The sequence below is a fragment of the Ambystoma mexicanum genome, chromosome 1p (genome assembly GCF_040938575.1).
Source record: "Ambystoma mexicanum isolate Mex_15411 chromosome 1p, UKY_AmexF1_1, whole genome shotgun sequence".
NCBI lineage: Eukaryota > Metazoa > Chordata > Amphibia > Caudata > Ambystomatidae > Ambystoma > Ambystoma mexicanum.
The window spans coordinates 417,147,978-417,292,156 of record NC_090921.1 but is presented as its reverse complement, the minus strand read 5'-3'; positions in this window follow the sequence as shown (position 1 = coordinate 417,292,156).

Below are 144,179 nucleotides of genomic sequence, written 5' to 3'. Positions count from 1 at the left end.
TTTGGTCTGCTCAGTAATTGGCTGATAGTGAGTGTGGGAGCCACAGCCATTTAAGCGTGCAGAGGGAGGCCCTGGCTTGTTTTTCTGGTTGCTGGCATTGGAGTGCTGGACACAAGGGGTGGGGGCAGAGAAGCTGAAGAGGCCCTTTCAGCTGGTACCCTGTCCCTGTATTCCCTTGTCCATTATTCCCCGTTTCCCCCCCTTCTCCCCCAACCTGCTTTATTTTTCCACCAGTGGGCCCCTGGCCCTCTCTTCCTCTGCTTCCCCCTGCTTCTTTCTCTTGCTCTCCCCTGCTCTCTCTTCCTCTCCCTCTTTTTTCCACTCTTTCGATCTCTGTTTCTCTCTACCTTTAACTTGCCCTCTCTGTCTCTTTCTCACTCGCTCTCTCTTTTCCTTTATTTCTTACTTTCCCCCTTCTCTCAGTCATCACCCTCTCTACCAGCCACCTTCTCTCCCCTCTTACACTATCTCCCCACCGGCTATTTCCCTCCTCACTCCCCACTCTCTCCCTCTCACTGCTCCCCAGATGACCATTATTTCTTCTCTATCCCCTCTCCCCAGCATCTCTCTCTTCCTTCCCAGCAGCCTTCCTTCTCAAACCTTTCCTTCTCCAGCTCTTCCCTTCTTCTCTTGGTGTCGCAACTCTCCTCTGCATCTAGGGGTACGCCCCCGGCACCCGGGTCCCATGCCAGTGGATGTGACTAGCTAGTATGCCTGCCATCAAAGCCCAACCTTGTTGCCACAGTTCACTGCCCACAGTAATCCATGTCCAGTGTACCTAACGTACTCTGCTAGCAACAAGTCTACTTCTTTTCCCGTAATAAACCTGTTCTGTAAAGACTGTGTTTCACTCATTGGAGTTCCCACTTTTTGTTGTGGGCTGTCTGTTATTGCGGAGGGGGGCCCAGTCAATCTACATATGCAACGCACCCATACCGGGTCTGGTAATTCCTTGGGTCAAAGCTGTGGCTCTGCCTGCGGTCTCCATCATTGCCCTCCCCATTTTGGCTTGTCTCCCACATCCACAATTTTCTGGTGCCGTGACTCAGATCTAGAACCGGGTCTAGGTCCCTGATCACATGAAGAGCACCTTAACATCTGCAAAACTCTCTGACTGAACTCACCCCTGCTGTGCGGCCTGTGCTTCTCTCCTTTGTTCCTTTTCTGCTTTCACCTACAGCCATTTCTATCCACATGGATTCTAATGTTCCCCTTTTTCAGAATCTATCGACCTGAGCCTGTCAGTCCCAAAGAAGTGCTGACTTGTCCTACCATGTGCCTGCTGTGCCCGTGCCCAGCTGCCTGCCTGCCTGATCAACCAGTAATTTAAGAACTGAAGTACCGGTCACACAAACTGACATTACCAGCTTGTAGCTTGTGCAGAGTTCTCCTAGTTTCTGAGGGGGATGGTAACACTGAGGGTTGGTCAGTGTGCCCATCCAGTAAAACTAGGTCCCATTGTCTCAGTGGTGAGGTGCTAGCACATCTCCACTGTCAGAGGAGGACCTGCACACACACACAACATCACACAATTGTACTGGCAAATTGTAGGGTTTACTTTTCCGGATAATACACCCAACTAGTCATAGCCCCCAGATCTCAACCCCTAATTTGAACTGTGTCTTGTATTGACCCCGGGAGTTCCTCAGGAGAGGGGAGTCACCTACCTTGTAACACACTCACCTTCTAGGCACATACTGGAGGTTGAACAAGTGTAGCTGTGACTTTTTGCGCAATTTAGGGCCCAATCCACCTGGACTCTCCTTTTAGAGCGCGCTACCTGTCACCTAATTCAGTTTACCAGGGCCACCTACTCTGTACCAAACCCATCTCCTAGATGATCATTAGGAGTGAACAGGGCTTGGAGAGGGCCCAACCATACCCACTTACCCAGTTTTATCATGTTCATATCCTTGACGTGAGAGCCATGTATTTCTTAAGAACCACGACATTGGGCCTCTAGAGATCATCTTGGCCTGGAACTCTTTTGTGTTGAGTGCCTGTTCTGACTGACTACCTGAATCTGAGTAGTTTTCGAGGGACGCCTGGGAATTGTTCCTGACACTTACAATTACTTAGCATTACTTTTCCCCCTGTCCTGCAACAGTTTATCACCCAATCCCTTCACTAGCTGAGCGCCTGTGAGTGTGCATATTTAAGTGCCTCTGAGCGACAGTGAGTGTGCTAGAGAAACCCTGGTTGACAGACTTGATTAGTAGGGACTCAGTGGTGCTGACCTATGCAATGTAGTGATTTAGTATTTGTCATGAGAATCTTATCAATTATGTAAGCTAGAGAGCGAGCCTTTCCCCTGACTCCCCTATGGCCCTCATGGCCACACTGCATGGCCCAGATATTGTCAGATGAATGCCAGTATGGCATGAAACAGACGAAGCGCCAGAGCCTACTGGCCTGACCCCTAGAAGGTTCCATTGATGAGACTCACTCAACTACAGTGCATACGGTACTTAAAAGGGAGAAAGGGAGCTCAGAAGTTAGGCAGTGGGAGGCCTATTCATTGGGGTCCAGAAACGTGTGTCCATGGCCAGGAAGAAGTGGCTGAAACAACAGGTGACTCTAGAGGAAAAGCTAGAACAGTATAATATAGAGAAGATGAGAAATGACCCCAGCTACAGGTGTGATCCCCCCCCACTGGTCCCACTGTAACCCCCAGTAATCCCTGTCCCTTGGGTGTATGCCCTGCTGCGTCAGCCCTTGTACTGTCTGACCTGGATGAGAATGTCATCCAGATGGTGCACGCACCCTATGGGGGCTAGTATGTGGCTTCAAGAGGCCAGCATGAATTTAGCAGGGGAGGGAGAGGAAGAGGAGGATGTATTCACCACTACCAGATGCTCCCTCTGACCTCCAGTTCTAGGGCTATTAGAACCATCACTACATGCCTCAGCCTAACCCAGGCCAGTCAAAAATGAATAAAAAATAAACATAAGAATAAAAAACTCAGTACATGCCTCATCCTGTGCCAGGCCAGTATCCACCCCAGCCCGGTACTCATCCCAGTTAGGTCACCTCGTGCATCAGGACTAGTGCGCCTATGGTAAGCAATGGAGCCGCTGGAAGTATATTTGTCCTCAGCGGATTTAGCATGAGCAGCACAAGGACGCATTCCCGTCTGCTCAGGACCAATCATAGCTATCTGCACCATACCAGCCAGATCCCTTCCAGCTCCCTGATCAACCTAGACCCCCAGATGAGAATGCTGGTTCTGGCCCAGCACCCCAGCCAGGACAAGACCTGGCTGGAACCAGGATCAGTGCCTCCCATCCCCAGCCAGTAGTCAGAGCAGCCAGGGTGCCTCTTCTGGCACTGCCCTGCAACCCTGTCCCCAGCACCCAGGTCAGAGTCCCTTCCAGTTCCCTCAAGCCCAATGAGAACTGGGCCCAGACGAAATACCCTCAGTACTCCAACTCCTCACCCTAACCATCCCATTCCCATCCAGTGGCCCCTACGTGACATCCTAGGTAAGTAACAAGTGTGCCAGGATGCTGGTGGAGGTCACAGGTGCCACCTTCAGCACACTGAGGCTGGGAGAGTTCATGGATGCCCCAGCGTCTGTAGAACTGCCACAGCTATAGGAATAGAGGGCATCCCATCTAAGGTGCCTGTATCATTAGGGTGCACTGCATCCTCTGGCATTCGACAACACTCTGCTTGACCCTGGTGCTGCTGCCCTACCCTCTTGTCTGCACAATGTTGTAACTTATGTGTCCGTGGTCCATTCTCCCCAATTTACCAGTACAAGATCCTGTAGCAAAACTGACAACGTTGCTTCATACACTGCAGGCTACCCTAGGGATGGAATAGCTTGGGGAAAACAGAAAGAAAGGATGGGGAGCTAAAAGTTGACAAAAGTGTGCACACAGGCAGGACTAAGTAGGCCAGATGAGTTGCCACTTACCCTCATGTACATGAGAGGTATGCCCAGCCGCTTTGCTAGACTCTCTCTATTTGCGAGCATGATGGCAAGAACAATGCCTCTGCCTGCTGCAGCTCTCCCCTCTGTGAACAGGTTACTTTTGACACTGACAGATGATTAATTTCTGGCATATATCAAACACCTTACTTCAGTCATGAGACAGATCTACTGCCAGGTCAGCAAGGCACAACCTGTGCCAGGCCAACCAAGATTACATTTAGTGCAATTTAGTGCAGGAGGGAGAGCTAGGACACTGCACCCCAGATCATGGACTCTATTTCCTTTCCCAAAATTTTGCCCCAACCCCGCTCGGAAAGCCTGCTGGCATGGTAACAGTCTGTCTTCTCTCACTGTGGGGAAGTGACTTGTATTCGGAAGACAGCACTGTTTGAACTGTGAGATTAAGAACATTGATTTTCTTTGTACTGTGAAAGTATGTTTTTGGAACACAGATATTTTTGGAATCTGGACTCTGGAACAGTGATTTTGTTGGACTTTGGTATTTTGACTGTGAACATTTTGGATTTTTGATATTTTGAATAATTTTGAATTTCAAGTTTTAGGTTTTGAATTTTAATTATTTGCAATCTTAATATTGGCATTTAAAAAATTCAAATAAAAATAAAATGTATTTAGAAAAAATCACGCTGAGATCGCATTACACAGCTCTTCAAAGCATCACAGAGTAATTCACTTGCAGAAATAAACAATACAAAACAATATGACAGTCGTCCCCTTGTTTATCTCTAACTTTAACAGAAACATGGAGAAATTGCCTAAGCAATTAGGGTACACTTAAGGCTAATCTCCTTCGGACTTATACAAATGAAATAGTCCTGAAACAGGCCACAGATGTCCTTTGGACAACAACACCCACAACCGTCGCCACATACCCCTCCTCTCTGTCATTGGTGTAGGTAACTTCTTTGAGCTATTACTTGCATGAAGGTACAAATTTCGATTTCCAGTATTTCAATATAAATGTTTGGGCAATTTCACGTGCAATGTTGAAAAATCTACACACAATCATTGAGACCTTACCAATGTCACCTAATAGGTACTTGAGAGGGGTTAGCACCATGGTATGTTCACAATTTCATGTATCACCTCCGAATGTTTTGCCAAAACCGCACAATCAGTGGGCATTCGTAAAACATATGAAACGAGTTGGCCAGTGCCCCCCACACTTTGGACATTCATCCCATACATCAGATGCTCTTAGAAACCTATGGGTGTTGAAGCGCGTTATAAATACGCAACTAAGACAAAAAAAAAACAATTACGCAACTGAAAAAACAAACAATTCCTGTAACAGTGCCTCGATGCCCGCGGGCTGTGTGAGCGCTTTAAAAATGCAAAATAAATAATTAAATAAATAAAGATGCAAATCTAGTGAGTCTATCCGGGGTGTAGTACAGCTGGTTTAACAGCTTAAATTGTATTAGCCAGAATCATGTATTCATTGAGGCTTCCTCAGTTAGGAGACAGTATTTGTGCCATTGGGCATCCTGGATTTCAATTCCTAAATCCTGCACCCATTTCACCCTCGCCACATTCCTAGGGGTTTGACTGGCCGGGACCAGTCTATAGAGCCTGGAAATCAGTCTAATGGCGTCGCCCCAATATATTATCGCATCTGTACAGCTATGAGTCTCAGGTTCCTGTGGGAATGATGGCCACCTTTGTCTGACTGCTGCCCTCATTTGGTAATAGTGAAGGATTTTTATGGGCATGCTTCCCAGTTTGGCATCAAACGTATCGACTGTCACAAACCGTCGACCCGGGTAAAGATCTCCCAGAACCAACTGCCTCTCCCCATCCCAAGAGGTCCGCATGTCTTGACCATATGTGGGCTCAGCCCAGGGAAACACCATAAAGGGACCACTCCACTATATGGGGCCGTCACCTCCAATTTGCGGAACAGCCTAGACCAAGCGTTCACTGTTGTGTAGACCGGATCAAAGCCATATTAATCAACGTATCTATCCGCGAACAGGGCTGACTTAAAGACAGTTGGCGCTGGACCATATTAGTCCAAAGCACGATGTATGGGCCCCATGTCGGAGGAATACCAGTGCCCAGAGAACTGCATCTGTCCAACTATGTTGTACAATTTCAAATCCAGCGCCACCAACCAGGGGCGAAGGAGACACATAAAATCTGGGGGGGACAGGGGACATCTTGGGGACTTTGCTTTATTTATTTATTTATTTATTTATTGTGTTTTAGTCAAAGAACTCGACTTTTCACAAAATTAGGATTAAAATAGCAGTATGTATTAAATTACAAATATCACTGTATAAAACAACAGAAAAGAAGAAAAGAAAACAGAAGAAAATTAAAGGATGCAGCAGAAAAGAACATGTCTTTGTATGTTGCATTTCTGGATTTTTTATCTGACTATGAGCTCATGGTAAGAGAGAGGAAATAACAATTACTTCCAGTGGGCCACAGCTAGGACGCCAGCTCGTTAAGAGGCAGATCACCTGTAAGTGGACTCCTGCCAAATAAAGGAGTTGAAGCCTTTTCTAAAAATTGCAAGTTGCTTCTTTTTTTGTGTGGGGCAAGGAGACGTTTGTGTCTCTTGGAATGGAAAGATGGGGGTTTCAAAGAAAGAGGAAATCTTGTTTGTACCTCTGAGTAAGCCTTGTTATGGGAGTAGAGGGACCAGGTGTGTGATGTTGCTGTTTTGACTGTCCTGCGGGGGTGGGGGTTACAGCAAACAAGGAGGATGAGCAAGCCCACCCCCTTATAAGCACTCCCCAGGTCTACGGCCGGATGCATCAGGCCCGGGGGATGCATAGTAGGTGGGGTGTATGTGGACCCAGGGGGGTGGCTAGAGGGGCAGCCTGTTATGTGGGCTGCCCCTCTAGCGCGCCCCTGCGAGGGCCGGGTCAGCCCCTCACTATGAGTCTGGTCCCTCTTATTCCATCTCATGCTGGCTTCAGCGCCTAGCCTTTCTTTGCCTTTGATATTCGGAATGCAGAGCTCGACTCTGTTCCTTTCTCGTTTAACATTTGCTGCAAAGCCTGATCTATTTGATTCTCTCATATGTTACTAGGATGGCAGAGCATGGGTCCTCTGCCCTGTTACGTTATTCAAAGAGCCCCTCTGGCCTTTCTTTGCCTCTCCCTTGTCTCACTGCTTGCTTGCTTAATACATACCTCCTTACTTGAACACTCAACATATTCTCCCTAACACAGCAATGGCAGCTGCAGTCTATCTTAACTTCTATTTGTTCCGTGTCTTGAATTGGTCTCTTATTTCCGCTTTTATGTCTGCAGGGGAAAGGCATTTGCCAGTCACTGCCATGATGGTTCTACCTGGCCATAACAGGGCAACAGCTAGCCAATATTGGAAGAACATGGCATATTATGTCAGAGGCTAGCAACTGCCTTCCTAATGCCTACACAAGAGACACAACTCTTGCCTTTGTTTCTAACAGTAATTCAGTGGATGAAGAAACGCGAGAGCACACATATTGCTTATAAAGGAAGGGGATGATGTCACACTTGGTTCAGACATTTTTATCACGCCAGGAGCTAATTTCCAGCTGCAATTAAGCGATAACCTTTTAGACTTCTGGCTTTAAATAACGTTTGTATCACCTGGAAAGCACAGAGGTTGCTCAACAGGGTTTCTGGAGCACGAGGGGTACCCTACTCCTGGGCATGGATGATTGGAGGGCATTCTTGCCCTGGTTTGGGGCCTGCCCCTACAGCCGTGATGGAGGGAGGGGCCTATTACTTTAAGTTGTACGTACCCTTTGAGGATGGGCAGACATTGCCTCCTGCTTTAGCCCCCTAACAGCTCTGCTTGCCAACTTTATCACACATGCCTGTCAGGTGGCATGTAACTCAATGCTACTAATGTTATCAGCCTCAGATGTCTGGAATCCTTTGCCACATCAACTAGGGTACAGGCTTGCCACCTGAGACTTACCCATGTCTGAGTCAGCATCTGTCACCCTGTGGGGAAGACACGCACAGAAAGAGTAGGGCACAGTGCCCTTGTGGGTTTTTCACACTTCTTCCTCAGGGTGGGCACAATTCACTCCGCAGAGAAAGTGGCACATGCTGGGCAACATTCTCCCACTTTGACAATGTCACCAAAAGAGAGAAATTGGCCGTTTGAAATACCTCTGTCTACTTATTATTGCACAATCCACACTGATGGGTTTAAGCACCTGCTTAACGCGAGATGGCAATTAAGGGCATTTGCCAACGCACTCAAGAAGCACAGGACACCCTCTTACCAGTGACATGCCATGCTCACTCATTCTGATCACGAATTGGCATTTATCTGGGTCCTGTTAAATGTATTTATTTATTTATTACATGTGTAGCATCACACAAAACCCCCAAGCATCAAGGCGCAAAGTAAACCACATGGAGTGGACCACTTCCATTGGCGCACGTTTTTACTTTTCCACCAAAAAATGGAAGATTTTTGCGTAAAGGGCAGGTGAAATCACATTGCTTTTCCACTTTGGAAGAGTGTAAATACCTTGCGCAATTAGTGATTGCTGGCAGAATTGACAATGGCTTCCTCTGGACTCCGCCCACTTTTACCAGGTTTCATTTCCAAGCAGATCCCAGAGGAATCCCTTTCCTTATTTCCAGTGTGAGAATCCATGCTGGCAGTAATGCCGCATTTGTCTGGTGGAGCGGGAAATACAGGGGGTCCTGGTGTGTCCACTCGGCTCCCGAAATCCACACAGAAAATGCACGAAAATCTGGCCAGTTAGAAAAAACGACAGTAATAGTGTTGTCCACCACTTTTTCTGAACCAATTGACCTGGAAAATGCTGCCTTGCATCGGAAGCTGAATGTATTCACTCTGACTATTATCCCACCGGAAGATTAAGCCAGGTGCTGAACACAGGTGTTACATATTCCCGTGCACAATCTGCATTTGGAGAATTAACTAACTGAGCTACCTTACAAATGATATCTCCTCTGGGGCTTTACCGTCTTGACCCCTTAACTGCCATGGGTATTTCCCCCCAGTGCTAAGGCCTTTTTTGGTGATTTCGGTATGTCGCCATTCAATTCCCTTGTAACATCTTTGTTACATGAGATATCTCGGCCAAAGTTGGCCCCTTTTTCCCCCATGTAGGCAGTCGTAACGCCACCCAGGAATCCTAGTTTGCTGTAGGGGGGTGAAAGAAAATAACCAAAAAGAACATTTGGGTTTTTTTCAGAAAATACCAATAAAATGTTGTACAAAGAAGCCTGTGGTGTTTTCCTTGTAAGAGCTAGGAACAAATGCTGTGCTGGATTCGCCATTTTCCAGGCTTTCATAAACAGATTTAGTGGAAACCAAAATAACATATTTTGCTAATATGCTAATCAGCCGTTTTGTGAGAGGTAGGCGATTTTGGCGGTTTTTGTCCAATAGGACATGCGTGGACGGAATGGAAGAAAAGGGTAGGAAAGCTGAATGGGAAGCCAGAAAGGCATACATTTCTGAAAAGTAGACAATATTCCAAGTTTAGGAAGGGGTGATTTGCGCAGGTCAGGCAACAACTATGTAGGGAAAGATTCCATAGTTTGGGGGGAAATCGGGAAAAAGACAGAAAAACAAACACAATTTCCGCACATTTCACTCTGGTCACCCACTGAAACACACAGCCAACAACACATGGCCTACCTTCCAGCGTTTCCACAGGTGTCCCGACGAAAACGGTATCTCATGTGTGTGGATGCACCTACCTCGGTGCAAAGGGAAAAGGCTAACCCAGTGATAACCCCAAGCCTTTCGGCAAAGCAGATTTTGCTCATGTGGACAACCTACAGATTTGGGCCTAGGGTGCCGAAGCCACCAAGGAAAACAGAGATCCCCATGCATTTCCGAAAAGAAGACACCCGTGGGCACCCCCCTTTCCAAAAAAACATCCATGGTGGTTTAGTGACCCCCACACCCACCCAAAACAAATTATAACTTTTTTTATTTTCGTTTTTGTTTTGCCTCTTTCCTAGGGGCAGATTGTGCTAGCAATCTGCCCCCAGGGAGGGCTACATTAGATGCCCCCCATCCATTTTGGGTGGGGGGGGAGGGCCAAACCCCTTTCAAACACAAAAAATCCTGGTGGTCTAGTGCCCTCCTACCCCCACCCAAAACAAGTTATAATATATATATATATATATATATTTGTTTTGCCCTTTTGCCCTTCCCTAGGGGCAGATGGGCACATGTGTGTGGCTATCTGCCCCCGGGGGCGTCAAAACGTACTGCCCCAGGCTTGGGAGGGGTGGCTTTGCCAATATTTGCAGTGGCCTCTCCTCCCCACCCCAAATGGATGGAGGGCATCTCATGTACCCCTTCCTAGGGGCAGAAATGTGCCCTCATGGAGGGCTACATAGGGTGACCTCCATCCACTTAGGGTGGGGGGGGGTGCGAGGGCCACCCCCTTGAAAAAATCCCTGGTGGGTAATGGTCACACCCGCACCCACCCGACCCAAAACTACGTTTTAAAAAAAAAAAAAATTGTTTTCCCCCCCTTCCCTGCGGGCAGATGATCACCCATCTACCCCCAGGGTATTGCCCCATGTTTTGGGGGGGCCAGAGGGGAGAGGGTAGCTTACATAGTAAGCAGCCCCTCCCCCCACTTCAAAAACAGATCCCTGCACAGCACACCAAACACATATTCTGGGGGGGATACATGACATTACATCCCCCCCACTTAAAATTGTGGGGGGATTTGTCCCCCCTGCTCCCCCCATATCCTACACCCATACCGCCAACACCCCACAATCAAAGGGTTCCGTCATTCACTCCTGGCTCATCCAGGCCCCCACACAAAATTCATTGCCAGAAACCGCAGTCGAGTGAAGAACTGATGTCCAGGCCATAGTGGGATGTTGCTGAAGCAATATAATAATTTGGGGACCACAATCATTTTTAAAAGGGATAATCGACCATACATAGACATGGGGAGCCTGGCCATCGCTGTAGCTTGGTGGCAAGTTGGCCCATTTACACTGCACCAGAAAGGCCACGTGGGGCAGTTGTCGATCGGTCCTTTACGATATCAAGAATAGTATTGAATCGCCCCTCCCCCCACACTATAGTGACAGCCGCAGCTCTGGAGAGCAGATCAGAAAGTTAACTATAAACCGACAGGTCATCCACATTCGGGCAGAAGTTGTTCACCAGCCCAACTCCAGACCCAGCCAAGCTCCTCCATATTATCACATATCTCCCTGCAAGGTCAATGCAGCGTTCATCCACTTGAAGGGGCAGATGTACTAACGTGAGCACACCCCTCGCCTAAGACAAATAATCAGTGTAAAGCCGCTGCCACCCCCCTCTTGGCACAAACTCCCTATGTAAAGTGCCCAGAGCATGCGTTTCCTGTAGCATGACTATTTTGGTGTAGTGTCTCTCAAGATGCGCCAATACCCTCCTAGCTTTAGTAGGGTTATTAAGCCCCCTAACATTCCAAGTAATTAGGGTGATTGTGTCACTCATGTGCATGTGAATAACCTGCGTATTGTCTAAGGGAACAAAACTTCCACCAACCAAACCCTAATCTGAAAATGTTCCCATTGATCAGCATGTCTGTCAAACCTTTAATTTGACCTCCTGATACACAATGCTGCTCCCATTTCCATCAACGCATCCCAACATCACAACATCATGAAACCGTTTGAATCCACCCGCATCCTACCCCATTCCCAAACCCCAACATCAAATGCCATCCCGCAGAACCCACCCCAAGCTCCACTTTCAGAAATCAACAGCCTTGGCAACCTTCCTCAGCCCCCTCGCCCATACCTCCCACACCATCACCTCCAACTTGATGATGTTCTCCCACAACAACAATGGAAACCTCCAAGGTGGGGTGCGAACATAAGTGCCTCAGAGAGGGTGCGTCACACCCCGGCATATACACATCAGGAACTCCTAGTGTCTTCACGGTCCATTATTGCTTACAATAAATGTTCATCTCCTTCTCTCTCCCACGTCGACTGGCACAGTCTCTGCCAATGAATTAGGACCTGGGCTAGGTCAGTGTTCCCTCTGAGGCAGTGGAATCAATGCCTCTAGATAGGTTATAGCTTCGGCCGGATTATCGAAGAAATGTGCTCTTCCCCATGTTGTACTTACAGTTTAGCAGAGAGCATGAGAGCATGTGGGATATGTTGAGTCCGGAGCAGGTGCTTCACTGGGTCATAGGATCTTAGCATCACCTGAACACCGGTCACAAATTCAGAGTGGATATGAATGTTACTGGCCTCATATCGCAGTGTTACCAGATCTCTAGACATTCTTAAGATAAGATCCCTGTCCCTATTTTAGTAGTCTAGCAATAATGGTGCATGACGGGGGGCCGCCCACTTTGCGATTGGAGCAAGAGCACGGTGGGCGTGTTCCACTAAGAACTGCGCTGAGAACTGCGTCGCTCCAAACAGTTTCTTAAGTAAGTCTTCCACAAACGGTTCCATGGGTCCCTTTCCAGCATTTTTAGGCACCCACACTATGCGCACATTGATTGTGACTCAAGGTTGTGGCACTTGACCCAGATTGCCGCCAGCTCTGCTTTCTACCCAGATATTGGTCGGTCGTGAAAATCTACCTTGTCCTCCACTTCACCAAGACTAGTCTCGGCCTCCGTGATACCGCCACTTTCTATATCAAGTTTGGATCGTAGTGAGCTGATTTTGGACATTATGTCATCCAGTTTTACATTCAAGGAGGCAAAGCCATTCGGCATAATCACCATCGAAGGATCTTCTCTTACAGCATCTTCCGAAGTGCCCTCACCTTCAGCAGAGCCTGAGTCTTCCAACCTGGGGGCCGCACAGGGGTATTTGTAAAGGAGTCCATGGGCCCACGCTTTCTTACCGCTCCTTTCATCATGTTGCCTGTTCTCTGGAGGGCCTCATACCCCACAAACAGGATGGTAAAGAAAAGGCACAACTCCATGCAGTCACCAGTCGCTGTCTGCCCTTACTGCTACTCACTAGCACCACTAGCACCACCTTCTGTCAAATAGGGGTATTCAGCACTGGCCACCTTCTTATATTGTGTGCTATCATGGGGCCCCCCTTATACTCCTTCTACCTTTGGTCAGGCTATCGAGAGGAGTATTGCCCGGGAAGTCCATCAATGTAGGATCGACATCTTCCTTTATTTTCCCATCAGGGTAGCCTGGGCTGCCAGTCCAAAGCCCAGATCAGTTATAGGTCACTCCACAGCACTCCATTATAATAGTGCTTGCCCCCCAAAGCCACCGAGGTAGTAAAGTGTATGTCCAGCCATGGTCCTGATTACCTGTTCCAGGTCCCGCTATCCTGCAGGCCTCCTGGTCCAGCGGGTCAGCACAGCATGCCAGCCAGCACCAGCCACCCCAATGGTGTAGAACACCTATGTCTTGGGCCTGATACATTTCCCAGAGCCCCCGCTGTCATAGGCAGTGTGCACCCCAGTTGCCAGGTCGTAAGGTTTTGACAGGGGTGAGGGAAGGTGTGGAGCAGAAAGAAGGTAGGGAAGTTTGGGGCTGTATCTGCCAGTTGCCACACTTCCCGGCCCTGCAGCAATCAACCTCACTGTCCTAGACGAGTCACCCCACGACAGCCAAATCCATTCACATGGAAGGTGGGGCCAGTCTCCGCACCGCTGTCGGCCAATGCTGGAACGGGTCTTCTTCTTCAAGTTGCATGCCAGCACCAGGTAATATGGGGATGCCGGTTCAGCTGGAGCAGCCCACCACCCACAGCGTGGGCTGCAGAATCTCACTGCCCCTTCCCCTCACAACAGGCCGCTGTGGTCCAATGTAGCAGGGCCCCTAAGCTTACGGATGTGCTGGCTGGGCTCAGCTGTACCGACACTCTGCTGCTCACTTTGGAGGCCCACTTCTCAGTATCTACTTATTGGAGCAGGGCACTACTCGGCCAAAAAAATGTCTGCACCGTCCGCCACCTCCACACAGTACTAGATAGGATATTTATTGAAGCAGGATTGTACCAGGGCCGGAGCTCTCACTCAGGCCACCATCCTTCTTGCTGCTCAGCAGCGCCCCGCATTTTTCAATTTTAATATTTTCACAGTGTTTGTATTTTTGAATTTTTATATTTAAATATACATTTTTATTTTTGGGATGAATTTTGGTTTTATAGATTTAGATATTTACATTTGAATTTTTAGTATCAAAGTTTACTTATAGAATTTTGGTTTAGAATTATGAACATTGATTTTTTTATTTAAATTCGATTTTGTTGGTTTGTGATGCTTGATATCTCTTAGAAAGCTAATATTTTTCAATGCAAACATTTCTGAATTTTTACATTTGTAAATTGCAATATTTTGAATATTATATGTTTGGAGTATGACCAGTGTTTTGGATGTAACAGTTCTGCTTTTGAATGTTTCCTAGTGTGACAATCATAAGGCTACAGAGTACCAAGCTCACTTTGCTTTAAGTGTATTTTATTTTTATATTTTCTGTTCTAGCGTACCAGCCTTGCCTCTCATCTCTCATTATTACACAATAACATTGTCCCGTATATATGTACCAGTTTATTATTTAGTTCCAGTTTTCTTTCTTGTAATATCTCTGCTTTCCCCTGGATCTAGTCAACTATTCATCTGCTCCCCAATGGACTTGGAGGGCAAAGAGACTCTGGCCCATCTGCACACTCTCTGATCCAACCGGGTGTTCTTACTCCCAGTGGATCCCCAAAGCCAATCCGTAATGTCTCCCATCAGTCAGTTAATCACGTTTGCTCTGCTGCCTCTGCTGCTTCCTCCTGCATTAACAGAATACCAAGAACATTCTTTCCTCCAGCGCGAACTCAATCAGACCAACTGCTGGGTCTGTGCCGATATGCCTTCCCATCAGGGCACAGAGCTCCTGCTCCAGGCCATCATCTCCAATCTATTCCTCCGCCATCCCGGGAAAATCCCAGTGCACACCTGGAAAGACCGGCTCTAACTGTGCGGTACAAGGCTACCTTCCTTGAGTGCTTCGTGCAGGAAAGAAAAGCAGGGACAGAAGATGCGGCACCACCACCAAATGCCAATCGACAGTGCTCCGGTCGCACAAGCACCACTTGGTTATGACAAAAATGGCAAGATCTAACATGGACTGCCCTGAAGACTCAGCAAACAAGATGTCCTAGCTCTGGATAAGCCCTGCTCCTGCCAAGACACAGGAAATCCAATCCTGGCCAACACCTTTGCAAACAAAACTGGTTCCCAGCCAGGGCAACAGCTGCAAACCTTTACAGATAGGGTATAATCTGCAGCCTTGGTGCTGACGCTTTCCTGAGGAACTTCCCCCCCACCCCAGTCCTGTGTTTGCCCACTTACCCTGCTCCCTGTGTTGTCCACACCCACTTCTTGTACCAAACCTCCTTGAGCCCTGGGAACAGGCAGAAACCTGGTCCACCTATTGTGTCCATCATGGGGGTTGAGTGGGGGGCGGACTCTGGAGATGGAAAGCGACAGCTGTGCAGAGAGAACCTGTCCCTACCTATGTTTGCCTCCTGTGATGTGCTGCTCCCCACCTTCCTCCTTGGACCCTGGATGCTATAGTGTCGATTGGAGGTGGAAGGGTGGGTTGCAACTCTGGAGTGGGGGAGTCACAGCGTTATAAGTGTTTGAGGGAGGACCTGGCTCTCTTTCTTGTTTGCCGGCATTGTGGTGCTGGACGCGGGACTGGGGACAGAGAAGCTGACGAGGTCCTTTCAGCAGGTACCTGTAATCCCTTCTCTATTATTCCCCTTTTCTCATCCTCCCACAACCTGCTCTATATTTGCACCAGCGGGCCTCCTGGCATCTCTGCCTCTGCTTCCTCCAGCTTCTTTCTCCTTCTCGTCCCCGCTTCTCCTGATCCCCCTGCTATCTTCTTCTCCCTCATTCTTCCTCTCTTCAGCTCTCCTTTTCTCTCTCCCTTTCTCTTTCCATCTCTCTGTCTCTCTCTCTCTCGCGCTACCTTTCCTTCTTTCTTTCCCCTTCTCTGAGCCATCACTCTCTCTACCAGCCCCCTTCTCGCCCCTCCCCACTGGCAATTTCCATCCCCGCTTTCCACCCCTCTCACATCTCCCTAGTTGCCCATTCTTTCTTCTGTCTCTCCCTCCTCCCCATTCTCTCTCTCTCTCCCTCTCTCCTACTTCCCAGCAGCCTCCCAACTCAAACTTTTCGCTCACCAGCCCTTCCTTTCCTCCTACGGGGGTGCCATCTCCCCCTACCTCCTGTCCTGCATCCACAAGTAGTTCTGTGGCCCCCAGGTACCATGCCAGTGTGCCTAGCAAGTACTCCTGACATCAATGGTCCGCCTTGTGCCTGCAGCCCATGCAGACAATCATCTATGACTTGTGTGCCTAACATACTCTGCTGACAATAAGTCTACTTCTCTGTCTGTAATAAACCTGTTCTCTAAAGACTTTGTTTCACTCATTGGTGTTCCCACTTTTTGGTGTAGCCTGTCTTTTATTGCCAGCCTGCCAAGCAATTACAGAATGGGAAAGACCATATGCAGATCAGGCTTTGTCCCACCGCTACCTAGGGTCTCCCACACGGCCTTCCCAATGTTGGCCTGCCTCCCACATCCACAACACAATAATTCAATTTAGACAGATATAAAAATACCATTATTTAGTACAGTCCTTATGAACACACTGGAAAAGAAATCTAACAGGCAGTTTTATCGCACAACACGCTATGATACAAATATATACTTTGCATAAAAATATATACAATTCACCGTAGGTTCAAATATACATTAGATACCTTCAGCAGTAAAGCAGGAAAGTATTTTAGATGCAGGAAATGATGGAACCAACTCGCCAGACAATATCCTCACTTAGGAAGTCCAAACTCTAAGATGAATAAGGCCTAGTGCCCAAATAGTCACAGTAACTGCACAATGTGTTTCACCAGTATATTCTCTCTGTAGGTAGGACTTAATAGGCTTGTTGGTGATAGTTTCAAAGTTCTACGACAATTTTACCAGAGGTAAGTAAGAGTTCTCCTTTCTTTCAGACCCAAGGCTAACGCACGCACAGAATACCCAGCCCAGCTTCGAGGTTAGTGGAATGGAGATAGGAGACAAAAAGGGACTGGTTGCCAATGATAAACTATTGGAGGAGAAATGCAGAATCCACTGATGCAGACCCCATCAAGACACCTTGCAGGTTGGAGGGAGGTCAGTGCTATCAACGGTCTCTGCAAACAGGAAGAGGACTACAGGCATCAAACCAGTCACAGTCACAGCAGCTGCTCCAGCACAGGATCCCATGAAGGTGGAAAGCTGGAATTCAGGGAGAAGTCTACTTGTGGCATGAGCTGGCAAGCACCAACGTTCTGGACTTCAATTTGGAACGGCAACGGTTATGGTGAGGTTGCCCAGTGGCAATCTGGTCAGTCCGTCAGGCACTCCATGGACACTTCCGAAGCCTCTAAAGGGCTGGATCCTCGAGAAGGTTGTTGAGGGTGGTTGGTCCCACTGTTCCAGTGGCTGAAGCACCACTCAGGCTCTTCAGAGCTCAGGCATTGAAGCAGGACTTCACCGGGTCTGACACAGGAAAGAAGGCTGGGCCACTTCAGGAGTAGTCTTTGGATCTTCAGTACGCTGTTCTTCTTCGAGGGATTCTTGGTTCCAATGCAGATCTGAAGAAATGGCTCCAGAGGCTCTGCTCTTATCCAGAAAATGATCTGGAATGTAAGGATCACCACAATGCAAACAGCCAGTAGTTGTCCAATCAGGGACAATTATTAGTTTCAAATTTGTTCCCACACCCAGACTTTAAGGTACCAAGGATGTGGATTGGAACCAGATAGTTCCATCCCCCTACCTGGGCCAAGCACAAAGGCTCACAAACCCACAAAAGCTGCAGCTTGAGTGCATGACCTTATAAGGAGTTTCCTGACCTGGCACGGCCGGAAGAAGAGCAAGCGGAAGTCGTGTTACACTGCCATTGTAAGGCACTAGCCACGTTTAGTAGCCATACGTGGTGAATGCGAATGTGCACACCAAACATAATGCAAAAACAGTAAAAATCTAACTGTCGCCACCAGCTTCTCTTTATGCACATATAAAAGTAACCAAAACTCCCATGTATGAAAAGCTTTGGTGATACAAAAGAGTCCACATTGCACTGCACCGTAAGGTGCAGTGTGCAATATTAAAAAGTAAAAGAATTAAAAAGGGACCCATAGTTTCCCAGTAGTGATAGTCTGAAGGACTGATCAGTTTCCCCATAACAATGAGCAAAGGCAAGGAAGTGAAGCTGAAGGCTTTACTTCCCTTCAAAAAGAATGGACAGGATAAAAAACTGCTAAAAAATGGGGTTCCATAGGAAACTATGGAGGAAAAGTTGCAAAAGCAAAATCTTCCCTACAGTTTGTAACAGTTGCTGCAGAGTGGCAAAGATGAACTCTGGAATGGCTCCCCATGAGAGTCCTTATGAGTGCACATTTGAGTACTGATTTACATAAAGTCTACTGCCAACCCCCGAGGTGCCGGCGATGATTACTTCATTCCTGTACAGGAAAAATGACACCGGATTCCACCCCTGTGGTGGGAACTCGTGCTTCCCTGGTCTTGGAACAATCATGGTAGCCTAAGGACTGACAGGTGTGGCAAAGGGTGACTGTCAGGCTGGAGAAAGATCAATGTTGCTCAGGCCCCTAAACAGAAATTAAGGAACCAGCCGGTCTGGGAGAGGGGGTTCTGGGGCCCACTGAGGGTGTGGGAATTATGCTTGGTGTGGGAGAGTGATAGGAAAGTTATGTCTGTAGTAATTCAATGAAAGGGGTACATTAGTGTGTGCATGGTGATGGCGGGGAAGGACTTTTTTTTAATTGATGATTAAGCTTGTCTCATATAAAGCTGCCTTTATATCGGCGTAGTGAGGCGTCTGCGAGTATGTTATGTCTATGGTTATGCCATCGGCCCTATTGATAGGCATTCAAGAACTAGCATGAAAAATGACTACGAAATCAGGAGTGGCCTAAGGTGTCAGACATGGCACCTGGCCAATTCCCATTGCTCACTCACAAAGTGCTAGAGACTGCCCAAGTGGAGCACGACATGTGGCTTAACTGAGAGGGGTCCCTTAAGGTTACCTAGAAGCAGAAAGGGGGGTGTGTCTGTGCAGATGCTGTCCTCAGATGAAGTCGCCCCTTTGCCAAAACAAATCAAGCGGCATTCCTCTCTGGGATTTCCCCCCTAACAGCAATAAAAGTGCTCTCCCACTGAGACAAGCTGGGAGAAGATTAAGGGCTGGAACTGAAGCAGACAAGGGTCCAACCTAAGGACAGTGGACACCACGTCTTTGCTGTATCCATCATATTCCATCTGATGTGTCTGTGCAAGAGAATGTGTTTAGCAGCTGCTTGCCAAAGGGTTCAACATTGCTTGCGTAACGTCAGTCGACGTCAGGTGAGGCGTGGCATCAGTCGATGTCAGGTGCCCTGTTGGGAGTTCTCTCAATGTCCAGCCCAGTCAAGCGGATGCTGGAAAGCCAGGCAAACGGATGTCGATCTACATTTTAAATCACGGGAGACTGTTTAGTGGGTCATGTTCAACTTACAGGAGCTAAACAAACAGAACAAATAATTACTAAGCAAATACACAGTGTGCAGTAACACATTTCAAAATACGCCCAGGTATGATGCCCAACACCCAGGAATGTCTGCCAAATCCTTCATCTACGAGCCCACAGTGTACTATTGGCTAAAGTCGCATATGTTATCCAGTGGGTTCATTGGCAGTGTTGACACAGACTTCTTTTCTACTCCTGGCATCATTTCACCGTGTTGTGTGAGCTTGATCAAATAATGTTCCTGCCTCAGTGCCCCAGTTCTCTTACCTAAACAAAACCTGGAACTCCTCGTATTAGGCGACTGGTGGTGCATAAAATAATTTTGCTAGGTGCAGCCCTCAGGAGGATCCTGAGAGAAGCTGGAGAGGATGGATTATACACTAGGGGTGTTGCAAAGCGCTATCCGAGCTTGACAGAAAACAAGGAGAAAGGTTAATCAGTGCCTGGCAGAAAACAAGGGGTAAGAAGAATCATAAACTGACAGGAAACAGGGGTTAAGAGGAATCAGAGGCTGACAGAAAACAAGGCATAAGAGGAATCAGGCTGACCGAAAACAAGGGGTAAAAGGATTGAGTGACTTACAGAAAATAAGGAGTAACAGAATCAGAGGCTGACAGAAAACAATGGGTATGAGGATAGACAGTCACCGACCCCTCACTAGAAGTAAGAAACTCTTCGATGTTATCCTGAAGGGAAGTTACCAAGCTAGCACCCAATAGCATAGAGGGAGTCATTCTCCACAGAGGCTGGGCCTTGGGGAGCTATCAGAAGCAAGGGACAACTCCACTGCTGAATGGCCGGACAGCGTATGTGAGTGGATTGGACATCCACGCACCCTCGATAACAACCCAGCCGAGAGCAGCCAGATATCTATTCTGGGCATCGTGTCATGGACCAATGAGTAATAGGTATATTCTTTTGTGGCAGGGTCGGTGTTCCTCCATACGTCCACCAGTCCTAAATGGGACATAATCTGTCCTATCATTTGCGCTGCACCAGAAAGGCCACACGCGGCAGTTACCGATTGGTCCTTTACAATATCAAGAATAGTGTTGAAGTCACCCCTGGCCCCCCACACTATAGGGACATCTGCAGCTCTGGAGAGCAGATCAGAAAGGTGACCATAAAAGGACAGGTCGTCCACATTTGGGCCGTAGGTGTTAACCAGTCCAACTGTAGACCCAGCCAACCTCCCCCACATTATTACATATCTCCCTGCAGGGTCAATGAAGCTTTCATCCACTTGAAAGGGTAGGGACCAATGTACTAACCTGAGCACACCCCACGCCTGAGACGAATAATCAGTGTAAAACCACTGCTGCCCGCCATCTTGGTGAAAACTCCCTATGTAAAGGGCCCAGCGCATGCGTTTCTTGTAGCATGACAATTTTGGGGTGGTGTCTCTCTAGATAGCATGTCTGTGAAACTTTTAAGTTTACCTCCTGATACTCAATCCCACCATCATTTCCCCACATTGCATCCCAACATTACAACATCATTAACCTGTTTCAACCCCCCACACATCCTCCCCATTCTCAAACCCCAACATCACATGGCATCCCGTAGCATCCATCCCCAGCTCCACTCCAGAAATCAATTACCTAGACCTCCATCTCTAGCCCCCTGGCCATACCTCCCAGACCATCACCCCCAATTCGATGATGTTCCCCCATAACAAAATGGAAACCTTGAGGGGAGCGGTGCGAACAGCAGTGCCTCAGAGAGGGCAGCATCATGCCACAGGGAATACACATCGGGAACTCCTAGTGCCAATACATTTTGCCTTCCCGGTCAGTATTGCTTACAATAAATGTTCATCTCAGTCTCCGGTGTTGAATTAGGATCTGGGCTAGGTCAGCGTTCCCTCGGAGTCAGCGGGATCGATGCCTCTGTATAGTTTATAGTATATGCCAGATTTTCAGAGAAATGTGCTCCCCCCCTGTTGTTTCAGCAGTTTAGTGGGGAACATGAGAGCATTGGGATCTGTTGAGTCTGGAGCAGGAGCTTCACTGGGTCATAGGATCTCTGCATAAGCTGAACCCTGACCACAAAGTCATGATAGATAGGAATGGTACTGCCCTCATTTCGCAGTGTTACGATACCCGTCCCTGCACTTTAGTAACCTAGCAATAATGGTGCACTGGAGGCTCCCGGCTATGGGATCGGAGCAAGACCATGGTGGGCACGCTTCACTTAGAACTGTGCCGAGAACTGCATCACCTCAAACAGTTTCTTAAGTAACTCTTCCACGAACAGTTCCATGGGTCCCTTCGCAGTATTTTAGGGAAACCCGACATTGCAATGAGATCACGATTCAAGGTCGTCGCACTTGACCTGGACTGCCGCTAGCTCTGCCTTCAGCATAGATATTGTTTGTCGTGACAATCTACCTTGTCCTCCACTTCACCTAGTCTAGTCTCAGCCTACGTGATACGGCCCCTTTCTTTATCAATTTTGGATCGCAGGGAGCTGATGTTGGCCACCATGTCATCCAGTTTTACATTTACAAAAGCAAAGCCATTCTGAATAGCCACCATCAAAGGATCTTCTCTTACAGCATATTCTGACATGCTCTTGCCTTCAGCAGAGCCTGAGTCTTCCAACCGAGGGGCCCGCACAGTGGTATTTCGAAAGGAGTCCATGGGCCCATGCTTTCTACACGCTCCTTTTGTCATGTTGCCTGCTCTGTGGTCGTCCCCAGACCCCAAAAACAGGATGGTAAAGAAGAGGCACAACTCCACGCAGTCAAACAAAATTAATATTTTTCTGTTGGTTTGCAACTGCGGGTTGGTCGCTATCTGCCCTCACTGCTACACACTAGCACCACGTCTGTCAAGTAGGGGTATTCAGCCCTGGCCACCTTCTTATATTGTGCACTAGCATGGGGCCCCCTTTATGCCCCCCTCGCCTTTTGATCAGGATCTCGAGAGGCCTTACTGTAGGATCAACCTCTTCCTTTATTTACCCAGCAGGGCAGCCTGGTCTGCCAGTCCAATGGCCATACCAGTTATAGGTCCCTCCAAAGCACTCCTTTATAATGGTGCCTTCACCCCGAGGCCACTGAGGCAGGGAATTGTATGTCCAGCCGTGGTCATGATTCCCTGCTCCGGGTCCCACTAGCCAGCAGGCCCCCGTGTCCAACGGGTCAGCAAAGCATGCCAGCCAGCACCAGCCATCCCAATGGCATAGAACACTTATGTCTAGGGCCCAACACATTTCCTAGGGCCTCCGTTGTCATAGGCAGCGTGCGTCGCAGTGCCCAGGTTGCAAGATTTTTATAGGGCTGGTGGGAGGTGTGGAGCAAAAACAGCCTGCCATCCAGAGGGCGGGCTGCAGGATCTCACTGCCCCACCCCCTCACAGTCCGCCATGGACCAACACAGCAGTGCCCCCAGGGTTGCGGGTGTGCTAGCTGGGCTCAGCTTCACCGTCACTCCGCTGATCACTTCGGAAGCCCACTTGTCAGTCTCCACTTATCGGAGCAGGGCAAGACTCAACCACGAAATGTTCTGCACCATCTGCCACCTCCACACACCAGTAGTGCCTAGAAATCCAGCACTAGAAAGGATATTTATTGAAGCAGGATTGTGCCAGGGCCAGAGGGCTCATTTAGGTGACCGTCCTTCTTTGTGCTCAGCTGTGCCCCCCATTTTTCAAATTTAATATTTTTAAAATATTCATGTTTTTGAATTTTTCTATTTTAAATTATAGCTTTTGATTTTTGGGATATATTTTGGTTAATTATAGATTTAGGCGTTTCAATTTTAATTTTTGAATTTTAGGTTTCAAAGTTTAGTAATATAATTTCGGTTTTGAATTATGAATACTGATTTTTGTATTTAAATATTTGAATTTATATTTGATTTAAGCTTGATATCTCTTTGAAAGCTGATATTTCTTAATGTAAACATTTGTGAATTTTGACAATTTGTGAACTGCAATATTTGGAATATAGTATATTTGGAAAATGACTTGTGTTTGGGGTGTAACAGTTCTGCTTTTGAATGTTTCCTAGTGTGACCATCATACAGCTGCACTGTACTAAGCTCACTTTTCTTCAAGTGTATTTAATTTTTACATTTTCTGTACCAGCTTTGCCTCTCAATCTCATTATTGTGCAATGCCACTGTCCCTTCTTTATGTACCAATTTTTTATTTCTTTCCAGTTGTCTTTCTTGTAATATCTCTGCTTTACCCTGCATCTAGTCAACTTTTCATCTGCTCCCAGAAGGACTTGGAGGACAAAGAGACTCTGGCCCACCTGCACACTCTTTGCTCTAACCGGTTGTTCTTGCTCCCAGTGGATCCCAAGGCTAATCAATAATGTCGGGCGTCAGTCAGTTAATCACTCTTGCTCTGCTCCTTCTGCTTCTTCCTCCTGCATTAACAGAATACCAAAATAACTCTTTCCTCTACAGCGGCCATTTGGCAGCCCGCGAACTCAATCAGGCCAACTGTTGGGACTGTGCCCATATACCTCCCCATCAGGAACAGATATGCCGCCCCAGGTCATACCTGCCAGCATTTCCAATCGATTCCTCCGCCATCTCGGGAAGTCCAATGCACACCTGGAGAAAGCAGCCTTAACAGTGCAGTACAAGACCACCTTCCATGTGTGCTTCGAGTGGGAAAGCAGAGAAGGGGCAGAAGATGTGGGCACCACCACCAAATGCCAGTCGACGTAGGTTCCGGTCGCACAAGCACCCCATGGTTATGAAGAAAATGGCAAGATCTAACGTGGTCTGCCCTGAAGACTCAGCAAACTGGATGTCCTCTCCCTGAATAAGCCCTGCTCCTGCCCAGACACAGGGAATCCAAGATCTGGCCAACCCCCCTGAGAACTAAACTAGTAACCAGCCCAAGGGACAACTGCAAACCATTACAGTCAGTGTAACATCTGCAGCCTGGGCGCTGGCACTTTCCTGAGAAACCTCCTGCTCTCCCCAGTCTAGTGTTTGCCCACTTGCCCTGCTTACTGTAATTTCCCTGCCCCCTTCATGTACCAAAGCTCCTTGAGCCCTGGGAACAAGCAGAAATCTGCTCCACCTATTGTGTCCATCATGGGGATTGAGTGGGGGCTGGCTCTGGAGAAAGAAAGCGACAGCTGTGGAGAGAGGACCTATTCCTGCCTATGTTTACCCACCTGTGATGTCCTCTCTCCACCTTCCTCCTGGGACCCTGGGAACTATGGTGTCCATTGGAAGGAGTAAGGGGGGTTCTGACTCTGGGGTGGGGAAGACACAGACTTATAAGCGTGTGGAGGGGGGACTTGGCTCTCTTTCTTGGTTGCCAGCATTGGGGTGCGGGACACGGAAGTGGGGGCAGAGAAGCTGAGGAGGCCCTTTCATCAGGTACCTTGTCCCTGTATTACCATATCCATTCTTCCGTTTTTCTCCTCCTCCCCCAACCTGCTCTATTCATCCATCAGTGGGCCTACTGGCCTCTCTGCCTCTGCTTCCCCTGCTTATGTCTCCTTGTCTCCCCAGCTTCTCCTGTTCTCCACTCTTCCTCTCCCTCCTTTTTCCTCTCTCCTGCGCTCTTTTTCTCTCTCCCTTTCTCTTTTCATCTCTCTGTCTGTTTCGCCCTCTCTCTCTCTCTCTCTCTCTCTCCCTCTCTCTCTCTTCCTTTCTTTCTTTCCCCTTCTCTCAGCCCTCATTCTCTCTAGCAGCCCCGTTCTCTGCCCTTTCCCACTATCTCCCCTCCCTACTGGCTATTAACTTTCTCACTCACCACTCTCTCCCCGCTCGCCACTTGCCAATTCTTTCTTCTCCCTCCCTTCTCCCTAGTCTCTCTCTCTCTCTCTCTCTCTCTCTCCCTATCTCTGCCTTCCCAGCAGCCACCCCATCCAAACTTTTTCCTCTCCAAGCTTTCCCTTCCTCCTTCGGGGCTGCCATCTCCCCCTACCTCCTGCATCCACAGGTACTTCTCTAGCCCCTGGGTACCATGCCAGTGAGTGTGCCTAGCTAGTATGCCTGCCGTCAATGTCCCGACTTGTGCCCGCAGCCCATGCAGACAATCACCCATGTAAAGTGTGCCTAATGCACTCTGCTGGCAATGAGTCTACTTCTCTGCCTGTAATAAACCTGTTCTGTAAAGACTTTGTTTCACTAAATGGTGTTCCCACTTTTTGGTGTAGCCTGCCTTTTATTGCCAGTGGAGGGCCCAGTCCATCTGCCTTCCACGTCCACAGCACAATAATTCAATTCAGACAGTCAAATATAAAAAACAGTTACTTAGTACAGTCCTTATGTACACACTGGAAGATGAATCTAACAGACAGTATTATCGCACAACACTCTATTATACAGATATATACATTACATACAAATATATACAATTCACCATAGGTTCAAATATACATTACAAGACTTCAGCAGTAAAGCAGGAAAGTATTTTAGATGCAGTAAATGATGGAACCAAATCAACAGACAATATCCTAACTTAAGAGGTCCATACCCTAAAATGAATATGGCTTTGTGCCCAAATAGACACAGGAGCCACACAATGGGCCTCATTACGAATTCGGCGGTAACCCACCAGTGCTACTGGCGGGTTGCCACCGAACTCTGAACACTGTTTCCGCCTCCTGGCATCCCTGTACCACTGGGACATTACAAGTCCTGGTGGCCCAGGATGTCAAGCAGCGGAAAGTCTAAGTCCCCATTCCCATGGACTGCCATAAGGCTCCATGGGAATGGGGACACAGAAGCACCAGCACCATTGGTAACAGTACTACTATGACAACTCCACCTACCAGCTCCAGCAGGCAGAGTTGGAGAGGGGCCATCCGGACAGGGTGCTGGTACGGTGGGACCAGCACCTTTATGTCTGAACCGCCACAATTGGAATGAGGACCATTGTCTCTCACCAGTATATTGCCTCTGTAGCTAGGAATGAATAGGCTTGTTGGTGATAGTTTCAAAGTTCTATGACAGTTTTACCAAAGGTAAGTAAAAGCTCTTCTTTCTTCCGGACCCAGGGCTAACACACGGGCAGAATACCCGACCCACGTTTGATGACCAAAGGTTAGTGGAATGGAGATAGGAGAAAAAGGGAATGGTTCTCAATGATATTCTAAGGACGACCGGGTGTGGGTTGGGGAGGGGGCAGGCAAACGGATGCTTACTATTCTGGTCAGTCCACTGTGCAGTCCATGGACACTTCCGAAGGCTCTAAAGGGCTGGATCCTCGAGAAGGTGTTGAGACTATTTGGTCCCACTTTTTCAGTGGCTGAAGCACCGCTCAGGCACTTCAGTGATCAGGCATAGAAGCAGGGCTTCACTGGGCCTGACATAGGACGGGAGGCTGGGAAACTTCAGGAGTAGTCTTTAGATCTTCAGTAGGCTACTCTTCTTTGAGAGATTCTTGGCTCCAACTCACATCTAAAGAAATGACTGCAAAGGTTGTTCTCTTATCCAAATAACAAGCTGGCAGCAAGTCCAAGCCCGCCAATAGTAAGGATCGGCACCATGCAAACAGCCAGCAGATATCCAATCAGGGACAACTACTAGTTTCACGTTTGTCCCACATCCAGACGTTATGGTACCAGCGATGTGGATTAGAACTAGACAGTTCCAGCTGCCTTCCTGGGCCATGCACAAAGGCTTGCTAGCCCGCAAGAGCTGCAGCTTCAGTGCGTGACCTTATAAGAGGTTTCCAGACCTGGCAAGGCAGGAAGAAGAGCAAGCAGGAGTCTCGTTGCTCTGCCATTTTAGGGAACTACCCACATTTAGTAGCCATATGTGGTAAACATGATTGTGCACATTAGAAATAATGCAAACATTGTACAAATATAACTGCTACTACCAGCTTATCTTTATACACCTACATACTTGCCAGCCCTACCGATTTAGGCGGTAGGATACCGCTTTTTAAGCAGTCCTACCGCCTACCGATTTATTGGCACCAAATACCGCCATTTTTTTTTGGGACATTTTTCTTTTTGCCCACGCCAGCTCGGGGGAGTCTTTCAAGGGCTCCCCCGAGCTGGCGTAGCAGGAGAAGGCACGGCACGCAGGCTTTTGATGTCAAAAGCACCCACGGCGGTGGGCTAAATGCGCCCCTCCGCCGCGGGTGCCTTTGCCAAAAGGCGTCATTAGCCCCCCACCACGCCAGCTCGGGGGAGTCTTTCAAGGACTTCCCCGAGCTGGCGTAGGAGGAGAAGGCGCAGCATGCGGGCTTTTGATGTAAAAGGCACCCACAGCAGTGGGCTAAATGCGCCCCTCCTCCGCGGGTGCCTTTGACAAAAGGCGCCATTAGCCCCCCACCACACCAACTCGGGGGAGTCTTTCAAGGGCTCCCCGGAGCTGGCCTAGTCAGAGAAAGCATGGCATGCAGGCTTTTGATGTTAAAGGCGCCCACGGCAGTGGGCTAAATGCGCCCCTCCGCTGCGGGTGCCTTTGACAAAAGGCACCATTAGCCCCCCACCACGCCAGCTCGGGGGAGTCTTTCAAGGGCTTCCCTGAGCTGGCGTAGCGGGAGAAGGCGCAGCATGCATGCCTTTGATGTAAAAGGCACCCACGGTGGTGGGCTAAGGGCGCCCCTCCGCCGCGGGTGCCTTTCACAAAAGGCGGCATTAGCCCTCCACCATGCCACCTCAGGGGAGTCTTTCAAGGGCTCCCCCAAGCTGGCGCGGCGGCGGGCTCATTCAATGACAATGGACTGCTGACGCGCCCTATTCCTATCATTACCCCCTCGCCTGACTATTTTTGAAACTTTAAGATTCCTACAGATTTTTGGTCACAGAATGTTGGCATGTATGCACCTATAGAAGTTACCAAAACGTCCATGTGTAAAAGCTTTGGTGATACAAATGTGTCCACATTGCACTGCACCGTAAGGTGCTGTGTGCAATATTAAAAAGTACAAGAATTAAAAAGGGAAACAGTTTCCCAGTACTGTGTGAGGGAGGCATGATATCACAAGTAGACACTGACACAAGAGCTGCATGTTTCAAAACCTTTATTGATGGTTTAAAAGGGGTTGGAAAACTCCTATCTTGTCCTGTAACTAAGATGGGAGTATTCTCGACCATCAAACAAAAAGAAAATCCAGTCCTAGTCAGTCCTTAGTAAAAAATAAATGGCCTATGCTAATAAACGTAATGCCTGCCCTCTTTCTAATACAATAAATGTGTAAAGGGAATGTGTAATACAAAAAGCAATATCAGTGTTCAAAAGAAATGTCAGTATGAGTAAACTCCCTTCCCCATGTTTTGTAGCATGGGGTAAGTTGGCACACTTGGACCTTGCAACACACTCTGGCATTCAGACACAAGGATGTAGTTTGTTTCGTGGATCAGGGCTCACTTGGCCCCCATGAAAAGTCACTAGTTTATCCGTTGGACAGCTGAGCTTTCTCTCACTCAAGCCCAGGTCACCTTTTAGCTTGTAATACAGTTCAATAGAAGTTTATTTCCTTCTGGTTACCACAATTCAGTGCAGATTTCCCTCCACCGGGCTCAAACCTTTCAATCACAATTTGTGGGGTTCCCTTCGCCAAGCTTCAATCACACATACATTGACTTCCTCAACCCCCCGCCCGAGCTCAAGCCTCCTTTCACTTTCCTTCCGCTGTCGAAGACTTTCGAAACTGTGAGGCTTTTTGCTCTTACCTCGCCATGACCACTTCAAGCTTCTTTCCTGAAATGTCACTTTTTCTCTCCTACACCAAAGCCTCTTGGTTAATGTAGTTTTGACACAGTACTTTTTCAAAGTTCAAAGACATCTCTCACATCTAGGTTTCCCTCTGCCAGGATCAAACCTAACAACAGTTCAAATCTTGCATCTCCGTTTCTTTCTCTTCCGTGCTGTGTCTACAGCATCAGACATTTCACAGGCAAATTCTTTCGCCAGACCACTCTGTTACTTTGTATCTTTCATTTACAGTTCTTTACAATGCCTTGCTTTCTCCTGCGTCTTATCGGTACACACGCAACCTTCATTCATTGGATACTGTTGCTGTCAAGTTTTATTTAACACAGACCAGACTTTCATCGCTTTCATCAACTCCCCGGCTGTGTTAATTCATTTTCATCTTTCATGGCTTTGATCCTGAAGTCAAGGCTGACACCACAACTGCCGCTGCACCTCCCCAATTATTCTGTTCACCCGGGAGGGTGGCTGCTATCCTTGAAACACAAAAGAGATGTGTCTCTTCTCTCTGGCTGGGCTACCTTGCGCAACCTTCAAGGCCCTTTGCAGGTAACGATCTCTCGCCAAGGTGTCCAAGGTTTCTCTGTACTTCGGTTCCGTCCCTCAGCCTGTCTCTCTGCTCAGCCTGGTTCGCCGTCACCATGGAAGAACTGCTCCTTCTAGTGCATCGCCTCGCTCCAAGTGTGTCTCAGTGTTCCACCTTTTAACCATGTGAGGAGAGCTAATAGGTACCAGGTGTATATAATTAAGATCAAGTGCCTGACCCTGCCTGGTCTTATTAGTGGGACATGTTCAATGTATTGCCTGGGTTGTACTCCTTTCAGCCTCAGACCTCCTCTTCCTCGGCTCAGTGTTTGTGTAGGAAAGGGGAGGATCTGCAAAGTTGTAATATCCTGTAAAATAGGATGAGACAGGGGTATTTGGAAAGGGGGATACCATGTCTCACCATCGTGCATTCCTCCCCCACTCACCGAAGACCCCTCACCCAGGTGATCCTCCTGCACTTGTCTCCCGACCCAGGGTCTGGATCCAAAGGCTATCTATGGCCGTACCCTGGCCACCTGAGTAAGGGATCCCCGAGGTTTAGGCAGTGAATAACCCTCTGGTTTTTCACAACTGATAGTCTGAAGGACTGATCAGTTTCCCCATAACAATGAGCAAGATTCAAGGAAGTGAAGCTGCAGTCTTTACTTCCCTTCAAAAAGTCTGGACAGGATGTGAAACAGCAAAAAAATGGGGCTCTATGGGAAACTGTGGAGGAAAAGGTGAAAAAGGAAGATCTTTCCAACAATTTGTAACAGTTGCTGCAGAGTGGCAAAGATGAACTCTGGAATGGCTCCCCACGAGAGTCCTTATGCGTGCACATTTGAGTACTGATTTACATAAAGTCTACTGCCATCCCCCGAGGTGCCGACGATGATTACTTCATTCCTTTAAAGGAAAAATGACACCGGATTCCACCCCTGTGGTGGGAACTCGTGCTTCCCTGGTCTTGGAACAATCATGGCAGCATAAGGACTGACAGATGTGGCAAAGGGTGACTGTCAGGCTGGAGAAAGATCAATGTTGCTCAGGCCCCTAAACAGAAATTAAGGAACCAGGTGGTCTGGGAGAGGGGGTTCTGTGGCCCACTGAGGGTGTGGGAATTATGCTTGGTGTGGGAGAGTGATAGGAAAGTTATGTCTGTAGTAATTCAATGAAAGGGGTACATTAGTGTGTGCATGGTGATGGCGGGGCAGGACATTTTTTTAAATTGATGATTACGCTTGTCTCATATAAAGCTGCCTTTATATCGGTGTAGTGAGGCCTCTGCGAGTATGTTATGTCTATGGGTCTTTTATGCCATCGGCCCTACAGATAGGCATTCAAGTACTAGCATGCAAAATGACTACGAAATCAGGAGTGGCCTAAGGTGTCAGACATGGCACCTGGCCAATTCACATTGCTCACTCGCAAAGTGCTAGAGACTGCCCAAGTAGAGCACGACATGTGGTTTAGCTGAGAGGGGTCCCTTAAGGTTACCTAGAAGCAGAGAGGGTGTGTGTGTCTGTGCAGATGCTGTCCTCAGATGAAGTCGCCCCTTTGCCAAAACAAATCAAGCGGCATTCCTCTCTGGGATTTCCCCCCTAACAGCAAGAAAAGTGCTCTCCTGCTGAGACAAGCTGGGAGAAGATTAAGGGCTGGAACTGAAGCAGACACGGGTCCTACCTAAGGACAGTGGACACCACGCCTTTGCTGTATCCATTATATTCCATCTGATGTGTCTTTGCAAGACAATGTGTTTAGCAGCTGCGCGCCAAAAGCTTCCGCATGGCTGGCGTAGCGTCAGTCGACGTCAGGTGACCTGTGGGAGTTCTCTGAATGTCCAGCCCAGTCAAGCGGATTCTGGCAAGCAAGGCGAACGGATGTCGGCCTACATTTTAAACCATGGGGAACTGTTTAGTGGGTCATGTTCGATTTACAGGAGCTAAACAAACAGAACAAATAATTACTAGGCAACTACACAGTGTGCAGTAACACATTTCAAAACCCAGGTGTGATGCCCAACACTCAGGAATGGCTGCCAAATCCTTCATCTGCCAGCCTGCAGTGTACTATTGGCTAAAGTCGCATATGTTATCCAGTGGGTTCATTGGCAGTGTTGACACAGAAGACCTCGGTTCTAATCCTGGCTACACTTCACTGTGTTGTGTGAGCTTGATCAAATAATGTTCCTGCCTCAGTGCCCCAGTTCTCTTACCTAAACAAAATCTGGAACTCCTCGTATTAGGCGACTGATGGTGTATGAAATAATTTTGCTCGGTGCAGCCCTCAGGGGGATCCTTAGAGTAGCTGGAGAGGATGGATAATACACTAGGGGTGTTGCAAAGCACTATCCGAGCCTGACAGAAAACAATGAGAAGGAAAAAGGTTAATCAGTGCCTGGCAGAAAACAAGGGGTAAGAAGAATCATAAACTGACAGGAAACAGGGGTTAAGAGGATTCAGAAGCTGACAGAAAACAAGGCATAAGAGGATTCAGAGGCTGGGCGAAAACAGGGGTTAAGAGGAATCAGAGCCAGGCAGCAAAGAGGTAGTGAGAATAATCAGATCCTGGCAAAAAGCAATGGGTGAGAGGATTGAGAGGATTACAGAAAACAGGGGTTTAGAGAATCAGAGGGTGACAGAAAACAAGGGAAAAGTGGATTCAGGGGCTGGCCGAAAAAAAGGGAAAAGTGGATTCAGTGGCTGACCAAAAATAAGGGGTGAGAGGATTCAGAGGCTGGCCGAAAACAAGGGAAAAGTGGATTCAGTGGCTGACCAAAAATAAGGGGTGAGAGGATTCAGAGGCTGGCCGAAAACAAGGGAAAAGTGGATTCGGTGGCTGACCAAAAATAAGGGGTGATCGGATTCAGAGGCTGGCCGAAAACAAGGGAAAAGTGGATTCAGTGGCTGACCAAAAATAAGGGGTGAGAGGATTCAGAGGCTGGCCGAAAACAAGGGAAAAGTGGATTCAGTGGCTGACCAAAAATAAGGGGTGAGAGGATTCAGAGGCTGGCCGAAAACAAGGGAAAAGTGGATTCGGTGGCTGACCAAAAATAAGGCGTGATCGGATTCAGAGGCTGGCCGAAAACAAGGGAAAAGTGGATTCAGTGGCTGACCAAAAATAAGGGGTGAGAGGATTCAGAGGCTGGCCGAAAACAAGGGAAAAGTGGATTCGGTGGCTGACCAAAAATAAGGGGTGATCGGATTCAGAGGCTGGCCGAAAACAAGGGAAAAGTGGATTCGGTGGCTGACCTAAAATAAGGGGTGAGAGGATTCAGAGGCTGGCCGAAAACAAGGAGGAGGGGATTGAGAGGCTTACAGAAAATAAGGGGTAACAGAATCAGAGGCTGACCGAATACAAGGGTTAAGAGATTTCAGAGGCTGACCGAAAACAAGGAGTAAGAGGATTCATATGCTGACAGACAACAAGGCGTAAGAGGACTCAGGAGCTGACCGAAAACAAAGGGTGAGAAGATTCAGAGGCTGACCGAAAACAAAGGGTGAGAAGATTCAGAGGCTGACCGAAAACAAAGGGTGAGAATATTCAGAGGCTGACCGAAAACAAGGGGTAAGAGGATTCAGGGGGTGACAGAAAACAAGGCTTAAGAGGACTCGGGGGCAGACCGAAAACAAAGGGTGAGAGGATTAAGGGGCTGACCGAAAGCAAGGGCTAAGAGAAAGCAGAGCCGGGCACAAAACACGGGGTAAGAGGAATCAGAAAGTGGCAGAATCCGAGTTGGACTGAAAACAGAGAGAGCTTGGTAGACAACAGGTGGTGAAAGGAATCAAAGCCAAACAGAAAACGGGTGTCATGTCCTGACAGTAAACAGATGGGGGGAGTTAAGTTCTAACAGAAACTAAGGAGTAACAATAAACAGAGACTGGCAAGGATTTCGAAATTGAGGTTGGAAAGCAGGGAGAGTTACGAGGGCTTGACAATGAGATGATGAAAGTCAAGTAGTAAAAGGTGTGAAGGCCTGAAACCTGAGAGTAACTTAAAAATCAGGATAAATCAGAGTCTGACAGAGCTAAAAGAGGGAGTAGAACGAGATAGACACCGAGTGATAGAGAAAGAGAGGAGAGAGAGTCCAATCCATGTACTTCAGTCTTCTCACCCTGGTTTTCCATGTACGCCAGGCTCCACAAACAGTAGGTCCATGTGGTGCCACAGGCTCTGTCCTCACACGATCAGTCCAAGGGTGCCTCAAGCTCTTCATGCTGGGTCCAGATGTTTCAATATCTTCACACTGTCAGTCCACCCATCCAAAGCTCCTCAAGTTGTGTGCCCTTGTGCTGCACACTGCTTGCATTGGCTGTCCATCTGGCCCCAGATCCTCACTCGCTGCCATGTGCCCACACCGTCTCAAGCCGTGTGTCTTTGTGTCTGTCCGTGTGGCCCAAGCCAGCTCGGGGGTTGTGAAATGAGCAGTGCTCTTCTGACCCTGGTGCTGGGCTGGACACCTTCTTGGAACTGCAGAAGATCAGCCCCTGATGTCGTAGTGGCTCACCGTCTCCACTGATTTAGGCATAACGCTCGGACTCCGATCTTCTTTACTCTGTTCAAGCCGAGAGCTAGGAGAGTCTGCGTGGTCCACTCCAGGTCACTCTAAACCAAGTCAACCAAAAAGCAGGAAAATGCAGGCTTCTAGAAGACAGGTTACCTGGAGTCAGATCGAAAGAGGAGAGCTATCGCGATTGGTCAGTCCTGAGTTCCTCACGAATATCATATACCTGAGAGAGGAAGGGGACATAGGATATGATATGATAGGTTATTTATAACACGCTTAATATCCAGAGGTTTCTAAGCGCGGACCCGGGGATCAAACCTGTGGTGCTCCATGCCGTCTTGCTTCCAAGGTGAGCACGTTGCCCCGTAGCTATCCTCCCAAGTCGGGAGGATAGCTCCCGTTGCCCCTGAGCTATCCATACCCAACGTGGAGGGCCTCTCTGGGGTTTGAAATAGCACAAATCACAAAAACTGTACATCACTAACTCTCAGGGTCTGATTACAGCCAGGCTGTCACCATGACTTGCATACAGCACTGATGAGGTGAAATGGAATCACAGAGTTTATTATATAGGCTGTCCAGCACACAAGGCCAGTGTGTCCATTGGGTGAATGGAGGCTCGAGTGGTCAAGGCGGGAGGCTTTGAATCTTCCTTTTATCCTGGAGATGTAGGTATGTAGTTACAGTGCAAGGGGTGTTTGAGATTCCCAGCTGTGGAACAGAACAAAGCCAATAAAACAATATCCCTTTCCTTGAGATGTGCCTGTCCAGACCAGCTCTTTTAAGTGACCTCTGGGACACGTTTGACTCTGACTACCAGTGCTTAATTTGGTCAAAGTCTGTCAGGTGTTTAGCCCAGGGACTTGTGTTGATTGTTCTACTGCTCAGAACACTGACTCCACCCCAGACCACCCCTTGCTTAAGCAGCCACCTATTGTTATCACAAGGTTTGAGGCGCTATTCAAGTCAGGTCATCCCCCGACTAATTGCCTAATAGTGACCTACTTAATATAACTCAATGAATCAACGCCAGAAGGGTGATGGGTGATTAATAGCAGCATTCATATTAAAAGGTGGCTTTATCTAAGAAGGGGTCTGTAACCTTTGGCACGCCAGGTGCTTTGGACTACATATCCCACCATCCCTTGCTAGCATAATCAATAGCCAGGTATCGTGGAAATTGTAGTCTGAAACATCTGGATTTGCCAGAGGTTGCATACTCCTGCTCCAACAGAACAATATAGTTTGATGTGAGATGGTGCCCAGCAACTATAACTGTGCTTCAAGCCATCTCTCCTTTTCCCTTTGCCCTTTGCCCTCAGATTGGGCCTCCTCTTTTGCTCATGCAGCTCAGCTGGGCACCCGGCGTGCACAGCTGGACACTCAGAGCTGAGTGGTGGGACACAGGAGGCTCACACCTGCACATGGTGAAACAAGCTCAATGTTGATCATCGTTCTGTTTTTGCTTCCAGGTGAGTGGGGCCTCTAAAATGAATACTGTCGCAACATCTGTAGGTTTGTAATGACCTGGAATAACTGGTCAGTAAGAAAAAGGTGTGATTAGGGAGAGTCTGAAAGCGGTGCGGTACTGTGACCCCCTGCGCCCCCACCATGCACACAACTGTGAATAATCCAAACACTAGTTGGGTTTGTGCATGTGTTCATAAAGGCATGTTTACATGTACACTGTGCTCGTGCTTGCACAGCTGTTCTGATGGCCAGAGGGTAGGGCAACCCATGGTTAAGGCAGAGGTGAAGAAGTTGGATTTCAAGAGTGATTAGAAGATAATGAAACCTCTGCAGACTACTGTGTGTGCGTCGCCTGTGGTTAAGTGTTCCCCATACCCGAGAGGCCAAAACAGACTTCCATTCTCCTTCTCGACCCAATCCCATCAACTAATCGTTCGATAGCCTGGGCTGCAGGCTCTATACATCAGTAGAAATTGCATACATCACTTGTATGTCGTGTACATGGTATGTTATCTGTCTTTTAAAATGGGCATATCACCACTGCAGAGGTCTAAAAGCGCCAAGCCATGTCTTTGCACAGGGGAATTGTGACCCCACCCAGGGTGGTATTCAGACTATGGTCAGTGGGTTGACAAGGAAAGGGGGCGAAGAAGAGCGGGGAAAGGGGAAGAGTGCGGAAGTCAAGGAGACAAAAACGTATAGATATAATTTACAACATGCAGGGAATTTAAAACATAAGGGTGGTTGAGTGATATTGATTGGTGGGATGAAAGTATAGTTTCCATTGTTTTGACCAGAGGAAAATGTAATCAATAAAAGTGAAAAGCACGTCCCTTATTGGCAGGCAGAACGCTGTGGTGGTATTATGTTAAATCAAGTTGGCTCCTTTCCTGCTGATGGGCGCAAGGGGTTCTGTCAAGGCCCAGCCAAGTGACAGAGGTGCCAGGAATTGGTTGTATGCCGAAGGAGTGCTGAATACACACAAGGCGATCAGGAGCTATTCCAGACCGGCCTCAGATGGAGAAGAGAGAATGAGTGTGGCCCTTGCATGTAGTGAATTGTTAAAAAGACCACTAGAATGCAGTAGGCGAGAATTAAATTAGAGGTCAAATTATAAAATAATGCATGGCTGGTTAGCTAGGTCAAAGGAAAGAGTCACACTAAGGCCAACATTCTAGGTGAGCAACTCTCCATTATAATGCCCAGTATGTAGAAGCTGTCGCTACCCTAAACACAGGGGTTGAGGCCATCCTGCACTGCCTATTGAAGTGGTGCCGAAAGGCACAGGAGGGCACACACTCCTCCACTTTCTCCCTAGCCGCTCACTCTTTCACTTATAATTATCATTGGTTATTTATAACACCCTTAATACCCAGAGCTTTCTAAGCCGGGACCTGGGATTGAACCTGTGTTGCTCCACATCATCTTGCTTCCAAGACAAGCACGTTGTCCCTGAGCTATCCTTCTGAGACTTGCTCCCCAGTAACACAAAATTCCACTTGCTCCATAAATCCCAACCAGCCATGAACATCACGTTTCTATAGATAAGCAAGCTTGTTTGGAACCACAGGCATTCCAATCAGGATGTCTTTGGGTCCATTGGGAGCAAGGTTCTGGAGAGGGCTCTCCTGAGGTTCTTGAAGCCTGCAAGGAGCTTTGCAGGGATGGTTATGGTGTGGGAGATTGGATTCTTCTTCACCTGAAGCTGAACTCTAGGAGTTAATCCACATAATCCAGCTTTAACTCTGCTTCTCAACCTGGGCTGAAGGCTCGTTTTCAAGTCCTCTTAATAGAGGGCAGCATGTCAATCTTAGGTTCAGAAGGGCTGTAGAACCTGCTTTGCAGGTCTACATTGGGCGACGTGGTCCTTTACCTGAACCGAGTGTCACTAATGTGTATTATTTACTTATGTGGGGGTGTTTGGAGTGCTACATGTCACCGTCCTGCTGTTTTACAGCCCGTGTCGCTATTGTAGAAAGCGGCATGACTTTGCAAACACAACCTAACAAAATTTGACTTAATATGGCAGGACATAACACAATGTATGATAACAGGCTTGTATAATAAAACCCCTGTTATGTTCAAATATTTGAAGAGGGGGATAAGTAAATGTTAGGGAGAATTCTCATAAATGTACTAATTCTCTTCACCTTAGAGACCCCCAGCAACTTTGCTGGATTTTGGGGACTTAATTTTTTTACCTGTAGAGAGTGTTTTCCCACTCTCTCATGTATTTCGAATGTGTTTTTCTCTTGTGTTCTTTGATAATGGAGTTTTTAGACAACTCCACGGGCATCATCTTTTCATGTGTGTCACACAGCACCCTCAGTGCAGTGACACAGGGGAAGCCTTTTTAGGCTGTCCCAAGGTTTAAATACCTTCTCTGGGCTAAACTACTGTTTCCCAGAGAAAGTAAAGTGAAATTGACTTTGCTAGTCTTTTCAAATTCCTAGACCCAGCACACCCTATTTTACCATAGAGCGCTGGAGGGGTTACTTAGTATCCCCTATGTCTAGAAACTCATGTAGCAGTCAAATGCTACCCTTTCCTCTCGAAATGGCTGGTGGCAGTGGTTTTACAACAAACGACCATGATTTTTCCTGACCGTGAACACCGGTAGCGTTAAATCGCGGGAGCCATGTTTTTCAAGATGGCGTCTGAGCCCTGTTAAGGAGAATTCTCATTTTATGGCTAATTTCCCTCACCTAGTGAGTCCCCCAGCAGCTCTGTGGAATTTCTGGAGTTCTTTTTTTCACTTGGTAAGAGTGTGCCTCTTTTTCCCACTCTTACCTGTGTTTTTGCCATTTGTATTTCATCTGCTTTTGTGATTGTGGACTCTGGAGTACACCACTTCAGTAGCCCCCTTCTTTTGTGTGTTACACAGCACCTTCAGTGCAGTGACACAGGGTTGTCTTTTAGACTTCCCACCGACTCCATTTCTGAGGCTGACTACTGTCCCCCAGAAGAAGGTAAAGTTGCCATTAACTTTACCGAGTCAATTAACAACAGATCCAGTACACCCCATCTTACCTGGAGTACTGGAAAGGGTTAATCCTTAGCCCTTTTTATCTGTACCTCCTAGAGCATTGTTTCGATCTTTTAACATTTAGACTTGGCTGGTGGCAGAGGTATCTACCCTAACTTTTCTACCGCGATTATACTATATAAACGTGGTATTGTTTAGGCTATTATATTAGCCTCGAACATAAACCCGCTTGACCAAATACTCTTTCTTTGGGCTCCGGTCGGGTTTATTCGCCATTTCTTTTTGTTAAAGTCCTTCTTGTGTTTTACTTTGTGCGTCAAACCAGGTTTGCCTTCTTTGTTCACTGTCTTTTGGCGGGCTTCTGTCAAGAAGCCCTCCTGCAGGCGCCTGGGTGTCTAGGTGGGCTGAATGTGAGGGTGGGGTGTAGTCACCCCCTGCACAGGGTATCCTAGGAAACCCAAGTCGCACTTTGCCATGATTGGCTGAGGTGGCTGTGCGGGCTGGACAACCCCCCTGCTGTGTTATTGACAGCCAGGCTGTGTGAATGGGGGATTTTCGCATAAAAGGCAGGTCTCTTGAGCTAGAAGTCATAGTCGCCACTGGAACTACAAGGAACTGAAGAGAAGCGGAGAAGAAGATGGCTGCTGCAACTACCCCGTCCCGGTGAAGCCCTGCTGCAGTCCTGAGCTATCTACCCTTCGACGACCAGAGAAGATCCAGTCCGGAGTCTTCTTCCCTTGAGCCTGGTGGGGATAACCAGCTCATCTTCCACAGCCACAGGATCCTCTTCTTGGTCCAAATCGCTGCACACTGCTGTAGTGGTCCGGATAGCCATCTGAAGAGCCTCTCCTGTTTTTAAGGAGTGCACCTTTTATTCAACGTTGCTGCTGCCGGCTTCATCCCTGTGTGGTGCAGACCCCTCCAGACGTCCTCCTTCGTACCGAAGCTCCAGGAACAGTGGGTCTGCAGGAAACTACCAGGAACAACTGCCGTGGCACCAGCTTCTTCATTGAATAAGGTCCTGGGTTCTGCTTGAGGAATTAGGGTGAATCCCTTTTCTTCGCCTCGAAGGCTTGCCCTTGTCTTTCCTCCTTCTTATAACTTTTGCTTCCTCTGTTGACAATATCTAAGTACTCCTGGCAACGTTGAATCTTAAACTGTCCGACTGTATGATCCTCGACAACAGGAACCCGGTTCCACTTGACACTGGCTCCAGCCTATTGACTCTTGAATTTCTGTCAACGAGTGTTCTCTGATTCTGTCTGCCTTGACAAAAGTATTGCCTATGATTTTTGCCCCCAACTCTCTCTGGTTAACTCAGGTGCTAAGTGTGTTTTTGCCCCGGTAACATTTCTTGTTGCGGATACGCGTATCTTTAGTAAGACCGAACTGTCATTACTGTCAAAAAGTGATTGCATACAGTATTCCCGGTAACGTCTTTTGTTTCACAACACTGGTCCGTTAAAACATAGGGTACTTACCTTGAGTTGGAGTGTACCAAAGTGAATTGGTTGTTTGTAGTGTATTTTACGTGTGATTTTGAATTAATAGAAGTGTTGTGTTTATAACCAACGGTTTAAAAATAAATGTACTTATATTTTTTACCTGAAACCTTGAGTCAGTGGGCCTCATTCCGAGTATGGCGTTAAGGGATAGCGGCCACCGCTAACGAGAGCGGTGGCGGTAATCCCTTACCGCCATACTCCGAGTTCCCTTAGCGCCATGGTGCTTTTAACACCTGCTTTTAGCAGGCGTTAAATACCATGGCGCTAAGGGACCTTGATGTTAATTACGCCACCGTAATTTACGGTGGCGTAATTGACGCCTTCCCCACTCCCATTATGCCCTATGGGGCGAGAATGGGAATGGGGAAGGGTAAATGGGGATTGGGGAATTACCGCCCCGCCAACCTTGGAATGGGGCGGTAATTCCGCCAACCACCAAGGCGCTGCCGGTCCGGGTACGGCGTCAACCAAGGCGTTAATAGCGCCATTGGTTAGCGCCGTACTCGGAATGAGGCCCCGTGTTTGCTTGAGTCACAGTAATTGGGGTCCCTTTGTTTAATCTCTGCTACTGCTCATATACTCTTGAGATAAGCCTGGCTGCTCTGCTACTGCTACCACTTTAACAAAGTAGTACAGGCTTGTACCAAAGGTAAAACTTGTATTGCCACCTGTAGTCTTAATTGTGTGTAGTGGTCCCTAAGGGCACTGCACAGGATTCTGCCTAACAAGCCCCCTTTGTTTAAACAGGTCCTGGTCTTCTTTTTTTGCAATTTCTCTTTGGAAAGGTCCTTCTAGAGTTTGTCTCTGCGTGCCAAACCAGGTTTGGTCTTTTTGTTCCTACGTCTTTGGCGGGCTTCAGGACTGAAGACCGCCTCTGATGCCCGAGTGTCTGGGGTGGGCAGGAAGTGAGGGAGATGCCCGAAACTCTCTGTGCTTTGTCTCCTAGGAGAACCAAATGCAGTCTGGCTGGATTGGCTGGCTGACTGTCCGTCAAAGACAGCCACCCTGCTGGGTCAGTGGCAGCTAGGCTGGAATGAATGGGAGGAAACTGGATAAAGGACGAGTCTCTTGGCTTGGAAGGCAGAGTCGACCACTGGAACGAAAGAACCGAAGACGAGCTGGAAGAGGACTGCTGCTGCAAATCCTGGACCATTGGTTTGCCCGATGAAGCCCTGCTGCAGGTCCGAATCGCCAAGTTCATCTCGACAGAGAAGCCCTTCAAGGACGACTTCTCCCTTTGAGTTGGTGGGACCAATCACTTGACCCATAAGCCACCTGGATACCAATCTCTGAGCTGGTTGTATTTTCCTCAGAGTGCTGCAGGAAACTGAATAACCAGGGAGAGGGACACCAGTTGGTGTGCTTGTCCACAGCTACCGGAATTGAAGATTTGTCTTTGCCAGCTTTGAGACCAGTACCTGTACAGTGCAGGAGTCCCGACGTCCTCCCTCTTGTCCCCACGACTGAGGCTCAGGAAAAGTGAGATCTGCAGGAACTGCCAGGAACAGAAGTCTTCAGCTGCATCTTGTTTTTCTTCATTGTAAGGTACTTTGAAAACCCGACCGAGAGAACTTACCTCTCACTGTGAAAGTGCTTGAAACTTTGGCAACTTACAGGCCTAGTCAGCTTGTGACCCAACGTATGAATCTTTCTTTCACGAACTACTTCTGAGAACCGTGGCAAAGACTTTTCCATTTAACTACCAGAACTGTCTATCCGATACAAGACATTAGCCCTAGACGTTGGCCTAACCTATTGCATTGAATTGACTACTCTGGCTAACTCAAACTAGTTGCACTGTCTAAGAGTAACTGTAATATTCTTTTTATTAACCTATGCCTTTTTGATCCTACTTCAAATGCACAGAATGCCATTTTGCTCCTACTTCAAAGTAGTTTAAATGCCTCAGACACTGATAGTGTGAAGTACCAAAGTATATTTCTGTATGATATAGATTGCCTCCTTCTAGTGAATGTTTTACGAATGACTGTGAAATAAATTAATAACTGTTTTACCAATAAATCTTGAGTATAAGAGTGTATTTGAATACTTGTGATTGTCAGGGCTTTAAGTGGGGTAAGAAATCGAGGGGGGCCCTCATTTGGGGGTGTGGCTTGTGGGAGGGGCGTGGCCTAAAAAGTACGCAAATCGTAGGGTATACACACAAATATATATAAATGTTATATATTTGTGTGCGTACCTTACTATGGTTTGTGTACTATGCAAGCCATCTTTTCTAAACATAGAAATATATAACATATTTCTACGTTTATAAAAGAAGGCTTGCAAAGTACACAAACCATAGTAAGGTACGTACACAAATATATAACATTTATATATATTTGTGTGCATACCCTACGGTTTGCCTAGTTTTCAGGCCATCTTTTTTTAAACATTTCAGGTTTATAAAAGATGGCTTTGAAAGTACACAATTCAAGCCATCTTTTATAAAGCTTTGACTTACGGACAAAATTGTCCGTCGGCAAAGCTTTATAAAAGATGGCTTGAAATGTGTACTTTCAAAGCCATCTTTTATAAACCTCGAAATATGTCGAGGAATCCCCAGGTTCGCCGAAGGTTAAAGACGCCTCGGCGACCTGGGGAAACAAAGGGACAGTAACTGCCTCTGGTGACCTCTCGCGCGAGGGGTCACCAGACGCAGTTACTATGACTGATGGAAGTGGCAGCCAGTCACAGCGTCGCTGTGGCTGGCTGCCACTTCTGTCAGCTTGCCTGACTTCATTGCAGGTGCATCAGCCCGTCGCGGCTGCGGCCGCGACGGGATAATGCATCCCGCCAATGTTGTGGTAGGACGGGGCCCTGGCAGGGCCCCGGCTCAGTCCCACTTTTTGGAGACTGCCGGGCCCTGGCCCCGGCAGGCCCCGGCCCACTTTAAGCACTGGTGATTGTCAACCTCTGTGTAACATCCTTACAGCTCACATTCCCTCTTGAGATAAGCCTGGCTGCTCAGCAATGCTACCACAAAACTGTGCAGGACAGACTTATACCAAAGGTTGGTTTTGCTTACACCTGTAGTCCTAGTTGTGTGTAGTAGTCTCATAGGGTACTACATACAAACGTTGCCTAACCGTAAATATAGATGTGGAAAACATGTGAGATGATCTGAACTCTCTTTAAAAGGAAAAATGGCTCTTGATAACACAATTGAAATATTTAAAAATAATTAAAATAAAACACAAGTGGGATCATGTTCTTCAAAAATGTAATTTTGGGCCTGTTACGTTTACACTGTAACATAAGCGGGTCCAGCCGCCAAATGGTTGTCATTTGCAAAGCATGGCGCAAATGTAAAAGGCAAAAGGCAATGTACACGCGTGTATGCCGCCTTTTGCCCTTCACATGTGCACTCTGCAGTGCAAAGTGAGCAAATGCTTCAGATCTATGTGATCCCTGTGCGCCCTGTTATTTCAAATGCGGAAATGCTGAATCCAAAAAGGTGGCGCGCATTGATAATAGAGATCACCCTGTCCCGCTTTCCACCTACCTGCCACCCCCTGCACCCAATTAACTGTTCCTCTGCATACTTACCCTCACTCTGGAACATCGGGTTGCTTGTCTCCTTGCGACAGACGTTTCCTATCCCTAAAGTGGGTAGGGGCCTCTACTGCACGGTCCCTTTTGTTCTTTCCCTTTTTGTCTCAACATTATCCTCTGCATACATTCCTATCGAAGTCGGGGGACCCCCGCAACTCGCAAACCCATTAAACTGGACGAGGGGAGCGGGCGGACACCCCTGTAACCTGTGCTGCTCCTGTTCGCTATGATGGGATTCTGCATATTCAGGTTCTTTTTCTCAATATTTTCGCGCAATGCCAACGGTGCCTGGCATGCGTAAATGCCAGGCAGCGTTTATTTTTGTTTGTGAGTGCCGCTTGCATGGTGCTCATGAATGAAATGAAAGTGTCATAATCTGTGCTGTGAGTGATTATGGCTATGAGTGTTGTGATGGTGGTGATGTCACTAACATTCTAGGTCGAGTGTTGGTGTGGTGATGTCACTGGGACTCTGGTGGAATGTTGATGTATGTTTGGTGTGCAGGGTTCTACTGGTGCCAGTTGGACCTAAGCTGCTGGGCTAGATGGATGTCCCAGTGTCTTCTCTACTTAATGACTAAGAGAATAAACCTACATGTAAACTACTTACCTTCTGGTGTTCTTGATTGGCGAAGGAGACTTAGTTTATATCACTGGCGACGAGGATGGGACTGCTGGGAAGGGGCAGTAAGTGAGAGGCGCTGCCTTCCAGGGTGACATCCATCCAGCATCAAGGAGCTGCAGGCCGGGCGGTGCAGTGAAGGTCCAAGGCTGGGAACCTGTCTTGGCGGAGCACATAACCGGTGGCACAAGGAGGAATTGCCAGGCGGCTCTGTCAGCAGGTCGGGTGGTGCAGAGTTCTGTGCCAGGTTCCAGGGTGGGATCTTGTGACCCCAGTGGCCAGTGGTTGGCTGAGGGCATCTTGACTGGCGGTCCGGAGCAACAGAGGGGATGTCGGCCGGCGTAGCGTCCAGCGAAGGAACCGCTGGTGGGCGTTCTGCAGGTGAGCCGGAGGTGCAGTGCGGGCAGACGGCAGCGTTGGCAGAAGTGTCCTCAGTGCATCGGAGTAGACGGGACGTGGATGTGAGGAGGGTCCCAGCTCCGTGGGCCGAGCGGCGACGCATTCAGGCGAATGATTCCGCTGTGGGGAGGAGCGGAGACGCGGCCGCACAAAGTGTTCTGCGGGCGGATGAATATAAGACGGAGCGCCGAACTGCAGGCGCGAGGGTTGCTGGAGCAGTGGGGCCAAGCAGCGTTGTTGTTGCTCTCATGGTGTTGGGAGCAGCTATGATGACGTCGGTTGGGGGAGGGCCGACGCCACGACTGGCGTTCCGGCGACATCAGCTGGAACGCAGCGTTGAGTGCCTCTCTGGCGTTGGTGTGGAACGCAACGTTCTGCAGGAGGATCACGCCGGCGCTGAATGTGGAAGTTCTGTCACTGCAGACGTGAGGCTGGCTGGAGCAACGGGTCCAAGCAGCGATGTTGCTTTCTTGGTGTCGGGAGCAGCTATGATGACGTCGGCTGTAGGAGGGCCGACGCTGATGGGAGGAGGACTCGTGTTTGGACTGGCGTTCCAGCAACATCGGCTGGAACGAAATGTGGGATGCCTTTCTGGCGTTTGTTTGGAACGCAACGTTCTTCATGAGGGTTACGCCGGTGCTGGATGTGGGAGCCGTGGTGTTTCGGAAATGCTCAGAAGTTGGAGTGGGACACTTGCCAGAGTTTCGTGCTTCACAAACAGTCCGGGCAGTAATGAAATAAGTGACTTTTTGGCACAATTGGTGGGAGTGGATGGCATTGATGTGAGAACTCATTTGTCACTGGAAATGGAGGGAAGCTCTATGATCGTGTCTGGATTTATGGACGTCTACAGTGAGTGCAATGGAAGGCGGTGGTTGCCACTTGCAGGTGATTTCACAAGAAGGCTGGCAAAGTGGCGGCCGCTGGATCCGGACCAGTGGGGAATAAGTAACGTGATGAGGGATTTGACAAGGCACTAAATAGAGGTATGTGTTTGGAGAGGCCGGTTTTATTGGTTAATGCTGTTTGTATTTACGTTGTGGCCTCTGGGTTTAGTACAATTTTGGTTTGGGTTCTTGGTTGATGTTAACAGTTTATGGCCTGTCATTTATGTACTGATGTCGTGTTTATGTAGGTGGCCTGCTGTTAGGACATGTCTTTGGGTTTTCACTATGGACTCGTGGGGGTGGGGTCCATGGGACATTGTAATGCTGTGTATGCAATGTTTTCTTTGCAGGTTGGCTGAAGTGGACATGTGGGTGGGGGTATGGCGCAGGGACTTTAGCGCCATGTCACTTCCATCCATTTTTTGCATTTACAATTACTTGCCATGCATTTTGTGTTTTGCATTTCAGGGACATATTGGGGTTTGGCGCCGGGTTTTTAGCGCCATGGACTTGATCGGGTTATCGCTTACTGTGGGTTTTACATGTTGTCCTGCAGTGTTTTGTTTGTCATGTTCGTAGGGGCATTACCCCAGGTTATGTGTGGATGATGCCAGTACTTTTAGGGGCAGTGAGGTGCTGTCTGGTCAATTTTTGGGGGGCAGTGAGGTGCTTTCACTGCATGCACATGCTGGGATTGTGGCGCAGAGGAATTGCAATTATGTGTGCATTTCATGGATATTTTGGGGGTGGTGCAAGAACTTTGGCGCCATTACGGTGCAAGAACTTTGATGTCATGACGTCTGTTGGTTGTTGTTTGTAGGGGCATGTCCCCTGGTTATGTGTGCATGCTGCCGGTGTTTTTAGGGGCAGTAAGGTGCTGTCTAGTGGGCAGTTAGGTGTCATTTAGCGGGCAGTTAGGTGCTACCTGGGTCATCTTTGGGGGCAGTGAGGTGCTGTCCAGCGGGCAGTGAGGGGCTGTCTGGGTCATTTTTGGGGGCAGTGAGGTACTGTTTAGCAGGGAGTGAGGTGCTGTCTGGGTCAATATTGGGGGCAGTGAGGTGCTGTCCAGCGGGCCGTGAGGTGCTGTCTGGGTCATTTTTGGGGGCAGTTAGGTGCTATCTAGTGGGCAGTGAGGTGCTGTCTGGTTGTTGTCAGGGGTAGTGAGGAGCTGCTGGTGTTTCAGGGGCAGTGAGGTGCTGTTTGGTGGTTTTAAAGGGGCAGTGAGGTGCTTTATGGTGTTTTTAAGGGCAGTGAGATGCTGTCTAGCGGGCAGTTAGGTGCTGTCTGGGTCAATTTAGGGGGCAGTGAGGTTCTGTTCGGTGTTCTTAAGGGTAGTGAGATGCTGCCTGGATTTTAAGGGGGTATCGAGATGCTTCAGTGTGGTGTTAAGGGGTAGTGAGGTGCTGCCTGGTATTGTAGAGGTGTTTATGTTTTGAAGGTTTTAGGAAAGGCAGGAGGTGTTTATATTCAATTTAGGGAGTGATTCTGGGGTGGCATAGTGAGGTGCTGCAGCCCAGTTGTTTTAGGTATAAGAGGTGTTTTCGGGGGCAGTGAGGTGCTGCTGGTGTTTTAGGGATAGTGAGGTGCTGACTGGTGTTGTAGGGACAGTGAGGTGCTGTCCGGTTGTGTTCTGGTGTTTTAGGGACAGTCAGGTGCTGTTTGGTGTGTTGGGACAGTGAGGTGTTGTCTGGTCGTTTGTAGGGGCAGTGGGGAGCTGTCTGGTGTTGTTAGGGACTGTGAGGTGCAGTCTGGTGTTTTTAGGGGCAGTGAGGGCTGTCTGGTCTTTGTAGGAATAGTGAGGTGTTTGGTTGTTTTAGGGGCAGTGAGATGCTGTCTGGTGTTTTTAGGGGCGGTCTGGTGTTTTTAGGGACAGTCAGGTGCTTTTCCCTGGTTATTTGTGGATCATGCTGGTTTTGAGGGGTAGTGAGGTGCTTCCTAGAAATTGTATGTGGTAGTGAGGTGCTGCCTGGAATGTTTTAAGTGGTAGTGAGGTGCCATTTAAGGTTTCAAAGGGGTAGTGAGGTGCTGCCCGGGTATTTAAAGTGGTAGTGAGGTGCTGCTTGGTTAATTTAAAGGGCGGCTAGGTGCTGGTTATTTTAGAGGGCAGTGTTATGCGGTCTGTCGTTTTTTCAGGGACTGGGATGTGCTGTCTGGTTGTTTTAGGGGCTGGGAGTTGCTTTTCAGGGGCAGTGAGGTGCTGTCTGGTTGTGTTAGGGACAGTGAGGTGCTGCCTGGTGTTGTAAGGATAGTGAGGTGTGGTTGGTTGTTTTTAGGGGCAGTGAGATGCTGTATGGTGTTCTAGGGACAGTCAGGTGCTGTCTGGGTCATTTTGGGGGTAGTGAGGTGCTGTCTGGTTGTTTTAGGGGCTGTGAGGTGTTTTTGGGGGCAGTGAGGTGCTGCTGGTATTTTAGGGACAGTGAGGTGCTGTTATTGTTGTTATTCAGCTGGTTGATAGCGGAGTGTTGGTTCTTCCATGTCGTGTTCATTCAGCGGGTTTGTAGCTGAGTGGGCTCAGGTTCTGGGGAGAGCTTGTGGTTGAGTTAGTTTTCGGTTTTTCCATTAAGATCTGGGTTAGATCTTGGGGTGTAGTGGTTTGGGTTCAGGGGGAGTAAAAATGGTTTGAGCTATAACATTTCTGGTAAATTGCACTTATGGTGGATTTCTACCATGGGTATAGTTTGGTGTTATTGAAGAGAGGGGCATATGTCATAATATGTGCTGGTCATGATGATGGCCATGAGTGTTGTGTTGGTTGAAGAGAGGAACATATGTCATAATCTGTGCTGTGAGTGATTATGGCTATGAGTGTTGTGATGGTGGTGATGTCACTAACATTCTAGGTCGAGTGTTGGTGTGGTGATGTCACTGGGACTCTGGTGGAATGTTGATGTATGTTTGGTGTGCAGGGTTCTACTGGTGCCAGTTGGACCTAAGCTGCTGGGCTAGATGGATGTCCCAGTGTCTTCTCTACTTAATGACTAAGAGAATAAACCTACATGTAAACTACTTACCTTCTGGTGTTCTTGATTGGCGAAGGAGACTTAGTTTATATCAGAAAGCCAAGCACGTCAGGGAGGGGTGCATTGCAACTGGGAACACTGCTTTGCATGCACGCATGGTAAGCAGTGTTCCAAATTGTAATTAAACCTTCCCCACACGAGGTCCCTATAGCAATCTACAGCATCTGCGATGTCATAAAAATATGTGCCAGCGGAGATGCTGGAGATCCTTATGGTGTCTGCCAACATTATGGGGCTCACATGGCAGGCAGCATGTACAATCGGGCTGTGTTTAATTGTAAATGTGAGCACCGCCTGCCATAAGAGCATGGCAAGCGGGGATCACAGTTAAAAGTAAACTCTGCCTGGCATGCCAGCATGGCAGGCAGCATTTACTCACTTTGTCTGGCGAAGTTCAAAAGTGCAGGGCAAAAGGTGGTGACTGGCACTTTTGCACTCCGCTTTACAAATGACCAAAATATGGTGGTGGGGAGACCACTCCGTGTATGTCAACACGTTACTGCTCCACGCGGTCAAATTACTCTTTGGAGCAACATGTGCTCCAATATAGAATTTTAGTTCGTTCCTCCATGGAAGAGACATTCATATCTCCTTCATTCCTTTCCCACAATACTTTCATGATTGCTCATTAACTGCACGTCTTCTCGCTTGCCACAAGAGACACGTTTCACGTCCCGCCACCAGGGACCCAGCGCAATGGACTTCTCTTTGGGTGATTGTCTCTGTTCATTCTGTTCACAGTTTAATTACAGGTTATTGTTACATATGCATTGTGGAATTCGCTAGATCGTGCAAGCACAACTTTTGTTTTGAATTGTTCCAGTCTAGGCCCAGGGCTGGACTTCCCCACCGGCACATCCCCCGGTAGGCCTCTGGCCCGTAGGGCCTCTTTTTTGAGCGGAAGGATACACACCATTAACATAAACACATGGTGTGATTTTGCGTTGGCTCCGCCTGGGTGGTTTGCTTGAATTGGCTGCCACCACTGACCGAGGCAGGCACCGGCATTTTTTTTTCTTCCCAGCAGGTGGGCTGGGCCCGTGCCTGCGCAGGGCCTCCTGGGCTGGGCACAGAATTGGAACCGCACGTGCCCTGCTGCAGCCCAGGCTACGCGCACTGTGCACACATTAGCAGGCAGTGAGGCAGGCAGCTGTCCTGGTCTGCATGAGGCCTGCGCCTGCCAAGCCACAAGATCGATCAATGGATTTTCAGGTAAGAAGCAAGACACTGCACGTTGCAATGATATCACTATCATTGAAGGAACTGTATCGTCTTGTGTGATCTTACTTTTGCTCGAGGATCTCAGTCTTTGAGTAAATAACTCCCCTGGCCCTGGCCTGCCCCTCCGTTAAGTTCCCTGAGTCAGTCACTGTAGACTCACTCTCTGAAAGGGGACTGGCTACCCCAGCACAGGATAGATTCGAAATCCATCCAGCAGTGTGAAATGTGACCAGTTGAAGGTCCAGAGTAACCTTGCAGCGTCGGTGTGTTACTGGGAGAGCATTCAGGAAGCAGGCAATGGGATGAAGCACTTTTAGCCTTCATCCAGTCAAGGTTCACCCTTTCTGGGTCAAATCAGGGTCGGAATTCGAATTCTGAAATCTTATAAGCACCCTGTACCGTCTTCCTTAGGCTGGGCATCGGACCAGGCTCTTCTGCCTTTTAGGACTCTTGCTTGAAAGTGATCTGGAATATGGAGCCTAGAGACCATTACTGGATTATCCACATCACCTAAATTGTGTGATCCTGAGCACATACATGTATGCCCGGGGCCTCACTCCACTTATTTAGCAAAATTGTCAGCACGTGAAATGCTGACCAGAATAAGAAGGAAGCGCTTTATTAAAGGTGAAGGGCACTTGACCGTTCTGTTCGTCTTTTACTTGTGGACTCACTTATACAGAGCAGGTTTTGTAATCAGAATGTTGGTGATACCGACTTTACAAGGGCAAGAGTTGAAAACGGACAACAAGGTTGTTAACACAAACTGCTGAATATTAAGTTACTAAGTGGCACCCCCTCTCTTATTAGTTTGTGGCCCCTTGGAGACCTGTTTCATCCACTGAGGTCACTGTCCTTGTCCCCACCCCGGTTTTATGCAGTGACCTCTGAAGAGAGAGAACGATTTGAACTATGAATGCGCCTGACGGATGTTCACTCATTCCATGTGCGAAACTCACCTTAGAAAGTGCATAAGCTTGTGAATAATGATATTAACTCATGTTATGCGGGACATATCTTAGCCGGGAGATTCCCATTGGACACCCCCACCTCCTGTAGCCAGTATAACATACACACATGATGAAATAACCACAGACAACTTTTGTAAGGTTTTTTGGAATATAGAAGGTCACAGGTTTATTTGGAGCAAACAATAAACTTGGGACGGTCCCAGCCACATATTACATACAGTCAGGTAAGGGTGAACCGTGTCACCATATTTTGCCACTGGCACAAGCTGACAACGCTTCTGGTTACTCCCAGGAGAACACTGGTTACTACCAGTAGGACACTGTCCCATATATGTCACTGGCACAAGCTGACAACGCTTCTGGTTACTCCCAGGAGAACACTGGTTACTACCAGTAGGACACTGCCCCATATATGCCACTGGCACAAGCTGACAACGCTTCTGGTTACTACCAGGAGAACACCGGTTACTACGAGTAGGACACTTATGGGCACTGATAAGGAGGTTGCTGGCCTACAGCCCTAAGGAAGTCAGTGCCCGTCGAAGGATTTGGCTCGAGCCCGGCCAATCCTGAGCCGCTGCCGCCAAAGCTGCAGCCTGAACGTCCCTCATTGGCTAGGACCGCCCCGATACTCCGCCTGTAACAAAAGAAGAAAATTAGAACAATTCAAACAATACAATACAACCATTTTATCCCTATACTTAATTTATCGCAATTTCACCTGAATATTTTTTTGTCGGTGATGCGAACGCCTCACCATGCTCCTACCACTATTTTAACCATTTTATTTACTTTAAGAAGACTGCACAGCTTTATGCTATACTACCATGTCCTCTGACCTTTTTCCATATCGCACTCTAACTATTACTCATATCTGGTGTGGGTGGGTGGGTATCATCAAACGGCGGGAGCTGCTGGGCTAAAGACTGACTGCCCGCAGCTCCCGCCCTTAAATGCGTCCCCAGTAAAACCCGACCGGAAGCCAGGTCCCTGGGGACGCCTCCTCCGCCTAGAAGGAGAAAGAGTAGAGACTAGACCAATCCCCGGAAGGGGGTGGCCAGAGGGGACAGCCCGCTATGTAGGCTGTCCCTCTAGCACCCCCTACGGGGGCCGGTCAGCCTCTAAACAGATGGCTTAATCTGCACAGGATACAGTCTCTCTGGGGGGTCAGTTGCTCGGGCGCCCTCTTTGCAATTCCCTCTTGAAGAGGTGTTGCTCTCTGTCTCTTTTAAATGCAGTATTACCTCCCTGCCTCATCATGACTAGCGCCTGGTGGCATTGATTAAATCACAGCGTGCTGCTTTTACTGTCAGTAGCAGAGCCGGCTATTTGGCGCCTCATACCTGTTCCAGTTGCAAACAGCTCTGTGTGTGACATCTATCTGAGAGCCATGTGGGCCAGACAGGCTCTGAGACTACTGGCATTAGATATGTGGAGAGCACGGGAACATACACCATATCATGTACAGTACATTCTGGAGCTATTCAAATGAAGTGACGGTCTTCAAAGCGAGACTTGAGTTACCCGAAGGGCCGAAGCTTTGCAAAGAATTCAAAATTAAACTAAGGGACTGGGACAAGAGAAATAATTACACACGTTTACTGGGGCTTAGATCTCACCATCACGTTCCATACATGCTGTCTACTACGGATGTGCCAGATACAGCATTACTGATGTCTGCCCCTCAGTAAATCCCTGCAGATTTATACTGTTTTTTCCATTATGTCGTCTGCCTGTTTTGGCAAATTCTGGCCCTGCTCTAAAAGGGATGCGGTGTGAAAGGTTTTGCGGTGCCTTTAACATCCCAACTGTTTGGAAGCCGCAAGACATATTCTCACTGAGTGCCCTGGCATGGCATTGCACTAAACCAGGCTGAATACATGATCCACGACTTGGCATCATGGATGAAAGCATCTTCTGGCCCCCCACTGCTTGAGTACAAGTACTGACAGCCTACATTTGGTCTCCTTTCAAGTGAAGGGTGGGTGGCATTAGGGAAGGAGCACGGTCAGAGCGAGGCATGCTACCGGGCCCTGCATTGCCTTGGGAGAGCAGCTGCAATTCTGCTTTGCTTTGCTCTGTCTGCTGTGTTTGAGATGTGCGGCATCTTCCTGAGTCGTTGTGTGTTCTGGTTATATTCCAGCCTATGTCCATCCACTGTCATTCTAGCATTCTATCAAATGCTTTTGGACATGGTATGTTTGGGGGGCTCTGAATATCCACCATTTGCAATTGGAAATGATAAATTGTCGCTGTTATTATCAAAGTTGTAGTGTGGATATAACCTAGCTTCATTTATTGACTTATTTTATTTCTTTGATTTGTGTAACACGCCAAGTGAGTTTACTAGATGAAATAGGTTGACTGTTTCTTATGAATTGTTGAGTGTATGCGAGTTAGAGCTAAGGTGCAAAAGAGACCTTTACCTGCAATGGTGAAAAAGACCCAAGGTTCAAAAGTCAACAGGGTGAGATAAAAAAAATAGGGTGCATAGGATGGTAATAAGATCATTGTCTCTGTCTTCCCTCTGTTCCCCCCTTTGCCTCGTCGTGCCTTGAAACACTTGTTGTGTATAGCCGCCTTATAAATGCTTTATCATCATATGATTCCATGGGCTCTGTGCAAGGTGGTAAGAGAGACAGGGAGGATGGGGGGTGTCACAACGAGGGTGCTGCGAGCAAAGGGCGTATGAATGTGTATTTGTTGGGAGGATGAAAATAAATTCAGGGTGCGTGGCACAATGTCTACAAGGGTGAGTGAGAGCTAAGTAGAATGCAGGAGGGGAAGGGAGTGTGAGGTGAGAACGATTGGTGTAGAGTGTGTGGTGAAGAGAGCGAGGTACACATAAAGAAGACCGGGTACAGAGAGTGGGCTAGAGGCAGAGGGAGTGTGTTAAAGAGAGAGTGCAGTAGAGAGAGAGGAGAGCATGGTAGACGGAGCGTGAAGTAGAGAGGTGGGACTATATTAGAGAGAGGGACATAGAGTGTGATAGGGAGAGAGAATAAAATAGCAATTTGTTATTATTTGTGTAATCCTTCCTCATTGTTCTTTTGATCACAGGGTCACTCACCCCTTTACTGAAAGGTCTCTGTCTGCTGAGGTAGCTGCTAAGGGGCCCTTTTTGTGGAGTTTGCCACTGTATGTGCTATGGGGAGGGGTGCAATGAGGCACACTCTGCTGTGAGCCACTGTAAAGTGCCTGGTATGTGTGGAGGTGTCATGCGTGTGCTTAGAGGCCCTGCATGTGTGCTGATCAGCTCTCTTACGGGCAGAAGAGGCCTTTGTTTTGCTCTGTAGCCTGAATATGCACAGTATATGAGATGGGACACTGCTTGTGCTAAGGGTCCTGATGTGTGCCAAGAGGTCCCTTTGTGTGTGCTGAGACCCTTTTTGTGCTGAGGGGCCCCTTTATGTGCTGGAAGACATTTGCATGTTGTGAGGGGGTCTGTGCATGCTGAGTGGCTAATGTATGGAGCCCAATGTGTGTTTTGGGGCCCTTCTATGCATGGCTGCCCATTTGGTTCTATGTGATGAGTGCAAAAAGATCCATTGTGCTTAAATGTTTGTGCAACAGGAGTTGGAAAAAAGACCTCCCTCCTTTCCCTGTTCCCCCACCCGCCTAAGCCCCTTGCTAACACTCTGGGGGACACCACCATATTTCCCAGGCCTCCCGCTTTCATTATCCGAGGGCACTATGCAGAACTCCCATGACTCATCATCCTCTCCTTCCCTGACCCCCTCCACTACTCAGACCATTCGCCGTCTACCTGCCTATTCCCGCCCATGTCCCCACTTACCACTGCTCCCCCAACGCTGTCCTGTCCCCTTTCGCTTCCTGGTATTGTTGTGCATGCTTTATTTGATATGTTTCTTGCATTTATTGAGACTGATATTGCACTCATGGTGCGTCCAACTTTGCGAGATCATGAACTTATTTAAAACATGATTTTTTAAAATCCATATATGATTAAAACATGGTTTAAATGCACTAATTTGGACTCATTAGATTCTACATCTTCTTGGAGGCTACTCCCCTCATAGGAGGGTCGGGCTCATGCGCTGTGCTCGCTCCTTTGGCGTAATATGGGGCCACTTTGAAAAACAATTCCAGGGCCACTTTTGGTTCCCAGTCCAGCCCTGTCTAGGCCTTTATTGGATCCTATCCCGACACATTTACAGGTTTCGCAGAAAAATATTGGAGACTTCTCTGTAACATTTCTCTATGTGCACTCCGCAGTGCAAATAGAGTAAACGCTGCCTGCCACGTTCGCATGGCAGGCAGCGTTTACAATGATTTCTTATGGCTACTGCCAGCTTTTTGCACATAGAAAATCATTGGATTCACGCCAGCATGAAAATCTCATGCTGGCATAAAAGCAAGTTGTTTTTGAAGACGGAGGGCAAACGGGAGGTGGAAACATAACTCCTTTTACGCCACCGCCAAAAACAATGCTAATTCCCCAGTGCGTGAATGGAGGCGTTAAGACAGGCGTTCCTTAGCCCCTCAATTTAAGCTACAAAGGATCCTTCCTGTTCATATTTTTCTATGCAAACACGCACATAAACATACATTTTTCATACTCTTTTCTTGTGATTGTGTTGATATTTTGGTCTATCATAGATTTATGGCACCCATTTTTACGGTATGTTCTATATATCTTACAGGTCTACTTTCAATCTCCAACTATGTGAAATTGACATTCATAAAAAAGTTAGGGGCCCCCACTGAATAGATAATAAGCAATCCTTAAAGCTCCCAGCTCACCTGGACTCTACAGAATCAAGAAAGCATTATCAGCAGTAAGCTGGGTTGACATGAGGTTGACGACCCCATCGGACCTTCTGAGGCACCAAGAGGCTGCTCCATCTTTGGGCATGACAGATGGCTCGGAGATTGGTATGGCTGGTGTCAAGAGAGACTCCAGTCTAAAATAAAGGTCAGAGGTCAGCCCAGGCTGCTAGTAACAACACGCATTGGCAATGCCAATAGTTTGGGCTTTTGTGTAGGCATGGGAAAAGGCACTTGCTAGAAACTGCAGAAGGGGTATTAACTGGTCATTGATGGTAGCAGGTGCAAAATGGTGTGACTACCGGGGCATCTAATAGCAGTGCCTGGCAAATGCCTATTACTTATACACAAACCATAACTGTTGGCTTTGTCAATGCTTGTTTTCTTCAGTGAAGGACATGCATAGTGCTTATAAATCGAGGTGCTGAAGGCAAACTTGGTTTGGACATTTACATTGCAACAGCGCATTTACACCTCCAATTAAGTCATTAACTCTCTGCTTTGAAGAAACACTGGCAGGCCCTTCAAGTGCAACCTTTGATGGTAAGGCTTGAATAAAGTGGGGTCAAAGAGTTCTTGGGAAGCAGTGTTTTAGGATGGGAGAGGTAGCAACTGTGGGGAATGGCTATAGGTATTAGCCTGAAAAACCAAAACTGTGTATCACTATACAGTGGCCCAATAGGCACTCCTCAGGGGACCGCAACCCCCAGCATATATAACAGTGGTTATCTATGTGATTACCTCAACACAGTGAGGACAGATGCTCCATGCAATTTTATACAAATAGTTTATGCATATACCAAGGCTCTTTAAATCCTCAAATATCAATAAATATTCCTATATGTAATTTATAAGGAAAATGACCTTCATTCTTGTGCCAACATCACAATCAGACCAAAAAAGGGTCTGTGTCAAAACCTTTCTTGTACACTGGTGAATTAAAGTCAAAGGAAATCGGTTACCATACAAATCATCATCCTTGTTTCAATACAAGTACAATAGTAATTAAGAGATACAAGTAGTCGGCATAATGCGCAGCTCTACAAAATGAGTGTTCGAGTTCCAGTTTTAAAAATCTTCACACTTGGATTTAAACCTTCAAACGTATGTCATACAATTTTTGTTAAACCAAATTAGGTTCCTTGTTGATGTTTCTACGACCAGCGAGTTTTGGATTAAAAATCCATCTTCAGGGTGGGAGCTACTTGTTCTTAAGAGGTACATTTCTTGAGTAGGACCCTACAGGGTAACAAAGAATAAACATTCAATGCATAAGATGTGTAAAGGCTATTGCTGTGAACTACGGCAAAAAGTAGAGTAAATACTGACCTACATGTTCCTACACAGGGGACCAGAGTACAAACCTGAGGGGGTCAACCTGTATCATGAGTATAATATAGCAGACCGACAGATTCATTTACTCTTCTTATGAATACTACTGAGGAAAAGAACAAAGGTAAACTAAACTCACCCAGTCTTGTGGATGAGAACATGTAGAACTGGGCAGAGGTGGTGTACAGTCCAGAGGGCAATCACTGTGGTGATAAAGATGGTAAAACACAGGGGGGTTCGTCTGATGAAACAGACACCCCGGCTGGGCATAAGTTTATTTAGCTGTTCAATCACTACGACACTGAAGTGAGGCTATAGACTCCCACCTCGTGTGCCGGGTCTCACATTGTCAGAATAATAAACCCTAAAAGGGGGTAAAATGGCTACCCTTACCTATGAAGAGGATCAAAATTAGCACATAACAAGCATTTTGCAAGGCATTTCGACCATAGGCTGCCTGGTATGGCTGTGTAATTGTACGTATTGAGTGCTTTGGGAAGGTTCATAATGCTGACTGTAAGTAGAAGGAAACGAGTCAAGAGAGCCCCGTTCCGTGGCAAATGGGCTCTGTAAGATTTATAAGGGCTTCTGGGGATCAAGCAGATTGAGTGTGCCTCCGAGGTTGGTCGTGCTTAACGGGTCGCCTCAGGGGGACACTCTCATACACAGACCGCCATAGAGGTGAAATAATGTTAAAGCATAGTTCAGCTGTAATATCTACTTACTTTGTCCTGAGAATGCTGAGCCGAGCCAACCTCACACCCGCGAGCGGCTCGGAGAAGGCATTGTTTATAGTGTCGGCATGGCTCCCACGCGCACCCGCGCAGGGATTCATGGTTACAATCCGCCATCTTGGCTTGGGCCCCAGCAACACCGTCATCAGGACGGCCGTTGCTGGGTCCACGCCCGAGAGGTAATCTAGTACTGAATGCCCGAATTGAGTCTATCACAGTTGTGATAATAGGAAATAGAAAAATTCGCCATGGTGCTGCTTGAGTTGTGCGATCGTGTGTCGGGCTTCCCAAAAATGCATGGCCACTGGGGATTTTTGATTTTTAGTCTGTATATTGGACTTATGTTCTGTCCAACGAGCCTTGACCTTCCTGGTGGTCAGGCCTACGTAGTACTACCCACATGGGCATTTCAATGCATAAATCACGTTACTGGAGTCACAAGTGCATTAATGCTTCAACTGGATTGGTTTCCCTGAATGTGGATGGGTTATGCTGTTTCCCTGGATGATGTTCCCACAATGCTGACAATTGTAACATGGCACTGTGCCCTTGAATTGAGATCTCTTTAGGGGTAGCTCGACTTCAGCTTTCACCAAGCTTTTCCGTAAAGACTTGCGGTTCCTGCGGATTGTTTGAAACAGTTCTTGAAGGTGGGGATCCATTCTCAGTATTGGCCAATTTATTTGTATGTTCCTTTTGCTTCTCCTGCTCTGCATAGAGTGTGTAGGCACGTAAACCAGGGATTCATTTGGTTTCGGTGTTTTTGTAGTGGGGAGTGTCTCACGGTCAATACGGCTAACTTTCTCCGCCGCCTCTGAGATGCAGTTGGGTTTTATCCTTTTGACGTAAACTTTGTCCATAACAGCGAGGACTGGCGCTCATATTCGGAGTTCTCTGAGATGTCTCTTCGGTAACGTAGACATTGACTAAGTGGAACGCTGTTAATTGTTCTCTGTGGGTGAAAGCTGGTCGCCAGTAATAAGCTGTTCCGATCAGTCTGTTTGGTGTAGATTCTTGTTTCCAGGGACTGATCACTTGTGTATATCTCCACGTCAAGGAAATGTATATTTGTGTCACTTGTTTATGTGGTGAATTGAATTCTAGGATGCATCTCATTCATCATTCTGAAGAAATCGTGTAGTTCCTCTGGTGGACCGGTCCAAATACCGAAAACATTGTCAATATATCTAACGTAGATGGAGAGGTGTCGCATCCATATCGGTGATGACAGAATATGCTTTTATTCCAGATAATACATATAAGTGTTGGCGTAGCATTGTGCCATTGCGGCTCCCATGTTTGTACCTGAGATTGAAGAAAAAAGCAATCCTGAAACTTGAAGAAATTATTTATGAGCACTAGCTTCAAGAGTAAGGACAAACAATCTATCTCCTTGGCAATTTTCAGATCTCAGTAAGAGCCATTCGACTGCTTCTATGCCTGCCTCATGTACGATGTTTGTATAAAGAGATGTTACATCCATCGTGAAGGATGTGTCTCTTTCCTTCACAAACTGTACATTCTTGAGTTTCTGTAAGAAATGCATGTGTCTCTGATGTAGGTTGTAGTATCTGTGATCAGAGGTTGCAATATCTTATAAAGGTACTGGGCCAATGGTTCAAGGGAGCTCTCTGTGGCAGAGATGATTGAGCATCCTGGTGGTTTGATGAGCCTCTTGTGTGTCTTGGGAAGTATGTACATGACTGGCATGATCGGGTGTCTATTTTCCGAAAATCAGTGGGTTTTTCCAGAGATGACTTCCCTCTCTTCGGTTTCATCCAGAACTTCTTGGATGAGAATCCGTACCTTCTCCGTGGGATTAAAGGATATTTCTCTGTATGTTTCCCCGTTTTCCAACTGACATACTTGGTGCCAGGCATTTCCTCTTCGGAGGGTGCCCATGGTTCACCCTTTGTGACCTGGGGTGACTTGCATTTGACCCTTAGTTCCTGTCTTCGATAAACACACGGAGGAGGTGATTGGCATGGGGGCACACCGTCGATATTTTCTGCGGTTGTGTCCCTATGCCCACTTCCTCCACTTGAACATTTCACTTGGCCTCCAGTCCCTCCTTTTGCTGGGAGTGGCTTAATATACCTAATTACTTTACAACATTATGTATAACACCAATGGAATATTTTGACAACTAATGGAGTTGTGTGACTTGGGGGCATGCCGCGGATTTCCTGTGGTGATGTCCCTATGCCCACTCCTTTCCACTATTAATATGCATGATCTCCAGCATTTCCACTCGTTAACCTATCCACACATGGTGTGTGAGCTGATACGTTCGTTATCAGCATGTTTGTTCTCTGGCTTTCCCTCCCGGCAACAAGGAGTAGGCTATTTCTATGAAGTACCATGTGAGATTTGACACGCTGGGGGGCAGCACCATGGCAACATTTTCAATTTCTTTTGATCACATCTGTGATAGACTTAATTCTGGCATTCTGAACTGGATTACCTCTCGGCCATGGACCCAGAAACGGCCGTCCTGACGACAGTGTTGCTGGAGTACCACACCAAGATGGAGGATTGTAACCATGCTTCCCCGCGTGCGTGCGCGTGGGAGCCATGGTGACAATATAAACAATGCCTTCTCCGAGATGCTTGTGGGTGTGCGGTTGGCTCGGCTCGGCATTCTCAGGACCAAGTAAGTAGCCGTTACAGCTGAACTATGCTTTAACATTATTTCACCTCTATAGCGGTCCATGTATGAGAGTGTCCCCCTAAGGCGACTCATTAAGCGCGTCCAGCCTCGGAGGTACACTCAATCTGCTTGATCCCCAGACGCCCTTATAAATCTTACGGAACCCATTTGCCACGGCAGGGGGCTCTCTTGACTTGTTTCCTTCTACTTACAGTCAGCATTATGAACCTTCCCACAGCTCCCAATACGTACTATTACACAGCCATACCAGGCAGCCTATAATCGAAATGCCTTGCAAAATGCTTGTTATGTGCTAATTTTGATCCTCTTCATGGGTAAGGAAAGCCATTTTACCCCCTTTTGGGGTTTATTATTCTGACAATGCCAGACCCGGGACACGAGGTGGGAGTCTATAGCCTTTACGCGTTATAGCCTCACTTCGGTGCCGTAGTGATTGTCCAGCTAAATAAACTTATGCCCAGTTGGGGTGTCTGTTTCATCAGACGAACCCCCCTGTGCTTTACCATCTTTATCACCACAGTGATTGCCCTCTGGACTGCACACCACCTCTGCCCAGTTCTACATGTTCTCATCCATAAGACTGGGTGAGTTTAGTTTACCTTTGTTCTTTTCCTCAGTAGTATTCACAAGAAGAGTAAATGAATCTGTCAGTCTGCTATATTATACTCATGATACAGGTTGACTCCCACAGGTTTGCACTCTGGTCCCCTGTGTAGGAACATGTAGGTCAGTATTTACTCTACTTTTTGCAGTAGTTAGCAGCATTAGTCTTTATACATCTTATGCATTGAATGTTTATTCTTTGCTACCCTGTAGGGTCCTACTCAAGAAATGTACCTCTTATGAACAAGTAGCTCCCACCCTGAAGATGGATTTTTAATCCGAAACGCGTTGGTCGTAGAAACATCAACAAGGAGCCTAATTTGGTTTAACAAAAACTGTATGACATACGTTTGAAGGTTTAAATCCAAGTGTGAATATTGTTAACACTGGAACTCAAACACTCATTTTGTAGATCTGCACATTATGTCGACTATTTGTATGTCTTAATTACTATTGTACTTGTATTAAAACAAGGATGATGATGTGTATGGTATCCGATTTCCTTTGGCTTTAATTCACCAGTGTACAAGAAAGGTTTTGACACCTTTTTTGGTCAGATTGTGGTTGTGATGTTGGCACAAGAATAAATGTGATTTTCCTTATTAATGACATAAAGGAATGTTTATTGATATTTGAGGATTTAAAGAGCCTTGGTATATGCAGAAACTATTTGTCTAAAATTGCATGGAGCATCTGTCCTCACTGTGTTGAGGTAATCACATATATAACCACTGTTATATATATTGGGGGTTGCGGTCCCCTGAGGAGTGCATATTGGGCCACTGTATAGTGATACACAATTTTGGTTTTTCTGCATTTCTTTGTCCCAAGTGGCCTTGTGACATTAGTACTTTTGCACCTGAAATGATTACGAACAATGTACAAGATATATACATTTTTGCTGTGTTTTTAAAAAAACCTTTCTAAATCATACGAAATACTCTCCTAGAGGAAGTCTGATAGGGAGTTATACAAGTCTGTGCACCCCTACTCTTTCCCCCGTATAGCGATTAGCCTGGCCAGGGCAGCCAATGGGTGGGCAAGTAACCAAACAACACCTTCAAGCTTTGTGCCCCTCCTCATATACCGATTTCTCCCACAATGTACTCTAATACAATAGTTTTGGCTTATAGGTGAGTCTGCCACCTAATAGCGAAAAACTAAAAAGTCAATACAAGCGAAGGCTGTCCCAAAGACTATGTGAAGCTGTTTTCATGGGGAGTACCAAGTGAGCATGAATGCTTACCCCCACACACACCATGATACATTTAGCACATTTTCATTAGCAGACTCAGCTGGGAGTGTGAGTGTTCAACAGGGTCAGACTGGCTAATAGGGCAATAGGACAGTGCCCAAAGTGAAGGCCCAACATGCTGGTATGGGGCATTTTTTTGGGTTAGAGTGGTCCAGTTTTTTGGACAAAGTGGGCCACTCTAATTAGTTGCACTATTTGCAACACCTGCTTAACTACTACTCAGTCTGTCATGAAATGAAGGAATTTACTTCTGAAACTGTGGACCGCTTTTTCTATTGGTGTCCAAGCAACTTGTATGGCCAAGTTTGATCCTGGATCTCAACTCTCTTCTGTGGCACCTCCATGTCAGGCAAGAGCAGTGCGTGTAAACTCGCCCGAGTCTGCGAGTGTACACTGGCATGCAGGCTTGCATGCTAACGATCAGCAGGTATGGCGTGTGACAGTCTTCAGTGCTCACCAAGGCTTGGATGTAGTCACAGTATCATCCACACAGTCGAACGGCCTCAACGCTGTGGATTCATATAGTGCTAACTAGTGGGCTGCCCGGACTCTTGACTGGGGTGTTCCAAGTGGGGCATTGACTTCTGTAGGGGTGGCATGAAGTTCGAGTGCGCACACACAGATAATGATCCTAGTTTAGGACAATGGGATGGCACTTGGGGTGGCCAATCAGATTCCAGGGGTAGCACGTGCTGCTCCAGGCCACTCTCAGGACACGCCACTGCTGCTAACATGCTGTGCCTCACCGTCTGCGGGCCTCAGTGAGTCACTACCGCATACTCAAAATGCTAAGGGCAAGGTCGAGATTGCACCAGTAAACTGAGTGAGTGTCGATGGACTAGAGGGACAGTGATGGATTCCTGGGCACTAGGTCCCTGGGAGGCACACTAGGGACCCCTGGCGCCCCTGAACAAACACCCTCTTCCTGAGGACACTCAAATGAGGCTGTGCTTCAATGTGCAAGTTCCCAACAGAGTCTAGCGCTCAGGAACAGATCTCCTGGCCGGCCTCCTTCCCCTGCCAGTTTCCTTTTGGGGTTCTGTGGTTGTGAAAGTGGGGCCCTTCCTAGGCCAGTGCCAGGCTCCCTGGGGGCATCATCAGCATATACCACAGCGCTCCAACCTCCCTCCCTGTTCAGCAGTAACTTCTTTGCTTTTAAGGGTGGCAAGTGGGTGAACCACATGAGGGGAGAAACCTATGGAAGCACAAAGGAAACAATAGAAGAACAGTCTGGAAAGAGGCAGAAGGCTGCGGAGGCGAAGGGCGCGCGCTCGGTTACAGCCACATCAGCTGCCCGGCCAGACATTGATTTTCTTTCTTGCAAAGCGAGGAAGCTAATTGGACGACACCTCCTGCAGCTCTGAGAGGCCCTGAACAAGACAAAACAATTTAATCAAGACCCGCGCTCAGCACACAGCTAATTCTGCTGATCACCTGCCCTTTCCTTCCCCGCCGCACCTGCTGACCTAGGGGAGGCTAACAAGCCCCCGTGGAGCAACAACACCCTGGGGAGCCTACCTCGATAGGCCTACCAGCGAGAAGTGCACGGAAAACAGAGGTTTAGCCACGATGTTCCCTTCGCAAAGATTGGTCCGCTACCACTCGCTTTGCTGTTATGGACAGTCTGACAATGACAGGAGGCCACAAATGTAATCAATTAAGCCTTAATCTCATGATCCGGATCCTAATGTGCCATTTCCCTCCTGTAATTCGCTTATAAAGGGTTAGAAGTGACATCAATGCTAACATGTAATAAATTCGGGGGTCAAACTAAACACATTATTGTCGGATTCGCACTGTGGTAGCTTTGCAGCCTGGGGCCGGGGAGAAGCGTGCAGTGAATAAGATGGAGAAATCACAAGGAGACTGGAGAGGAAAGCAATGAATTAGAAAGGGAGGGAAAGACGGTCATTTCCTGTCTTCAATGTTCGGTAGCCAATTTGAAAGCCCAGGAAAAGCTACATCTATTTATTTACATGCAATATTATTATTAATATTATTATGGTATTTATTGAGCGCGGACCCTAGCTTCAAGAAGCAAGGAGCGCTTTACAGAGATGCAAGTCTATTACTCACAAACATTTTTAACATGGGGGTATTTAGACTTCCAAAAAGGGAATGGCTTCCAATATTTCCAAGCGCTGAGTTTATTGACATCCTGTTCCAAATATGTAGAATAAGCTCTGATTAGGGTTAGGTATTTGTGGCTATGTTCTCCAGCATTGGGGCCAGTTGTAGGAGTGAAGGTAGAGGCGCGATACAGGTTCATTGTTTTATGTATGCTATGTTGGGCTTGTAACGTATATTCAGGGAGCGGTAGCTTTAAAAGAATTGGGGGGTGGGGGCACCTGGGATTTGTGGTTTAATATAGCACTATTACCAACTAAAGGTGTGGCCAAGCTTTCTTGGACGTCCATTTGGAGTCGCCAAGGGTAGCAGCTGCGACCCCTCTACTGATGCGTAATTTGCAACCTCTGGATTCGGGGTGGCAGGGCCTTTGCTGGGGACAGAATGGAAACACAGCTCTTTAAGAGTTCTTTTGCAGCTACCCCCGGCTCCTATTCCCAAGGCTTTGAAACACTAGTCGACCATGGCCACCGAATGTGTCCAGTTTCGGGCGGGCAAGGCCAGCGAACCGCAGGCCGACGCTAGCTTTGGTGGCGGCAGCAGGAGAAAGTCTGGGTGAAGAGGCAGGAGGAGGTGATGTCTGGGTCGATGTTGTGGAGAATGGAGTGGGTAAGGAGGCTGTGGGGAGGGGGCTGCTAGGCAGGAGGTGTCGAGCAGGAGACCATAGGTTGGGGCAGTTCTAGGGTGGGAGAGGGCGGTCATGTGGATAGTGGTAGAAGGTAGGCATGTGGGCAAAATCCTTGTTTAGAAAGGGGATGAGGTGGCGTGGCTTCGAGCGCCACCGATGCAGCTGCTCCCTTGAGGCCACCCGTGTGAGGCCAGCCGTGTTTCTTATAAATATGCAGCTTTTTGATCACTGAGTGAGGCCATGCCGACATCCTGGGCGAGCGTAATATCTGGGGCACCCATGGCTCAAATCTGAGGGCTTAACGCCCCCGCTGGACCCGACAATCCATCCCGAAACGGCTAGACACGGCCCAGCCCTGGCATCCAAGATGGCGGGCGCATCTTCAGCGGGAGAGCGGAATCCCCGGAGGTGGCTCGGGGGTCCCTGCTGGCCCCCTGTGGGCCCCGTGTGGACTGCTGTGTGCTGCGCGTTCTGGGCGGTGGGGGCCAGGGGTGCACCTACAAAGATTGACCAGGCAGGGGCTCTGAGTTGTAGGGGAGGAGCCCCAACCCCAGCTCCAACACCAGCTCCGTGAGGAGCGACCTCCCGGAGGCGGCAGTCCTGTCACCTCGCGGCAGAGCTCTTGGGACTGGGGATAATCTGCCACCACGGACTCAGGAACCCTCTCTAACGGGGAGAGGCAACGGCAGCTGCGGAGAGGACGTGGCGGTCCCCGCGCTCACAGGTGGGGCCGGCTGGGGGGATTCTAGGGGGGAGCTGAGACTCTACTGGCCCAGGGAGATAGTGGCGCACACCTCGGCCGTCCACCCTGTCCCCCCCCCGGCGGCCCTTGAGTCTTCCCTGCTCCTCTCCTCGGACTTTCTTCCTCTCCTCGCCCCGGACCCAAGTTGGGGAGCGCTGGCGGCCCTTGCGGGCTGCCCAACTCCGCTTCCTGGGGCGCTCAGGCCCTCTGCATCCTCCAGCCGGCTCAGCGCCACCAACCAGCTCCTGGCCCTCAGGCTAATATTGCGGGGGCCCTGTCTCTCCCCCGCTGCAGACGAAAAGTGGGGGCCTGTCTTGGCTTCCACCAGCACACAGAGGACCCCTGTCACCACCCGGCATTGCCTGCTTCCTGGACCTCCAGACACTATCGGATCCAGACTAGAGGGGGCTGGCTGAACCACACGGCTTTCCCCCCACTTCCTGGGGCGCCCGGGCCCTCGGCTCCACCCGCCCGGCTTGGCGCCGCCAACTAGTTCCACGCTCCCCAGACAGCGGAGCGGGGGCCCTGCCTCTCCCTTGGCGCAGTTCTAAAACAGAGGCCCTGCCCTGACCCCCACCAGCAACGTAGTGGGCCCTGGTCACCTCCTATTGGTTGCACTCTGACCCACCGGATCCCCGTGGAGCCCTGTGGTCAGGCGGAGGAGCCTGCATTCCACGCCCAGGTTCACCCCCAACTCCCTCACTCCTGGGGCATCCTGGCCCATCTCATCATCCAAGGTTTGCCCTTCTCCCCCGGAAGCACCACGCCAGCAGTCCTCGGACCCTACGTCCCAGAGCCTCAAGCGGCACTCTTGCGGAGGCACACATAGAGGCCTCCTCATCTCATCTACAGCCTCAAGCCTGACCACCATGTCCAAGCAAACAAAAGCCAGCAAACACGGGGACATAGTCACCATGCTCACTGCCCCAGACAAAGGAAAGAAATCTGACCTCCCCGGCCCACCAGCACAGATCCACCAAGAGGGGGCGATCCCCCGGCCACCAGGAAGGACCTGCTAGCTTTCATGGCAGATATTAAAGCTGAATTTAGATCTTGCATGACTGAAATCTCCTCCAAACTGGATCAAACCGACCACAGAGTAACGGAGGTGGAGCAGAGGCTGGGGGAGGTCGAGGACCGTTCCCAGGATCAGGCATCCACACTGGGGGAGATCCAAAAAGCAGTGAGAGCCCTGCAGGATAAGTGTGAAATCCTGGAGCATAAACAAGAAGACTTGGAAAATAGGGCCCGCCGCAACAACCTTCAAATCCAAGAGGTCCCATCCTCCGTCCCGGACAATAAGCTAGCGGAATATGTGGTGGACTTCTTCCAAGCCCTTCTTCCAGACCTGGATAAATCCCTACTACTCCCTGACCGCACCCACAGGCTGTGCCCACGTCGGGGGGTTGCCTCAGACCTCCCTCCAGATGTTATCACCAGGGTCCACTTCTTCTCCACGAAAGAGGCCATCTCAGCCGTCAGTCGCTCCCAAGACGTGATCTCCTTCCAGGGGGAGCCGCTCCAGATCTATCAAGACCTCTCGCTGTTAACCCTCCAAAGCACTCCGACCCTTGGCCACCTTCCTCCAAGAGCGAGACGTCCGATATAGGTGGCTCTTCCCGACTGCCTTGCAATTCTCATATAACGGCACCCTGCGAAGGATTAGCCACCTGGAAGACGCCAGCAGGATCATGCACCCGGCCAGCCCTGAGGAGGCTGCCCCAGCGACCTCGGATGCATCCGGGACCCCGGAGGCCCCCGCGGCTCCGTGGCCTAGACGAGCTTCATGGTCAAGAGCCTCCCGCAGCAACAAGAGTCAATGAATACCCCCGGGGCCCCACCTCGGGTCCCTGGGATGCACCCATGGACTAAGTGCCCAACTACCTGATGCACCAACCCATCATGCCCGATGTGTCCGCCATCCTCGCTTCTTAACACGGTGGGCCTCAACCACGGTTCATGCCCATTCCAAGGTTCGTACCATCTCCATGTCCTTGGAAACCCAAGTTACCCGATTGACTCAAGTGGCCCTGTTGGCCAGGGGCTTGGCCGCATACACAATGCTGCCTACCCCGCCAGTTAAAAAATTGGCCCCCTGTTGGGGGCCCATGTTAAAACCCCAAGAGCAGGACAACCCACTCTTTGCCCTCACCTATGGTGACGGATGACAGCCTAACCCCCGCCCCCCCCCACCGGCGCAAGCCACAGGAGGGACACAGGGTCTTGAGCATCCCACCAAAGACAAATCCCACCGCCCCCCCCCCACCGCGGGAGATTTCACACTGGCCCTCAGCCTCCTACGTCTGTTCAGAACCCTGGATGTGTTAGACGCATGGCGGGTGCTCCATCCTACCGAAAGGGATTTTTCCTTCTTCTCCCATGTCCACCGTACGTTTTCGAGGATCGGCCTCCTCTTAACCTCGCCCCAGACTCTCGCATATGCAAATGAGGTCTCCATCGGTTTAAGAATTCTGTCAGACCATGCACCAATAATCATGGAACTTCGAACCCAAAACCCCGGAGCCAACCCCGCTCGCAGATGGTCACTCTACAACCTTTTTCTTAATGACATGCTGGTCAGGGACAGAATCACAACCACTATCAAAAACTTCCTCGAGGAAAACCCGGTCACTGACATCTCCTCTGCCAACAATTGGGATGCCATGAAGGCTGTGATCAGGGGGTGCCCTGATAGCACAAGGGGCAGCCTTCCACCGAATCGCCAACAAGCCTGGCTTGCCCTCGAGGAGGAACTGCAAGAAGCAGAGGAGGCGCAGAAGAGGATGGGGTGGTCCCCCAAATCGCAGCGGGCGATCCGCACAGCAAGCAAGAAACTTGAAGCCCACTACGCGGAACACACCGCACAACTAATGGCCAAGACCCAACAACTTTATTACGCCAAGAACAATAAAGCTAACAAATTCCTTGTAGCCAAACTGGCCAAAGCAAGGCGATCCAATACAATCACAGGGCTACGCGACCCACAAGGGAGGATGCATTACTCTGAGCAGGAGAAACAGCAGCTGGCCACAGATCACATCACCCAAGTGATGTCTGCACCCTCACGAGACCGGGCTGCACAGTGGGAATACCTGCGGGGAGCGGCCCTGCCTCAGCTGCCCGCCGCAATGAGAGAGAGCCTAGAGGCCCCAATCACCGCCGAGGAGGTCGACAAAGCCATTAAGTCTCTTAAAGCTCGGGCCCTGGGCCCCGACGGCTTCTCCCCAAGATTTTACAAGATCTTCAAACTTCACTTAATCCTTACCATGGTGACACTCTTCAATTCATTCAAAGAGACAGGCACAGTGACCCCCTCCATGCAGGAATCTACGACAATCCTCCTCCCCAAGCCAGGGAAAGACCGAGAGATCCAGCTTCATACAGACCAATCACTCTGATGAATATAGATGCCAACCTCTACTCGAAGATCCTGGCCAATCGCCTATCACACATTCTCCTGACTATAATTCACCCTGACCAAACGGGCTTGATTCGGAAGAGGGCGGCGGGGGACAACATCAGGCGTACCCTGAACCTGGTCGAAATAGCCGACCGGCGCTCCCAGGGCCTTGCGCTGATGGCCCTAGATGCTACTAAAGCATTCGACAGAGTTGACTGGTCATTCATGGAGCTTAACCCGGAAGCCTTTGGCTTCGGCCCAACCATCCGAGCTATGATAATGGCCAACTATAAATCACCCAAAACCCTCCTGAGGATCAATGGCGCTTTATCTACCCCAATTCCCTTGACCTGTGGGACAAGGCAGGGCTGCCCACTGTCACCCCTTCTCTTTGCACTAACTATGGAACCCTTTGCCCAGAGAGTCAGACGGAACAAGCTCATTAGAGGCCCTCAAGTGGGGCCATCCCAACACAAAATTGTGTTATACGCCTATGACGTACTTCTGTCGCTCTCTGAACCCATCACCTCAGCGGAACACGCCCTAGGCGAACTAGAAAACTTTGGGAAGGTCACCGTCTTGGTAGATAACTTTGCTAAATCGGTGGCCCTGGGCGTCGGCCTCCAGCGGGAGGAGCGGGAAGCACTGTCCAGGCTGTGCCCAATTGCTTGGAAGAAACGATCTATCCCCTACTTGGGAGTCCATATCACGGCGGTCCCGCAAGACATGTACCAGGGCAACTTGCCCAGATTGTTCCGGGAACTGGAGGGGGACCTTAAACGCAGGGCCACTCAGGAAATCTCGCTAATGGGCCAGATCACGGCTGCCAAAATGAACCTACTCCCAAGACTCCTCTACGCGTGTTGCTCCCTTGCAGTGGTGATCCCAAACTCAGCGTTCCAGGACCTGCAGAGGAAAATGCTGAAGTTCATATGGAAAGGCAAAAAAGACAGAATCCCCCATAAAACGCTTACTGGCAGCTCCAGGCTAGGGGGAATGGGTGTCCCCGACTGGCGGGCTTACAATGTGGCAGCACAGCTGGCTCACGTTCGGGCTTGGCAGATAATCTCAGACCGCCCTAGATGGGTAGAATTGGAGCAAGCGCATCTTCCGCTCCCCCTCAGATTCCTCCCACACGTTTAGCCTGCCCAGAGAGAGCACTGGGGCAACCTCCTACTGACCACCAAGCACACCCTAACCTCCTGGGACTGGGCCCTGAAACAGAAGGGAATCAAGAGAGACTAAAGTCCCCTCTCCCCAGACTTCCTCAACCCAAACTTCACACGAGGGATGAACCCACGTAGTTTCCGGAACTGGGTAGAGGGCGGCCTCGAAACCCTGGAGCATGGGGAACACTCCGAGCACCTTTGAACAATGCAAGGCCGAGTTCCGGCTCCAGGAAAAGGACAGGTTCACATATTGCCAGCTCCGCCACTGGTGCTCACAGCCCCAGACCCTCCAGGCTGCCACGCGGCTGCTCATTGCCCTAGAACTGACGCTTAAGGATCTTCCAGCCCGGGGCAGGATCTCCTCCCTATATAGACGCTTCCTGGGGGACTTCCTAATCTCCAGAACCCGTTGCATGGCCCAATATGAGGCCGATCTGGGCCACCCAATTGATGACCAGACCTGGGTGGGCATCTGGACACGCACCCACTCCGCATCGACCTGCATCACCAATAAAGAACGCGCATACAAGCTCATGCTGCGCTGGTACTTTGACCCCCTCAGACTACACCACATGAAACCGCGACTGAACGCCGCCTGCTGGAGGGGATGCTCTCAGCCTGGCTCCTTTTTCCACATGTGGTGGTCGTGTCCAAAGATCCGGCAATTCTGGGAGCGGTGCTTTGCGATGATCGAGCAAATCACCGGACGGACACTCCCCCTGGAGCCCGGAATGGTTCTCTTGGGGGTCCCAACCCCCGGGTCCTACCCCCGCTGAGGGAACAGAGTGAAACTGATAACGCAATGCCTTCTGGCAGGTAAAACTGTCCTAGCCCGCTTCTAGAAGTCCCCGGACGGCCCTTGCATAGCCCACTGGTGGGGAAAACTATGGGACATCCTGATAGCGGAAAAAGTGACCACGGCGATAGCGGGGGTGCCACACCGTTTCCACAATGTCTGGGCCCCGGTGTTGGACTACGATCAGCGCTTCCCTGCTTTGACATTCAAACCGTTAAACGCACGATGGACCCTGAAGGATGGGGAACCTGCCTGAGCGGCAGGGGCCCCAGCGGTATCCAAGGAAGGTAGGAACTGAGGGAGGACTGCTGGAGCTTGGGGGGGTACTTCAAGAGGGGGAAGGGGCATGATTCGAAAGTGAAATGTTATGGGTGTGTTCTTTATGCAATATCATTGATAATTTGTCCTGCCTTGGTTTAAAATAAACATGTTTAAAAAAAAAAAAAGAAATGGGATGAGGTGGGTGAGGAGAGGCCACGGTAGAAAAGGGTTCGGTGGAAGGACCCCCATTAAGTAGACAAAGACAGCCGATACAGTGGGAAGGAATTGGAGAGAGAGACATGACAGTGGATGCCAGGGAGAGAAGATTCAGCGGGTGCAGATCTGTGGTGGGGCGGAAAGTAGATGTGCTGGAGTCAGCACAGACATAGAACCCTCCTTTTCCCTTCCTTCATTGAGTCGATGATGGAGCGCAAGTTGGAAGAGGAGTATGCCTGGGAAAGAGCATCAGCACTGTAGCCCACACAATGGCGGCCAAACGTTATGTGGCTGCAGTTTATGCCACAAGACAACGCCCATGCATGGCTCCCCATACCTCCCAAACTAAATGGGTTGAGTCTGTGGCACCAGGGAGAAGAGCATTTTTGTCCTCTCTACTGCAAGGAAGGATGTGTGAGTGGGCAAGGCCATGGCTTTCTGCCAGCTTAGTTCTTCAGAACATGGGGCTCAGGAGACCCCTTATGGAAAAAGCTCCTTGTGGACTGGGCAGCATTTGTGGGAGCAGCATGTCAACACCTGAACATTTAAGGTTGCACCTTACACATAATGAATTCACCTGACAATAAAGGCTTTAATTAAGCTGTACCTGGACGTTTGCCAAGCGGGCCTATTCCTGTATCTGGCAAAGGGTCTTGGCTTGGCATAATAAGCAACAGTGTGTTATTTGAGGCTTCACTCAGCATATGATAGCAGCACCTGAACATGTGAGGCTGTGCTTTGTATGTGTTGACTACATCAGGCATGTGAGGCAATCATTGTGAAGTGTGGGGGCATTTGAGGCTGCACTTGACATATAGTGGGACACCTGGATATGTGAGGCTGGGCCTTACCTATCAGTATTTTAGGTATTAGATCGCAGTACTGAGGCATTTGAGGCTGCTCTATGCATGTGTTGGCATCAAAAGGACGCCTGGCGCTGTAGTATGAGCCTTTACATGGCAGAAGATGTCAGTACTTGGCCATTTTATGCCAAACTTGTCTTGCAATGTCAGGACCAGCACAAATGAGGCTATACCTATACCTAACATATGAGGTTTGTACTGGAGGCCGCTGTCCCCCATGACAGTGGGTGACATCTCATGCTACACTTCCATGATCCTCTAGGGCCCTGCTTTTATCCTTAATGGAGACTTGTACAGCTGTAGTCTATTGGGCCGCTCCTCTCTTTCTCTGGAAACCGTCTTCATAGCGCCTACTTTTTTAATGAACCTTGGGGTGGGGGCGGAGTGAGGGCCTTAACCACAATGGCAATGGCTTAACAGTCCAACACGTCATTAGCCAATCTGCAAGCATCATATTCAGTCTGAACCTCTTCTCTTTTTTTGCTTCTCGAAAACGCAGATCATTCGCTTTCTTCCATTTCCCTTTGAACCATGTAATCATTATTATTATTATTCAAATGTATTTTGATGTTTGTATGTACTGGGATTGTTTCTAATTTTGGGGATAGGTTTACCTGGAGAACATACTTCTTTGCTATTAGTTTGTAGCTCACGGGCCAGTCCCCTGAGGACCATTGGTGCCTTCTTTGGGCTATGCGCCTTCTTGGGTGGGGGCTAACTTTCTCAGTAGGGCCAGGCACAGTTGCGAGTGGAAACAGCAGTGTGGGCCGGAATCATCCGATAGGTGCGCTTACATGCCCAGAAACATTTTGAGTGGGCTAAATTCAGACACAGAAAGAGCAGAGCAGGTGGTGACCACATGACAGGTGCACTCGCCAGCTGCGCGGGCCCCCAGGCCCCGCTGTTCTGCTCTCCAGCAACCAAGGCACCTTGAGCACTGTGTCCCTGGTGTGGTGTGGCTGCCCTTAACATAGGGGCCCGGAAGCAGTGCAAGACTGCAAAGTCCCCCGGAAGCAGTACAAGACTGAAAAGTCTCCCCCCAAGCAGTGCAAGACTGCAAAGTCCCCCAGAAGCAGCGCAAGACTGCAAAGTACCCCCGAAGCAGCGCAAGTCTGAAAAGTCCCCCCCAAGCAGTGCAAGACTGCAAAGTCTCCCAGAAGCAGCGCAAGACTGCAAAGTCCCCCAGAAGCAGCACAAGATTGAAAAGTCCCCCAGAAGCAGCGCAAGACTGAAAGGTTCCCTGGAAGCAGCGCAAAATTGCAAAGTCACCCAGAAGCAGCGCAAGACTCCAAAGTCCCCCGCAAGCAGTGCAAGACTGCAAAGTCCCATGGGCAATGCAAGACTGCAAAGTCCCCCGGAAGCAGCGCAAGACTGCAAAGTCCCCCGGAGGCAGTGCAAGACTGCAAAGTCCCCCAGAAGCAGTGCAAGACTGCAAGACTGCAAAGTCCCCCAGAAGCAGCGCAAGACTGCAAAGTCCCCCAGAAGCAGTGCAAGACTGCAAAGTCCCTCGGAAGCAGTGCAGGACTGCAAAGTACCCCGGAAGCAGTGCAGGACTGCAAAGTACCCCGGAAGTAGCGCAAGATTGCAAAATCCCCCGGAAGCAGCGCAAGACTGCAAAGCCCCCCATAAGCAGCGCAAGACTGCAAAGTCCCCCATAAGCAGTGCAAGACTGCAAAGTCCCCCGCAAGCAGTGCAAGACTGCAAAGTCCCCCGTAAGCAGTGCAAGAATGCAAAGTCCCCAGGAAGCAGAGCAAGACTGCAAAGTCCCCCAGCAGCATTGCAACACTGCAAAGTCCACCGCAAGCAGTGCAAGACTGCAAAGTCCACCGGAAGCAGCGCAAGACTGCAAAGTCCCTCAGAAGCAGTGCAAGATTGCAAAGTCCCCCGCAAGCAGTGCAAGACTGCAAGACTGCAAAGTCCCCCGGAAGCAGTGCAAGACTGCAAAGTCCCTCAGAAGCAGTGCAAGACTGCAAAGACCCCCGCAAGCAGTGCACGACTGCAACGTCCCCGAAATAAAATATCCAAACCCCTGAGATATCAAGAGTGAGAGGGCACACTCGTTACAGGGAACAAAATATTTCAATGGGGGTTAGGAGATAGCTGACCCATGAGATGACCACTCCTCCAGCCTCCATGTTAAATTCAAACAGCAGGTTCTAGCAGTGCTATAGAGAGTCAGGCGTGTAGCTGTAACTTTGATCAGAGCCTCCAGAGAGATAATCATCTTTGCTGCTCTATTGCTTTGAGTGCCTCACGGATGTCCTTTGTGGATGTTAATAAATCCAGGAAAGCCCGCAGAACCTCTGAGAAACAGGAGCCAGGAAGGCAAAGACTTAAATAGATTGCCCAGTACTTAAAATATGACTTCCAGTTCGGGGGTCTCAGGAGTACTGTTTTCTTTGTCTTGTACCTCTCAGAATTCTGCACTCAAATCCCTCTGGCCAGATTGGAATTTTAACAAAGTAATTACCGCTTTGCCTTCCGTTTTTTCCCCAGGCTTCAAAAATAGAAGGCAGGGTCATGCTCTCACAATCTCTCAAACCCTTCATATTTGTATCACTCGCTCAACTCAGGACTGTGGCCATGGTAATTGTCGCCCTTGTCGTTTCTATTGTGTCCTGAGTTTTCCTTGTGTCTCCCAGGTGCAATGTGAGATAGTTAAGAGGCAGTCTCTCCATGTCTAACTATCGATATTCTATAGTGATTTTAGTAGGTCTTAATATCAAACGTTTACCCACGATCCGCGTATGAACCTTTACTTGATATCACTGCTGTGTCTTGTCTTTCCCTGCACCCTGCTCTATGAATGCAACACTGTGAGGGACTGACATGGAATGCTGTGTGCGAGACTGTTTTGTTCAGAAAGGATCTGTGAATGTCAGCTGAGAAGATGGGTTGACTGAGAGGGGATGCCGGTGGATGTCTGTCCATGTAACTGACCTGATGTGACCTGAATGTATTTCTGTACCTGGAGCTGTAACTTAGTAAAGATTTTTCCTGTTCCTACACTGGTGTCAGTGTCATGATTGGCCAGGAACTCAACTTAACAATGACATTTTTGGGTTATCAGGCACAATATCTTTAAGAAGCGTCCCTTTTTCTTGCAGCATGTCTTTTTTTCTGTTTTCAAAAACGGTCCAACTCCACTGTCGTCACCCTAATAGATGAAGCCCCTGTGTAGACAATATAGAAGCGAAAGCACCTCATTCAGCTATGTTCCCTGCAAAAGGCCTGTTTCCTGATCCACTCCGGCAGTCATGCAACCGCAATCTCATGCCGTTTCATCGCAAATCTCCTGCTCCATATGATGATTGGGTAGGGCTGCATGAATGCCAAACACTCACAATCATACTTGCAATTTCTGCCTCAATGTCTTTCATGAAGCCTTGTCTGCTTTCAGTGCTGGAAATGGCAATCATGAACTGGGAGATCCCACCAGCGGTGGTGGTGGTGGCGGATCAAAGCGGTGAAGGATGGGTTATCAAGGGGTGGGTGAGGGGATGAAGGAGATTTTTCTCAGGTCCCCTCCTCTCCCAACAGCCCAAATAAACATTTCCATTTCAGGGTATTCATTAATACATTATTAACAGCGGAAAAATGAACCAAGAAAGGAGCCTTTCCTATAATGTTGCAAGCACATTACAAAAGGTGCACAACTTTTAAACTTACAAAAGATACTTAAATATACATTTTTTGCAGCGTACAATTCTAGCAAGCATATTCATAAGTGTTTTAACCAGACGTTCCACAGGGTAAGGCTCTTGAGTTTGCTCAGGATGATTTGAGTTCGAATCCCGGCTTTGGCAATAAAAACATTGATTACTCTAACAGGTGCAAATAGTTTTCTGAGAACCGGGGAGGCAGTTTTGACCGGATCTCGGATCTGGAAAAATCAGGCTCAATGAACAGTGTGGTAGCCTTTACTAAGGACCAACCAAAGTCAGTTCAAATCGCTTGTTCTTTTGGTGCCATATTTGGTGTTTTATAGCGGCTAGGTAAATGGGAAATTGGTGGTTTTCCCTAATTTTCTTTCTGCTAGTCAAAGGCTTCTCATCACTCACTTCTTTAAGAATCCATCTTTGAAGATCAGATAAAGAGTCGGTAAGTTCTGTGTAATGGGTCACCAACCCGACGGGCACATATCTGTGCCATATCCGGAAGTGATGGTAACTTCACATTCTAAACATTCTGGTTGTCCTGCCTCTGTAAAAGGTGTTGCATGGACATCTCAAGAAATAAAGGATTTGTAGCTATTTGTTGTATAATCACAGGAGGTTATAGTTAGGATTTCAGGGTGTGAAAAGTGAATTGTTTCTTGAGCACATCAGATAGACTACAACAACATATTTTGACACCAAGATTCAACGTAGGACTCCAGGTCCCAACAGTGTACCTGGAAACTCTAGTGATTGTCTCCTCAAAGTGATTTCAAGTCTTAGGTTCTCATCACAAAGGCAGTCTCAGGTGATGATGGTTAGTACCTCGCCCATCAATGCTGAGAGTTCTGGTCCTTGTAGTTGCAGTATTCAGGAGTTGGGAACCAACACTCCTCGATTGCTTTAGTAGGTGGGGGATAAAGCAATGGTGCAGCCAGCCTAAATTGGTGGAATAGACTCAGTGCGCCCATCTTAAATTCGGGTCTCCCAACAAGAAATGTAACACAAAGAGTGATGGGCGCACTCCAGTTCCCATCAGTGTACCGGGCAATGTTTTGCTAGCAGTGTTCTGCTAGTGTTTTCCAGTCCCGCGCTCTCTACAGGAAGGCAGTCAGAGACGTCCGTCAACAGAATTTTAAGGATCAAATGCTAACCATCTACACTGAAACAGCCTATCTGAAAATTGCTCGAAGCACACCTTTAGGAGGCAGTCATCACTGCGCAGCCCATACACTTCACTTTGGAGCCCATAACTTCACAGGGGCTGTACTGAGGTGACACATGCCATGATGCAGGGATACCTTACTGGTAATCCTCACTATTCCTAGTATTGCTCTTCATCATCACAGTACTTGTGAGGTAACCATAACTCTACACAGGAACTCCTTTACTCTTCCATGAATTGTTGCCAGTCCCACCTCCGCCCCTAAGAGCACATACGTCCCCTCCAATTGGCCTGCATCAGTGATGTAAAACTGCCCATATAGGCCCATTCTACCCATCAGTCTGGGGGGGGGGGGGGGCGGTACATAAGAACGGTGACAAGGAAGAGCAGGATTAAGAGTATTGAAGATTACTGGTAAGTAATCCCATCATTACCTCCACATCCCTCTTCCTTGTCCCAGTACTTACTTGTTAGGGGTACCAACTTGTCGTAATGAATAGCTCTAGCACATGAAGCACCTAGACACCTGATGATCTGCACACCATTCAACACTGGTTTATTCCAAAAGAAAAACACCATCCCACAAGAAATGTTCTTGGGAGTACAGCACTTAGTACCCCAGTACCTAAGGCACCTGCCTCTTGACAATGCAGCATGAGTCTATAGTGCCCGACGAAAGTATTTTGATATCTGATCAAGTAGCCTCCCTACAGATGTCCTGAATTGGGACTCCCTTAGCCCCCATGAAGATGGCTTCGCCCTTGTTGGTCTTGCTTGTACTCCAGAAGTGGATTCTGGCCCCGAGGACATGTAGGGCAATGAGATGGTATCTCTCAGCCACCGGCTGACCATCGGAACCATACCTTTCCTTCATGGAGATGCGCTTCCAAAAGTGACAAACAAGTTGTCAGAAGAACAGAAATCCCTACACTTCTCCAAATACACCAGCACAGCCCTCTGGACCTCTAAGTAGAGAAGGATTTCCTAGGTCTCAGGTTTGTCTTCCTCCTGAGCTTCCATGAGTGTTTATCAGCTGCAAATACACAAAGTACCTTGTCCTTAAGGGGTTCCCAAAGACCATATAGTCCTCAAGGGAATTTCCATAGCAATGTTCTTTTGTTGTGCGTCTGAATGCCAGTCTGTAATGTGAAGGTGCCTATGACCTGCCATCTTGGATCCCAGAGCCATTGCAGAGGCCTTAAGACCATCGTCGGTGGTGCTGGAACAATTTTCAGGGAAGGGGTGCTGGCTAGTGTTGTCATGCCACTGAAATCATAGGGCCGGGAACAATCATGATGCTGAAGAGCCAGCAGGCGTAGCAAATATGCAAACTCCCTTCAGCGGAACTGTGTGGTGTGGGGAAAAGCCATCACTGTATGTTTGACAAAGTGATCCAGTGGCGTATTGGAAGCACATTTTCCCAAATATTTAACCCATGTATGATATGCCAGGGTTTGTGTCTTGTGTAAGAGCAGGTTCTCCACTTAATTTGGTGCCTTAAGTGTTACTTCTGGATGCAGTAAAATGGCTACGGTAAGGAACTAAACAACTACAGTGGCTGATTGGTCAGGCTTTTTTGCCCTTTACATCTCCAGGCAGGGTGGAGACAGGCCAGTGATTCACTACATGAATGCATAAACTACATGTGCACACGCACACAGCGGACATCTGCAATCCTCTGGCACTATTTTCTCTATGTTAGTGCATAGATTTAACATGGATTCTGCTTTCACAGAAAAACTAGATACATCCATTTGCAGACATAATACATATCACATGTGCATTCAGGGGTCTGCTTCTGATAATAAGTGTGGGGGGCAGGCCGGTCTTTAGCATGAACCGGCACCTGGCGGGCCAGTCTGTAGCATGAGCCCTATGAGTGTGTGGTGCAAGGCCAGCAAGAGGAGTACCCATAATCTCTACCTGAAAGCATGCTAGACACAGTGCCAGTGGGAAGAAGAGCTAGCCACAACACACACAGTAAAGCGGCTTTCTGAGATCCTGGCACTTCCCATCGGCCCGCTACCCTTGCTATCCCTCTCCAAAGCATCTAGGTACAAACACTAAACTCCTCCTACTCTCCTCGTTCTCACCCATAGCACCAGATGAGGTCTCTATATAAGTCCTCTCTATGAAAGTCTCCTCCAAACAGATGTTCCCCTGCTCCTCCAGAACTATCAAGGACAAAATTGCCTCCCTTGCGCCAGCCTTGGCTGATTTCTGTAACCACTCCTTTGCCACTGGGTCCTTCCTGCAAGCCCTCAAGCAGTCCCTTGTGCATCCTTTAGTCAAGAAGCCCTCTGTCGAACCCTCCTACACAGCTAACTACTGCCCCATCTCCATTACTCCCTTCCTGGGCAAACTCCTGGAGAAGTTGGGCATAGAGACTGCTCTCTTGATCACCCTTGAAAACTTGCTCTCAAATCTCATTTCCAACTCTCCATCTGTTCTTATCCTTCTGAATCTTTCCTCTGCCTTCCACACGGTCAATCATGCCACCCGGACAAATCGGCTCTGTGGCGTCTTTGGCATCACGGGCCTGGCACTGCACTGGTTGACCTCATTCCTCTACGACAGACCCTCCTAGGTTCAATGGGGCCATTTTCTCTCTCCCCATCATGCTGTCCACCTGTGGAATCCGTCAAGGCTCTATCCTCTCGTCATGGCTCTTCAACTGCCCCTTTGTCCCACCTGATCTCCACCTTCTCTCCTCACTTCCAGTGTTATGCAGTCAAAATGTTGCTCTGCTTCAAACTTTCCTCCACTGCGTCCTCCTCTCTCACCCCTGACTGTCCCACTGCTATTGAAGCCTGGTGTGATGCCCACGATCTCTGCCTTAATGCCAGTAAGACTGAGATCCTTCTCATTGGGACCCAAGCTCCCTCATTCCACCCTTATCTCTGCTCACCATTTATGGGTCTCCTCCTCTCACCCTCTTGTGAGACAAAAAACCTTTGTGTCATCTTCGACTGCTCTCTCTCCTTCTCTCCTCACATCGTGGACCTTGCAAGGAAGGCCCACTATCAGCTGCACCTCCTCAGAGGCATTCTCCCTTTCCTCACCTTCCCCCAGAAACTCAATGTCTCCAGAGCTCTGGTCTTCTCTAGGCTGGACTACTGCCGCAGCCTTTTCATCAATCTGCTTTTATCCTCCCTTCTCCCACTTCAACTAATCCAGAATAGGACTGCAAGACGTATCCTTGTCTGAAGCCCAGGGACTGTATCTCTCCAGCCCTAAAATCTCTCCACTGGCTTCCAGTTGCTGCTAGGAACAGGTTCAAGAGCCTCTGCATCATCCACAAGCCTTTCTGGGGCCTGAGACCCTGCTACATCGAACTCTCTCTTCCTAAATACCTCCCGGCTAGAGCCCTTCGGTCTTTCATCTCCAACTCTCTACAGATTAGATGCTTCCCTAAACAGAGAGTGGGGGCTAGATCCCTCTTCTCTGCAGAAGCCTCCCTCTGGAATGGTCTCCCAGATCTCCTTACATTCCATAAGCTCCTCAAGACTCCCCTTTTCTCTTCTTTCTTCCCTCTCCCCCTCCACTGCTAACATCCCTGTTTGCTTCAGTAACTGGCTGCCTGGTTCCCTTTGAGTTCTACAGGGCACCAGCCCCCCCACCACGGCACGGTCCACCCCCTTTCTTGCACTTATCATATGTTTCCCTCACCCCCTGCAATCCCTAGCACCGGCCCACCTGGCCTCCCCTTAGCACTCGCCTGGCCCCTGTGACCCTTTCACCCCTCCTCATTCATCCCCTCCTTCCACCTTCACCCTCTCCTCTTTGCCCTGAACTTCCCTTCCCACCCTAGCACTTCGCATTTCACACAGACCTGCACTCCCCCTCCTAATCCCCCTCTTCCTTGCACTTCTTGTTACTGCACTTGCACGATCCGAATGTCACAAGGCCTAGTAGAAATGTTATGGTTATCTTCCTCCCTTGTCCCCCCACCCCACCCTTTTTGTCTTGTGGCACCTTGAAACACCATTTGTTTATAGGCGCTTTACAAATATCCAATAATTAAAATAAATAAAAAATAAATAAAATAAATAAATATTCAAAGTGACACGGGACTCTGCGCTTCATATTCAATGGACGCTACAAAGGTTTTAAGGACTGACTGAAAATGTTTGAATTCGATTAAGTAATATCTAGTGCAATAGAGCAGAGAGTTAAGAGGTCCTCTTTGTGCAGTAAATGTCATCAGTCATGCTTGTCACATATGTCCAACGGCCGGTGCACAACAGTGTATTTGATCCAAGACTGTGTCCAACCATTAAGTGGTGCTTGTTATGTTCAGACTCGCATCTGAATCAAGTAGTAATGCAATAAGGCACGCACAATCAATATAACAAATAAGATGCGGGAGCCGGGGTTGTATGCTTCTTATCTCTTTATTCACCAGCGCGAAACTGGCACCTGAGGCGGTAACCCCGCCTCTTCCCTTGTACGTGAGGTGCAGCCCACGTCAACATAACCAACAACAGAAATGGGACTTAGTTCCCAACAGAACAATAATGGATATGGAAAGGGGACACAACATCTCCCCGCAACTTAAAGAAGAAATGGGCGTCAGTTAATTTCTTCTGTCCATCTGGTGGGTCTGCATATAGTCCTTTTGGAAGGGCTTCATCTTGGGGTTATGATCCTGTTTGCTGAGGTGTCGCTGTCACTGTCGTCAGCGTCCTGCTCTTCTCCTCTGTATTCAGACTCTAGATCTGAAGATTCGTATGTGGACCGACAGCCTCTTGATCATGTTCGGGATTGCCACCAAAGACTTTGAAGAATGATGAGTTTCTTGTGATGGTTCCGCTGGACTAGCCGCCGTTATCATTGATCCATTGGTGTGAGTCACTTTCATGGGTTCGGGTCTGAATGCAGGGGTGTCCTTGGTGTTCTGGTCCTGTCGTACCAGTACGGTGTCACCCACTTGAATTTGACATGGTTTTGCCTGTCTCCTGTGGTCAGAGTACGTCTTCATGCTTGCTTTGTTTACCTTGTCTTTTGCTCGAGCATCTTCAATGATGGTCGCAGGTGGACAGACTCGAGGGTTGTGAGGGAGTCATGTCCTTATGATTCGCCCAAACATTAGTGTGGATGGACATTCACCTGTGGTGCTATGTGGAGTGTTGCGATAGAAAGAGATGATAATGTTCGCATGCCCATACGACTGCGAGACTCTCTTTTTCAGGTTGAGAGTAGGCGCACTCTGCTGGTTATAATCTTCGGCTGGCGTAGGCCACTATGTGCTTAGGTGAGTCTGGCGAGGCCCCGGGTCTGGATTGTGCTAGGATGGCTCCCAGGCCAACGGGGCTGGCATCTACGGTGAGCTCAGTGTCATATGTGGGATCATAATAGGCCATGCATGAGGCTGATGCAATACGACGTTTGATCTCTTGAAAAGCACTTTCGCACTCTGTTGTCCAGTGGAAGTCGTGGTCTTTCCCTGTGAGGAGTCTTAACGGTGTACTCACCGATGCAAAATCTCGGATGTATCTGGTGCAGTAACTGGCCATTCCTAGGAATGAGCGTATAGCTGAAGGAGAAGTGGGGGTTGGCATATCGACTAGTGCCTGCACCTTCTCAGGGTCTGGGCGCATACCTTTGTTGGAAAATATGTGGGCAAAGAATTTTAATGTGGTCTTGCTGATCTCGCACTTTTCAGGATTCAAGGTGAGATGGGCGTTTTCTAGTGCCATGCAGACTCTCCTTAGGGTATCGTCATGGCTGGCTTGTGAAGTCCCAAAGATGAGAATATCGTCGCTTTAGTTCAGGCAATGGGGAATGTGTTTGATGATCTGGTGGATTTCATTCTGGAAGATTTCTGCAGCCGACGATACTCCAAAGCTTATTCTCTTATAGCCGAACAATCCTAGGTGCGTTGAAAACCTGGTGATATATCTTGATGAGGGATGAAGTTCAAGCTGATGATAGCCTTTATTTAAATCTAATTTTGAAAATATGGTGGCCCCGTGCAGTAAGTGCATCATGTCTGTCATGCGTAGGGATAAGTGTTGTTCCCTTTCAATGGCTATATTCGGGGACCGCGTGTCAACACAGATGCGTATTCTTCATGTGCTGTCTTTCTTGAGTACAGGTACAATTGGTGAGACCCAGGGTGCTGGCCCAGACGCCGGCTCAATAATGTCTTGTTGTAGTAGCGACTGTATTTCATCCTCGACTTGCTTTTGTATGTTGAGCGGAATGCCTCGATAGTGCTGAGCTATCGGCGGTATATGTGGGTTGATGTGTAGCTTGATTTGTCTGTCCTTTAGACGGCCTAGTCCTTTCAACAAGACTGGGAACATCTTTTGAATCATGTCCTTTGCGCTGGAAGTGGAGGCCGACATGATTTGATACATAATGTTGATAAGTCCCATTTGAATGGCTGTGCGGAAGCTTAATATGCTGCCCCCTGGGACTTCCCCCTTAATGACGTATATTGTTACTTTTTGCTTTTGCTCTTTGTACTGGCATTTTGCGGTGAACATTCCTTTGCAGTCCAGTGGCCTGTTGGACCCATATGGATATATTAATGTGTCAGCCTTTTTTAATTCTTTCTTCACATCAAGAGCTTGGTATACTATGTCACTTATAACATTGACAGTGGCTCCTGTATCAATGAGGAATTCTAAATTTTGTCCATTTAGCTGAAGCAACAATGTGGGGCTGTACTTAGTTGCTGTGTCAATGCCAATGGCATGAACAAATGCTCGTTTTCTCTCTCCACTGGACGATGATGATCTAGTGTTTCTTCTGTCTTGTGGTGACTCGTCCAGGTATCTGATCCTTTGCTGCGGTTTTCGATGAAGAGAATGATGTCGGCTGTTGCAATGACTAGATGTGTCTCTCCTTTCTTCCCGCCACCGGGTGGATGGGGTGTGCTCTCTTGATGAACTGGGCGAGCGCCGCCTGTTGGATGTGGAGGAGTGGTTTGTGTATTTGCGCTGGCTTTCCCGCCTCGAGCCTCTGCTGTATTGTCTTCTTGGCTCTCTGTCAGCCTCACTGCTTTGAAAGAACTTAATGTTTTTGCAGACTGACTGGAAGTGGTTCTCCCCCCCACATTTGTCGCAGTGGTGCCCTATGGCAGGACACGGTCCCACATGAGGAAATCGAAAACCGCATTTCTTTTGATCTAACGATTCGGTCGGGGTGCGAATTGGGCAAACAGTTGCTGCATTTGCATTCTGCGTGATGGTGATGTTTCCTAGTGACTCAGTCTGTAGCGTTAATGCTGCATCAGCCCTCGCTATTTGAAGTATTTCTTCTAGAGTTCTGCTTTTCTGTAGCAATTTTTTGCGAAATTCAGGGGATCCACAGCCTGCAATGGCTTGAGATTTGAGTGCCTCATCCGTGGAATATTTATCAAAATCGCAATATTTGGCTCTTTTTCTTAGAATCATGACAAAATTATCCATGCTTTCATTGTTGTCCTGGGTAGTTGTGTGAAATACATGTCTCTCATAATCAACATTTCTCAAGGGTGCAAAATATGTGTTCAGTGAGTCAATTATGCCTTGGAATGAGTCAGTGCTGGAATCAGGCATTTCAAAGACAATATCACGTTCAGTGGGACCCAGTGAGTGTAACAGGATGCCTCTCAGGCGGCGTTCCTCTCTCACTCCGGAGGCATCAATGTAAATGTGGAGTTCTTTTAGCCACCTGGCCCACCTGGGCGCCAGACTATTGGTGTCTGTCATGCCGAAATGTGGCACTGCTTGTAGCTGCAGAGATTCGAAGCTGACTTCTTCTTTGTTGCTGGCATGTCTGGGAGTGGAGCTGGTCTGAGGGCTTTGGAGGCCGCTATCTAGATTGTCCTCTGACATGGCTGCAGGCACGTGAGCTATAATGATTTACATGGCTGTCGGGCAAGTCTCTCTCTGCAGTGCAGGACGTAAGTAGTAATGCAATAAGGCAGGCACAATCAATATAACAAATAAGACGCGGGAGCCGGGGTTGTATGCTTCTTATCTCTTTATTCACCGGCGCGAAACTGGCGCCTGAGGCAGTAACCCTGCCTCTTCCCTTGTACGTGAGGCGCAGCCCACGTCAACATAACCAACAACAGAAATGGGACTTAGTTCCCAACAGAACAATAATGGATATGGAAAGGGGACACAACAGTGCTGGCCAATGGCATGGTCTTTCTGTTGTGTTGTAGAGCGTCTGCTAAGTGCAGAGGCTTGGCGTGTGATACTACAACAAAAAGCAACCTGGAAGGATTATCCAGCAGAGTGTGAGAATCATGTTTCTCTCCCAGTACAGGCACATGATACCAAAACATTACAACTACATAAAATGCTGTATCATAAGATATATTTCTTATTAAAGATCACTCATTGCCAGTACAATCACAGGCATGGTGGGGGTTATGCACCACATCAATGTTCATGCTACTGGCTCAGGGGGATCAGAAGGAGGTTATATGTCACGTAAATGAAATACATGTACAGTACGCGCCAAATCATAAAAGTGCCAGGGATGCACTTTTAAAAGTAAAGTAGCTCTTCCGAAATGGGCTGGTTCATTAAATTGTCCATTACATGTTTAGCAGCCATACAGAGAAGTCATGCTTCGGTCCCTTTTAGAGAGTAACAGCCATTTGAAAAGCAGAGCACTGCCCTATAAAAAGCACAGCAGTCCTGATGAAAAATGTTGTTATGTCCTAAAGGAATAGATAGAACAGCACTAGTCCATGTGGGGTAGTGGAACGGTGTATTAGGAACATGCTGACACTCTGGGTGATTAAAATCCAGGAGGGATCCAGCAAGAAATTGCTCATAACAGCCCAAGTGTTCTTTCCGGTCCTGCCCGGGGATACAGGGATTTTGGTCAGAGGTGGAGGAATGGGTATTCAAGGGCAGCATAGATATATGCGCATGGCCTCCTGGGGCCTGCTTGTTGGGGCTATTCCTGCGTAAAGAGAGGTGATATACACCTTGCCAAAATGAAGGATTTGATCTGTGTGCTGGCCAAGCGTAGAACCGCAGTGGCCTGGAAGTCTGCAGGAGGCCCTAGGGTGGATGCATGGTGGCGAGCTCTCCAGAGGTGAGCGATGGCAGAGACTGTAGTATGGCACAGTGCTGTGTACAGGGGGCTGAGAGAGAGTGGTGTGGATGCATGGTGGGGGAGCTCTCCAGAGGTGGGCGATGGCGGAGACTGTAGTATGGCACACTGCTGTGTACAGGGGGCTGAGAGAGAGTAGTGTGGATGCATGGTGGGGAGCTCTCCAGAGATGGGCGACGGCAGAGACTGTAGTATGGCACAGTGCTGTGTACAGGGGGCTGAGAGAGAGTGGTGTGGATGCATGGTGGGGAGCTCTCCAGAGGTGGGCGACAGCAGACTGTAGTATGGCACAGTGCTGTGTACAGGGGGCTGAGAGAGAGTACTGTGGATGCATGGTGGAGAGCTCTCCAGAGGTGGGTGACGGCAGAGACTGTAGTATGGCACAGTGCTGTGTACAGGGGGCTGAGAGAGAGTGGTGTGGATGCATGGTGGGGAGCTCTCCAGAGGTGGGCGATGGCAGAGACTGTAGTATGGCACAGTGCTGTGTACAGGGGGCTGAGAGAGAGTAATGTGGATGCATGGTGGGGAGCTCTCCAGAGGTGGGCGATGACAGACACTGTAGTATGGCACAGTGAAGTGTACAGGGGGCTGAGAGAGAGTAGTGTGGATGCATGGTGGGGAGCTCTCCAGAGGTGGGCGACGGCAGAGACTGTAGTATGGCACAGTGAAGTGTACAGGGGGCTGAGAGAGAGTAGTGTGGCGTCGGCGGGCTCGGAAATGGAGCAAGGGCCTGGTTGGAGGGGCTCTTCATGTTTGTTTATGTATTGTCATTTCCTTTTTTCTTGCATGCGTGTGCTTGCATGTGCACTACATGTGCTTGTCATGTACCATAATGCTGATAAAATAGAAAAAAAGCGGGCCCCACTTTAGATAATCCGTTTAGATTCGATAGTTCAAATTGAAAAAAATGGAAAATTGCGATAATCACATTTTCAAAGTACATTCTCCAGGAGCTGGCTGTGATGAGTCTGGAGACACCCTGACTCGAAAAACATGTATAGCGGGAGACTAGGTAAATAACCAAGTCACACAGCCGCTCTCCGTTGCACCCAATCTGGGTAGTGAAATTATAAAGTTCTTCAAAGCTGTATATGTTTGGTAGAAATTGCAGTTATTCAAAATTAGCTGAGCAGGTTACTGAAAGGAAAGAGTGTTCGTTGTTTTACAACAATGATTTTTATTAAAAAAATCTCAAGGAACATCACTAATAAACTCTTAGTGAGGAAGCGCCTGACACATCTGTCATACAAAGCAGACTTAACAAGCCAATGCATTTCGGAGAACCTTCTCCTTCATCAGAGCTAGTCTGTGGTGTACAATATGAATAAATTACATCCACGTATTTTGTCGTAAATCAACATAATAGATAAAGTATACAAACATAATAACACAAATATAATAAAATACAACATACTGTTTGTGGATGGTTTCAAAAGGTGAATGGTAGCACACAAAAAAAGAAAGAAAAGGAAAAGCCAAGTTGAGAGGGGCAATATTATAAATAGTATCATCCGTAAAAACAAAATACCAAAATCACATCTGTTACCTGTGTGATGTGAGCAGCCCAGACTAAAAGGGATGCAGAGTAATATCCGTGCCGAAATAATGTACGGCGTTCCAAATGGCCGCCCGGTGTACTACATGTCAGAACGATCGTGCCGTTCTGTAAGAAAAATAAGGAATAGAGGATCAGTGATAGAATGATGAGGCATTGTCAGGTAATCGGAGCAATGAACGGAGTGTACCTGGTAATACACAGAGGTCTGAGAGACAGCTCTTCGCAGGCGCGTGAACGTGGCGAGGGCCTGCAGTGTTTAAACCGTTGCCAAGGCAACGCTGCTTATAAATAGCACGTGACCGCATCGCGCCCGAAAAGTAGCGCGATGCAGGGCAGAACACTGCTAGAGGCTAAAGCATATAAGAACAAGCTAAAGTAATACATTTAGAGGACATCTGGATAATTATCAGAAATTATGGAAGATAAAAAAACAAGCTTAATTTGGAAAAATGAAAATGGAAGAAATACTACTCAGATTCACTGTTGCTAAGGAAACGCTATACAAAATTCACTCGAAACCGCGTTGTGTCTGGAGAAAGGCGCTATGCGCGGGTGGAACACTGCCAGGGAATAAGCAGATCAAGATAGACCAGAGAAATCAATTTAGAGGTCAACTGAAACAATATCTACAATAGTGGTAGGAAAATAAAATAAAATAACAATACTGAAAAAACAAACGAACCAAGCATGGAAATAACACAAGTGCTCAGCATGAAATAGCATTATGTACCCTGATCCAAAATCAGGTAATGGGATCTGAAAAGGTGTGAAAAGAATGACAATTTGAAAAAATGAGGGAACACCATGGTCACGGGTGGTGCCACTGGCGGGTGGCACCTCGGGTCCCAGACAAGCAGTCCGGGATCAGTGGCCATGGTGCTCTCAAGTTACAGAACCCCCGCGCTGGGGGATGAATCCAAAATCAAGGATGCTGTATGCACAGAGCTAACGAGTACTAGTGATGGGGTCCCTAATGATGGTTCCTGGATCAACTTGACAATATTTAAGAGACCATATCTTAAGAAAACCACGGGGGGTCATATGTTCCAAACAACGTCCATGAAGTAATCAACTGAAAATCAGTGAAATACGTCTTATTTGTACAATAATAAAGTGGAATACATAATGGATCAAGGAAGTGGAATATGAAATGAGTCCACATGTGACAGGATGTGTAATAGATCAAATCAGATAACAGATTAAATTTCAAATACAACAGTGATAGTTGATCTCCTCATTGAGACCATTAGGAGCCAGGCTACTTAGTTTAACGATCCAAAAGGTTTCTCTCCCGTTGAGTCGTAAGCCCAAATCTCTGTGTGGATTGTTTCTGGATAGTATTTCTATGATCAAAAACCTAATTTGTGTCAAGTTGTGGCTCTTTTCAACCCAGTGGCGGGCTACCGCAGAGTTGGGGTTAGCATTACGGATACAGGATCGATGTTCGTTCCAGCGAGTTTTTGCTGTTCTGGTGGACTGGCACACGTAATATTTCCCACATGGGCATTTGATGCTGTATATAATATTAGTGCTATGGCAGGTGCCAAAGGTTTTAAGGAATATCTTCTTGCCTGTCTGTGGATGGTATATGGTGTTACCTTTAATTACCAAATTGCAATTAGTGCAGAGAAGACAGGGAAATGTCCCGGTTCGCTGCGTGATTGGTTCTTTTGTTGGCGGTCTTGTGCGCACTAATTCATCCCGTAGGTTCCTAATTCTTTGGTAGGCAAATACTGGCAATTCGTCAAACAGATTTTGTACCCTTATATCATTCTTAAAGATACTCCAATGTTTCTTAGTGGTGTTTTTAATCTTATTGCTAGTAGAGCTCCCAGAAACTTGAATATATCTGCCATCCATTGTGGGACCCACGAGAATAGGTCTCCAAACCAGCTGTCATCGTCTACTTCGTCACTTTCATCGATCATCTGGTTTTTCAGGCTTGTCAGCATGCTTATGGCCTCTGTTAGGGTTCTGTTTTCTTCATCGTGTAATGGTACGAATGTGCAACATGATTCTCCGATTTTTGCACAAATACCTCCATCCATTGCTGTGATCATGTCAAGCACATATCTGTTTTGGAGGGTCATCAGTCTGATTGCTCTCAGCTCTTCTTTGATCGCATTGAATCCTTTTATATTGGTATTGATGGTCTGCAATAACTCCCATCTGTTTAACTGTAACGATTTAGCATTCACTCGAACTTGGATGTGGGGCAGGAGTAGTGTTGTGAATACTGTTGAGGTGAGGCTGAACAGCCTATGTTCATATATGATTGCATGGAATACCTCTTCTGATTTGGGAGAAAAGTAATTTTCCCTCTTCATCCTGGATATCAGTTCCACAGATCTTCTTCTTCTTAGATGAGCACCTGCTTTCGGGAAACTGTCCAACTTCAGGTCATTCTTAGGGATCACTAGTGGGGGAACGTGGACGTTCATTAGTGTGCATATGGCTCCCCAGTTTTTCGGCAGTCTTATGTATGCCTTGGATACACACACACAGTAATGGTCAATAATAACTGTGGTTCCTTGTGTCATTCCTGGAGCTTCAAAGATTTGTGCGCAGTTTTGATTCTCTTCCATCTTCATTGTGCCATTGTTTCTGAAGCATAGTTTCTGGCTCTCCAGTGACCCTATCGGTAGGGGTCCCCCTCTATCTTCGACCCATGTTAGTAACTTTACTAGCTTTGGCCACAGAGGTTTGTATAACCTATGTGAATTCTCTATTGCTTCCTTGCAGGCTCCAAGGACCATCCACGCTCGGCAGATTACTACTCTGTCTTCCCATCCATCTGGGGAGACCACTGACCCCCAGATCTGCATTTGGCCTCTGTTCTTCCAGATTTGAGCCTCCTCTGCAGTTTTTCCTTGAACGTTCAGTCTTGGGTTTATTTCCCATTTTATCCCTGATCCTTTGACGCCAGGGTTCTCGTACCTGATCACATGATTTCTGGTGTGCGCTTGGTTTCTTGTTTTAATGTCCTGGACGTAGCCATCTTAATCCGGGTAATCCTTTTCGTTGGCCCATATCAACGAGGCGTCTCTTCCCATAAATTGTCCTCTGGTGTTGCACATAGCTACATGTGACATACAGTGTGCTGTGTGGTAGGAGTGCCCAGACGAAGCATTCTCCTTCTGACTGCCTTCGTCCTACTTCCTTCATGTGTTGGTACCATATGTTGTTTCCGAGATGGGCTGTGCTGTCCAGGTAGTCATTAAGTTCATTGTTATCTTCATGAGGGCTTCTCTTGATTCTCAGCGTTCTTCTGTAGTTTGCTATGAATACGTCTCTGAATGCATCTGTGCTGCTTTTCCACTTCGGGTATCTCGATGGAGCAGGCTGCCTCGACTGCATCGCTGTGGTAGGGGGAGGATTTGTGCTTCCTTTCCTTCCCTTTTGCACTCTGCCATAAACTTCCCATAACCACCATTGGTTCATCACCCTCCCAACTTGTGGCTGTGCTGTAGGCCTGCGGCTTGTTCCTTGCATTGGAGCAGGTGTGCTTGCAGTTAAAGTTTCTATAGTTCTGTTTTTCAGCTCCTCGTGTAGTTTCTTTGCTTGGACTATGAATGGGAACAAATACTCTATTAGCATGTGGGTCTTCTCTGTGAGTTCTTTTGTGGCCACTTCTGTTTTTTTGAGGGATCTTGCTATTCCCTCCTTCTTTGGCATTTCACTTGGATTTTCTTGGTTATCTCCACTATTCTCTGGAATTGAAAGTTTGGCAGGCAGTCTCTCCTTTTCTGCTGCCTTCGTTGGAGACTTGTAGCCATTGACACTTGCCCTTGTTTGTGTGCATTCTGAGTGTGGGTGTGTGCCGTGGCCAGTTCTACATTATCATTCATTCCGTGCTGACCCTGTCTCCAGCTTTTTCTCTCATTCATCACCTCATGTGTATACATATCGCTGCTAATTATATTCAAATTTAAGTCATTTGCTTCATCATTAGCTTTTCTTGGAACTGGAATCACTATATAGGGTCTGGGTGCTCTTGTAGGCCCCAGATGTTCATTATCTGGTGGGTGCACTGATAGGGGGATACTTTATGCACCAATAAAGAAAGCAGTTCTGATTGTTAATAATACAAAAACAATTATGATCACTGTACATATACACATAATCGTTCTGAGTGAAAGTTTGCAGCATTTTCTTTCGCCCTTCTGTTGGGGGTAAAACCAAGTTACTGTTCTGTGCCCCCATTTCGAATGAGTTCATAGTCAGTTATTAATTCCTTCTTTTGCTCTGGTCTTGTATTTCGAGAGTTTGTTAATATCAGAGTGACGGTGCTTCTCCAATGTCCCCCCTCACGTTAGTGACGTGGGTTGTCTCTGGGTCATCAGTACATTTCCTGTGCTAGGCTAAGGAAAAGGGTTAGGCTAGCAATTCTGATACATCACATTTATTATGCATATCTATAGTAGGTAAGGTCCCAGTGCACTCCTCGAATTTGTTTTGGTCCTGAGGACATGCTGGACCCTGTTCAATGCGAAGGAATGAAAAGATGGAACTGCTAGAAATCACACAAAAATAAAATTTTGTAAAAATAAAAATAAAAATAAAAACAAAAGCGAACATGAAAAATAAAAATAAAAATAAAGTAAAAATAAAAATGAAATGAAAAAATAAAAATGAACGTGTGGCAAATATAGGAAAGAATGAGTTAATTGTACAAAAATAAAGTTGTAAGAATCGGAACGAAAATAAAAATAAAAATGACCATGTGGAGAAAATAAAAACCGAGTCAAAATCACAAACTAAGATGTTGTTCAACACGAAAAAAAATAAAAGCAGAAGTCAATATATGAAAAAATAGAAAAAATGAGAAGGATGCAGAACAGGAAAAATACGAAGGCGAAGTTCTTGTGTCTGCTCCTTTCGTTCGGTCTCTCGGCGACAAGTTGAGGAACAGTGTCTCTCTTCTCTATCTGCTCCACAGTGAAATCATGACGACAAAGTTCTATTTTGGATTTCCTCCTTCTAAGGCTCTCCTCAGCAGTGAATGTCCATAATTGCCCTTAGTTGCGCTGCAATAGCCCTCAGGAGCCTGTTCAGTTGCGCGTTTTTTGCTGAATTACTGAGGAATGCGGTTATGTCAACATTGCTGGGTCTGCCCACTAGTTCTGGAAAGTTTTCAATGAGGTGGAAGAAAACACAGTATGCATATTGTCTGTCTTCTGGTGTTAATGACATTTGCTCTGATTTTCTAGCCTCTAGATCACAGGCCTTTTTTGCAGCGCTAACAGTTTTTGTCTCCTCTATCTGTTCCTCGGCTAAAAGTCTCACTGGAATCTCCTTAGGAATTCTCGCTGGAAGTTGGACAGCTCCACCTGGAGCATTATGCCTTGGAGGAGTGTGCCCATGTGTGGGGTGTTGGCCGGATCTCTAAGAAAGGTGATGACGTCAACATCTGCAGGCCTCCCCACCATCTCCGGATAGTCTGTGACTAATCTAAACAGGACATTGTGCACCAGCCGGGTGTCCTCGGGTGATAGGGAAATTTGCCCTGTTTGGTTGTGTCCTGATCACAAGCTTTTCTTTTGATTCGCACAGTTTTTACACTTTCCTGCTGCGTGAATTGCAACCACGTAATTCAATTTGTACCATACTTGGTTGAGAAATTCATTGTTTCTTGGATCTCTGATAAAGGTTAGGGTATCTGTGGTTCTCCCGACGAGTCCTGGGCATTCCTCTATGATGCAGAAAAATAGGGTATATGTAAGTTCATCCATAATCACTTGAGGTGGGAGCATTAGTGTCCTCTTCGCTGTGCTCGAGCAGTTTGATGAAGGCTTCAGTTATGACAGTCAGCAGTTGCCAGATTACCTTCTTGTTTGCAGGATCTCGAATAAAGTCTGTGACACTGGCTCCTCTCCCTATGAGTGACGGGTATGATAACACGACGAGTTGAAAGTAGGTTAGCACATCCCACTTGAGATTTCTGCTGGAATGTACCATGAATTCTGTGATCAAAGTCTCGATACTGGTTGCTTCAGGATACTGTGTTGCACTCTCAGGCAAGGTTTTGGTTACAGTCTATCAGGGTCTTGATTCTTGTATCACTTTGGGCATGTCGTGCTTTCAACAGTTCATTTTATCAATGTTGTTGTGGCTTTGATTGTGCTTCCCTTTACCCTGCAACTGGGATGTACAGAGTGTTCGTTATGTCCTTATCCCCCTTTGCTTGGGGAACCTGTCCAGTTTTATGCCACACGTGCTGAGGTTCTTCCCTGTTGTCTGTTGCTTCTTTGCAGTTGGATGCAGCAGGAGGGCTCTCTCCTATGTAGGGTTTATTGTCATTTAGGAAGATCAATGCCCTTCTGCCATGGAGCTTGACGGCGGAGGGGGTGCAGTCTTCTACAATGAACGGGCCATTAAATCTTATCTCGTCCCACCTTTTCCGTGTAAAGTTCTTCACCAAAACGCTGTCACCAGGGAAGTCGAGGGGTGCATGTACACCTTGTTCGGTATCTGCTTCAGCACTTCCTGCTGCGTTTTGTGCCGCGCCAGCCCCTTTTCGCCGTCGCTGCAGTTGGCCTGAAATGACAGAGGTACTAGATGTCAAACAGTTCAGGTACTTTTGCATCTCTGTTCCCAGAACCTCCCTAGTAGGCTGGGCATCACAACTAACTCTATCTCTGGGATTAAGAGGGGTCCTCATCCTTCTGCCTGTAACTATCTCGTGCGGCGTGAGGTGATGGTCGGAGCATGGTTGGTTCCGAAGTGCACACAATGCCAATGGTAGGCAGTGCAGCCATCCCTTTTTTAAGGTGAGCTTTAACTTGGCTATCCTCTCTTTAAGCAAGCCGTTGATCCGTTCACATACCCCATTCCCCTCTGGATGATACGGCGATGAGAACTTGTGCTTTATACCAAGCAATGAACTAATCTGTTCGAACACTGAATTTACAAAGTGGGCCCCATTAGCTGATCTCATTACCTCGCACACCCCCCATCTAGAGAACACTTCCCTCACCAGGAACTTAGCAGCACAGGCAGCGTCGGGGTGTGTACAGGGGCCTGCTTCTATCAATCTAGAGAAGGGACACACCACCACAATTAAATACCTGTACCCGTTGCACACTTAAATCATGTCGACATAGTGGATATGTAAGTGCTGGAATGGTCCATTTGGTCTGTGAATGACTCCTCTCACTACTTTTAATGTGTGCCCAGCGGTGAATTGCTGGCAGATAATGCAGTTCACCATAAAAAATGCAACATGCTCCGCTAAATTCGGCATGAACCAGTCTACTGAGAGCGTTGCAGCAAGATTTTCTTTTGTCATGTGGATGGGGTAGTGCAGTTGTTCTAATGCTACCTTCAGGAGGGTGACAGGCATTACTGGTTTAGCAGTGCTGTCTTGCCTCCACAGCCCATCAGAGGGGTTTAAAGAACACCATCGATGCTTCCATGCATTCTTCTCCTCTTGTGGTGCCTCCCCTTGCAGCTCCATTAGCTGGGTCTGCCCCATATTGCTATAGGCCTCCGGTGTGGCTCGCGCTACCATCATTCGTTCATGGGTACGTGCCACCTCCACATCCATGATTGTTTCAGTTTTGGATGCCATGCGCTTGGCTTCCGTGTCCGCTTCATGATTTCCGCGTGACACGAAATCTGTCCCCTTGGTATGAGCGGCACATTTCACGACTGCTATGCCCACTGGGAGCTGTAGTGCTTTTATCAGCCTGTCCAATAAGGCTGCATGTTGTACTGGCGTGCCGTCTGCTCGGAGGTAGCCCCTACTTTTCCATCGCGCTAGTCCTGCATGTACTGTGGACGTCACATAGGCTGAGTCACTGTATACAGTTACTTCCTGGTCTGCATGATTATCAATGGCGAGTATCAGTGCCAGCAGTTCTGCAGCTTGCGCAGAATAGTGAGATGGTATTCGTGCACTGACAAGTACTCGAAACTCCCCATTCGCTAGGTGCTTTATCACGGCAACACCTGTATACCTTTGTCCATCTTCTTGGTCGATTCTTGAAGACCCGTCAATAAAGACGATCTCCCCACTCGCCAGGGCATTCTCTTTTACCCTGGGGATCTCATCATAGAATTCCTCATAGTTCGCACAGTCATGTATAGGTTCTCTCTCTGTGACTGGTTCAGCTACGAATGTAGCAAGGTTCACAGTTTTACATCGCACTATTTTGATCGATGGGTTGGAGATAATCACCTCATAGGCGGATGCTCTTTGAGAGGTCAGTGTGCCCTTTGGCTTCTCTAGTATGGCAAACAGTGAGTGCTCAACATACAATTTCATGGAGCATCCCATCACAATGGATTAAGCCTTTTCAATAGCGAATGCGGCAGCAGCTAGGTTTTGTTCGCATGGGAAGTGGCCCTTCATGACTGGGTCCAGATTCCCGCTGTAATATGCTAGGGGCTTGTACCCCAGCGAGGTTCGCTGTGCGAGCACTGCCGTCATAAAGCTGTGGGGCAGGAGTAGTGTTGTGAATACTGTTGAGGTGAGGCTGAACAGCCTATGTTCATACGGGATTGCATGGAATGCCGCTTCTGATTTGGGAGAAAAGTAATTTCCCTCTTCATCTTGGATATCAGTTCCGCAGATCTTCTTCTTCTTAGATGAGCATCTGCTTTCGGTCATTCTTAGGGATCACTAGTGCGGGAACGTGGACGTTCATTAGTGTGCATATGGCTCCCCAGTTTTTCGGCAGTCTTATGTATGCCTTCGATCCACACGCACAGTAATGGTCCATAATAACTGTGGTTCCTTGTGTCATTCCTGGAGTTTCAAAGATTCATCCGCAGTTTTGATTCTCTCCCATCTTCCTTGTGCCATTGTTTCTGAAGCATAGTTTCGGGCTCTCCAGTGGCACTATCTGTAGAGGTCACCCTCTATCTTCGACCCATGTTAGTAACTTCACTAGCTTTGGCCACAGAGGTTTGCATAACCTCTGTGAATTCTCTATTGCTTCCTTGCAGGCTCCAAGGACCATCCACGCTCGGCAGATTACTACTCAGTCTTCCCATCCATCTGGGGAGACCACTGACCCCCAGATCTGCATTTGGCATCTGTTCTTCCAGATTTGAGACTCCTCTGCAGTTTTTCCTTGAACGTTCAGTCTTGGGTTTATTTCCCATCTTATCCCTGATCCTTTGACGCCAGGGTTCTCGTACCTGATCACATCATCGTACCATGATTTCTGGTGTGCGCTCGGTTTCTTGTTTTAATGTCCTGGACGTAGCCATCTTCATCCGGGTAATCCTTTTCATTGGCCCATATCAACGAGGCGTCTCTTCCCATAAATTGTCCTCTGGTGTTGCACATAGCTACATGTGACATACAGTGTGCTGTAGGGACATCAATTTCTACAGCCACGAAGATCTTGGACTTTCCCATGCAGTATGGTAGGAGTGCACAGACGAAGCATTCTCCTTCTGACTGCCTTCGTCCTACTTCCTTCATGTGCTGGTACCATATGTTGTTTCCGAGATGGGCTGTGCTGTCCAGGTAGTCGTTAAGTTCATTGTTATCTTCATGAGGGCTTCTTTTGATTCTCAGCGTTCTTCTGTAGTTTGCTATGAATACGTCTCTGAATGAATCTGTGCTGCTTTTCCACTTCGGGTATCTCGATGGAACAGGCTGCCTCGACTGCATCGCTGTGGTAGGGGGAGGATTTGTGCTTCCTTTCCTTTCGCACTCTGCCATAAACTTCCCATAACCACCATTGGTTCATCACCCTCCCAACTTGTGGCTGTGCTGTAGGCCTGCGGCTTGTTCCTTGTATTGGAGCAGGTGTGCTTGCAGTTACAGTTTCTATAGTTCTTTTTTTCAGCTCCTCGTGTAGTTTCTTTGCTTGGACTATGAATGGGAACAAATACTCTATTAGCATGTGGGTCTTCTCTGTGAGTTCTTTTGTGGCCACTTCTGTTCTTTTGAGGGATCTTGCTATTCCCTCCTTCTTTGGCATTTCACTTGGGTTTTCTTGGTTACCTCCACTAATCTCTGGAATTGAAAGTTCTGCAGGTAGTCTCTCCTTTTCTGCTGCCTTCGTTGGAGGCCTTGTAGCCATTGACACTTGCCCTTGTTTGTGTGCATTCTGAGTGAGGGTGCGTGCCGTGGCCAGTGCTACATTATCATTCATTCCATGCTGACTCTGTCTCCAGCTTTTTCTCTCATTCATCACCTCATGTGTATACGTATCGCTGCTAATTATATTCAAATTTAAGTCATTTGCTTCATCATTAGCTTTTCTTGGAACTGGAATCACTATATAGGGTCTGGGTGCTCTTGTAGGCCCCAGATGTTCATTATCTGGTGGGTGCACTGATAGGGGGATACTTTGTGCACCAATAAAGAAAGCAGTTCTGATTGTTAATAATAGAAAAACAATTATGATCACTGTACATATACACATAATCGTTCTGAGTGAAAGTTTGCAGCATTTTCTTTCACCCTTCTGTTGGGGGTAAAACCAAGTTACTGTTCTGTGCCCCCATTTCGAATGAGTTCATAGTCAGTTATTAATTCCTTCTTTTGCTCTGGTCTCGTATTTCGAGAGTTTGTTACTATCAGAGGGACAAGTGCTTCTCCAATGTCCCCCCTCACGTGAGTGACGTGGGTTGTCTCTGGGTCATTAGTACATTTCCTGTGCTAGGCTAAGGAAAAGGGTTAGGCTAGCAATTCTGATACATCACATTTATTATGCATATCTATAGTAGGTAAGGTCCCAGTGCACTCCTCGAATTTGTTTTGGTCCTGAGGACATGCTGGACCCTGTTCAATGCGAAGGAATGAATAGATGGAACTGCTAGAAATCACACAAAAATAAAATTTTGTAAAAATAAAAATAAAAATAAAAACAAAAGCGAACATGAAAAATAAAAATGAAAATAAAGTAAAAATAAAAATGAAATGAAAAAATAAAAATGAACGTGTGGCAAAAATAGGAAAGAATGAGTTAATTGTACAAAAATAAAGTTGTAAGAATCGGAACGAAAATACAAATAAAAATGACCATGTGGAGAAAATAGAAACCAAGTCAAAATCGCAAACTAAGATGTTGTTCAACACGAAAAAAAAATAAAAGCAGAAGTCAATATATGAAAAAATAGAAAAAATGAGAAGGATGCAGAACAGGAAAAATACAAAGGCGAAGTTCTTGTGTCTGCTCCTTTCGTTCGGTCTCTCGGCGACAAGTTGAGGAACAATGTCTCTCTTCTCTATCTGCTCCGCAGTGAAATCATGACGACAAAGTTCTATTTTGGATTTCCTCCTTCTAAGGCTCTCCTCAGCAGTGGATGTCCATAATTGCTTCTTAGTTGCGCTGCAATAGCCCTCAGAAGCCTGTTCAGTTGCGCGTTTTTTGCTGAATTACTGAGGAATGCGGTTATGACAACATTGCTGGGTCTACCCACTAGTTCTGGAAAGTTTTCAATGAGGTGGAAGAAAACACGGTATGCATATTGTCTGTCTTCTGGTGTTAATGACATTTGCTCTGATTTTCTAGCCTCTAGATCACAGGCCTTTTTTGCAGCGCTAACAGTTTTTGTCTCCTCTATCTGTCCCTCTGCTAAAAGTCTCACTGGAATCTCCTTAGGAATTCTCGCTGGAAGTTGACAGCTCCAACTGGAGCATTATGCCTTGGAGGAGTGTGCCCATGTGTGGGGTGTTGGCTGGATCTCTAAGAAAGGTGATGACGTCAACATCTGCAGGCCTCCCCACCATCTCTGGATAGTCTGTGACTAATCTAAACAGGACATTGTGCGCCAGCCGGGTGTCCTCGGGTGATAGGGAAATTTGCCCTGTTTGGTTGTGTCCTGATCACAAGCTTTTCTTTTGATTCGCACAGTTTTTACACTTTCCTGCTGCGTGAATTGCAACCACGTAATTCAATTTGTACCATACTTGGTTGAGAAATTCATTGTTTCTTGGATCTCTGATAAAGGTTAGGGTATCTGTGGTTCTCCCGACGAGTCCTGGGCATTCCTCTATGATGCAGAAAAATAGGGTATATGTAAGTTCATCCATAATCACTTGAGGTGGGAGCATTAGTGTCCTCTTCGCTGTGATCGAGCAGTTTGATGAAGGCTTCAGTTATGACAGTCAGCAGTTGCCAGATTACCTTCTTGTTTGCAGGATCTCGAATAAAGTCTGTGACACTGGCTCCTCTCCCTATGAGTGACGGGTATGATAACACGACGAGTTGAAAGTAGGTTAGCACATCCCACTTGAGATTTCTGCTGGAATGTACCATGAATTCTGTGATCAAAGTCTCGATACTGGTTGCTTCAGGATACTGTGTTGCACTCTCAGGCAAGGTTTGGGTTACAGTCTATCAGGGTCTTGATTCTTGTATCACTTTGGGCATGTCGTGCTTTCAACAGTTCATTTTATCAATGTTGTTGTGGCTTTGATTGTGCTTCCCTTTACCCTGCAACTGGGATGTACAGAGTGTTCGTTATGTCCTTATCCCCCTTTGCTTGGGGAACCTGTCCAGTTTTATGCCACACGTGCTGAGGTTCTTCCCTGTTGTCTGTTGCTTCTTTGCAGTTGGATGCAGCAGGAGGGCTCTCTCCTATGTAGGGTTTATTGTCATTTAGGAAGATCAATGCCCTTCTGCCATGGAGCTTGACGGCGGAGGGGGTGCAGTCTTCTACAATGAACGGGCCATTAAATCTTATCTCGTCCCACCTTTTCTGTGTAAAGTTCTTCACCAAAACGCTGTCACCAGGGAAGTCGAGGGGTGCATGTACACCTTGTTCGGTATCTGCTTCAGCACTTCCTGCTGCGTTTTGTGCCGCGCCAGCCCATTTTCGCCGTCGCTGCAGTTGGCCTAAAATGACAGAGGTACTAGATGTCAAACAGTTCAGGTACTTTTGCATCTCTGTTCCCAGAACCTCCCTAGTAGGCTGGGCATCACAACTAACTCTATCTCTGGGATTAAGAGGGGTCCTCATCCTTCTGCCTGTAACTATCTCGTGCGGCGTGAGGTGATGGTCGGAGCATGGTTGGTTCCGAAGTGCACACAATGCCAATGGTAGGCAGTGCAGCCATCCCTTTTTTAAGGTGAGCTTTAACTTGGCTATCCTCTCTTTAAGCAAGCCGTTGATCCGTTCACATACCCCATTCCCCTCTGGATGATACGGCGATGAGAACTTGTGCTTTATACCAAGCAATGAACTAATCTGTTCGAACACTGAATTTACAAAGTGGGCCCCATTATCTGATCTCATTACCTCGCACACCCCCCATCTAGAGAACACTTCCCTCACCAGGAACTTAGCAGCACAGGCAGCGTCGGGGTGTGTACAGGGGCCTGCTTCTATCAATCTAGAGAAGGGACACACCACCACAATTAAATACCTGTACCCGTTGCACACTTAAATCATGTCGACATAGTGGATATGTAAGTGCTGGAATGGTCCATTTGGTCTGTGAATGACTCCTCTCACTACTTTTAATGTGTGCCCAGCGGTGAATTGCTGGCAGATAATGCAGTTCACCATAAAAAATGCAACATGCTCCGCTAAATTCGGCATGAACCAGTCTACTGAGAGCGTTGCAGCAAGATTTTCTTTTGTCATGTGGATGGGGTAGTGCAGTTGTTCTAATGCTACCTTCAGGAGGGTGACAGGCATTACTGGTTTAGCAGTGCTGTCTTGCCTCCACAGCCCATCAGAGGGGTTTAAAGAACACCATCGATGCTTCCATGCATTCTTCTCCTCTTGTGGTGCCTCCCCTTGCAGCTCCATTAGCTGGGTCTGCCCCATATTGCTATAGGCCTCCGGTGTGGCTCGCGCTACCATCATTCGTTCATGGGTACGTGCCACCTCCACATCCATGATTGTTTCAGTTTTGGATGCCATGCGCTTGGCTTCCGTGTCCGCTTCATGATTTCCGCGTGACACGAAATCTGTCCCCTTGGTATGAGCGGCGCATTTCACGACTGCTATGCCCACTGGGAGCTGTAGTGCTTTTATCAGCCTGTCCAATAAGGCTGCATGTTGTACTGGCGTGCCGTCTGCTCGGAGATAGCCCCTCCTTTTCCATCGCGCTAGTCCTGCATGTACTGTGGACGTCACATAGTCTGAGTCACTGTACACAGTTACTTCCTGGTCTGCATGATTATCAATGGCGAGTATCAGTGCCAGCAGTTCTGCAGCTTGCGCAGAATAGTGAGATGGTATTCGTGCACTGACAAGTACTCGAAACTCCCCATTCGCTAGGTGCTTTATCACGGCAACACCTGTATACCTTTGTCCATCTTCTTGGTCGATTCTTGAAGACCCGTCAATAAAGACGATCTCCCCACTCGCCAGGGCATTCTCTTTTACCCTGGGGATCTCATCATAGAATTCCTCATAGTTCGCACAGTCATGTATAGGTTCTCTCTCTGTGACTGGTTCAGCTACGAATGTAGCAAGGTTCACAGTTTTACATCGCACTATTTTGATCGATGGGTTGGAGATAATCACCTCATAGGCGGATGCTCTTTGAGATGTCAGTGTGCCCTTTGGCTTCTCTAGTATGGCAAACAGTGAGTGCTCAACATACAATTTCATGGAGCATCCCATCACAATGGATGATGCCTTTTCAATAGCGAATGCGGCAGCAGCTAGGTTTTGTTCGCATGGGAAGTGGCCCTTCATGACTGGGTCCAGATTCCCACTGTAATATGCTAGGGGCTTGTACCCCAGCGAGGTTCGCTGTGCGAGCACTGCCGTCATAAAGCTGTGGGGCAGGAGTAGTGTTGTGAATACTGTTGAGGTGAGGCTGAACAGCCTATGTTCATACGGGATTGCATGGAATGCCGCTTCTGATTTGGGAGAAAAGTAATTTCCCTCTTCATCTTGGATATCAGTTCCGCAGATCTTCTTCTTCTAAGATGAGCATCTGCTTTCGGTCATTCTTAGGGATCACTAGTGCGGGAACGTGGACGTTCATTAGTGTGCATATGGCTCCCCAGTTTTTCTGCAGTCTTATGTATGCCTTCGATCCACACGCACAGTAATGGTCCATAATAACTGTGGTTCCTTGTGTCATTCCTGGAGTTTCAAAGATTCATCCGCAGTTTTGATTCTCTCCCATCTTCCTTGTGCCATTGTTTCTGAAGCATAGTTTCGGGCTCTCCAGTGGCACTATCTGTAGAGGTCACCCTCTATCTTCGACCCATGTTAGTAACTTCACTAGCTTTGGCCACAGAGGTTTGCATAACCTCTGTGAATTCTCTATTGCTTCCTTGCAGGCTCCAAGGACCATCCACGCTCGGCAGATTACTACTCAGTCTTCCCATCCATCTGGGGAGACCACTGACCCCCAGATCTGCATTTGGCATCTGTTCTTCCAGATTTGAGACTCCTCTGCAGTTTTTCCTTGAACGTTCAGTCTTGGGTTTATTTCCCATCTTATCCCTGATCCTTTGACGCCAGGGTTCTCGTACCTGATCACATCATCGTACCATGATTTCTGGTGTGCGCTCGGTTTCTTGTTTTAATGTCCTGGACGTAGCCATCTTCATCCGGGTAATCCTTTTCATTGGCCCATATCAACGAGGCGTCTCTTCCCATAAATTGTCCTCTGGTGTTGCACATAGCTACATGTGACATACAGTGTGCTGTAGGGACATCAATTTCTACAGCCACGAAGATCTTGGACTTTCCCATGCAGTATGGTAGGAGTGCACAGACGAAGCATTCTCCTTCTGACTGCCTTCGTCCTACTTCCTTCATGTGCTGCTACCATATGTTGTTTCAGAGATGGGCTGTGCTGTCCAGGTAGTCGTTAAGTTCATTGTTATCTTCATGAGGGCTTCTTTTGATTCTCAGCGTTCTTCTGTAGTTTGCTATGAATACGTCTCTGAATGAATCTGTGCTGCTTTTCCACTTCGGGTATCTGGATGGAACAGGCTGCCTCGACTGCATCGCTGTGGTAGGGGGAGGATTTGTGCTTCCTTTCCTTTCGCACTCTGCCATAAACTTCCCATAACCACCATTGGTTCATCACCCTCCCAACTTGTGGCTGTGCTGTAGGCAAGCGGCTTGTTCCTTGTATTGGAGCAGGTGTGCTTGCAGTTACAGTTTCGATAGTTCTTTTTTTCAGGTCCTCGTGTAGTTTCTTTGCTTGGAATATGAATGGGAACAAATACTCTATTAGCATGTGGGTCTTCTCTGTGAGTTCTTTTGTGGCCACTTCTGTTCTTTTGAGGGATCTTGCTATTCCCTCCTTCTTTGGCATTTCACTTGGGTTTTCTTGGTTACCTCCACTAATCTCTGGAATTGAAAGTTCTGCAGGTAGTCTCTCCTTTTCTGCTGCCTTCGTTGGAGGCCTTGTAGCCATTGACACTTGCCCTTGTTTGTGTGCATTCTGAGTGAGGGTGCGTGCCGTGGCCAGTGCTACATTATCATTCATTCCATGCTGACTCTGTCTCCAGCTTTTTCTCTCATTCATCACCTCATGTGTATACGTATCGCTGCTAATTATATTCAAATTTAAGTCATTTGCTTCATCATTAGCTTTTCTTGGAACTGGAATCACTATATAGGGTCTGGGTGCTCTTGTAGGCCCCAGATGTTCATTATCTGGTGGGTGCACTGATAGGGGGATACTTTGTGCACCAATAAAGAAAGCAGTTCTGATTGTTAATAATAGAAAAACAATTATGATCACTGTACATATACACATAATCGTTCTGAGTGAAAGTTTGCAGCATTTTCTTTCACCCTTCTGTTGGGGGTAAAACCAAGTTATCGTTCTGTGCCCCCATTTCGAATGAGTTCATAGTCAGTTATTAATTCCTTCTTTTGCTCTGGTCTCGTATTTCGAGAGTTTGTTACTATCAGAGGGACAAGTGCTTCTCCAATGTCCCCCCTCACGTGAGTGACGTGGGTTGTCTCTGGGTCATTAGTACATTTCCTGTGCTAGGCTAAGGAAAAGGGTTAGGCTAGCAATTCTGATACATCACATTTATTATGCATATCTATAGTAGGTAAGGTCCCAGTGCACTCCTCGAATTTGTTTTGGTCCTGAGGACATGCTGGACCCTGTTCAATGCGAAGGAATGAATAGATGGAACTGCTAGAAATCACACAAAAATAAAATTTTGTAAAAATAAAAATAAAAACAAAAGCGAACATGAAAAATATAAATGAAAATAAAGTAAAAATAAAAATGAAATGAAAAAATAAAAATGAACGTGTGGCAAAAATAGGAAAGAATGAGTTAATTGTACAAAAATAAAGTTGTAAGAATCGGAACGAAAATACAAATAAAAATGACCATGTGGAGAAAATAGAAACCAAGTCAAAATCGCAAACTAAGATGTTGTTCAACACGAAAAAAAAATAAAAGCAGAAGTCAATATATGAAAAAATAGAAAAAATGAGAAGGATGCAGAACAGGAAAAATACAAAGGCGAAGTTCTTGTGTCTGCTCCTTTCGTTCGGTCTCTCTGCGACAAGTTGAGGAACAATGTCTCTCTTCTCTATCTGCTCCGCAGTGAAATCATGACGACAAAGTTCTATTTTGGATTTCCTCCTTCTAAGGCTCTCCTCAGCAGTGGATGTCCATAATTGCTTCTTAGTTGCTCTGCAATAGCCCTCAGAAGCCTGTTCAGTTGCGCGTTTTTTGCTGAATTACTGAGGAATGCGGTTATGACAACATTGCTGGGTCTGCCCACTAGTTCTGGAAAGTTTTCAATGAGGTGGAAGAAAACACGGTATGCATATTGTCTGTCTTCTGGTGTTAATGACATTTGCTCTGATTTTCTAGCCTCTAGATCACAGGCCTTTTTTGCAGCGCTAACAGTTTTTGTCTCCTCTATCTGTCCCTCTGCTAAAAGTCTCACTGGAATCTCCTTAGGAATTCTCGCTGGAAGTTGACAGCTCCAACTGGAGCATTATGCCTTGGAGGAGTGTGCCCATGTGTGGGGTGTTGGCCGGATCTCTAAGAAAGGTGATGACGTCAACATCTGCAGGCCTCCCCACCATCTCTGGATAGTCTGTGACTAATCTAAACAGGACATTGTGCGCCAGCCGGGTGTCCTCGGGTGATAGGGAAATTTGCCCTGTTTGGTTGTGTCCTGATCACAAGCTTTACTTTTGATTCGCACAGTTTTTACACTTTCCTGCTGCGTGAATTGCAACCACGTAATTCAATTTGTACCATACTTGGTTGAGAAATTCATTGTTTCTTGGATCTCTGATAAAGGTTAGGGTATCTGTGGTTCTCCCGACGAGTCCTGGGCATTCCTCTATGATGCAGAAAAATAGGGTATATGTAAGTTCATCCATAATCACTTGAGGTGGGAGCATTAGTGTCCTCTTCGCTGTGCTCGAGCAGTTTGATGAAGGCTTCAGTTATGACAGTCAGCAGTTGCCAGATTACCTTCTTGTTTGCAGGATCTCGAATAAAGTCTGTGACACTGGCTCCTCTCCCTATGAGTGACGCGTATGATAACACGACGAGTTGAAAGTAGGTTAGCACATCCCACTTGAGATTTCTGCTGGAATGTACCATGAATTCTGTGATCAAAGTCTCGATACTGGTTGCTTCAGGATACTGTGTTGCACTCTCAGGCAAGGTTTTGGTTACAGTCTATCAGGGTCTTGATTCTTGTATCACTTTGGGCATGTCGTGCTTTCAACAGTTCATTTTATCAATGTTGTTGTGGCTTTGATTGTGCTTCCCTTTACCCTGCAACTGGGATGTACAGAGTGTTCGTTATGTCCTTATCCCCCTTTGCTTGGGGAACCTGTCCAGTTTTATGCCACACGTGCTGAGGTTCTTCCCTGTTGTCTGTTGCTTCTTTGCAGTTGGATGCAGCAGGAGGGCTCTCTCCTATGTAGGGTTTATTGTCATTTAGGAAGATCAATGCCCTTCTGCCATGGAGCTTGACGGCGGAGGGGGTGCAGTCTTCTACAATGAACGGGCCATTAAATCTTATCTCGTCCCACCTTTTCCGTGTAAAGTTCTTCACCGAAACGCTGTCACGAGGGAAGTCGAGGGGTGCATGTACACCTTGTTCGGTATCTGCTTCAGCACTTCCTGCTGCGTTTTGTGCCGCGCCAGCCCATTTTCGCCGTCGCTGCAGTTGGCCTGAAATGACAGAGGTACTAGATGTCAAACAGTTCAGGTACTTTTGCATCTCTGTTCCCAGAACCTCCCTAGTAGGCTGGGCATCACAACTAACTCTATCTCTGGGATTAAGAGGGGTCCTCATCCTTCTGCCTGTAACTATCTCGTGCGGCGTGAGGTGATGGTCGGAGCATGGTTGGTTCCGAAGTGCACACAATGCCAATGGTAGGCAGTGCAGCCATCCCTTTTTTAAGGTGAGCTTTAACTTGGCTATCCTCTCTTTAAGCAAGCCGTTGATCCGTTCACATACCCCATTCCCCTCTGGATGATACGGCGATGAGAACTTGTGCTTTATACCAAGCAATGAACTAATCTGTTCGAACACTGAATTTACAAAGTGGGCCCCATTATCTGATCTCATTACCTCGCACACCCCCCATCTAGGGAACACTTCCCTCACCAGGAACTTAGCAGCACAGGCAGCGTCGGGGTGTGTACAGGGGCCTGCTTCTATCAATCTAGAGAAGGGACACACCACCACAATTAAATACCTGTACCCGTTGCACACTTAAATCATGTCGACATAGTGGATATGTAAGTGCTGGAATGGTCCATTTGGTCTGTGAATGACTCCTCTCACTACTTTTAATGTGTGCCCAGCGGTGAATTGCTGGCAGATAATGCAGTTCACCATAAAAAATGCAACATGCTCCGCTAAATTCGGCATGAACCAGTCTACTGAGAGCGTTGCAGCAAGATTTTCTTTTGTCATGTGGATGGGGTAGTGCAGTTGTTCTAATGCTACCTTCAGGAGGGTGACAGGCATTACTGGTTTAGCAGTGCTGTCTTGCCTCCACAGCCCATCAGAGGGGTTTAAAGAACACCATCGATGCTTCCATGCATTCTTCTCCTCTTGTGGTGCCTCCCCTTGCAGCTCCATTAGCTGGGTCTGCCCCATATTGCTGTAGGCCTCCGGTGTGGCTCGCGCTACCATCATTCGTTCATGGGTACGTGCCACCTCCACATCCATGATTGTTTCAGTTTTGGATGCCATGCGCTTGGCTTCCGTGTCCGCTTCATGATTTCCGCGTGACACGAAATCTGTCCCCTTGGTATGAGCGGCGCATTTCACGACTGCTATGCCCACTGGGAGCTGTAGTGCTTTTATCAGCCTGTCCAATAAGGCTGCATGTTGTACTGGCGTGCCGTCTGCTCGGAGGTAGCCCCTCCTTTTCCATCGCGCTAGTCCTGCATGTACTGTGGACGTCACATAGGCTGAGTCACTGTACACAGTTACTTCCTGGTCTGCATGATTATCAATGGCGAGTATCAGTGCCAGCAGTTCTGCAGCTTGCGCAGAATAGTGAGATGGTATTCGTGCACTGACAAGTACTCGAAACTCCCCATTCGCTAGGTGCTTTATCACGGCAACACCTGTATACCTTTGTCCATCTTCTTGGTCGATTCTTGAAGACCCGTCAATAAAGACGATCTCCCCACTCGCCAGGGCATTCTCTTTTACCCTGGGGATCTCATCATAGAATTCCTCATAGTTCGAACAGTCATGTATAGGTTCTCTCTCTGTGACTGGTTCAGCTACGAATGTAGCAAGGTTCACAGTTTTACATCGCACTATTTTGATCGATGGGTTGGAGATAATCACCTCATAGGCGGATGCTCTTTGAGATGTCAGTGTGCCCTTTGGCTTCTCTAGTATGGCAAACAGTGAGTGCTCAACATACAATTTCATGGAGCATCCCATCACAATGGATGATGCCTTTTCAATAGCGAATGCGGCAGCAGCTAGGTTTTGTTCGCATGGGAAGTGGCCCTTCATGACTGGGTCCAGATTCCCGCTGTAATATGCTAGGGGCTTGTACCCCAGCGAGGTTCGCTGTGCGAGCACTGCCGTCATAAAGCTGTGGGGCAGGAGTAGTGTTGTGAATACTGTTGAGGTGAGGCTGAACAGCCTATGTTCATACGGGATTGCATGGAATGCCGCTTCTGATTTGGGAGAAAAGTAATTTCCCTCTTCATCTTGGATATCAGTTCCGCAGATCTTCTTCTTCTTAGATGAGCATCTGCTTTCGGTCATTCTTAGGGATCACTAGTGCGGGAACGTGGACGTTCATTAGTGTGCATATGGCTCCCCAGTTTTTCGGCAGTCTTATGTATGCCTTCGATCCACACGCACAGTAATGGTCCATAATAACTGTGGTTCCTTGTGTCATTCCTGGAGTTTCAAAGATTCATCCGCAGTTTTGATTCTCTCCCATCTTCCTTGTGCCATTGTTTCTGAAGCATAGTTTCGGGCTCTCCAGTGGCACTATCTGTAGAGGTCACCCTCTATCTTCGACCCATGTTAGTAACTTCACTAGCTTTGGCCACAGAGGTTTGCATAACCTCTGTGAATTCTCTATTGCTTCCTTGCAGGCTCCAAGGACCATCCACGCTCGGCAGATTACTACTCAGTCTTCCCATCCATCTGGGGAGACCACTGACCCCCAGATCTGCATTTGGCATCTGTTCTTCCAGATTTGAGACTCCTCTGCAGTTTTTCCTTGAACGTTCAGTCTTGGGTTTATTTCCCATCTTATCCCTGATCCTTTGACGCCAGGGTTCTCGTACCTGATCACATCATCGTACCATGATTTCTGGTGTGCGCTCGGTTTCTTGTTTTAATGTCCTGGACGTAGCCATCTTCATCCGGGTAATCCTTTTCATTGGCCCATATCAACGAGGCGTCTCTTCCCATAAATTGTCCTCTGGTGTTGCACATAGCTACATGTGACATACAGTGTGCTGTAGGGACATCAATTTCTACAGCCACGAAGATCTTGGACTTTCCCATGCAGTATGGTAGGAGTGCACAGATGAAGCATTCTCCTTCTGACTGCCTTCGTCCTACTTCCTTCATGTGCTGGTACCATATGTTGTTTACGAGATGGGCTGTGCTGTCCAGGTAGTCGTTAAGTTCATTGTTATCTTCATGAGGGCTTCTTTTGATTCTCAGCGTTCTTCTGTAGTTTGCTAAGAATACGTCTCTGAATGAATCTGTGCTGCTTTTCCACTTCGGGTATCTTGATGGAACAGGCTGCCTCGACTGCATCGCTGTGGTAGGGGGAGGGTTTGTGCTTCCTTTCCTTTCGCACTCTGCCATAAACTTCCCATAACCACCATTGGTTCATCACCCTCCCAACTTGTGGCTGTGCTGTAGGCCTGCGGCTTGTTCCTTGTATTGGAGCAGGTGTGCTTGCAGTTACAGTTTCTATAGTTCTTTTTTTCAGCTCCTCGTGTAGTTTCTTTGCTTGGACTATGAATGGGAACAAATACTCTATTAGCATGTGGGTCTTCTCTGTGAGTTCTTTTGTGGCCACTTCTGTTCTTTTGAGGGATCTTGCTATTCCCTCCTTCTTTGGCATTTCACTTGGGTTTTCTTGGTTACCTCCACTAATCTCTGGAATTGAAAGTTCTGCAGGTAGTCTCTCCTTTTCTGCTGCCTTCGTTGGAGGCCTTGTAGCCATTGACACTTGCCCTTGTTTGTGTGCATTCTGAATGAGGGTGCGTGCCGTGGCCAGTGCTACATTATCATTCATTCCATGCTGACTCTATCTCCAGCTTTTTCTCTCATTCATCACCTCATGTGTATACGTATCGCTGCTAATTATATTCAAATTTAAGTCATTTGCTTCATCATTAGCTTTTCTTGGAACTGGAATCACTATATAGGGTCTGGGTGCTCTTGTAGGCCCCAGATGTTCATTATCTGGTGGGTGCACTGATAGGGGGATACTTTGTGCACCAATAAAGAAAGCAGTTCTGATTGTTAATAATAGAAAAACAATTATGATCACTGTACATATACACATAATCGTTCTGAGTGAAAGTTTGCAGCATTTTCTTTCACCCTTCTGTTGGGGGTAAAACCAAGTTACTGTTCTGTGCCCCCATTTCGAATGAGTTCATAGTCAGTTATTAATTCCTTCTTTTGCTCTGGTCTCGTATTTCGAGAGTTTGTTACTATCAGAGGGACAAGTGCTTCTCCAATGTCCCCCCTCACGTGAGTGACGTGGGTTGTCTCTGGGTCATTAGTACATTTCCTGTGCTAGGCTAAGGAAAAGGGTTAGGCTAGCAATTCTGATACATCACATTTATTATGCATATCTATAGTAGGTAAGGTCCCAGTGCACTCCTCGAATTTGTTTTGGTCCTGAGGACATGCTGGACCCTGTTCAATGCGAAGGAATGAATAGATGGAACTGCTAGAAATCACACAAAAATAAAATTTTGTAAAAATAAAAATACAAATAAAAACAAAAGCGAACATGAAAAATAAAAATGAAAATAAAGTAAAAATAAAAATGAAATGAAAAAATAAAAATGAACGTGTGGCAAAAATAGGAAAGAATGAGTTAATTGTACAAAAATAAAGTTGTAAGAATCGGAACGAAAATACAAATAAAAATGACCATGTGGAGAAAATAGAAACCAAGTCAAAATCGCAAACTAAGATGTTGTTCAACACGAAAAAAAAATAAAAGCAGAAGTCAATATATGAAAAAATAGAAAAAATGAGAAGGATGCAGAACAGGAAAAATACAAAGGCGAAGTTCTTGTGTCTGCTCCTTTCGTTCGGTCTCTCGGCGACAAGTTGAGGAACAATGTCTCTCTTCTCTATCTGCTCCGCAGTGAAATCATGACGACAAAGTTCTATTTTGGATTTCCTCCTTCTAAGGCTCTCCTCAGCAGTGGATGTCCATAATTGCTTCTTAGTTGCGCTGCAATAGCCCTCAGAAGCCTGTTCAGTTGCGTGTTTTTTGCTGAATTACTGAGGAATGCGGTTATGACAACATTGCTGGGTCTGCCCACTAGTTCTGGAAAGTTTTCAATGAGGTGGAAGAAAACACGGTATGCATATTGTCTGTCTTCTGGTGTTAATGACATTTGCTCTGATTTTCTAGCCTCTAGATCACAGGCCTTTTTTGCAGCGCTAACAGTTTTTGTCTCCTCTATCTGTCCCTCTGCTAAAAGTCTCACTGGAATCTCCTTAGGAATTCTCGCTGGAAGTTGACAGCTCCAACTGGAGCATTATGCCTTGGAGGAGTGTGCCCATGTGTGGGGTGTTGGCCGGATCTCTAAGAAAGGTGATGACGTCAACATCTGCAGGCCTCCCCACCATCTCTGGATAGTCTGTGACTAATCTAAACAGGACATTGTGCGCCAGCCGGGTGTCCTCGGGTGATAGGGAAATTTGCCCTGTTTGGTTGTGTCCTGATCACAAGCTTTTCTTTTGATTCGCACAGTTTTTACACTTTCCTGCTGCGTGAATTGCAACCACGTAATTCAATTTGTACCATACTTGGTTGAGAAATTCATTGTTTCTTGGATCTCTGATAAAGGTTAGGTTATCTGTGGGTCTCCCGACGAGTCCTGGGCATTCCTCTATGATGCGGAAAAATAGGGTGTTTGTAAGTTCATCCATAATCACTTGAGGTGGGAGCATTAGTGTCCTCTTCGCTGTGCTCGGGCAGTTTGATGAAGGCTTCAGTTATGACAGTTAGCAGTTGCCAGATTACCTTCTTGTTTGCAGGATCTCGAATAAAGTCTGTGACACTGGCTCCTCTCCCTATGAGTGACGGGTATGATAACACGACGAGTTGAAAGTAGGTTAGCACATCCCACTTGAGATTTCTGCTGGAATGTACCATGAATTCTGTGATCAAATTCTCGATACTGGTTGCTTCAGGATACTGTGTTGCACTCTCAGGCAAGGTTTTGGTTAGAGTCTATCAGGGTCTTGATTCTTGTATCACTTTGGGCATGTCGTGCTTTCAACAGTTCATTTTATCAATGTTGTTGTGGCTTTGATTGTGCTTCCCTTTACCCTGCAACTGGGATGTACAGAGTGTTCGTTATGTCCTTATCCCCCTTTGCTTGGGGAACCTGTCCAGTTTTATGCCACACGTGCTGAGGTTCTTCCCTGTTGTCTGTTGCTTCTTTGCAGTTGGATGCAGCAGGAGGGCTCTCTCCTATGTAGGGTTTATTGTCATTTAGGAAGATCCATATCCTTCTGCCATGGAGTTTGACGGTGGAGCGGGTGCAGTCTTCTACAATGAACGGGCCATTAAATCTTATCTCGTCCCACCTTTTCCTTGTAAAGTTCTTCACCAAAACGCTGTCACCAGGGAAGTCGAGGGGTGCATGTACACCTCGTTCGGTGTCTGCTTCAGCACTTCCTGCTGCGTTTTGTGCCGCGCCAGCCCCTTTTCGCCGTCGCTGCAGTTGGCCTGAAATGACAGAGGTACTAGATGTCAAACAGTTCAGGTACTTTTGCAACTCTGTTCCCAGAACCTCCCTAGTAGGCTGGGCATCACAACTAACTCTATCTCTGGGAGTAAGAGGGGTCCTCATCCTTCTGCCTGTAACTATCTCGTGCGGCGTGAGGTGATGGTCGGAGCATGGTTGGTTCCAAAGTGCACACAATGCCAATGGTAGGCAGTGCAGCCATCCCTTTTTTAAGGTGAGCTTTAACTTGGCTATCCTCTCTTTAAGCAAGCCGTTGATCCGTTCACATACCCCATTCCCCTCTGGATGATACGGCGATGAGAACTTGTGCTTTATACCAAGCAATGAACTAATCTGTTCGAACACTGAATTTACAAAGTGGGCCCCATTATCTGATCTCATTACCTCGCACACCCCCCATCTAGGGAACACTTCCCTCACCAGGAACTTAGCAGCACAGGCAGCGTCGGGGTGTGTACAGGGGCCTGCTTCTATCCATCTAGAGAAGGGACACACCACCACAATTAAATACCTGTACCCGCTGCACACTTAAATCATGTTGACATAGTGGATATGTAAGTGCTGGAATGGTCCATTTGGTCTGTGAATGATTCCTTTCACTACTTTTAATGTGTGCCCAGCGGTGAATTGCTGGCAGATAATGCAGTTCACCATAAAAAATGCAACATGCTCCGCAGAATTCGGCATGAACCAGTCTACTGAGAGCGTTGCAGCAAGATTTTCTTTTGTCATGTGGATGGGGTAGTGCAGTGGTTCTAATGCTACCTTCAGGAGGGTGACAGGCATTACTGGTTTAGCAGTGCTGTCTTGCCTCCACAGCCCATCAGAGGGGTTTAAAGAACACCCTCGATGCTTCCATGCATTCTTCTCCTCTTGTGGTGCCTCCCCTTGGAGCTCCATTAGCTGGGTCTGCCCCATATTGCTATAGGCCTCCGGTGTGGCTCGCGCTACCATCATTCGTTCATGGGTACGTGCCACCTCCACATCCATGATTGTTTCAGTTTTGGATGCCATGCGCTTGGCTTCCGTGTCCGCTTCATGATTTCCGCGTGACACGAAATCTGTCCCCTTGGTATGAGCGGCGCATTTCACGACTGCTATGCCCACTGGGAGCTGTAGTGCTTTTATCAGCCTGTCCAATAAGGCTGCATGTTGTACTGGCGTGCCGTCTGCTCGGAGGTAGCCCCTCCTTTTCCATCGCGCTAGTCCTGCATGTACTGTGGACGTCACATAGGCTGAGTCACTGTACACAGTTACTTCCTGGTCTGCATGATTATCAATGGCGAGTATCAGTGCCAGCAGTTCTGCAGCTTGCGCAGAATAGTGAGATTGTATTCGTGCACTGACAAGTACTCGAAACTCCCCATTCGCTAGGTGCTTTATCACGGCAACACCTGTATACCTTTGTCCATCTTCTTGGTCGATTCTTGAAGACCCGTCAATAAAGACGATCTCCCCACTCGCCAGGGCATTCTCTTTTACCCTGGGGATCTCATCATAGAATTCCTCATAGTTCGCACAGTCATGTATAGGTTCTCTCTCTGTGACTGGTTCAGCTACGAATGTAGCAAGGTTCACAGTTTTACATCGCACTATTTTGATCGATGGGTTGGAGATAATCACCTCATAGGCGGATGCTCTTTGAGATGTCAGTGTGCCCTTTGGCTTCTCTAGTATGGCAAACAGTGAGTGCTCAACATACAATTTCATGGAGCATCCCATCACAATCGACGATGGCTTTTCAATAGCGAATGCGGCAGCAGCTAGGTTTTGTTCGCATGGGAAGTGGCCCTTCATGACTGGATCCAGATACCCGCTGTAATATGCTAGGGGCTTGTACCCCAGCGAGGTTCGCTGTGCGAGCACTGCCGTCATAAAGCTGTGGGGCAGGAGTAGTGTTGTGAATACTGTTGAGGTGATGCTGAACAGCCTATGTTCATACGGGATTGCATGGAATGCCGCTTCTGATTTGGGAGAAAAGTAATTTCCCTCTTCATCCTGGATATCAGTTCCACAGATCTTCTTCTTCTTAGATGAGCATCTGCTTTCGGTCATTCTTAGGGATCACTAGTGCGGGAACGTGGACGTTCATTAGTGTGCATATGGCTCCCCAGTTTTTCGGCAGTCTTATGTATGCCTTGGATCCACACGCACAGTAATGGTCCATAATAACTGTGGTTCCTTGTGTCATTCCTGGAGTTTCAAAGATTCATCCGCAGTTTTGATTCTCTCCCATCTTCCTTGTGCCATTGTTTCTGAAGCATAGTTTCAGGCTCTCCAGTGGCACTATCTGTAGAGGTCACCCTCTATCTTCGACCCATGTTAGTAACTTCACTAGCTTTGGCCACAGAGGTTTGCATAACCTCTGTGAATTCTCTATTGCTTCCTTGCAGGCTCCAAGGACCATCCACGCTCGGCAGATTACTACTCAGTCTTCCCATCCATCTGGGGAGACCACTGACCCCCAGATCTGCATTTGGCATCTGTTCTTCCAGATTTGAGACTCCTCTGCAGTTTTTCCTTGAACGTTCAGTCTTGGGTTTATTTCCCATCTTATCCCTGATCCTTTGACGCCAGGGTTCTCGTACCTGATCACATCATCGTACCATGATTTCTGGTGTGCGCTCGGTTTCTTGTTTTAATGTCCTGGACGTAGCCATCTTCATCCGGGTAATCCTTTTCATTGGCCCATATCAACGAGGCGTCTCTTCCCATAAATTGTCCTCTGGTGTTGCACATAGCTACATGTGACATACAGTGTGCTGTAGGGACATCAATTTCTACAGCCACGAAGATCTTGGACTTTCCCATGCAGTATGGTAGGAGTGCACAGACGAAGCATTCTCCTTCTGACTGCCTTCGTCCTACTTCCTTCATGTGCTGGTACCATATGTTGTTTCCGAGATGGGCTGTGCTGTCCAGGTAGTCGTTAAGTTCATTGTTATCTTCATGAGGGCTTCTTTTGATTCTCAGCGTTCTTCTGTAGTTTGCTATGAATACGTCTCTGAATGAATCTGTGCTGCTTTTCTACTTCGGGTATCTCGATGGAACAGGCTGCCTCGACTGCATCGCTGTGGTAGGGGGAGGATTTGTGCTTCCTTTCCTTTCGCACTCTGCCATAAACTTCCCATAACCACCATTGGTTCATCACCCTCCCAACTTGTGGCTGTGCTGTAGGCCTGCGGCTTGTTCCTTGTATTGGAGCAGGTGTGCTTGCAGTTACAGTTTCTATAGTTCTTTTTTTCAGCTCCTCGTGTAGTTTCTTTGCTTGGACTATGAATGGGAACAAATACTCTATTAGCATGTGGGTCTTCTCTGTGAGTTCTTTTGTGGCCACTTCTGTTCTTTTGAGGGATCTTGCTATTCCCTCCTTCTTTGGCATTTCACTTGGGTTTTCTTGGTTACCTCCACTAATCTCTGGAATTGAAAGTTCTGCAGGCAGTCTCTCCTTTTCTGCTGCCTTCGTTGGAGGACTTGTAGCCATTGACACTTGCCCTTGTTTGTGTGCATTCTGAGTGAGGGTGCGTGCCGTGGCCAGTGCTACATTATCATTCATTCCATGCTGACTCTGTCTCCAGCTTTTTCTCTCATTCATCACCTCATGTGTATACGTATCGCTGCTAATTACATTCAAATTTAAGTCATTTGCTTCATCATTAGCTTTTCTTGGAACTGGAATCACTATATAGGGTCTGGGTGCTCTTGTAGGCCCCAGATGTTCATTATCTGGTGGGTGCACTGATAGGGGGATACTTTGTGCACCAATAAAGAAAGCAGTTCTGATTGTTAATAATAGAAAAACAATTATGATCACTGTACATATACACATAATCGTTCTGAGTGAAAGTTTGCAGCATTTTCTTTCACCCTTCTGTTGGGGGTAAAACCAAGTTACTGTTCTGTGCCCCCATTTCGAATGAGTTCATAGTCAGTTATTAATTCCTTCTTTTGCTCTGGTCTCGTATTTCGAGAGTTTGTTACTATCAGAGGGACAAGTGCTTCTCCAATGTCCCCCCTCACGTGAGTGACGTGGGTTGTCTCTGGGTCATTAGTACATTTCCTGTGCTAGGCTAAGGAAAAGGGTTAGGCTAGCAATTCTGATACATCACATTTATTATGCATATCTATAGTAGGTAAGGTCCCAGTGCACTCCTCGAATTTGTTTTGGTCCTGAGGACATGCTGGACCCTGTTCAATGCGAAGGAATGAATAGATGGAACTGCTAGAAATCACACAAAAATAAAATTTTGTAAAAATAAAAATAAAAATAAAAACAAAAGCGAACATGAAAAATAAAAATGAAAATAAAGTAAAAATAAAAATGAAATGAAAAAATAAAAATGAACGTGTGGCAAAAATAGGAAAGAATGAGTTAATTGTACAAAAATAAAGTTGTAAGAATCGGAACGAAAATACAAATAAAAATGACCATGTGGAGAAAATAGAAACCAAGTCAAAATCGCAAACTAAGATGTTGTTCAACACGAAAAAAAAATAAAAGCAGAAGTCAATATATGAAAAAATAGAAAAAATGAGAAGGATGCAGCACAGGAAAAATACAAAGGCGAAGTTCTTGTGTCTTCTCCTTTCGTTCGGTCTCTCGGCGACAAGTTGAGGAACACTGTCTCTCTTCTCTATCTGCTCCGCAGTGAAATCATGACGACAAAGTTCTATTTTGGATTTCCTCCTTCTAAGGCTCTCCTCAGCAGTGGATGTCCATAATTGCTTCTTAGTTGCGCTGCAATAGCCTTCAGAAGCCTGTTCAGTTGCGCGTTTTTTGCTGAATTACTGAGGAATGCGGTTATGTCAACATTGCTGGGTCTGCCCACTAGTTCTGGAAAGTTTTCAATGAGGTGGAAGAAAACACGGTATGCATATTGTCTGTCTTCTGGTGTTAATGACATTTGCTCTGATTTTCTAGCCTCTAGATCACAGGCCTTTTTTGCAGCGCTAACAGTTTTTGTCTCCTCTATCTGTCCCTCTGCTAAAAGTCTCACTGGAATCTCCTTAGGAATTCTCGCTGGAAGTTGACAGCTCCAACTGGAGCATTATGCCTTGGAGGAGTGTGCCCATGTGTGGGGTGTTGGCCGGATCTCTAAGAAAGGTGATGACGTCAACATCTGCAGGCCTCCCCACCATCTCTGGATAGTCTGTGACTAATCTAAACAGGACATTGTGCGCCAGCCGGGTGTCCTCGGGTGATAGGGAAATTTGCCCTGTTTGGTTGTGTCCTGATCACAAGCTTTTCTTTTGATTCGCACAGTTTTTACACTTTCCTGCTGCGTGAATTGCAACCACGTAATTCAATTTGTACCATACTTGGTTGAGAAATTCATTGTTTCTTGGATCTCTGATAAAGGTTAGGGTATCTGTGGTTCTCCCGACGAGTCCTGGGCATTCCTCTATGATGCGTAAAAATAGGGTGTTTGTAAGTTCATCCATAATCACTTGAGGTGGGAGCATTAGTGTCCTCTTCGCTGTGCTCGGGCAGTTTGATGAAGGCTTCAGTTATGACAGTTAGCAGTTGCCAGATTACCTTCTTGTTTGCAGGATCTCGAATAAAGTCTGTGACACTGGCTCCTCTCCCTATGAGTGCCGGGTATGATAATACAACGAGTTGAAAGTAGGTTAGCACATCCCACTTGAGATTTCTGCTGGAATGTACCATGAATTCTGTGATCAAATTCTCGATACTGGTTGCTTCAGGATACTGTGTTGCACTCTCAGGCAAGGTTTTGGTTAGAGTCTATCAGGGTCTTGATTCTTGTATCACTTTGGGCATGTCGTGCTTTCAACAGTTCATTTTATCAATGTTGTTGTGGCTTTGATTGTGCTTCCCTTTACCCTGCAACTGGGATGTACAGAGTGTTCGTTATGTCCTTATCCCCCTTTGCTTGGGGAACCTGTCCAGTTTTATGCCACACGTGCTGAGGTTCTTCCCTGTTGTCTGTTGCTTCTTTGCAGTTGGATGCAGCAGGAGGGCTCTCTCCTATGTAGGGTTTATTGTCATTTAGGAAGATCCATGTCCTTCTGCCATGGAGTTTGACGGCGGTAGGGGGTGCAGTCTTCTACAATGAACGGGCCATTAAATCTTATCTCGTCCCACCTTTTCCTTGTAAAGTTCTTCACCAAAACACTGTCACCAGGGAAGTCGAGGGGTGCATGTACACCTCTTTCGGTGTCTGCTTCAGCACTTCCTGCTGCGTTTTGTGCCGCGCCAGCCCCTTTTCGCCGTCGCTGCAGTTGGCCTGAAATGACAGAGGTACTAGATGTCAAACAGTTCAGGTACTTTTGCAACTCTGTTCCCAGAACCTCCCTAGTAGGCTGGGCATCACAACTAACTCTATCTCTGGGAGTAAGAGGGGTCCTCATCCTTCTGCCTGTAACTATCTCGTGCGGTGTGAGGTGATGGTCGGAGCATGGTTGGTTCCAAAGTGCACACAATGCCAATGGTAGGCAGTGCAGACATACCTTTTTTAAGGTGAGCTTTAACTTGGCTATCCTCTCTTTAAGCAAGCCGTTGATCCGTTCACATACCCCATTCCCCTCTGGATGATACGGCGATGAGAACTTGTGCTTTATACCAAGCAATGAACTAATCTGTTCGAACACTGAATTTACAAAGTGGGCCCCATTATCTGATCTCATTACCTCGCACACCCCCCATCTAGGGAACACTTCCCTGACCAGGAACTTAGCAGCACAGGCAGCGTCGGGGTGTGTACAGGGGCCTGCTTCTATCCATCTAGAGAAGGGACACACCACCACAATTAAATACCTGTACCCGTTGCACACTTAAATCATGTCGACATAGTGGATATGCAAGTGCTGGAATGGTCCATTTGGTCTGTGAATGATTCCTTTCACTACTTTTAATGTGTGCCCAGCGGTGAATTGCTGGCAGATAATGCAGTTCACCATAAAAAATGCAACATGCTCCGCAAAATTCGGCATGAACCAGTCTACTGAGAGCGTTGCAGCAATATTTTCTTTTGTCATGTGGATGGGGTAGTGCAGTTGTTCTAATGCTACCTTCAGGAGGGTGACAGGCATTACTGGTTTAGCAGTGCTGTCTTGCCTCCACAGCCCATCAGAGGGGTTTAAAGAACACCCTCGATGCTTCCATGCATTCTTCTCCTCTTGTGGTGCCTCCCCTTGGAGCTCCATTAGCTGGGTCTGCCCCATATTGCTATAGGCCTCCGGTGTGACTCGCACTAAAATCATTCGTTCATGGGTACGTGCCACCTCCACATCAATGATTGTTTCAGTTTTGGATGCCATGCGCTTGGCTTCCGTGTCCGCTTCATGATTTCCGCGTGACACGAAATCTGTCCCCTTGGTATGAGCGGCGCATTTCACGACTGCTATGCCCACTGGGAGCTGTAGTGCTTTTATCAGCCTGTCCAATAAGGCTGCATGTTGTACTGGCGTGCCATCTGCTCGGAGGTAGCCACTCCTTTTCCATCGCGCTAGTCCTGCATGTACTGTGGACGTCACATAGGCTGAGTCACTGTACACAGTTAATTCCTGGTCTGCATGATTATCAATGGCGAGTATCAGTGCCAGCAGTTCTGCAGCTTGCCCAGAATAGTGAGATGGTATTCGTGCACTAACAAGTACTCGAAACTCCCCATTCGCTAGGTGCTTTATCACGGCAACACCTGTATACCTTTGTCCATCTTCTTGGTCGATTCTTGAAGACCCGTCAATAAAGACGATCTCCCCACTCGCCAGGGCATTCTCTTTTACCCTGGGGATCTCATCATAGAATTCCTCATAGTTCGCACAGTCATGTATAGGTTCTCCCTCTGTGACTGGTTCAGCTACGAATGTAGCAAGGTTCACAGTTTTACATCGCACTATTTTGATCGATGGGTTGGAGATAATCACCTCATAGGCGGATGCTCTTTGAGATGTCAGTGTGCCCTTTGGCTTCTCTAGTATGGCAAACAGTGAGTGCTCAACATACAATTTCATGGAGCATCCCATCACAATCGACGATGCCTTTTCAATAGCGAATGCGGCAGCAGCTAGGTTTTGTTCGCATGGGAAGTGGCCCTTCATGACTGGATCCAGATTCCCGCTGTAATATGCTAGGGGCTTGTACCCCAGCTAGGTTCGCTGTGCGAGCACTGCCGTCATAAAGCTGTGGGGCAGGAGTAGTGTTGTGAATACTGTTGAGGTGAGGCTGAACAGCCTATGTTCATGCGGGATTGCATGGAATGCTGCTTCTGATTTGGGAGAAAAGTAATTTCCCTCTTCATCCTGGATATCAGTTCCACAGATCTTCTTCTTCTTAGATGAGCATCTGCTTTCGGTCATTCTTAGGGATCACTAGTGCGGGAAAGTGGACGTTCATTAGTTTGCATATGGCTCCCCAGTTTTTCGGCAGTCTTATGTATGCCTTGGATCCACACGCACAGTAATGGTCCATAATAACTGTGGTTCCTTGTGTCATTCCTGGAGTTTCAAAGATTCATCCGCAGTTTTGATTCTCTCCCATCTTCCTTGTGCCATTGTTTCTGAAGCATAGTTTCGGGCTCTCCAGTGGCACTATCTGTAGAGGTCACCCTCTATCTTCGACCCATGTTAGTAACTTCACTAGCTTTGGCCACAGAGGTTTGCATAACCTCTGTGAATTCTCTATTGCTTCCTTGCAGGTTCCAAGGACCATCCACGCTTGGCAGATTACTACTCTGTCTTCCCATCCATCTGGGGAGACCACTGATCCCAGATCTGCATTTGTCCTCTGTTCTTCCAGATTTGAGCCTCCTCTGCTGTTTTTCTTTGAACGTTCAGTCTTGGGTTTATTTCCCATTTTATCCCTGATCCTTTGACGCCAGGGTTCTCGTACCTAATCACATGATTTCTGGTGTGCGCTCGGTTTCTTATTTTAATGTCCTGGACGTAGCCATCTTCATCCGGGTAATCCTTTTCGTTGGCCCATATCAACGAGGCGTCTCTTCCCATAAATTGTCCTCTGGTGTTGCACATAGCTACATGTGACATACAGTGTGCTGTAGAGACATCAATTTCTACAGCCACAAAGATCTTGGACTTTCCCATGCAGTATGGTAGGAGTGCACAGACGAAGCATTCTCCTTCTGACTGCCTTCGTCCTACTTCCTTCATGTGCTGGTACCATATGTTGTTTCCGAGATGGGCTGTGCTGTCCAGGTAGTCATTAAGTTCATTGTTATCTTCATGAGGGCTTCTCTTGATTCTCAGCGTTCTTCTGTAGTTTGCTATGAATACGTCTCTGAATGAATCTGTGCTGCTTTTCCACTTCGGATATCTCGATGGAACAGGCTGCCTCGACTGCATCGCTGTGGTAGGGGGAGGATTTGTGCTTCCTTTCCTTCCCTTTTGCACTCTGCCATAAACTTGCCATAACCACCATTGGTTCATCACCCTCCCAACTTGTGGCTGTGCTGTAGGCCTGCAGCTTGTTCCTTGCATTGGAGCAGGTGTGCTTGCAGTTACAGTTTCTATAGTTCTTTTTTTCAGCTCCTCGTGTTGTTTCTTTGCTTGGACTATGAATGGGAACAAATACTCTATTAGCATGTGGGTCTTCTCTGTGAGTTCTTTTGTGGCCACTTCTGTTCTTTTGAGGGATCTTGCTATTCCCTCCTTCTTTGGCATTTCACTTGAGTTTTCTTGGTTATCCCCACTAATCTCTGGAATTGAAAGTTCGGCAGGCAGTCTCTCCTTTTCTGCTGCCTTCGTTGGAGGCCTTGTAGCCATTGACACTTGCCCTTGTTTGTGTGCATTCTGAGTGTGGGTGCGTGCCGTGGCCAGTGCTATATTATCATTCATTCCATGCTGACCCTGTCTCCAGCTTTTTCTCACATTCATCACCTCATGTGTATACGTATCGCTGCCAATTATATTCAAATTTAAGTCATTTGCTTCATCATTAGCTTTTCTTGGGACTGGAATCACTATATAGGGTCTGGGTGGTCTTGTAGGCCCCCGATGTTCATTATCTGGTGGGTGCACTCATAGGGGGATAGTTCGTGCACTAATAAAGAAAGCAGTTCTGATTGTTAATAATAGAAAAACAATTATGATCACTGTACATATACACATAATCGTTCTGAGTGAAAGTTTGCAGCATTTTCTTTCGCCCTTCTGTTGGGGGTAAAACCAAGTTACTGTTCTGGGCCCCCATTTCGAATGAGTTCATAGTCAGTTATTCATTGCTTCTTTTGCTCTGGTCTCGTATTTCGAGAGTTTGTTACTATCAGAGGGACGAGTGCTTCTCCAATTTCCCCCCTCACGTGAGTGACGTGGGTTGTCGCTGGGTCCTCAGTACATTTCCTGTGCTAGGCTAAGGAAAAGGGTTAGGCTAGCAATTCTGATACATCACATTTATTATGCATATCTATAGTAGGTAAGGTCCCAGTGCACTCCTCAAATTTGTTTTCGTCCTGAGGACATGCTGGACCCTGTTCAATGCGAAGGAATGAAAAGATGGAACTGCTAGAAATCACACAAAAATAAAATGTTGTAAAAATAAAAGTAAATAAAAACAAAAGCAAACATGAAAAATAAAAATAAAAATAAAGTAAAAATAAAAATGAAATGAAAAAATAAAAATGAACGTGTGGCAGAAATAGGAAAGAATGAGTTAATTGTACAAAAATAAAGTTGTAAGAATTGGAACGAAAATAAAAATAAAAATGATCATGTGGGGAAAATAGAAACCGAGTCAAAATCGCAAACTAAGATGTTGTTCAACAGGAAAAAAAAATAAAAGCATAAGTCAATATATGAAAAAATTGAAAAAATGAGAAGGATGCAGAACAGGAAAAATACAAAGGTGAAGTTCTTGTGTCTGCTCCTTTCGTTCGGTCTCTTGGCGACAAGTTGAGGAACAGTGTTTCTCTTCTCTATCTGCTCCACAGTGAAATCATGACGACAAAGTTCTATTTTGGATTTCCTCCTTCTAAGGCTCTCCTCAGCAGTGGATGTCCATAATTGCTTCTTAGTTGCGCTGCAATAGCCCTCAGGAGCCTGTTCAGTTGCGCGTTTTTTGCTGAATTACTGAGGAATGCGGGTATTTCAACATTGCTGGGTCTTCCCACTAGTTCTGGAAAGTTTTCAATGAGGTTGAAGAAAACACGGTATGCATATTGTCTGTCTTCTGGTATTAATGACATTTGCTCTGATTTTCTAGCCTCTAGATCACAGGCCTTTTTTGCAGGGCTGACAGTTTTTGTCTCCTCTATCTGTCCCTCTGCTAAAAGTCTCACTGGAATCTCCTTAGGAATTCTCGCTGGAAGTTGGACAGCTCCACCTGGAGCATTATGCCTTGGAGGAGTGTGCCCATGTGTGGGGTGTTGGCCGGATCTCTAAGAAAGGTGATGACGTCAACATCTGCAGGCCTCCCCACCATGTCCGGATAGTCTGTGACTAATCTAAACAGGACATTGTGCGCCAGCCGGGTGTCCTCGGGTGATAGGGAAATTTGCCCTGTTTGGTTGTGTCCTGATCACAAGCTTTTCTTTTGATTCGCACAGTTTTTACACTTTCCTGCTGCGTGGAGTGCAACCACCTAATTCAACTTGTACCATACTTGGTTGAGAAATTCATTGTTTCTTGGATCTCTGATAAAGGTTAGGGTATCTGTGGTTCTGCCGACGAGTCCTGGGCATTCCTCTATGATGCGGAAAAATAGGGTATATGTAAGTGCATCCATAATCACTTGAGGTGGGAGCATTAGTGTCCTCTTCGCTGTGCTCGGGCAGTTTGATGAAGGCTTCCGTTATGACAGTTAGCAGTTGCCAGATTACCTTCTTGTTTGCAGGATCTCAAATAAAGTCTGTGACACTGGCTCCTCTCCCTATGAGTGACGGGTATGATAACACCGCGAGTTGAAAGTAAGTTAGCACATCCAACATGAGATTTCTGCTGGAATGTACCATGAATTCTGTGATCAAAGTCTCGATACTGGTTGCTTCAGGATACTGTGTTTCCCTCTCAGGCAAGGTTTTGGTTACAGTCTATCAGGGTCTTGATTCTTGTATGACTTTGGGCATGTCGTGCTTTCAACAGTTCATTTTATCAATGTTGTTGTGGCTTTGATTGTGCTTCCCTTTACCCTGCAACTGGGATGTACAGAGTGTTCGTTATGTCCTTATCCCCCTTTGCTTGGGGAACCTGTCCAGTTTTATGCCACACTTGCATTCGGCTTCTTTGTCTTGGTTTTCTGCTCATGCGTCCTTCTTCCTCGCCATGGATCTTGTCTGCACGTGCTGAGGTTCTTCCCTGTTGTCTGTTGCTTCTTTGCAGTTAGATGCAGCAGGAGGGCTCCCTCCTATGTAGGGTTTAATGTCATTTAGGAAGACCCATGCCCTTCTGCCCTGGAGCTTGACAGCGGAGGGGGTGCAGTCTTTTACAATGAATGGGCCATTAAATCTTGGCTCATCCCACCTTTTCCTGGTGAAGTTCTTCACCAAAACGCTGTCACGAGGGAAGACGAGGGGCGCATGTACACCTTGTTCAGTGTCTGCTTCAGCACTTCCTGCTGCGTTTTTGTGCTGCGCCACCCCCTTTTCGCCGTCGCTACAGTTGGCCTGAAATGACAGAGGTACTAGATGTCAAACAGTTCAGGTACTTTTGCATCTCTGTTCCCAGAACCTCCCTAGTCGGCTGGACATCACAACTAGCTTTATCTCTGGGAGTAAGAGGGGTCCTCATCCTTCTGCCTGTAACTATCTCGTGCGGCGTGAGGTGATGGTCGGAGCCTGGTTGGTTCCGAAGTGCATACAATGCCAGTGGTAGGCAGTGCAGCCATCCCTTTTTTAACTTGGATATCCTCTCTTTAAGCAAGCCGTTGATCCGTTCACATATCCCATTCCCCTCTGGATGATACGCCAATGAGAACTTGTGCTTCATACCAAGCAATGAACTAATCTGTTCTAACACTGAATTTACAAAGTGGGCCTATTATCTGATCTCATTACCTCGCACACCCCCATCTAGGGAACACTTCCCTCACCAGGAATTTAGCAGCACAGGCAGCGTCGGGGTGTGTACAGGGGCCTGCTTCTATCCATCTAGAGAAGGGACACACCATCACAATTAAATACCTGTACCCGTTGCACACTTAAGTCATGTCGACATAGTGGATATGTAAGTCCTGGAATGGTCCATTTGGTCTGGGAATGATTCCTCTCACTACTTTTAATGTGTGCCCAGCAGTGAATTGCTGGCAGATAATGCAGTTCACCATAAAAAATGCAACATGCTCTGCTAAATTCGGCATGAACCAGTCTATTACGAGCGTTGCAGCAAGATTTTCTTTTGTCATGTGGATGGGGTAGTGCAGTTGTTCTAATGCTACCTTCAGGAGGGCGACAGGCATTACTGATTTACCAGTGCTGTCTTGCCTCCACAGCCCGTCAGAGGGGTTTAAAGAACACCCTCGATGCTTCCATAAATTCTTCTCCTCTTGTGGTGCCTCCCCTTGCAGCTCCATTAGCTGGGTCTGCCCCATATTGCTATAGGCCTCCGGTGTGGCTCACGCTACCATCATTCGTTCATGGCTACGTGCCACCTCCACGTCCATAATTGTTTCAGTTTTGGATGCCATGTGCTTGGCTTCCGTGTCCGCTTCATGATTTCCGCATGATACGAAATCTGTCCCCTTGGTATGAGCGGCGCATTTCACGACCGCTATGCCCACTGGGAGCTGTAGTGCTTTTATCAGCCTGTCCAATAAGGCTGCATGTTGTACTGGCGTGACGTCTGCTCGGAGGTAGCCCCTTCTTTTCCATCGCACTAGTCCTGCATGTACTGTGGACGTCATATAGGCTCAGTCACTGTACACAGTTACTTCCTGGTCTGCATGATTATCAATGGCGAGTATCAGTGCCAGCAGTTCTGCAGCTTGCGCAGAATAGTGAGATGGTATTCATGCACTAACGAGTACTCGAAACTCCCCATTCGCTAGGTGCTTTATCACGGCAACGCCTGTATACCTTTGTCCGTCTTCTTGGTCGATTCTTGAAGATCCGGCAATTACCCTGGGGATCTCATCATAGAATTCCTCATAGTTCGCACAGTCGTGTATAGGTTCTCCCTCTGTGACTGGTTCAGCTATGAATGTAGCAGGGTTCACAGTTTTACATCGCACTATTTTGATCGATGGGTTGGAGATAATCACCTCATAGGCGGATGCTCTTTGAGATGTCAGTGTGCCCTTTGGCTTCTCTAGTATGGCAAACAGTGAGTGCTCAACATACAATGTCATGGAACATCCCATCACAATGGACGATGCCTTTTTGATAGCGAATGCGGCAGCAGCTAGGTTTTGTTCGCATGGGAAGTGGCCCTTCATGACTGGGTCCAGATTCCCGCTGTAATATGCTAGGGGATTGTACCCCAGCGAGGTTCGCTGTGCGAGCACTGCCGTCATAAAGCTGCCATTGGTATGTGAGAACAAGTAGGATTCCTCTGCATAGATAGGGATCCTGAGAACTGGGGCCTTGCAAATTGCCCCTTTGAGTTCTGTAAACCCTTTCTCCATTGCTTCATTCCACTTGATATGTTCCCTTGTTGTCTGGGCCTTTTTAGGGCCTGAAGCAAGGGCTTGGTGTAAGAGCTGTAGTCAAAGACCCACGCTCTGACATAATTGCACAGGCCTAAAAAGCTTTGCATCTGTTTTATTGTTTTCGGCTTGGCCGTGTTCATGATAGCTTCAGCCCTTTCTGGGGTTACCTTTTTCCCTTCATGAGAGATCAGTTGGCCTATTTATAACACTTCTAGCTGACAGTACTGCAACTTCTCCTTATCAACCTTGTATCCCTTCTCAGCCAGTTTAGTCAATAGCTGCATAGAGTCATGCCTGCATTACTCTTCAGTGGTGCTGCAGATCAGAATGTCATCTACATACTGCAAAACAACACTGTCCACAGCAATATTGCTTAGGTCCATCTGCAGGACTCTATTGAAAATGGATGGAGACTCACAGTACCCCTGTGGCAACCTCGTACTTTTCAGGTGCATTTGTCTGAAAGTAAATGACGTCAGGTCTTGAGAGTCACGGTGTAACGGGATTGAGAAGAATGCATTTTTCATATCGATCACCGTGAAATATTTTGACTCAGTGGGTATGTTGCACAGAATTGTGGATGGATTAGGGACTAGAGGGAATTTGGCTTCAACTATATCGTTTAATGCTCGTAAATCTTGGATTAAACGCCAAGACCCTCCTTTTGATTTTTTGACAGGGTAAATCACTGTGTTGCAAGGTGATTCTGATGTCACCAGGATACCCTGCTCCTTCATGGCGGAGATTGTCTTCGCTATTCCTTCATCTACCTCTCTGGACATGGGATATTGTCACGCTTGTGGTAAAATTGCTCCTGGTTTCAGTTTGATTTTCACTTCACCCGCCCCTTTCAGGAGACCTATATCATAGGGCCCTGTAGTCCATACTGCGGCAGGCACTTGGGCCATGTCGTCCTCAAAGTATTCTGGGCGTACCAGTGCCAACATCATTCTCTGTGGCACCTCTTGTTTGATCATTTTGACCCAAAATATGACACTCACCTCCACCCTTGTCTCTTCTAGGTCAGGGTGTTCTTCGAACAGATCGTCATCCATGACGTCAGTCACTCGATACCCTTCCTCAATGGCAATGATCGCACACCATTGTCTGCCTTCATCGTCACATCCTTCAACCAATACCACTTTTCCTCGCACTGCAGCAGATTGTTTTACCAAGGGAAATACTTGTCCCTCCTCTTCATGCATGGGTATTCTTGGCCTGAATAGAAACTCATCAGGTGTCCTCATAGATTTATCTGCGAGGCCTGGCAGTCCCGCCATAAGCACCTGCACGCCATATGCTTCTGGTTCTAACGGTATAGCTCTCATAGCTATACGTCCTGAGTATGCTCTGATCATTTCACACACGTTTCAATAATGCATTCCTGGGGTGGAGCATACTATACCATCCTCAGTAAACGAGATGGTCATGTTTAGTTTAGTCATCAGGTCCCGACCCAGAATATTTACTGGGGTCTGGCGTGAATATAATAGAGGCACATTAATTTCACGCTCTCCCACTGAGACTGGGAGTGCATCTGTAAAGGGAACTCTACTATGAGCTCCAGTGAAACTCTGGGTATCTATGGCCTCGCCGGACAAGGAAAATTTGCCTTCTCGTATGCATGAACGCGTTACACCCGTGTCAACTAGGAAGGAATATTCTTTACCCCCTATGGTGACATTCACCCTAGGTTCCCTATTAGGGTCTGGTGTCACTATCTGCGGCAGTGCCTGCTGGGGTTGTCCTTGTGGCATATTCCCCATATTCGGTGGTTGAACCACTTGCTGTGCACCTTGCTGCAAGCCTACGGCCTGCTGCTGCGCTGTGTGATTTGCCATGCCTGCCCCCATCCCTTGGTTATTTTGCCACATGCCATGACTTCTGCACATGCACGCCACGTGTCCAGTCATTCCACACAGCAAACATACTGGCGGTGGTCGTGCCATCTGTCCATCTGGCATAGTTGGATTGCCCATCTGTGTGTTCTGGAAGCCACCTTGAACATTCTGAAACCCTCCTTGGTTACCTCGAAACCCTCCCTGCCATCCTCTATTTCCAAACCCTCTTCCCCTCGGGTAAAATCCTGTGCTACCTTGATTATTTTGCATGGGGTTAGTCGCTTGCTGTATGCTTGGTTTGACCGGGCTGGTGAGCCTCGAGAGCATACTTCGAGAGCTTCCTTTGCACCAGCTTTGCCTCCACCCCCTTACGCGTTGCCTCCTTTTTCCGATTCTTTTCCTGTAGTAATCTACAATAGTGCACGATTGTCAATTGTATTTCGGCCAAGATTCATGTGTTTCGAGCACCCACGCGTCTTGAAAATTCTGGATATAAAGCAACGGGTCCTCTGAATCTTTCATTTTTCGAGACATTATCGCTCCCATATCACACTTGTCTGGATATAGCGTGCGCAGCACTTTCCACACTGCTGCTCTACAGTTATTAAATGGCGCTCCATCATGGGAGGTGTCAGTTAGGGTTACCCTAGGGTAGCCTGCCCGTTTCCATACATCATCGGCTCTTTCACCCAGTATGGCGATTAGGAGGGCCTTTATGTCTCCTATAGCTAAGGTGACAGCCCTGTCATTTTCTCTAACTCATGTATCCACTTTCCGACTCCCAATGTCAACATTGGAAGTTTATTTTTAAGGTTCTCTCGGTCCATGTGTGGCCATGGAATATATTGTGGTCTTGCTCCCCCCTTTTCTATCAACGGGAATTGGAAAGCACAATCCTCCCTCTCTTTCCCCATAGTTCTCCGGTCTACCGCGGGGGTTACGTTTCTGCCTTGCCGTCTGCCTGGCAATGCCCTTAACCTGTCTGCATAGGCAGGCGCCGACGCCCCCCTCTGACCGTGGGGTGTTTCTTCATGTCGGCTGGATTGTCCAGCGTACTTCGGTGTCCTACTTGCAGACCCGCTAGCATCTGACCATCGTACCTCTCGGTCCCTTGGGAGCCGTTTTTCACACTGTCTCCCTTCGTCGTATGCCACTTCCTCCGTTTCCCCACCAGAGTCAGACCCTGAATACTCCCAGTTTATGCAACTTCTTGCATCTTCTTCGTTCTGCCCAATCTCTAGCCTGTCTAGGGACAGTCCCCTGCTCCCACTACTTCGGGTGACATCCTCAGTGTCATATAGCTGAGTGCTCTCTAAGCGCTCATCCTCCCTTCCCCCTTGGGAAATTAGTTCCAGCCCCATCTCATCATAAATTTTATCAATCGTTTCCCCGATGCTTATGGTGTTGAAGTCATCTTCAATATTTGTCCCGCTTGTACTTGGTACCGCATCGCTTACAGGAAAGAATTCTTCTATGTCTTCCCATTCTACAACAAGATTGGGTTTTTTAACTTCCCGTTGTACATATTCTAAATCTTGTGCCCTCTGTCTGTACTTACGTTCCGCTTCCTTATCTATTTCCTTTCGCTTCTTTGCCTCTTCTCTAGCCTTATCTACTTCCCTCATCCGTTCATTTCTACATTCCTTTGCCCGTCTACTTTCCTCGTCTTCTTGCTTCTTTACTTTCCTTTCGTGCACTCTCCTTTCTTCCTCTAACTTTAGCATATTCTGCCTGTACTTCTCATAGGCTGCGCATTGTGTGCGACTGAGCGGTACTCCTTGCTCTTCGCTATATAGTTGTTCTCGCCTCAACCTATTCCTCTTTCTTATCCTCTCGTCTCTCATATCCTTTTCTTTCTCCTTTTCCTTTCTCAGCACCTCATCAGACCATTCCCTCGGTCTTATGTCATCACTCCCTTTACCATCAAGTTTTAGCAATATCTGACCTCCCATCCACTCGTCCTTTACGAATGCTGACAAAGGTGGAAGAACCACCCACAGAATGGATATTAAATGTATGTACAGAGGGGGGTAAGACGAAGAAAGTAAGTCAGAGGGTCTTTACCCGCTAAGAGAACTTAAGGCAGCCATGGGGTACAGCAACCCGGCATATGAGTCTCCTGCATGCAGTGGTGACAACATCAAAGAAAAAGGGCAGGAAAGTAATCTTGCCTCCGTAGTCCCGAGGGACAAGGAGAGACGCGGAGATGAAGGAAAGGATCAGGCACAGAGTAGTACATCTCTCTCTCGACAGAGGGAAAGAAGCAGAAAGGAAGTAGCGGGTTAGCATTCGCAATTACAGGATTGTAGTTACCCTAAACCCACATGCCATGTGGCATGTAGGAAGATGGTCATGTGCTGTAAAACAGCCTTAGAGAGTGACCCGTTCTGGGGCCACGGCATAAACATCTTATTTGCGGTGCCCTTAACCCACTCCTGGCTATATTTCTTCAGCTTTGTTGCATGCTTGGGCAGTTGCTTGCATAAATGCACGTCGGGGTAACTTCTTCCATTCTTAATTTCATCACCAAAAATAATTACATAGTTCTTTTACTCTTTAATAGTATGAGCGAGCACCCAATACGCAAGCTCCAATCCAATCTTTTCCCGCCAAATTTTATACCAACAATTTACTCAAAACTCATCAATTCAGTGGCGATTCCCTCTCAGTTACAGAATCGCGTAAATCCAAAATGCATTTTAAACAATCACCAATACAATTATTTTACATTCGACATACAACAGAACACATATGACAGACATTTGACAGACTAGACAGACACCAGCTGGTCATACATATACCTGCCTTCTAATTAATACCCAGTCATGGGATTTAAACAAACCCCCTTTATGACGTCTTTATACGTCATCGTAGCCTAAATTGTCCCCCCCACTGTGGGCTCTGGGTTCACGTTCCTTCTGACCACTCTTTAAAGTGCAGGAATAAGGAAAATCTTCACATTTTTGCTCAGGTGCATCCCTGATATTCCTTACGTTTTTACTTCAGGTGCCCCCCTGATATTCCTTACGTTTTTACTTCAGGTGCCCCCCTGATATTTCTTACATTTTTACTTCAGGAACCCCCCTGATATTCCTTACGTTTTTACTTCAGGTGCCCCCTGATATTCATTACGTTTTATTTCTTATGCTCGAGTCATTACCCCCTATATATATATACAGTCTTCTCTACTTCTAACTATTTTATTGTTTCTCCACCACCCTCCGTTACCTTTCCTTTCCCGGCTCTAATGCCTACACGACATTTGCCAAAGTAACGAGTTTTATTGCTTCACTCACTGATCGCATCGTTTCCTCTCTCGAACTTCGGGATCACCGCCCCTTCCTCTTCCTGCTTATAAGGTTTTCGTCCGATCCGCTGCCCGTGGAAATGAGAAGGGTTATGCTTGGAAAGGCGGGTTCCTTCAGACCCACTGCAGAATTTTTGAAATTTTTACTCTATTATTGTCCACGGGAAGCTTCTCAGTCTACTCAGCTGGAATGGCGAAAGGACTTGTGATTTTACCGAAGGCCCAGAGTTACTTTGTGTCGTCGGTCTAAGGGTGTCTTATGACTATATCAATCGATAATCTATAATCGATGGCAGTAACCATCCTCTGCTACCAAGTGTTCACGAGGAGAAGGATTCGCTGATGGACCCATTGGTCAGCACTCACCCTCTAGAACTTGTAAGACAAGATAGCTGCACCATGTGAGGACAGGGGGTGCAGGATTCACTTACTTCGACACGACTCAATAACGAGGACTCAGTAGTTTGGCAAAAGGGAAGTCTGTTTAATGATACATACATCAAACAGGGAAACAAATTGGAATCAGCTGTAGTGCGATCACCGGTCTCGCTCTGACTTCCTCAAACTTCAATTGAACAGAGATTCTTATAGGCAATGTTCGTCATCATTGACGTCTAACTTTATAAAACTCGACATGCAATATAATTGGTTAGGAAAGGTAACTTAAGTATAGGTTTTATATCTGTATATGATAATAGGGCATGCGGATTGGGTGGGCATCTACGCCCATTTCTCGACATCACGCGTGATAGACGTCACTACAACTACGACGTCCTATTGGTTACAATATCTATAGGACTTAAGATAACTTGGTCCATTGTGATTGGGCAGGTTACACCCCTACACATACATTTCCACTTTTAATTAGCAGCATGCAGAATGGACACCCCTGTGCCTGGTGTCCCAAGTTTCACCCTGCCTCCCTTCCATCAATCAGTGTTTTAGGGCGACGTGTCAATTAGTTGGCTAAGGATGGCCTCGAAACTGTAGTCTCTTATCGGGAAAAGTTATGGCATCCTCGGGTCCTGGACGACATCAGGCGATGGTACTTCTTCGCGCCTGGCTGGTCATGTGTTGGTTCACCATGAATCTGCTTCAGTTTCCAGCTTTTAGTGCATTTAATTCTGTGTCGGCCTAGCCACCTGCTTTAGCCTTTAGCAGTGTTCTGCCTGTGCATCGCGCTACTTTTCGAGCGCAATGCGGTCACGTGCTATTTATAAGCAGCCTTGGCAACGGTTTAAACACTGCAGCCGCCCGCCGCATTCACGCGCCTGCGAAGAGCTGTCTCTCAGACCTCCGTGTATTACCAGGTACACTCCATTGCTCCCGTTACCTGACAATGCCTCCTCATTCTATCAATGATCCAATATTCCTTATTTTTCTCACAGAACGTCACGATCATTCTGACGTGTAGTACACCGGGCGGCCATTTGGAACGCTGTACATTATTTCGGTGCGGATATTACTCTGCATCACTTTTAGTCTGGGCTGCTCACATCATACAGGTAACAGATGTGATACTATTTATAATATTGCCCCTCTCAACTTGGCTTTTCCTTTTCTTTCTTTTTTTGTGTGCTGCCATTCACCTTTGAAACCATCCACAAACGGTATGTTGTATTTTATTATATTTGTGTTGTTATGTTTGTATACTTTATCTATTATGTTGATTTACGACAAAATACATGGATGTAATTTATTCATATTCTACACCACAGACTAGCCCTGATGAAGGAGAAGGTTCTCCAAAATGCATTGGCTTGTTAAGTCTGCTTTGTACAAAAGATGTGTCAGCCGCTTCCTCACTAACAGTTTATTAGTGATGTTCCTTGAGATTTTTTTAATAAAAATCATGTTGTAAAACAACGAAGACTCTTTCCTTTCAGTAACCTGTTCACCTAATTTTGAATAACTGCAATTTCTACCAAACATATACAGCTTTGAAGAACTTTATAATTTCACTACCCAGATTGGGTGCAACAGAGAGCGGCTGTTTGACTTGGTTTTTAGCAAGTCTCCCGCTATACATTTACCATAATGCTGCCATTGCACTGCATGTGTTATTAAAATATTAAAGTGTTTTAAAAAAAACTAAAAAACAGAAGAACAAGATAGTTGGATTAGGCAACATATCCTGCAGATACTGACACTGGTCAGTCTGGGCTCAAGCAGCCATTGCCAGGTGGAAGCAAATGTAGAAAGTGATGTTTTCCATTCTGGAATGGGGACCAATGGGATATAGTGTTATGTCCTGACTCCATGAGCTGTACCGCCCTAATGTCGTGTGAAGAGTATTGCAGCCATACTAATAAGTGTCAGTAATGTCTGATTTAAAGTACAAACATTTTGATGAGACATACGTTGCAATCCCTTGCAAGTATTGTAGTCCGGTTGAAAAGTACCATAGTGTTCCATTAAAAGTACAATCGATTGTCAGAGAAGCGTGGCCATGCCGCATTATAGATCTGGCAGTTCAGTCGATAAATGGAAAGTTAAGTCAATCCAGCTGCGATTCAAACCCATGTTCTACTTTTTTAACACCTATTTTTGCAGCAGATAAGTCCACACAGCAAACTCTACAGGTTTAGCCTAGATCTCTTCTTTGGGAGAATTAACTGAATGAGATATACTTCACACCAGGCTGTTGTCCGCAGAACTTTAGCAGTTTAATAACATGTAAACGTGCCTAATTTGTGACTGGCAATGCTTGAGCTCTAAGCCCTAGCACATACTCCATCACAAATTCATAAGGAATGGAAAAGCCATGAAAGGTGCTGGATTGAACCCACTATGCAGGATGTCTCCTATAGAAATCCAAGTTCTCACACTTCCTGCAGAAGGTCATCATGCCTGTTCATGAAGAGGAAGAGATGCGTATGTACTGACTCGATGAAAAATTACATACAGGTCGTACTGAGAAATGCTGGTACTGTTCCTTTAAAAGTATTTATTACTAATATGTTTGCCTAATTGCAAGTTTAAAGCATTTCAACCATGCTAAGTAACCATTCTTTACTATTAAATGTATGGTGGTGCTGCCAGAAAATAGTGGCACTCTGTCTCAGCAGTATAGCTGCCCAGTTTGTCGTGGTGGTTGCTCCTCACAATGGGGATATATTGCATCTTGGTAGTGTGAGAAAACTGAGGGCATTCTCACATTTACCCCTCTTAGAACCTCGTCTGGTGTAGCCTAGAGAGAGGCGAGGATACCAGATCTTGACCCCCAAGGGTGGATCCACGAGGCAGGATCACCTGAGTGGAAGATCCCTGGGGGTTGGGTGGAGAATGCCCATGGGTGAGACGTGGTATTCCCTACGTCAGGATGACGACCTACCTCACTTTACAAGTCTGTGCCCCCTTCCCTCCTTCACTCTTACAAAGTGCAGGGGTCAGAAACAGGCAAAGTTGAGTAATATCACCTTCCTATCACAAACAATATTCAAATGCTAGGGCAAGAAGAAAACAGCCAGGAATAATAGCTACCCCCAATCACAGAAACCATTCTGGGTGTGGAAGGAAGGGAGAACAATCATGAGGGACATACACTTCCTACTGTAAATCCCATTCCATCACTTTCCCTCCACTCCCACCAAATTCTAAGAAGAGGAGTCCTCCTATGGGCAAGACATGGTATCCCCCTTTCCTAAAACTGACTTACCCTCCCTTCACTCAGCCTTCATGGGCTATTTCAGCTCATGTCCTATTGTACCCCATGAGGCCCACAAAGTACTGAGAAGAAGAAGAGGCCTCGAAGAGGAATGCACACTTCCCATAGAAAACAGCACTCTAGTACTGGGATGAAGAAGAGGGAACTGGAGCAATTCAGAAATGAAGGTCAGGCATGTCCCATTCATTGTATTAACTATGGCCAGGAAACAGAGGACAAGGACTCACACCTGAAACCTCTTGACAGGATTCAGGTGTATAAAAGGTGGAGCACACAGTAGGAGGTCGGTGAGGAGAGAGCAGCAGGAAGTCCAGTCCAGCCAGTGATGGGCTGGTGGAGAGCAGAGCACAGAGATGCTGAAAAGTTACAGAGTAAAGCAGTTTTCAGAAGTGTGGCGATAGAGCCATGTCTCCAGGGAGTCTACGAGGTCGGAAGAAGGGAACCGTGTGGCAGGTTTCGGTCCCTTCATTGTGGCAGAGCAGTGCTCATTCTCCTGGGCAAGGAAGCCGACCCATGAGTGTCTGAGGGGCAGGAGGTGAGACCCTGACTTAAGGTGTAGGAAGCCGTGTGAGCGGATAAGCCATGATATCCAGCAGCACCACCAGTGAGTTTCTGGTAAATGCAAGAAGCCCAGTACGCGAGCGAATGAAAGTTGTTGATGAAAGCTGTTAAAATACATTGGGCCTCATTACACGGTAGGCGCTAAGGGATTACCGGTACTGGTAGGGTCACCGGTGCGGGATCCCTATGCGCCCTACTATGTGGTCCCTCAGCGGGTCCCATCCTTAACGCCTGGTCTGACCAGGCGTTAAGGACGGGACCCGCTAAGGGACTTCAGAGCTAATAACGATACCGCAAATTGCAGTACCGATATTAGCTCCTTCCCCATTCCCATTGAGCCCTATGGGGGCTTGAATGGGAATGGGGAATGGTATTTGGCATGGGGACTTACCGGGTCCTCCAGGGTCAGAGTGACCTGGTAAGTCCCCATACCGCCTACCCGTACCCAGTATGCGGTAAGGGAGTAGCCATGCCGCTAATAGCGGCATGGTTACCTCCTACCGTGTAATGAAGCCCATTGTCTCGGAGTGGTCATATGCAGCCGGCAAGTTGTCAAAAGACTCTGATCTAGAAACAATGAGAGAATAAGCGAATGTGATGTCAGCAATGGACCATCTGGAAACTAGGTAACAGAGTAGTCACGCATAAGGAAATCATACGCGTATGAAGGTCTGTCACTGGGCCTAGTAAGATTGTTGTTTTTGTGTTCTCCGTTGTTTCCCCTCCTTTGCCTAATCGCGCTCTGAAACACCTGTGTACAAGCGCGATACAAATAAAATATCATATCATATCATATCTTATCTCTGAACAAGTGAATGTGAAATGAAAGTATTACAAGGAAGAACTCAATAGAGAGTTGTAAGAAAACAGCAGAAGAGGGGGAGCAGTGAAGGGTGAGCAAAAGCTCAATCTGGAAAACCCATTAAAAGAAGGAAGAGGCTACTAGTGGGAGCCGACAAAATCAAATATATGAAAAGGGCTGAAAAAGAAAGCAAGTCACCTACTAGTGAATATTTGGACAAAAAGCTTGGGTAAGAAAGAAGCCAAATAAGAAATCCAGTAAGAACCCATTAAGGAACCAATTAAGAAACTACAACTGGTTGCGCAATCTGTAGTTGACACTGTGCGGTTTGTCAACTGCGCCGAGACCGGGGAGTTCCAACCAACCTGTTAAAGGAAGACATAATCGCTGCACTTTAAGAAATAAATACTTTTGAGCTTGGGGAAGGGAACCCTGAGCTCCTGTTGAACATTGTGATAATTGAACCTTCAGGAGAAGTGATTTTGAGCTTGGGGAAGGGAACCTTGAGCTCCTGTTGAACATTGTAACAATTGAACCTTGAGGAGAAGTGCCTTTGAACCCAGCGCTCCTGTTGAGTATTGTGAACCAATTGACTATTGTGAGCAAGTGCATTAAGCTTGGGGAAGGGAACCCTGAGCTCTCATGGAACTTTGTGAAATTATGGGAACATTGTAAGTCAGGAACAAGTGTATTTTGGACTTGAGGAAGGGAATTCCAAGGCTAGCTGAAACAAGCATATATTGGAATTGTATCCTGAGCTCGATAAGGGAGCAAGAGATAGCTGCATATGTGTTTTGGACACTGTTTAGTTAACTAAGTTAATCATAATCATCATCATAATCATACAGCTGACTTTTTTATGGGAATCCTTTGACGTGTGTTGGGCATGTATGTTGGAGCAGGAGAACCTCCACCCACCGAAAATACACGAGTCATGTGAAGGTATGTTTCATATGCCAGATCTTTGAAATAACAGCAAAGGCCAACTTTGCATTCTGAGTAGAAGAGCCTTTGCGAAAAACAATGTTTTTTTCTAAGTGTGAGCTGCGTCTCGCAGTTTCTCGGCGTTAACGAATATGTCAGAAATATTTGATAGCGGCATTGATGTTAAAAGGGGCTGAGCTATCGCTGAAAGGTGCCACTGATAAGCGCCCCAGTGTGAGGTCAATTGCTGCATAGCTCTCACTCTTGAAGCATCCCGTGCCGTGCTATCACTGCGATCAAGGACTGCAGGCATGGTCTGAGCAGATGCTAAATTATCAGTGGACTCTGTGACTGCAAAAACATTCAGTAACAGCTGTGTTAGGTTAGCATTCCCTGCTCTCCTTCCTGAAGCAGATGGCGCCGCACCAAGGCATGACAGGGTGGAGGGGCCGAGACCCCCCACCCCACCTGCTGCCTTCGTAGGGAGGCTCAGGCAGGAAAAGGAAGTGGGAGCATATACTACGGCTCCTATATAGGGTACCTGTGCAGGGGGAGCAGCCTCTTTGCACATCTGCTCCCCCTGCAGCAGGATCAGCTTTGTAGGAGCAAGTGAACCCAACAATTTATCAGCTATCAATACTTACCGGAGATGCGGACCAACAGCAAGGCGCATGAGTGTGGATGAAGCAGGCAGAACCGCCGGTCCTGGAGGAAGGGTTAATATCAAGCAAAGGAGTGAAGCAGCGGGTCGTTCGTCCTTCATCAAACCCGCGTCCTCTACGTGTTCATTCCTCTTGCCGGAGCAGGGAGAGTAACGGTGACCTCCACATGTGCTTAAAAGGGTGCCAGAGAGCAGCAACGGCAGCAGGAAAAGAGGAGAGGGCGAGGCATGGGTAAGTGCATCCACCCCCGCCCTTCAAGCCACCGGCCCACCAAGCCATCTGCCAAGCGGGGCCAATAACCGACCTCGTTGAACAAGGAAGCGGGAATGCCGGTACAAAGAGTACCACAGCACTGCTAATAACTGTGCAGTCACATATGACATCAATTAGAGGAAAGCCCCATAAAACATGGCCAAAACATGGCAGACATTTTGGAAGAGGCAATTGAAATAAAGAAAGGACCAGACCATGTGGGGGGGTCACACAGCGGCCATTTTGTGTGGGGAAAAAGAAGAAGGGCATCTTCATTCAATAATCAAAAATTACTTTGGCGTGAAAAGGTTTAGCCCTTGAATTGTTCGGGGACACTGGAGCAATAGCGAAACACGGGTGCGTACAAACAATCCTCTTTGGACTACCAGCACACGGAGGAGTCGCTCGAGCCGCATGCTAAACCCAAACTGATACAGGGCCGCCTCAATGGACTCATACCCCCAGGCCATGGGTTGAACCACATGTCCAGCCCGCACAGACTGTGACATTTCTGCACAGCCCACATATCACCACCTCCACAGAACCGGGGAACCACAGAAGGTTCCAGTCAGCTCCTAGGAAAGGGAGACCTACATATATAAGGCCCCAGAAGAAGATTGTGAATATAAACAATCGAAACGTCAGTGATCCTTGTGGAAATTGTTTGCAGACCACCTTTTTCAGGACCACACTAAATCTCCTCCACTCTTTAATGGACCAGTCTCTCTAGACATCCTGATTTTCTAACCACGGTTATATGAGCAAATATAATTGTTTGAATTCTGTGCTTTTCTAAAATTATTATTCTGTTTGAATGTATTGAGAAAAACAGTAATTGAATCCAATATGTTACAGCTTTGAACCCATGGAATGGTGGACCTTTATGAAGCAATACTGTGTTCACCCCCAGAGAACTGCACTTGTTTTCAAGTTTGTCCTTTTGTCTTTGTATTTACCTTTTTACACATGCACAGTTGTCGATCTGTAACTGACTAAGTTGTGTCAAGCAAAAACCAAGGTGACCCCCTGTACTACCTTGTTTTATCTGAACACTTGTTTTGTTCTTGTTTTAAGAATATAATTAAAAATACTAGCCACGAAAACAATAAAGAGGCTACCATAAAAAAACAAATATTGTTAATGGTTGTTTCACCACCATGTGTTTAGGATTCTACACTATTGCATGGTCCTTCTCGGAAGGTTTAAATCATACACTGCTTTAAAATATCGCAGTATGGAATTAGAGAGGACAGGAACAATCATTGTATATATATTCTGTTTTCTCAGCCCATTAGTTCCTGCCCGATATTAGGGCTGTCCCTCCAGTTACATATACAAACAATCCTGCAGCACTGCTCAGGGGCTCGTGTAGACGACAATGACAACCACAAAGGCTTGTGTGACTAGTCTTCCTAGTCACTCAGCTTCCTCTTCACAGTACTTTTTAAAAAAAAGAAAGAAAGAAAGAAAAAGGGGAAAGAGCAGAAACCTGCAACTGCTGACCTGCGAAGCACTGCAATGGGCAGCATAACAAAGAAAGGGAAGAATATTATGTTATGTTATGTTATGTTATGTTATGTTATTTAATTTATAGAGCGCTCGCGGTACCCATAGGCTTAAGGGCACAAGACCTGTAGACACATGGCATAAAAAGGTGTTATAGACACAGAGTCATCAAGAACTATGCTCGAACATACAGATTGTTTAACAAAATAAAAAGGTCTTTAGGTTTTTCTTAAACACTTTGGTTGACTCAATAACTCTTAGCTCCGGGGGCAAGAGATTCTAGGCCCCTGGTACTGCTATGAAGAAATCTCCACTGTGCACTTTTACAGCATAATGTTTTCAGGAGGTTAGAGTTGTCATATCTTAAGGATCTAAGACTGCATTTTTTCTACACCTTCCATGAGATACAAAGACATATGCCCCGCCAAGCATTTCTGGGTAATTCTGGGATTCAATCTTTTCACGACTCTTACAACTCCATTCTGAATCACTTGGAGGTGATGAAAATCAGTTTTAGATGACCCAGCTAGAAGACTGCAGTAATAGTCTAGCTTTGAGCCAATAATCGCTCTCACTAGCGTTTCTGAGTTTCCTTCTGAGATCAGTGGACGAAGTTGGCGTAACAGTTTAATATAATAAGATGATGATGAAACCAGGCTGCTAATTTGCGCATTCATATTAAGGTTTTTATCCAAAACAACACCTAGGATCTTTACTTTTTTTAACCCTTAATATTACAATCATCTATAACAAAACTGTTGTATGGCTGATGAACTTTAGATAGTTTGGAGTCAGAGCCAACAATCATAAGTTCTGTCTTTGCACTATTCAGTGCCAATCCATTCAGGACCATCCACCTTTGTATAATTTTAATATATTTTGTTGGTGTTCCATTCATCCGCCTCATGGGATCCCGTTAAAGGGATAACACATTGCGAATCATCTGCATAATAGGCAAATGAGGTCCCCTCTTGTTCCAACATCTGGAAAAAGGGGACCAGAAAGATGTTATAAAAGCATGGTGACATGCATGCTCCCTGCGGGACCCCGTAGAGCAAAGGTGTTGGTTCTGCTTCAACTAGCTCCCTCGCGACTCTAACCTGTCTGCCACTCAGGAAACACATCACCCACTGAGTTGCTTGCACGAAAAAGTGTGCGTGTCCCTTAACCTGGTGGACAGAATGGAATGATCCACCAGGTCAAATGCTGGCGAAGGGTCTAAAATCATGAGTAGTGAGGTTTGGCCACCATCCATGGCTTGTAACAACTGAGGATTAAGGGCTAAGAGAGGCATTTCCGTTCCATAATTAGGAGGGAAACCTGATTGAAATTTTAATAGACTCTCAAAGGAACAGAGATGCTGAGAAATCTGATTATAGGCCACCCTGTCTAAGATCTTCAGCAAAAATGGAGTTTTTGAAATAGGTCGATAGTTGGTGGGATTCATCGGGCAAAAATTGGGCTTTTTTAATAAAGGAGTGATCCATGAACCTTTGATATCAAGTGGGACGCATTTTTTTTCAAAAGACAAATTGACGAATTTAGTAAAGGCTGTAATAAGCAGGGGGAGCATTCTTCAATAATTACAGCGGAACAGGGATCTCCTTTACAGTGGTAGTTTTTAATTGGGAGAGGTAATAGATGATTATGTGGTATATGCCACATATACCAGCAAAAAGCTAGAGAAATGTCTTGCTGTGCTGGAACTATGGAAAATGTTTGAAGAACCCTAAATGCACCATAAAGAGAGCTAGAAAAAGAGCAAAAAACATCCTGCGAGACACCACCTTGGAACAACACACTCATTTCTAGAGAAAAAGAACAAGAAGAGAAAATTACTGCGATCTTCAGTTTCTCACCATTAACCAACAAAATTAAAAAAGAAGTGATGAAATTGTGGCCACTCCTGAATGTGGGTGAGTCAAATCTTGAAAAACCCAGATTTGCAATTAAGCGAGGGAAAAACCTTCGAGACTCTCTAATTCACACTTATAGAGAACCAAGGGAATCCATTTTCAACACCCTATGGAATCAGGAAAAACCCACAGGACATGCACCATGTGGGTCCTGCAGTGCATGCACAGGAACTACCAGAACTACATCTATTAACATTGGTTGGCACGATCCATGGCTGCAGAAAAATTTCACAAACTGTAATAGTAAGAATGTTATCTATTTAATTACCTGCCCTTGCAATAAGCGATATGTGGGTATGACCACCCGGTCTATCAAAATCAGACTGGCTGAACATCGGTCGTGTATCCGCATGAAGAAACTTACTGCCCCTATGGTCACCCATTTTGTTCAAAACTAACATGATGCGATGGACCTCAAATGGACAATTATTGAAAAAGTCAATGTCCCAAAACGAGGGGGAAACATCCACGACTTACTTTTCAGAAGAGAACAACTATGGATCTTTCGCTTACAAACAGACAAGTCCGGCTTAAACGAACCGACCAGTTGGCAGACTCTGGCTACCTTATAAAAAACTATCCCGGCCGCATGTGGCCGTTCCTATGCATGTCTGAAATGTATGCTTTTTGAATGATGTTATGTAACTTAACGTATTTGGACTTATGCCATTGGTAACCTTGTGGTTTGCTTTGTCATTTATGAAATATGCTCTGATGAACCAACTGGCACCTACTTGTAGTTATACAACATGCCTTATGACATAGGTACATTTAGGACCAAACACACATAATTCACAATTTATCATCACTCAGGAGATTTTCCCGCATCCCCTGATTTTTTGTTTCTTTGTGCGTTCTCTGACAATGGCTTCAACACTTTGTGCATGAATAATGTCTACTTATCACTTTCTCCCGATGCATCGGGGCACCATATTCAGATATAACCTGTGTTTAACGTTAGTAACCTAGCAGACCCGTCTAGATTCATCTTGTCTA